The 144,179-nt window shown below is 43.6% G+C and overlaps 1 protein-coding gene across 1 annotated transcript; it reads right to left on the bottom strand.

Annotated features, from left to right (window-relative positions):
- Window positions 1-54,819: 54,819 nt before the first annotated feature.
- On the bottom strand, window positions 54,820-119,334 carry LOC117054152. The gene is made up of 3 exons (XM_033162668.1): window positions 118,628-119,334; window positions 118,078-118,324; window positions 54,820-55,056 (listed from the first exon to the last, which is right to left on the bottom strand). Exons 1-3 carry the CDS (start codon window positions 119,065-119,067, stop codon window positions 54,820-54,822), a joined length of 924 nt encoding a protein of 307 aa, XP_033018559.1. The 5' UTR covers window positions 119,068-119,334.
- Window positions 119,335-144,179: the final 24,845 nt, after the last annotated feature.

Raw genomic sequence — 144,179 nt, 5'->3', positions numbered from 1 at the left:
CGAAAACAAATTAACCGAAAAAGCCTCAAAAACAAAATACAAAATAAATAGCAAAAACAAAAGTGCCGAACTTAATCCATTCCAGAAGTCTGTTTGACTTCCGAAATGTTCGAAAACCAAGGCACAGCTTCTGATTGGTGCAGCTTCTGATTGGTGCAGCTGACATTTGCATCAGATGTTTGGCTTCCAAAAAACATTCAAAAACTGGAACACTTCCTTCCAGTTTTTTGGCGTTTGGGAACCAAGGCATTTGAGTACCAAGGCACCACTGTATAAGATCACAGCCTTGGGGACATAGGTAAACAATTATGATGCAGTAATTTCAACTCAACTTTAGCACCCTTAATTTTTTTCTGGTTTATATTCTGCTTCCAGATAGAGTAGCACCATTCTACAACTGTTTTAAACCCAAACAGTTGACAAAAGCCAATAGATTTCATATATAAACAAAGAATATACTGTGTATTCTGGCGTATAAGACTACTTTTTAATCCAGGAAAATCTTTTCAAAGGTCGGGGGTCGTCTTATACACGGGGTGGAGAATCTGCGGTCAAGTATGGGAGCCAGTGTGGTGTAGTGGTTAAGAGCGGTAGACTCGTAATCTGGGGAACCGGGTTCGTGTCTCTACTCCTCCACATGCAGCTGCTGGGTGACCTTGGGCTAGTCACACTTCTCTGAAGTCTCTCAGCCCCACTCACCTCACAGAGTGTTTGTTGTGGGGGAGGAAGGGAAAGAAGAATGTCAGCCGCTTTGAGACTCCTTTCGGTAGTGAAAAGCGGGATATCAAATCCAAACTCTTCTTCTTCTTCTTCAAACTCTATATTTTAACTGGAAAAGTTGGGGGTCGTCTTATACGCCCAGTTGTTTTATACGCCGGAAAATACGGTAATAGGCTGAATTTCCAGAACAACTCACGCCACGAGATCATGTTCATCCAGCATATATACATTTTAACGTAGTCTTTATCATTTTAGATTTAAAATGCTGCTGGTACACACCCTTACAAAAGCTTAAATCTAGTGAAAATGAGTGATGTTTAAGCCTGGGTGACCATGCACTTGAATGCATCCATGACCTTCAGACTTCAACCAAGGAAATAGTTAATTTTAAATGAATGGAGATTGTTTTGAGAGTTACAAATTAGGTTTTTTACAGTGATTTTATTTTATTTTGAAAATAATTATTTAAATTACAGATTTATGCACATTAGCAAGAATTTTTCTTCTGTTCTAAGTTTAGGAAGTAAAAACATATGCAGATAGTTGCTTCTTCATTGCTACAGGCCCTGAAATAATCCTAGTAGTTCAAAGCAATGTTCCAATACACAACATCTTTGGAAATCAAGGTGTTAAATAATAGCGAAGAACAATGCAATAAGAGAGCATTTTTAGAGTGTTAATTTAATGCCTATGTTTTTCCCTCACAAATGTTTTGCAAATGGTAGTTGATCACTGTTGCAATTTGGTTTTTAATACAACACTATTTTTACAAGCTAGGGCTTTTGGTGCTAGCCAATTGGGAATGGGTGTTAATTAAGGACACAGAAGAGAAGCATTAAGAAGATTTGATAGGTTTACGGAAACAGCAATTAAACAAAGTGCTAAAGCAATTTGCATATTTTAATAAATCAAGATCTTTTAGATGCTCCATTTCCGATATTATGTGTTTCTTCATTCTTGGTAGCTGTTTTGGAAATGTTTTGGGACTTGGACAATCTGTATCCAGAAACATGCAATTTTAGTAAGGAAAATTCATCTCCAGTGCTATAAATTAAAACAGGATCTAAAAAAAAAACGGCCATAATATAATTGTGGTACCCAAGAGCTGGGGCTGTGCATCTGTAGCAGAGAACTGAACCAATCAGCTTTCATTGGGAAAAGGTGCAGAGAAAGAAACTAAACCCAAAAGTTCTCCATTGGCACTCTTGGTCAGCTTATGTCTGTTATTACCAAGTGGAGCCCAAAAAGCTGGATAGGAGGAGGAGATGTAATTTTGTATACAGCTCCTCAACCAGTTATTGGTACATAGGCTGTTGTGAACTTGTTGTTGTTGTTTAGTCTTGTCCGACTCTTTGTGACCCCATGGACCAGAGCATGCCAGGCACTCCTGTCTTCCACTGCCTCCCACAGTTTGGTCAAACTCATGTTGGTAGCTTCGAGAACACTGTCCAACCATCTCGTCCTCTGTCGTCCCCTTCTCCTTGTGCCCTCCATCTTTCCCAACATCAGGGTCTTTTCCAGGGAGTCTTCTCTTCTCATGAGGTGGCCAAAGTATTGGAGCCTCAGCTTCAGGATCTGTCCTTCCAGTGACCACTCAGGGTTGATTTCCTTAAAAATGGAAAGGTTTGATCTTCTTGCAGTCCATGGGACACTCAAGAGTCTCCTCCAGCACCATAATTCAAAAGCATCAATAATTTATTATTATTATTATTATTATTATTATTATTATTATTATTATTACCATCATCATTATTATGGCCACCATAACCCTCCATTCCACGACCTACTGGTGCATTATGGTGGTGTAAAGCAGTAGCCAGATTACCAACACTCAAGCTCTGTTGGTTGCCACCATCATCATTTGTGGTGGTGGCATTTAAAAATTTAGAAAAGTTAGAAATAAGGCACACCCCCAATGCTAACAACAAGCCTTCTAAAGAAACTGTTGAAGAATTGTCATGAGTACCACCCTGATAATTTTTTTCTGAAATGGCCTCCTTATGGAAGATCAATTTTGATGCTCTCCCCACACCTCCATTTGAGTGGATTCTCTACTGGAAACTTCTCCTTGGGAAATTTTTAGTGCATCTGGCAGCAGTGGTGGAGTACAAGTCTTGCCAAAAAGCTTCCTAGGGAGCAACTCTGGGATGGCACCATCTTCAGAGTGTTGCGAGTCCTCAGTGCCACTCTAGGAAATGTCTCAGATGCACCTGGCCTTCTTACCTGCCATCACACCTGCTGCCACGGAGTTTTAAGAACACGTTAGCTTCATATTTTGTCTCTAAACAAAAGCCTTTTAACTTCAGTGAGTTCCATGTTGAAGCACCTCAATCTCTTCCAAATGAGTATGCTGCATTTTTATAGCCTCTGCTTTCTGACTTTGTTTTGTTTAAATGCTAGGCTGATGCCCTTTAGTAACTTATAAAAGAAATGTCAACTCTCATAGCTGTATTTTTATTTCTAGACACTGGCCCAGTAGTTCATATTTAATACACATCAGCAAATTTCAAAGCTGCAGTGAAAATGGGCATCTGAATGGTTGAAATCTTGTAAGAAAGACTGGTGAACTCCTTGTAATCTCTAACCAAAATATCACGTCAAATATATATTTCCCAGTACATAATGGGCTCCAATGAAGAGCTATGTAATGTGCATGGAATTACATCAATGAAGATATTATCTTGGATAGCTTTATTATTTTGAATGGGAACATATGATTCCTGTCTCAAGCATGCCTTGTAAACGTCTGCATTCTTTGGCGTTTTGCCTCTGTGGGAAATGTAGAACACTCATCTTTATTCTAACAATTTGATCCCAAAAACAGGATGGGGCCAACAGGAATGCAAGGGACTAGTCTAACCTCCTCAATGAGAATATGTGCACTGGACACACCCATGAAAAATGTGTGCTTGGTATTGTTATTTATTTATTGCAATTGTATGTCACATTTCTGTCAGGGCACCTGAGGCAGTTTGTAATTTTAAAGAACTAGAAAGAATATAAATAATATAATGTTAGTCCTCTGGAGAGAGGACAGTTGAACCAGAGCATGCTCTAATGTTGTCTTTGTCACAATGTGCCTTCTATTACAAGGTGATGTCAGGGACTGAGCATTGGAGGAGGAATGGTGGAGACCGCCCTCCTGTCCTCCTGAACCTTCCAGAGAAGAGGAAGACAGTATAGACTTACAACAGTTTGCGGGAGGTCACAGCCCAGAGACTGGAAAGGGGGAAAGCTGGAAAATAATGGCAGAGGAGCAGGAAGAAGAAGAAGAAGAAGAAGAAGAAGAAGAAGAAGAAGAAGAAGAAGAAGAAGAAGAATCACCAAGGGAGAGACAGACAGTGTCTTTAGAAAGCATGCCAGACCCACCCTCCCAGAACCTGGCGGGCATTGAAAGTAGGAGAGCAGAAAGCTCAGAGACAGAAGGCACAGGTCAGCCACCGTAGGGATGACGTATAGTGAGAGAGATGAAGGGTGTGGGGTTTCACTCGGAGCAACACCATTACTCCAAGAGGTAGCATTTCTAAGCCTTTCTCAGTGAATATTGAATAAAAGACACTGGTAAGAGCTTTCCTTGTCTATCTATTCCTGGCTACCTACCAGGGGGGGATCGGATTCCCTTATGCCTGACAGGCATACAGTACATGCAAGTTGTGCTCCAGAATCATCAAAATATATTAATGTTACAATGAATAATATATTTTCATTATCACCGATGCAAGGGAATTCTTGGGAGCGGCAGAGCAGCTGTAGCAAACAGGACTGGAACCCGATGATCCCAGTTTCGAAGAGAAACTCCTTCATCAGCTAACAATATAAAAGAAAATAGTAGCAACCCAAGCCAAACCATATAGTGTAAACTTTTCCAGACCAGGCGCAGGCTGACTCACCCTGTGACATTAACAAGGTCCCACATCGGGTACAAGCAGAGGCAACTGCCACACTAAGCGATTGAGTTCTTACACAAATGCAGAACAGGTATTATGTGGTATCTGTAGTAGTTTCAGTTCTGCCAATTAAAGTGGTGAAGTGGGCACATCTGGGGTAATGCGATCTCATGTTATTGAGTTTTCTTTATCATTGGAGCTATGAAAGTTCTCCTAATACCCTTCATATTTAATTCTGTTAACATATTTAATTCTATTAACAAATAAATAATAATAATACCCCTACCTAGCTTTTCCATAGACAGGTCCCACAAAAGACACTTTTCAAAAAATGAATTGCAACAAGACAAAGACAAAAAGCTCTCTTTAAAAAGGTAAGACAAGGTTGTCTCTTTCTGTTGATTAGTCACCTTTAAAAGAAAGGGACCTAATTACCACATTACAGATAACAAGTTGAGTTGTTAAGCCTCTCACAGAGTTCTCTCTCCTTGATGTCCAAAGCCTGTTCTCATGACAGGGGGAAATTGACAACTCCATTTACATTCAACAGCTCCAAATTACAAGCATGCCACCTGAAAGGACCTTGTCTGCTCCATAGTCCCCAAACCATTTATTTATATATCCATCTCTCAAACGCTTGTTATCTCACACTTATGTTTACCTCATTCCTTCTTTGTCAATCATTCTGAGCTGTGTCGTACTGACTTTGTAATCAGCCTTTGTTGTTTGTTTTAAATTTTGCTTCTAGTGCGATGCCGAACCGAAGGTGCATCACGTTATTGACCAGGAAAATGTGCTTGCATTTTTTGGTGACTGGGCCACATTACTAGGGTGAGAACAGTTCAGCAGTGTTTGTTGAGGGATGCTGAAGCAAAGAGCATAAAAACAAGAATAAAATTCACACGTTTTACTCTGTGACAATATTGGAGCATTTCTTTGAAATAGGAAACAAATGCCAAGGCTGCATTGCTGGAGGCAAGGGGGGGGGATGGCATGTTTAGTGTTAACAGATCTTATCATCAAATTCAATTATGTATTTGTTAGTCCTCACTACATCTTTTGCAGCATGATCCAAGCCCTGTTTACTCATAAGGAGCTAACATGCATTTCAAAGAAAGCAATGGTATCATCGCTTTCACTGCAACAAATCTATGACTAATCCAAGAAAGAGGAATAAGCATCGGAATCAGCCAAGGAATCAGAAACAATGGTGTCAAAAAATGCTCAGAGAAACATAACTATTTTCATGGTTCAAGTATTTTGAGCAGGGAATTTTCAACATGCAAGAATTGTTAGCTTTCAACCTAAAATTCAATGGCTCAGCCATTGACATCATTGTTATTTTACTGATGTAGAAATCTGTTAACTACGAGAATGTTCAGATAATCAGGTCATGCATCCATAGCAGTGACCACAAGGACGTATGCTCTGGAGGGTAGAACTTGAACCAATGACTTCAATTTACAAGAAAGGAGATTCCAACTAAACATCAGGAAGAACTTTCTGATGGTAAGGGCTTTTTGACATTGGAACAGACTCTCTCAGGAGGTTGTGGACTCATCTTCATTGGATGTTTGTAAGCAAAGGTTGGATGGCCATCTGCCATGGATGCTTTAGCTGAGATTCCTGCATTGCAGAGGGTTGGACTAGATGACCATTGGGATCCCTTCCAACTCTACAATTCTATGATCATTGGATGTGGCTTGGAGGGCCCAGTGACATAGCTAGTCTGGGCAGCCCTGTGTGTTTACCAAATGTGTTTACCAAATGTAGGGGCACTTCATGTGAAGAGGGGTTTTGTGTCTGCATATTTTCTGTTAACAAAGACCATTAGCTTGCTAGTAGATCAGAACTGGCCTCCCCATCAAACCATCCCAGTTCAGCATATTCTAATTTTAAACATGGCAGACCTGGCAGTCCAACTAGAACTCAGCTAGATTGGTAAAGAAAAAGCATTTTATATGTGTTGTATATGCAATATAACACTGTGACACCAGATGGCAATGTGGAGTGCCATCTTTCCCTATCGGATTTCCCTGTATGAGTTTACAATGCATTTAACTGAATCGCTTCTTTGACGTGTCTAGATCCAGCCTTAAAGTTAATGGAAAGGCTTCTCTTTGAATGCAACAGAAAGAGGTCTCCATGCACAGATTAACATTAAGCACATTACTCGATTCTTAACTCTTACATGTCTTCTTCAGGCTTTCTCTCAGTTTCTGCACTTTTCTGTCGACTCCCTTCTGAGTGAAATCACTTCTTTTTATCTTTTGTCCTTCAGTAATCCTCTCTGACATGGAGTTGGCAACCTAAGCCATGAGAATCTGAGGTTTACCCCTTGGGAGAGCAACTGACATGGTATCTTTGAATCGAGGGTTTAAAGCTGTAACAAAGATGTATGTTTTTGATCTCTTAATATACTTTATGCAGTGACCTTTCATGATGCGGGAGATATGCTATCCGCCAAGTGTACGGTAGCACCATATAAATCACTGAAAGGAGGTTACTTAACAGACAGTTCCAGGCATAGGTGTGTGCTGAACAGCTTCTGTTTCAGAACAAGCCCTGGTATGAGATGTTGTGGCCATGTTGGATATTATAATATAACATATTGTTTTACACACCCTTCTCAAGGCAGGTTGCATCTAAAAAAGATGATGCAATGCAATGAAATACAGTGGTACCTCAGGTTACAGACGCTTCAGGTTACAGACGCTTCAGATTACAGACTCCGCTAACCCAGAAATAGTACCTCGGGTTAAGAATTTTGCTTCAGGATGAGAACAGATATCGTGTGGTGGCAGCTCGGCGGTGGTGGGAGGCCCCATTAGCTAAAGTGGTACCTCAGGTTAAGAACAGCTTCAGGTTAAGAACGGACCTCCAGAACTAATTAAGTTCTTAACCCGAGGTACCACTGTAAATACAATAACTGCACTGCTATAAACTATATAATATAACACATATGTATCAACAAACCAGATGGTGTATAAGGGGGCATTAGCAGTAATAGGTCGGTTGCATAGGGCCAAGGAGAGCTGGTGTGGCTTCCGTGGCTGTGTAAAGCTGTGTAGAGATGGCACCTGAAACACCTTTAAAAGGAGGGGATTCCACAATTTGGGGACCAATATATAAAAGGCTCTGTCATGGGCCATCACACCTCCAAGGGAGTTGGTGCCATTAGAAGAAACTTCAGTAACTTAAGGAATGAAGTGGCATATTAAATACCACAAAGAAATAATCCAGCTCCAAGGGCCTTCTGGTGGTTCCCTCACTGTGAGAAGTGAAGCTACAGGGAACAAGGGCCTTCTTGGTAGTGGCACCTGCCCTGTGGAACACCATCCCTTCAGATGTCAAGGAGATGAGTAACTATATAACCTTTTTAGAAGACATCAGAAGGCAGCTCTGTATAGGGAAACCTTTTAACGTGTAATGTTCTATTATGTTTTTACATATGTTGGAAGCTGCCCAGAGTGGCTGGGGTAACCCAGTCAGATGGGTGGGGAACAATCATCATCATCATCATCATCATCATCATCATCAGAAAGTCCTGACTGGCACATAAGAGAGAAGGTGCTCTTGGAGGTATTTGGAACCCAAGGCATTTAGGGCTTTTAAACACTGAGGCAAGGGTCTTGAAAAGGGCTTGGAAGTAAATAGGCCTTGCTCCCATCTATACTACGGTGTTTGGTGGTGTCTTCTAACATCTGAAACAGAAATAGCCACACGTTTCACTAAACTATTATGCCTCTTCCTCAAAAATGGCATAGTCGTGTGCTGTATGAGAGAGGAAGAGAAAAAACTGAGCAGGCTTGCTGAATCTCTCAAGAGAAATCAACTCATTTCACTCATTTTAGAACCCCACATATGTCAATCAATGTAAAAGTACTGTCTACAAAGACACCAATGAAAGATACGCACAAAAAAGAGAAAGCCATCCCTTTCCTTGGGTGGTTGGGCAGGATTGTTCTCTGTATTAAGACAGGAATGGGCACCTTCAGGCCAGGGGGGCAAATGCAACCCCCCAGTTCTCTTTATCTGGCCCTTGGGACACTCACTCTTAAGCCACTCCCCTTTCCCTAGCACACTCCCCTTCTCTCTTGACCACACCCCTTCACTCACTCTGCTTCAGAACTGAAAGGCATTTGTGCAGCTGGAATGTGTCATTGAAACTTGATAACGCCTCCTGGATGCTAGGGGACAAATGGGAAAATCTGCATTCATTGCTCCTCCCACTGTTGTCTCTGGCCTCCAGAACCCTGCCTGAATGGGAATGTGGCCCTCTGTCTGAAAAAGGGTCTCCCACCCGTGCTGCATTAAGATAATGATTGCATGGTACTGCTGAGCACTCTTTTCAAATATGCAGCCTTGCACGGGAGATGTCAGCAAAGCTTTCCAGACATTGTAATGCAGTTGGATGGTGCCCGAAACATTTGTCAGCTTGCGCTGGCTCCCTCAAGCCATTGACATGGGCATTTGGCTGCCAGACCTTTCCCTGCCCCCAGCAGTACCAGCTCTAATGGTTTTATGTATGGTTCAATTTCAGGGATTTGCCATAGATGAAATAGATATAACCCCAGCCCCATCATGTAATTGAATTAGTTATGACTGACAATTCCTAATTAAAGGCAGCCCAGCAAGGGCCACTGGAATATTGTACTGATGCTGCTCAGGTTGTCATAAAATGAATTACTAGAATAATGTGGGGAAGATACAATGCCAGAGACTAGAATATATAATACCTTTTTTTTTTCTCCTGACCACGGTACTAGAGAGAGCATTGCTTTGCTATGAATCCTTGGCATGATTTCATTTTAAAGTCCGTAGTTGGCTGAAATGTTTAGACCTAAGAAGAGATTTTCATTTCAGTCAAAACCCTTTCGATTCAGGGAAAATACTCTCTGTGCTATGCAGAAATGAAATTAATCTACCTTTAAAAAAAGAGAAGATTTAGACGCAGCTGAATCTTCTTATTGCTGGGGCTCTGGAGATTTGAAATCTCACCCTATGCACTTGGACGTAAGTCCATTTACTTGGAAGGAGGTTCCAGTGAGTACTTACTCTCATTAAGCAAGTTTAGGGTTGTAGGATTGCGCATACTGGAAATAAATATCCATGTGTTGAATGGAGTTTACGTCCTAGTAAGTGTGTTTAGGATTGCAACTGTCACCATATAAGGAGGACAGAAACAGGGCACAGGCATATTACTATGATAGTTGCTAAGCCGGAGGGTAGAAAAACATTCATATATATATATTCTGAGTGAAATTTGTTCCATCCCCATACAAAACTGGGACTGACCAGACTTTCCTGGATCCAACTACACACATGGCACAGTAGTAATATACAGGGAGAGGGAGAGATATAAGTTTATGAAGTTGCAACAATCACTTCATGGTCCCATTCCAGTTTGGTTTAAGAAATTATTCTAGTTTAATTAGAACAGTGGTTATCAAAGGGTGTGGTGTGCCACACTGGTGTGGCAGGAGAGGATGCCATGTGTAGCAGGAAGATTCAAGGACTATCGATATTATATTTTGGGAATGATTCATGTTCCTACGTAACTGCATTGTTTTATACTTTCTGGATGACATTATAAAGTAGTTGTGTTATAAATCAAGTACTGCTAGGAGTTGTTTCCCACTGCATTTCTTAATAATAATAATAATAATAATAATAATAATAATAATAATAATAATATAGTGTGGCACAAGCAAATTTTTATTCTGAAAGTGTGGCTCAGAGAAAAAACTTTGAGAACCACCAAATTAGAATTATGGGGAATACAGCAGCAGGCTTACTGAACTCATAGGACAATAAAGGAAAGAATGGGGGATGAAACTTAGCCGCCTTCTCTTGCATGGGGATAGTTCTGTGGTTTACCTTGCTGCAAGGATTGCTGAGATAATGTATCAGTAGTACCTTGGTGAACTGCTATGTAGCTCAAAGTCCATGAAATTTAATCACCCTAAAATTCATTAATGGAGCATGCCCATTGATTGCAGCATTCCTACATTGTCAACTGTGGGAGAGAAATCTACATTCAATGGGCCTCCTACACAACAAAGGATCCTGTTATACAAAGAGACAATGCAATTAGTTCCATTGCTCTGATGATCCTATCTTGCAACTAGTTACTAAGTGCAGATATGGCCCCCAGTACATCAGAAAAAGAAGTGGAAGTATTAACAGTTTTGGACAGAATTACAGCCTAGATTCAGGAGTAAACACTTGTCCAATTTGTCCAGTAGATCTCAAAGGAGTCGAGATTAACAGGCATTTGTCAAACTATGGTTGTAAAAGGGAGATTTCTTTTCCCAGGGACCTGCGGATTTATTATGTTAGTATAACATCAGTTTACAGCAAAGAATCAAATCAATGCCATTCCATCACAGGAGAGATACAGCCGATCACATGATTGGAGGATGCTTGGCTATGACCACCACCGGTATGTATTATTTTCTCTGGCAGGATCAGGTGGTCAGAGAGCATTCATCTGGAACAACAATGTAAGGTTTGGCAAGCCGTTGTCAACAGAAATAAACACATGAAAATAACAGGCACTGCTTTTCCATTTCCACAAAATATATAGACGGCATATGAAAAGAAAAGATAATATCATAGAAGCGGTAATTGCTTGGACAGAAGCACCTGTATATAGTTCCATTTTTATCTCTGTGACATAGGCTTTTTTGGTCCCTATATTCTTGTAATATAAACTTGAAAAGATTCGCGTAGCACAAAGTACAATTTTGTGGAGACCAGTGATCTTCGGTTTTGTCATTTGGTGTGATGTTACTTGTTATGCCTGAATTTGCTAGGCAGATTTCAGGTACCTGCCAAATTATTATATGCTGTGAATAATTCAGTAGGAACCTAATGAAATCCCATCTCCCTGCACACTAGTTCACCTCAGACCTATGTTGAGCTTGCAGAAATTGCCTGAGCTTTTCCCTGGGCTGATCTTCAACTACCTGCCCCTCGTCTAAGTCCCAGCCTCATTTAGAAATGAAATGAATAAAGAAGGCATTTGCTTATTGAGCAAAATGACTCAGGCTCTCTGTTACAAACTATGAGCTAAGTCCAATGAACTTAGAGTCCAATGAACAATATGGGAGAACAATGTCGGGGTGGGGTGGGGGAACTGGTGCATACATTTCATTTCCCAAAAGGTCTATCTCTTTTCTTTTGTGTTGATTTCCCCCCTCTCAGACAGGGTTTCAATTTCTACCATTCCTTTCTGCCACATTTAATATTTCTTTGGAGTCTGTCTCAGTTGTATTGCTATGAACTAGATAAAACTGCTACTTGTTTTGAGATATCTCTATAGATATATCCATGTGACTATCTAACCTTAAAAGTTCATTAGATTTATAGTGACAGCTGGTGTCTGATAGATCTAGTACTAATGAGGTGGTGGGGTTGTACCTGGAGATTCCTTCTTCTCATTGGTCTACATTTTGTTTTGGTGACATCAGGCAAGGCTTCACATCCAGCAAAATCAGGAGTTTCATTGAGTTACTGGTAGGCAATCTCATACAGGTATATGATTGGTTGGGTTTATTTGGTTGGGTTTATTTGGCTTGATAGGTCACAAGTTGTGTAGACCTGTCCTATGATTACTTTCTTAGGACCAGAGCTATTTGAAATCCAATTCTATATCTGGCCCTTTCCAGGTCAAACACTGTATCTGGTGTGGTCAGCTCTGTAGCAAGAAAATCACCAATTATCTCTAAAACACAAGAAGTGAAATCACGTGATATGCCAATAGTAGCTGTCAATTAAAACTATATATGCGTATGAGAAATTGCCGTTCTGTAGAATGGGTGACACTAGCAAGTTTTACAGAGCGGATGTTAGAAAGCAGTTAAATGTCGGATTATATTCTGGAATATTGTGTCTAGGAAGCCATTGCCTCCAGTGCCATTGGGAGAGTGCCATTGTCTAGCTGCTGCTCTGCTCATTCCCCAGATCTTGTCCAGAGAGGATAAATGAAAGCTATCTACTTCTCCAGCAATGCTACAGCAGAAATTAAAAATTATGTGATGTAATTCAACAAGACCCTTGGTCTGATTCAGCATAGTTCTATCTACATTCTTATGAACTCAGTAAGACATAATTCTGAGTAAACCTACCAGTACACAGAATTGTACTGGATCAGTATGTGTTGATAACCTAAGGCAGGGGTAGCCAATGCAGTGCCATTCAAATATCACTGGACTACAACTCCCATCATTCATGACTCCAACCTTTGGTCATTTTGGCTGAGGCTGATGGGAATTTTAGTCCAGTGACATTTGAATGGCACTGCATTGGCTAGTGCTGAGTGAGTAATTAAGCCAAACACAGAAGAGCTTTTGAGGGTGAATTTGATTTTACTGTAATATCACATAATCTCCCCCCACCCCACCCCCGTACTCAGCACACAATTTGTGAAGGAAGGAGTTGCATATGTGGATCAAGAAGTTGCATACAAAGGCATGAGGAATGATTGCCCCCGTTTTTCCTCATTCTCATTTTGCCTGAAGAGAGAGAGACCATCAGGAAAAAAAAAAGTAATGACATTTTTCTATTTGGCTGGAAGGCCCTGCTGAGTGGCAAAATCAAGAACTGAAACCTGATTTTTAAAATAAAAAACCCCCTAAGCTCTAACAAGCATAGTGACCACAAAGGCAAGTTAATTAGATGCTTCCCTTAGGTGCAACCAAGCAGATAATATGTCATCCAGGTGACACTGTCTGCCAGGATGTTGACTTGCATTTGAAAGCTATATCTCAAAGGCAAAAGGGAGCTTCTTGGGAAATAAAATAAAAAAGATGATAGGTTTAAACAGGTATTAACTAGATATAAGAGAAAATAATCCAAAAATATCGAAGCTATCAAAAATGCCGTACATTTAGTCTCCACAGCTACATTCCACAGTTATCATAACTTGACTGGCTCTTGTGGAAAGAATATAACATATAATAATTTTAAAATAATATTTTATTATTATTTATAACCTGCCCATATGGCTGGGTTGCCCCAGCCACTTCTTAGACTTGAGGTTGAAGTCTAATTGGACAAATGGAGGATGGGAAGATATTTTGTCCATGAGCCACTGTACATACTGCGTTGCCGTATTGGTCGCTGCATAGGTGGGCCCAGGGACCGTTTAAGTTGGTGCTCCTGCAGCCAATCAGAAGCTGCGCCTTGGTTTTCGAACGGTTTTGGGAGTTGAACAGACTTCTGGAACAGATTAAGTTCAAGAACCAAGGTTCCACTGTATATAAAAACATAGTAAAACATTAAACCTTAAAAGCTTCCCCATATAGGGCTGCCTTCAGATGTTTTCTAAATGTTATATAATTACTCATCTCCTTAACATCTGATGGGAGGGCATTCCACTGGGTGGGTGCCACTACTGAGAAGGCCCTGTTATTATGAATGTTCTAAATTTGAATCCATCATTGTGTGCCCATGCAGGTAGGGCATGAAATATGGGATAATAGAGGCTTATGTGGGATTCAGAAGAAAGCTTTATTTGGTGTGGCATAGGACAAAGATGCTATGGACAAACTTTGGAGTAATAGGATTGGAAGATAGTGAAATTTCAACGTATGTCCTGTCGATTTCAATGGGTCCGCTCTAAGCATGACTGATGCAGGGATAGACAATGTGGTAGCCTCCAGATGTAGTTGGTTTCCAACTCCCTTCAGCCCTAGCCAGCAAGGTCAGTGGACAGGGATGATGGCACTACTTTGGCTACCTCTGTCCCAATGCATGACAAAACAAGGAGAGAAAACATCCCAATACAGGGGTTCATTGGTCTTAAACGAGAGTCCAATTTTGGAGTTGCCAGGGCACCATGCTGCCTGCCCCTGCTGCAGACAGAACACATGTGACTCATATCATCACACAAATAGACTAGTTCGTGCTTCAGTGTTTTCTGTTAATACAATTTAACCTTTCTCTCTTGCATATATACTTTCCCCTTCTGTAGATTGTTCTTGGGAATATTTCTGCAAACAATTCTTTCCATGTTCTATGGAGACATCACAGCATAACTGTGGACCTGCAAACAGAAAAGGTGATGTCTAGGCTGCTTTCAAGTGGAACTTGATTCTAATTCTAACCTTTAGTATTAATCTTCGGCAGCCTTCTGATATCCATTTGCATACAGCAACTTGAATGAGAATATCTCTCAGATCCCCTCTCGAAACTGCTCAAATATACCACCCTCCGCTAACTCTCATCATTCTTTTCAGCGATCAGATTGGGGGGGGCATCACCACCCACCCATCCCCATCACATTTCTGTGATTTTAATCACTGCACTGCAGACAGATATCCTACAGGTGAAGCTTCTCCCCCCCCAAAAAAAAAACATAAAGAAGCTCCCTCAACAGCTGCTCAAGACATGGGGTTTCCACAAAATAATGACATCTAGAGTTGCCACTGAGTTTTCAACCCAACTATCTTTGAAATAAATATGGGAGCTGGTCCTCCAAGAAATTTGAGGGCAGGGGAAATGGACCACATTGGCCAGATTACATTTCCTAGCTTCTGAATCTCTCCTTTAGCATCAGCATGAGGCACCAGAAAAGGGAGAGACAGAAATCCACTCCTACAGCTCCCTTCCTATATTTTGGGGAAAACATCTTGGCTTATTCTAGAGTAGGCACCCCCAAATTCAGCCCTCCAGATGTTTTGGGGCTACAATTCCCATCATCCCTGACCACTAATCCTGTTTGCTAGGGATGATGGGAGTTGTAGTCCCAAAACATCGGTAGGGCCGAGTTTGGGGATGCCTGTTCTAGAGTGTTGATGGAGAACCAGCGAAGGTCACAGGAGTTACCCATCAGCAACAAAGAGCATGTGAAGAATAAGGTTTCATCAATACCTTACATTTAAAGCACTCTTAGGATGGTGTAACAGTCATGGATAATCCTGGGTACTATAGTTTAAGGGTACTGACCACATGGAGCTATAATTAATTCCCAGTACCTTTCATAAACTACAGTTTGTAGGATTCTCCACAGCTGTTAGTTAGTGCTTTAAATATTTGGTGTGGACATGACTTCAGTTACTAAAGAAAATAAGCTACTCGTTTCACTAATTATATAGACTGGTGTTTGCTAACTGGACATTTTACTGCACAATCAGTCTTCTTTTATTAAATTAAATATGCTTTCTTGGATATTTCTATTATGACACTTATACCCATTAATTCATGTAGTCATCATTTAACTATCTCTCTTATTGTGTTGTTATATTCTGTTGGACTTACGGATTTCTCATTGTCTGACAGATCTCATCGATTCACTGCACAAAGCACACACCAGCTTTCGAGTCTCTTATTTTAAATCGCCCACCCACCCACACCCTTGTGTATTTGTGATTTGACCTGGTTTTGAGGGATTCGGCTGGAAAGTAATTGGAAGCAAGTGGCATTTTAAATGGCAAAATACCCCTAAAGTTCCTCTGGAGATTTTAGACTGTGTGTCACAGAGTCAAGCCAGGGTGACAGGAGGAATAGAATTCGCTTTTTCTGCTTATCTTTTTTTTTCTCTCCACCTGACACAATGAAACAATAAAGCACTCTCCTGGGATTTTTGTGAACAGGATAATGAGCCAAGAATTCAGTCTTAAGAACATAAGAACGCAGCAAGAGCCCTGCAGGATCAGGTCAAAGTCCATCAAACCCAGAATTATGCCTCCCGCAATGCCAGCCTGATACTTTCATGAAGCCTTGATTATCCCAGTGAATAGCAGCTGAGTCATGGAGTGACTCAGCATTGTAAGGGGCCAAACTGCCTACCAATGACATGCCCTTCTGCCACTGCACACCTGGATTATGAAACCTCTGAGAAATGCCTATCAGTGTGCCAGAGCTCCTGCTACCTACTGCTGCTGTGAACCATCTAGCTGCAGCATTAATTTCGGTTAACTAACAGTGCCCTTCTCTAGCTTTCACTCCATCAAACCCCGACATGGCAAAAACCACGCATTGATTGGAAATGCCAAATCATTTCATTTTGGAGCCATACAGGTTTTTTTGAGAGCAAGAAATGGTAGGTCATGTGCTTATCATTCTAGTTTAATATTCACCCAAAGCAGCTGTGCATTGGCAAAGTTTGTGCATCAATGGTAGGTAGCTTTCTAGCCTTATACGTAGAAAGCCATATCCAAGGCAAATATTCAGATTTCCAAGCTTTGAACGGACTTTCTGCAGGCATTCGTGCAAGCAAAATCCAATTACTCTGAGGTTCGTGGAAAGGGAGCACAAAGGGTAGTGTGAAACAAAACACAATGCCCTCCATCTCCCCAGCGTTCATCCCTGTCTGGTAACAGGATCCCAGAAGTTCATAAAAGTTAATTAATACAGTTCTTGGGTGGATAGCTCCTGGATGAAGTAGGAGAGTCGATGAGCATTGCTACTTAATCCTCAGATGCGGCATACAGAAGAACTGCACCTGAGCACCCGTAAGTGCAAGCCACACACTGACATCACAATCATAAATAATTATCTGCCAGCCAACTCCCCAAACGAAATAAATGCTGCTCAGGAAGAAAGTCTGGTGTAGTGGAACTAAGCCACAAATTACTCTTCCTGACCCTGGCATTGCTACACTTGACCTTGATGGGTCAAGTTAAACTGTTAATGTCAGGAGGGTGACTCTCCCACACCACACCAGCTGCAGTTCAGCTCTGTCCGGATTCCAACTGGGAAAATCAGTTTTAGACTCACATTCCAGATAACTGAATAAGGAAGTAGCCTTTAGAGATTCGGAACCTTGATTTAGAGAGTGAAGACCCCACTTTCTTTTAATTCTGTGCAGCTCCTTAACACATGAAGGCGGTTAGACCTCCTCCACATTCCAATGTGGGTGTATAGGCAGATGGAGAATACAACACTGGCTGGGCAGTGGTGTATCATGTGTGCAGTTGACTGCTCCATGTGGAATCCACCTGGGATTCCATCAGCTGGGGGTGATCTGGTAGATCATATTACAGGTAGGTAGCTGTGTTGCTCTGCCATAGTCAAAACAAAATAAAAAATAAAAAAATTCCTTCCAGTAGCACCTTAGAGACCAACTAAGTTTGTTCTTGGTGTGCATGCACACGAAAGCCCATACCAAGAACAAACTTAGTTGGTCTCTAAGGTGCTACTGGAGGGAATTTTTAATTTTGTTTTGGTAGATCATAAGTTCTGGTTCAAGATTTTAACTGAGGTGTATCAGTTTTTAGGAGGAGGAGGAGGAGGTGGAGGAAGAGGCCTGGATTTTCTGACCCCATTCTCCCCTCCACACCAAATGACTTGGTGCTGGAGGGCAGTGTCTTCAAGTGGGACTATAAGTTCAGAGGTAGATTCAGGGGGGCATGACAGATTGGGTTGCCCTGGGTTGCAGAGCCTTGGGGGCACTGTAGGAGGCACTGCAATGATGATGTCGAATAGAATGTGAGAGGTAGGGGGTGCCAAATTTTGGCACCACACAGGGTACCACTGGAATTTGAGACCCACTGACAGATGTACCGTCACAACGGCTGCATGTACATAAATTTGGCATTTTCCTTTGTTTTGTTTTTTTCATTACAAATATAGCTTTCCTTTAAGAAAAGTCCCAACCTTTATTCAGGAATTATTAAGGCTAATCTCTTCTCTAGCTAGGATAGTTAAAAAAAAAAACCATATTACACAGTGTACTTTCTCATATGAACCTGATTTAAACTGAGTCAGACCATTGCCTCTCAGCAGATCTCCTTGTCATTCCAGTTTTTCTCATTGCTACATTTTTTAGTTTGTGTTATAAATATATTCCTTGTTCTTTAATGGAATCGTTTCAACTATATTGACAATTTCCTAACAGGCTTAGCAGCCCCCAACTTCTCACTAAAACAAAAGCAAATGTAGCATTTATTTATTTACTTGCAATATTTCTAGGCTGCGTTCCTCATCAGTGCCCATCCCATGTGACTTACAACATTAAGAGTTTACAAACTATCCACAACACACAAAAATCTTAAAACCTTCAATCTCACCCCCTACGATAAAAATGAAGAGTTGTAGCCAACTAAGTTCTACTCAGAGTAGACCCAAAGAAATTAATTAGCCAAAGTTAGTCATGCCCATTCATTTCAATGGGTGTACTCTAAAGTACAGCTAGCTCTGGATGCAACCGCAATACACATACTTAGACAATCAAGTGAAGCACTTGCGAAAGCATTAGCAACACACAGTCCAAGCAAGAAGATGTTAATCAAGAATGGGCTAAACAGAAAACATGTGTCATTAGGAATAATAGGTACCAATATTCCAAAGGAGCAGGAAAAAAAATTATGTATGCAACAACAGCCGCACGGATGCTGCTAGCCCAGAGGCGGGAAAAGTACCTACCAGAGAGGAATGGCAAACTGAGAAGATGGACTGTGCTGAAATGGCAAAGCTGACTGGAAAGCTCAGGGACCAAGAAGACAAAAAATTTAAAAAAAAGAATGGGGAAAAATTATAATTTATTTAGGAGACCACTGTAAGCAGATGAAAACATTAGCAGGATTTTAATCACACTTGTAATGTTACAAATACTATGGATAATATGGATGGATACAAAATTTAGATTATGGAATTATATGCATTTGTAAATGTTGTCAATAGGACCCATGGAGGGGATGGGGGGAAGTCTCGAGATTCCGAGAAATCTCTATATATCGATATGCATTTGGATTGTTATAGATTTATATTTGCGCTTTAAAACTTGGATGATGCAAGGCAAACAACTTTAACAATGACTGGATAGTTTGGTTGCACTCTTTGATGGGGTAGCGGAGAGAAATATTTCAGTATATTTTGCTAGGAACTGAGCCTCCCACATGGAGGCTCCATTGTGCACACTAATTGCTTTTTAGATGAATTCAAGTTTTAATCAGTGTTCATCTTTACATAACCCGGCCTCCCTCCCCCACCCCAGTGGTCCTTTTATTTTATAGAATTTCTTTATTCTTCTGGTTCGAAGTTAAAACCAAATGCAAATAGCTTTTTTATTGATTTGCTTGGAAATAATTTTCTTTGAATCCTTAGTGCCTCTTGAGCAACATGAACTCTGAAGCTGGCAGAAGAGACTGGATTCACGCTGGCAATCCTAATGAGCAATGCTGCCAGGGTCCTGTGGCAAGCCAGGCTGTGTGTGTTTTTAAGAATGTGTCGTGCACAGTTTCCATCCTTCCGCTGTATATTACTTATAACTTCTCCTTACAGTTTTCATTTTCCAGAAGGGGAAATGTAATGCTGTGCTAACATTTAATAAAGGGAGTTAATGAAATGTCAATGTGTGGTATTGTTAAAGCCGTGGGGGCTGATGCAAAATGCCCACACTAATGTTTTCTGAATTACTGTGGCTTCTGACATCATGGACTGTAGACTCATTCATAGGATTCCCTTTTATGGGATGGGGCTCAGCTTCGTTCAGATTGTTTTAACAGACACTTCAAAGGATTTTTTTCAGTAGGTGTTGCTGAGGGAAGATTCTTGCCACTCAAAACACATTGGTTCTTCACATACTGCCTCAGACGTGCATTTGAGGTTTCCTCTTTCCTCTGTTCCCATGCTGGTGCCTCCCTTTCATTGCTCATGCCCTCCAATACTTTTAAGCCAAAATCCATCTTCTCGTTTTTTATAGCAAGAGCATGGTGGCCATTTTGGTTGCCATGATCTCACACGATTTCACACTGTGGTTCCCCACCCCCTTCAATAAAGAAGCACTTTTTCAGGCATGGCACCCAAAAGCACACATTCTGGGCCACCGCACGAGATCACAGCCCCGAGAAAAGTGTTTTCTTTAGGGGGAAATTGCACTGTGAAATCACACAAGATCACAGCAACCAAAATGGCCGCCGTTCTCTTCTGATAAAAAAGGATGTCCTGTTTTTTCTTGATCCATTCATCGTGCATGTTCATTCAGAATTGCAAGCAATGCCTCTTCCCCGTCCAAGAGATGCATGAATCATGCTTTTAGTCCATGTTAATCTCACACGTGCTCACTCATAATTCCCTTTTTTTAAAAAAAAACCAATGTTGCTATTTGCCTTTACACACACACACACACACACACACACACACACACACACAGCTGTGAAGCCACTGATATATCTGAAGCTCATACCTGCCAGGGTCCAAGTAAGCTATTCAGTTATTTATGCTTAAACCAAGAAATTGTTTCTATAACTACATTTAGCACTAACAGATACATTAATGGCTCGAGACTACTGAGGAAGCCCAGAAAACTGTGCTCAGGGATTAGGCTATCTGCCAACCCCAACAAATTGGCCCTGTCGGGGAGGAAATAGCAGCTCTTCAACTTTATGGACTGCTAGGGCGAAACGGGGATAGAACGCAGGCACCCTGTCTTCCATCTGCACTTCACAGCTACCGGGAACATCATTCAATTCACCTACCTTCTTCTTGAACTTACTTAAAAAACAAGAAAAAACAAAAATTGAGTCAATAAGTTGTAAGAACTTAGTAAAATCTGATATTGCAAGTTCACTTTATTTTAGATATCTTATAAGTTTTCATGGCACGTTGTAAGTACCGGTAGTTGTCTTATTCACGCAAACTTGATAAATGGTGAAAAATTGTTTTTGAGCAAGAATATTTACTGTATGAATAATTGTCACCTATGTGCTGTACGAGTTGCCCTATCATTATTAACGGCACAGGTTGTTTTTCTTCAGCAGGGTCCAAAGTAAAAGCGGGTTTCTTTGTTTTTTACTTCATGGACGTGTCCATCATGGTAGCTGGACGAATTTAGGATCCAGTGGATCCCTGGACAGCCCAACTCTGACCCTCACTACTCCTCACCCCCTTTCAAGGATTTATGCTGGTCACTGGTGATCTGCACTTTTGGCAACAGGGATCCCAGCAGTGACAGATCACCTGCCAGCAATAGTGAGCTGACCAATGCATTGGTTTCTCTATGTATTGAGGGCAGAGGGTTGGGTTCTACTGTTAGTTTGCATTGGCTAGGATTAGATATAACATATTTATTATGTCAAGCAAATGCAATGCAGTCTTCCTAAGCATGCAGTTGTTTCTTTGAATAACGACTGGCAATTGGGAGTTTAACTACCTGAAAAGTTTAATGAACAGTTGTACTTAATGTTTGGAGGAAATAGCTGGTTGAATCCTGATGAACGTATCCTCTGAAAATATTTTCAACTGTTAAGCTGCTGTCGTGCTATATAATTTTATAATTGTTCTAAAATAAAAGAAAGCAATTACACTTAACTGCCAATTAGCACTGTTTTATTTTTAATGTTATTTTAATAAATAACATACAAAACATGAGTACAAAAATATTTATATAAATCTTTACATTATGCGGTTGTTATTCTGATACAATGCTGATTTATTTCAGTGCAACAAATTATTAATATTTGTTAAATTTCATCTCAGCTGTGAAAAAGCATTAAATGTTTGTATCTTGTTTATTGTGTAGTTTAATTACGGTTGTTTCAATGTAGTTGTTTTACTATGTATTTTAATTATGAGGAGTTGTATTTTCAAAAATGCTTTTATTCCCGTTATTTTGCTGTTGGCTTTTATTTGTATACGAACTGTGTTTGTTGTTTCTTCTCGAAATAAAAGCCAGTATATAAATTGTAACCATCATTATTATTCACATAATCTTATAATTCCAAGAGTTCCCTGGTAAATTGATAGATAAACTACTCTTTAGAATTGTAGCTCTGTGTGGGGAACAGGGATTGCCTAACAATTCTCAGCACCCTTAACAAACATCTGTTGCCAGGATTCTTTGTATAATGCACATGGGGCCCAATTTTTTACCATCATGATGACATACCATTGCTTTTTGGTCTGAAACTGAATACCCTAATTATCTATCATTTCTGAACAGAAGGCATATTTTGCCTAGGTCAAACTGCTTTTTCTTTGGATATCACTTGCTCAGGCAGGTACTGGCCTAAGTGCCCATTATGTTTACCAGACTTTTTTCAAGGAATTTGGGGACATTTTTTTTTTAATTTCATGCCTTATTATTTTAGGAAAGGGTTGCCCTGAGTTCTTGACCTTTTTTAGGGGGGGCCACAAAGTTGTCGGGCGTGCACCTCGACACAAGGCAAGTGGACTCACACACAGCTCTCATCACAAGAGAGGCTGGTGGTACCGGAGGAGACGTGGAGGAAGGGAGGGAGGCTCCCTCTCCTGAAAACGTTTCAACCCCCCAACCCCACACCCCACTCCTGGCGGGAAGGCAGCGCGGCACCGCCAGGGACAAGGGGCACCACAGCGCCTTCCTCACCCCCCCTCCATTAAACTCACCATCTCTGCAGTGGCCATTGGAGGGAAAGGAGGGAGAGAAAGCAAAGGAACCTGCCCGCCTGCCTTCCTCCCCCCCCCCCCGTTTGCGCCTCTTTGTTCCCGCAACATGGCACAGCTCTTTTCTATGCTTCTCCTCCTCTTCTTCACTGCCTCAGAGCCTCACTGCCCCCCCCCCAACTCGGGCACATAGAGCCCGCAGGAGAAGAGCGGTGCAGGCTTTTCTGCTGAGGGCGGCTCTGCCCAAATTTGGGATGAGCGTCGATCGAGGAAGCGAGCCAGAAGGAAGCTCTCTGGCTCATGCCTCAGTTTAAATAACACCCCCCCAAGCCAGCAGATTGGCTGACTGGAACTTAGACATGGCCATGACCTCTGGTGCTGCTCGCTGCCATGGCGCTGGCCATGTTGCCTCTCTGGAAGTCCCCAGACATAAATCCAGGGACATTAATTAAAATCCAGGGATATTCCGGGGACAGATTTTGTCCGGGGACAGATTGGTGAATCCGGGGACTGTCCCTGGGAACTGGGGACATCTGGTAACCCTACCATTGAAGCAATCCTTCCATATAGAAAACGGTGTAGGAGAATGGTGCTTGCCTACATGGGATATTATATTATATTATATTATATTATATTATATTATATTTATTATATTATATTATGCCAAGGCTTTGGGAAAGCTATTCCTCCCCTGGTTGAAGCAAGAGCATAGAAAATAACGAGAATCCTTTTTAATTAGTTTTATTCCATCCTAATAGCAAGAGACAAAAGTACACAACAAGCCTTAACATGGTGTTGCTCCAAACTGGGCTCCTCCCCCCACATTCCTAGCAACAGCAGCTCCCCTTACAGTGGCTGCTTGTAACCAAAAATCTCTGATTACAGTGCTACCTTGGTTCTCAAATGCCTTGGTACTCAAACAACTTGGAACCCGAGCACTGCAAACCCAAAAGTAAGTGTTCTGGTTTGCAAACTATTTTTGGAAGCTGAATGTGCTCCATTTTGAGTGTTACGCTTCCGATTTGAGGATTATGCTTCTGATTTGAGTGCCACACTTCCATTTGGAGTGTTACGCTGAGGTCTGTCTGATTTTGCTATTTATTTTGCATTTTTGTGGCTCTTTTTTGGTTTTGGGACTGGGTGGAACCCAGTTCAGCTACTGATTGATTGATTGTGTGACTTCAGTGCATTGTTTGTTGCTCTCATTTTATGGATCATTTGATAGTAAAATTCATGTTAAATTGCTGTTTTAGCAGTTGTTTTTAAAAGTCTGGAACAGATTAATCCATTTTGCATTACTTTCTATGGGAAAGCGTGCCTTGGTTTTGGAACGCTTTGGTTTTGGAACGGACTTCCGGAACAGATTAAGTTTGAGAACCAAGGTACCACTGTACGTTGTTCCCGCACCATTAATAAATGTCAAGTTCTGGGAAAAGAGGAATCAGAAATACTCTCTAGTGACAACATGTCAGATGACTGCCCCATCGCAATTTCCCCTCCACTTTCTTCAAACATGCCCCAACTCCTTTATTCGTCTCTCTCTCCACTGTGACCTTCCTCAAAGCCCTGCTGTGAATCAAAACTGTCTCCCTCTTCTCCTGCAGCGTCAGGAAAAGGGGGGGCGGTCCCCACCAATCCCCCTCCTCCATATCGCCCTCTTGAGTCCAATCCCTGACTGCAATGCGCTCTATGTGGGGCTACCTTTGAAGGTGACCCGGAAACTGCAATTAATCCAGAATGCGGCAGCTAGACTGGTGACTGGGAGTGGCCGCCGGGACCACATAACACCGGTCCTGAGAGATCTACATTGGCTCCCAGTACGTTTCCGAGCACAATTCAAAGTGTTGGTGCTGACCTTTAAAGCCCTAAACGGCCTTGGTCCTGTATACCTGAAGGAGCGTCTCCACCCCCTTCATTCAGCCCAGACACTGAGATCCAGTCAGGGCCGTCTTAAGCCTATCTGGCGCCGTGGTGCGAGGATCCCTCCGGCGCCCGCCACACCCACTTTTCCCTCCCTGCGGGCAGCAGCTGGAGGGTGGCTCCTCTGTGGTTCCCTGCGCCACTAGCCTCTATGGCTAACACGCCCTGATCATTTCACCTGCATATTTTATAATCAAATGTTTTACTCCTTTATGTCCAAAATTCACCATTAAACCACTAGCGTTATTCCAGTCCTGCTGACAGTTTTAACTGTTTACAATGGTTTTTGAGATAAATTATATTTCCCCCCATTCCTTGTTGAAATGTTGGTCTTCCTGATTTCTTATTCTCCCAATCATTTTTCTGCCAATTCGGCATAATCTGAATTGGTAGGGACTTTATCTTTATCTTCTTTCCAAGGGAGGTTTACTGTATAAATACACAAAAATACATACAGTAATAACAAACAAAAGTGCCGCCCCCTGCACACAGTTTTAAAGGCCGCAGGTTGCTTAATTAGCCAAAGGCCTGGGATAAGAGGCCCTCTCTGCCTGTCCATTCCTCTCTTAAAAGCAATCCATGTTGGTGCCATCTCTGACTCCTGTGGCAGTGAGTTCCACAGTTTAATTGTGCTGCGTAGAATCGTAGGATTTGTACTTGAAAAGGACTTGAAAATTTCCACTCTGGCCTGACCCTAATTGCAGCCCTTCAGAGTTGACTGGATCCGGCTGAGCTGACATCTATCTATTTTTTTTTGGGGGGGGGGGTGTTATTGTTTTTATTTTGATTATGGATTTTGTGGTTTTTATATTTTGATTTTATTCTGTAAACCGTCCTGAGACCTGTGGGTATAGGGCGGTATATAAATTCAATAATTAAATAAAAATAGAGTTGGAAGGGACCCCAAGGGTCATCTAGTCCAACCCCTGAAGGGCAGGAATTGAACTCACAACCTTGGCATTATCAGCACCACGATCTCGCCAACCGTGCTCTCCCAAGCCCACGTTCCCAGCATTTAGGGAAGTTTTTAATGTCTGATGCTGTATTGTTTTTAATATTTGGTTGGAAGCTGCCCAGAGTGGGCAGGGTATAAATAATAAATTATTATTATAATTATGTGACAGGCAGTGTGGCACAATGGTTAGAGTGCCTGGTAAGGACTCGGGAGAGCAGGGTTCGAATTCCCACTCCACCCTGACGATGCATGTAGTCCAGCCTCCTGTTCTTACAGTGGCCAACCAGATGCCCCCCAAGGGAAACCCTAGAGGAGGATTCAAACCCAAGAGCCCCGTCTCCTCCTGCGGTTTCCAGCAGCAGGGATTCAGAAGCTTGAGCGTCCGGGAGGCAGAGCTGAGCTATCCTAGCCAATAGCCACTTCCTCCTCCTCCTCCTCTGCCACCTAGAGACAGTGTGGTGCATTGGTTAGAGTGCCTGACCAGGACGTGGGAGAGGCCAGGGGTTCCAGTTTGCACTTGGACTCGAGAAACCTCCCTGGGTGACCATGGGACCTGATCAACCTCTCAGGGTCCTTGTGGGGCTTGAACGAGGACGGCGGGATATGAACGCAACAAGCGTGTAATACGTCCATGGGAAGGAAGAAAGAGGGGCTTCCTTGGCAAATAGAGCGGGGCCGAAAACTGCAGAACTCCCCGCCACAGGAGGCAGCGAGGGCCACAAAGGTGGCTGGCTGGAAGAGGAGCTTTAGGCGCATCTGCAAGAGCCAAGACATTGCGGTATCCCTGCCCGGCTCCTATTTCATGTCTCTGGGCTGGAGTCCTTTGTTTCCATTTTCACTTTTTATGAAAAATGATAAACCCTAGCCCAGTGTTTTTCAAACAGCTGGCTCAGACCCCTTTCATGTGCGCCTCAGTGCCACAGTCTGCCCAGTGCCTCCTCAGTTGCCTACCCTGCCCCTTAGCTATGCCTTAGTGCCTTTTGGTTGGACTTAATGCCAAAGCTAGCAACTCCTTGTGTGCCGAGTACAGATGGCTGAGAAATGGAGAAGTTTGGGAAAGGAGACCAAAGTCTTCCTCCTCACAGGGCACAGGGCCAGAGAAGGTGTTAAAAGGGGAAAATATACAACCAAATAACCATCTCCGCCTGTATTTGGCTTAAGGAAAAGTGAGCTATGGAACTCCTTGCCACAAGGGAAATGTTGCAGGAAATAATTTAGCAATTTCCAAAGATGAATTAGGTTATCAGTAGAAAATGATGTAACGGCTGCTTCATTGTGCCAAACTGCCTCCATCTGGTGAAAGCTCTGTTCCTGCGTGACTGGTGGGCATCAGAAATGGTCAGCCACTTTTCAGCTGCTTGCAATATCTATTTATCTGCCTTATAGGATTATTATAAATATTGCTGAAATAATGTCAGTGGAGCACTTTGAACTATATGAAAGCGGAATTATTGCCAATTTTCAGCAGGAAAGTGGTGGAGGGAATGCATCCCAGAATATGCTGGCCTTTCCTCTGCTCTTCCGCTGTTTCAGGACTGATCCCTGTTACTGAAAAACTTTTCAGGATTCGACTCCTGCTTTTTATAATTGATTTATGTCATTCAGCCACGTAAATGCGTAAAAGCGCACAATGCAGTTGGGGAAGGAATTGCTGCTGACACACGGGCCCCGAGAATTTACCAACGTAAAACTAATCCTCTCCTGCTGCTTAGTAGAAATTACAGTTTCTGCCCCGGCAGGGCACCTCCTGAGCCACCCGCCACAGAACAGCAGCACTCACAAGTCCCCGTGTTTGCCGCCTCTGCTGCCAACGTCGCCTTCGGGCGGCTGCTTTCTTCTTTGAGACTCTGATTCAGAAAAGGCCTTTTTAAAATCAGTCAGTCAGGCTCTCTGCCGCCTCTGGTGTGGCTCAGGACTCCCTGCGCCCCCAGTGGCAGCTTCAGGCACTGCAGGGCTCTTTCCGAGCTCTGTTCAGCTCGGCTGTTTCTTGCAGTCCCGGTCTACTCGGCTGTTCCCTGGAGTTCCGGTCTACTCCAACTCAGCCTGGACTCCCAACCAGGCGCCCTCCGGAGTTTGGCGCCCTGGCGCAATGCGCCACTTGCGCCACAGGGTAGAGACGGGTCTGGATCCAGTGCCGAGGACCTTCTGGCAGTTCCCTCACTGCGAGAAGCAAAGCTACAGGGAACCAGGCAGAGGGCCTTCTCGGTAGTGGCGCCCGCCCTGTGGAACACCCTCCCATCACAGGTCAAGGAGATAAACAACTACCTGACATTCAGAAAATACCTGAAGGCAGCCCTTTTTAGGGAAGTTTTTAATGTGTGATTTTTGTATCTGATTTTTGTTGGAAGCCACCCAGAGTGGCTGGGGAAATCCAGCCAGATGGGCGGGGTACAAATAATAAATATTATTATTAAATATTATTATTATTATATTACTGGAATAGTCAGTCCTATGGGACCTTACTTGCACTCTGATGTGGTCCAGTCTAGACATGGGTTTGTGAACTCAGTAGAAATTAGACCTGTGGAAATGAATTGAGTGATTTCATTACCTTCTCCATGCATGTGACCACATCATGAAGATGGGCTGAAATAGCTCTATATTGCAGGTGCACTGATCTCCCAATCCATACATGGTATTGTTCATAGCTTCCAAAGCCTGCTGATGGCCTCCACAATGACAAATACCGGTATGTTACCTGAGATCTGAGTCCCTGAACTGGTCCATGGTTTGACAATTATATTGGTCTACTAGCCAGTTCAGAAATACGATGGGAGGTATTAAACTAAGTTTACTCAGAGAAGATCTGTTGAAATTAATAGTCCTAACATAGCCATATTAATTTCAGTAGGTTTACTCTAAGTAAAACTTAGCTGGATACCACCCAATGGATTGCTGTTGTTGCTCTTTCTGCCACAGCATTGGGGGGGGGGGGATTTATTTGCTTTAAGGTATGTTTATTAGGCCCCATTTCCTGAGTGTTACATTGCACTGTGCAAGGAGGAGATCCCTCACGTAAAAATAAAAATTCTCTGTTTGGAGTTCTAAAGAAGGACAAGTATAATCCGCAAAATTGTAATTGTGGGCCATCACTTTCAGCTGTAATGAACACCTGTGACCTTTAAATCCAACAGGGGGAAAAATGGCTATTAGCTGTAATGCTGTGAAAAATAGGACTCTCTTTTGGTTCACTATCTTACTTTAATTTGATTATTCCTAAAGAATACTAATCCAGTGAAAGACCTTTTTTATCCTAAGGTATATCCATCACTGATGATTAAAAGATTAATTTCTATTTTTGATCCTGAGCATCACATCACTTCACACAGACTGCTATTAAATTGAGCTGTTACCCTAGGGGTTGAGATTCTTACTTATTTTCTCTGCAGCCCAAACAGTAATATTTCTCTGTTGGCACAGTATGATTCTTACTTTGTTCCCTGCCAGAGTATTGAGTAACAATCCAGCTTTTCCCTCCCACTTATCTGTTTGCCCTAGATCTGTCACTAACCCTAGAAAGCAATAAAAGGAAGCTAGACTTGTTTTTGGTAAATGTATAGTAGTGAACAATTGAATTTTTTTGTTGCTGAGATCCTGGCTGAACTAAGTCGAGGAGCTTCATGCAGAAATATGACATGCAGAACATATATTATCTTTTAGACTTTCAGCTTTCTATACACAATCACCTTTCGTAAAGGCTGAGAGTAAAACGTAGACATTAGCTCACATTAAAAAGGTAAAGGGACCCCTGAGCATTAGGTCCAGTTGTGTCCGACTCTGGGGTTGTGGCGCTCATCTTGCGTTACTGGCAGACGGAACCGGCATACAGCTTCCGGGTCATGTGGCCAGCATGACAAAGCCGCTTCTGGCGAACCAGAGCAGCGCACGGAAACGGCGTTTAGCTTCCCGCTGGAGCGGTACCTATTTATCTACTTTGACATGCTTTTGAACTGCTAGGTGGGCAGGAGCTGGGACCGAGCAATGGGAGCTCACCCCGTCGCAGGGATTCGAACTGCCAACCTTCTGATCAGCAAGCCCTAGGCTCTGTGGTTTAGACCTCAGCGCCACCTGGGTCCCTTTTGCTCACATTGGCTCAATGCTATTTTCTGGTAAAGTTGGTCTCAAATTAGCATCTGACATTTCATGCATTACCAAAAAAAAGGGGGGGGCACACATCCAGGCATCTGGTTGGCCAATATGAGAACAGGATTCTGGAGCAGATCCAGCAAGCTCTCATTTTGTTCCTATGTAATAGGTCAGCAAGAGTTTCTGACTCTGTTGTTTAACAGCAACAGCAAAACTGTCTTTCCATCTCATTTAGGTTGCCACGAAACCTAATGTGCGAAAGGAATCTGAAGTCAGTTCAGCTTTGGTACTGAAAACAAACCCCTAGGCTCCAGAACTGATCAGAGGGACAATACGCATTTTTTACCTGATTGGTAGATCTTGAAGCTCTGATTTTAATAAATCAAAGTAGATTTCACAAGCCTGAAATTGCCCCCACCCCGCTCTAGGGAGTCCTGTGAGTGGGGGGGGGGCAAAGTGGCTTCCAGGAATGTCATTGGCACCACTGTCCTGTGAAAAGGACAGTAGCCGTAGGGAAAAGTGAGCAAGGAACAGTTTTAGGCAATCATTTGCTCACCCTGGTACATCTAGATTTTGAGGCAAATGTTATTTGGTGAGAACACCCAGCTGAGTCCTACTTCTAGCACTTTTGAATTTTCTTCTTGGACAAATGCACAAACATCAACATGTGCATAAAAATCTTAATGTTTCTCTTTTCTTCTGAGTTTTTCTCAATAAGAAAATACATCTTGCAAAAATGGGAAATGGGGGGGAGGGGAGGAAAAATCAATCTCTTTATTTAGGAACAAATTAAATTCCCACCTACAGTAATGATTTTTTTACCTTAAAGCTGTGATAACAATCTTGTTGCCGTGTCAGGTTCCTCACCCTCTTATCTCACAACAGTTAACCTTAATAATCCCCTCACTTTCAAGCTATTCTGGACTTAGGGGTCTTTAAGTATTTCAGTTAAACTTGATCGTTTACTTACACTCTGCCTCTAATAGACTCAGTGTCACTTTGAAGATTGTAAATGGATTTCACTGAAGAATCAAGTTCTTCAGACATGCTAGGACGAAAGGTTTCCCACACCCCTCCTGTAATTGATATTTGTGCTAAGGGGAGAAAAAAGATTCAGCCGTTTTTTGCAGCTCCTGTTCAGTAAACAGAGCCAACCCAAGACATTTTATTGCCTGAGTCAAAGGACAAAATGGCAACTCCTCCATTCCATGGAAGGGAACCTACTGGTTTCCACCTTCCTGGCTGACAGTAAAGCCATGGTAGCTTTTGCTGATTTCATATGCTTAGAGCTACTTGGCTGCACTTTCCTATTTTCTAAACCTGTATTCTTCCCTATTTCTCTTTCTCCTTGCCTTGCCTTAGGCCCTGGCCTAACCAAGCCCTGCTGTTAAACTGACTGAATGTCAGCTTTAAATACCATTGGTTTTTATTTTTATTTTTTCTTATTCCCTTGGTTTTGATCCTACCCAAATTCATCCTAAGTACCTGTCCCAGCTCTGTATTCATGTAATGGACCTCCTCAGAAAGGCAGTACATTAGCTGGGCTGGAGTTCCCCTTTTGGATATTAGCGGTGCACAATCTTTTCTGCAACAAATGAAAAGCAACGAGAAAGCATTTCCTGATAAACAAATGCAAATATGGAAAGGAATGAGAGACGCTAAGGAATCCCCTACAGTAATAATAGAATAGTAGAGTAGTAAGAGACCTCAAGGGTCAACTAGTCTAACCTCCTACAATGGATCTCAACTAAAGCATCTAAGACAGATGGCCATCCAACCTCTACTTAGAAACCTCCAATGAAGGAGAGTCCACCACCTTCTGAGGGAGTCCATTCCTCTGTTAAACAGCGCTTACCATCAGAATGTTTTTCCTGATGTTTAGTCAGAATCTGCTTTCTTATAACTTGAAGCCAATGACCAGGCACTGCATTAGCAAACTGATACAAAGGGATCCATTCAAGGGACATTCTGTAGAAGGGGGATTTTGGAAAGCATGTTCAATGGCGCAGCTGTGCTTGTACAGAAGCAGCAGTGTCAATGTTAGCTGCTCCATCATGTCAGGACGTACAATTTGTCTGTAATCCCAAAGCAAAGGGGAAAGGTGTTGTTCCCATGCCCAAGGGACTCACCACCAGACTAGCATCATGCCGCAAAGCAAGAACCACTCTTTCCTCTTCAAAGCAGAAAACAATGTGAGTTTCTCCACAAAAATACATTAAATATATTTTCTGCAGCAACTCCTTTGGTTTGCTTTCGTTCATTGGAACAACCCAGGGCCCAGCCTGTTTCTCCTGCCTAAAACAAGCAGTCAATTTTAATTAACTCGGTGTGCAAGAGTCGTTGGCATTTGTGGAAACCAGGCATAAAGCCAATACCCAGAGCATCTTTGATCAATTTGCCCAGAAAGAAGCAAAGAAAAGGACAGTGTTTGCTCAGACAGCCTTACAATGATAGCTTGGAATCACAAGAGCTGGGAATAAAAATTAAGTGCCTGTTATGTGGCACTTGCTCAAGTGAGTCACCCATAATTTTTTCTCCCCCTGAAAATCACATGAGTTGGAGCTGAATAGGTGAGCCTTGTTTTGTTTTTATTTATCCCATTTATATTCTGCCTCTCAAGGATTGCGGAGAATGTACAGTCCACTCATTTATCCTCTGAACCCTATACATGATGAGAGATGGTGGATACATTTTTTTTTAATGTTTCCACATTAATCTGCAATTTAAAAAGAAATGCATTTGAAGGAAAAATATCTTTAAATACAATTTTAAATATGTACTTTATCTCAAAATACTATCCAATGATATGTTCACCACAAAATAGTAGGTATTTTGTTTTTGTTTTTGTTTTAACATGCACATTTCTAAATATGTTTTTATCCTAAAATATGCAAATAAACAAACAAACCACCTTTTGGTATGTTCTTAAAGCCAAGAACATTATTTCACACTCAGAGAAGTGTGAAATATGAAGGATAAAATAATTAATGATCTGTGTATTAGTCCTGGAGGTATGCTTAAAAATGTGGAACAAGTGAAATTATCCTTCATCAGTAGCCTACAGGTCAAACAACACATTATAGCAGTTGCATGTATGTTTTTGTATTGTTGTTGTTGTTGTTCAGTCATTCAGTCGTGTCCGACTCTTCGTGACCCCATGGACCAGAGCACGCCAGGCACCCCTATCCTCCACTGCCTCCCGCAATTTGGCCAAACTCATGCCAGTTGCTTCGATAACACTGTCCAACCATCTCATCCTCTTTTGTCCCTTTCTCCTTGTGCCCTCCATCTTTCCCAACATCAGGGTCTTTTCCAGGGAGTCTTCTCTTCTCATGTGGTGGCCAAAGTACTGGAGCCTCAACTTCAGGACCTGCTTTTGTATTAGGTAGAGGTAAAGGTAAAGGACCCCTGGACAGTTAAGTCCAGTCAAAGGCGACTATGGGGTTGCGGCACTCATCTTGCTTTCAAGCTGAGGGAGCTGGCATTTGTCCACAGACAGCTTTCCAGATCATGTGGCCAGCATGACTAAACCACTTCTGGCGCAACGGAACACTGTGATGGAAACCAGAGCGCACGGAAATGCCATTTACCTTCCCGCTGCAGCGGTACTTATTTATCTACTTGCACTGGTGTGCTTTCAAACTGCTAGGTTGGTAGGAGCTGGGACAGAGCGACGGGAGCTCACCCCGTTGCAAGGATTCGAAATGCCAACTTTCCAACCAGCAAGCCCAAGAGGCTCAGTAGTTTAAACCACTGAGCCGCCCACTGTGCAGAGATGATTGGGCACGGACGGTAGATTTAGTCCTCCCAAGTTATAACTCTCTCAGCCCCCATCCACCATACAGTTGTTAGCAATAGTAAAATGCCACCATTGGCACGTTATTATTGTGAACTATATATTTGAGAGAGGAGAGATTATTTTGGTTCAGCTTGGGAGGGAAGCATTAAATCTCTCCAGATGCTGTGGTCCCAATCCAGATCAGCCCCCTCAGCTTAGTTATGAGTATGAAAATAACCATATGCATCACTGCAGGCTACATATTAAATGATATATGCATTTCTGTATCTTTCAAGCTTGAACCCGAAAAGACCTGGGTCAGTATGTTCTACCTCAGTGGAAGAACATTCACCAGCCACAGATCCTTCTAATGGATTCTGACACACAGGGCATTGTTATAGCCTATGGCACAATTTCCTGACAAACTTTATATATAATTGAATGGAAGAATGCCTGAATCATGTCTAGAAACAGCAGGGAGTCTTGTGCAAAGAACACAGTAGGACATTGTTTTTCCTTGATATTCTACATACTGAGACTGCCTAAAACCTGAAAAGTCACACAATAAAGCATGCAACATCTGCTCAGTGCCTGAAAATATCTAGTGTACCACTTCATTATGCCAAACTTGTTTATTCTGAAGAGGCTAGGGGAAAATATTATCAAAGTTATGGATGGATTTTCTAAGTACGGAGACTAAATCCTAGTAGATCATGCCCATGCTTTAGTTATCTTGCCATAGTAATTAGGGCTGCAATCCTACACAGACTAGAATTACTAGGAGTAAGGCCTATCGAACATGGGGAGAACTTCCTTCCAAGTAAATATGTACAGCGGTACCTTGGTTCCCAAACAGCTTGGCTCCCGAACAAATCGGCTCCCAAACGCACAAACCTGGAAGTAAGTGTTCCGGTTTGTGAACATTTTTTGGAAGCCAAACGTCCATTTCAACTGTCGCCATTGTTTCCGGGGCCAATCAGCCAATCAGAAGCCGCGCCTTGGTTTTTGAATGTTTTGGAAGTTGAACGGACTTCCCGAATCGATTGAGTTCAAGAACCAAGGTACCACTGTATAGGCTTGTGCTGAGAGTTACCCCCATAGACACTGGTTTGTCTCCAAAACATTGTAGTCATGTAGCCTCTGCTGTACAAACACCATTAAAATAGACTGGGATTAAGTGCCAATGCTATTTCTTTTATCAACATTGTCATCACCACGACCAGATAATGTGACTGACAAATGAAGGAGGCAAGCAACAAGAAAGAGGTGAACAGATAGGACAATCTTTAATGCAGTACGGCAGAAGTATGTGACATAACTCACCATGAATGCCTGCCTTGTTCTCTGACAGTGGCAATGGCACCCACCTGAGAGGTGGCAAAACTGACTTCTGGCTGGGGGGGGGGAGCCCTGGTTACCATCCTTTAGTTTGCCGAACAGTTCAGTTAGACGGCTACTGACAGGAATCGTGAAATACAATATAGATTTCTACAAATATTTCCTTCTGTTCCACACAAAAATGCAGGGCATAAATGTCTGGGAAACTTATTGAGCTGAACTCCAGTGTTATACCCCCCCCCAAAAAAAACAATGTGTTGTACATAATTGTGTGACCCCATTCAATCAGGTGTCCTATTTACATGCAGCCCCTGCTCTAAATCAGAAGTTTGTGTGTTGAGTTTTTCCTTCCACAACTGTGCATGGCGTATAGCTATGAGGGGGCAAGGAAGTTAAATCAGGAAAAGGGCTTAAAGTTCAGCCCTGCTCCTCTCCCAACACACTTGTGTGAGCAACGTGTGAAAACAGCTAACAACAGCTGAATGTGACATAGAAAAAAGAAAGGCTTTTCATAATCAGAAGACACTGGGAAGAAATAATTGCTTATGAAGAAGCAAGAAAGCAAAATGTGGGTAGTTAAATGGTATTATTAATACACATAACTTGAGACTCTGGTGACTCCTTGAAAACCAACTATATGCTTCCCTTTGTGATTGTTAGGATTTTGTTTAGCCTCTGCTGCTTCAGCTTGGCTAGTGTGATTAGTATAAATCTCATGAGTGTCTGAGAGAGTCAGAACGGAAGAGTGTCATATCTCTTCCGCCTCAGTGTATTATTGTAAGTTGGTTTCACTTCTGCTGTGTCGCAGTTTGCTTCTTTTTCTGCCAGAGCTTGGACAACACACAGAGGTAGAAATGGATTCCCTGTATATAGACTGTAAATAAACATAGTTTAGATCTACGGATGTGTCCTTTTTCTTGCTGCGTGATGCTAGAAGACATGTGTGCTCCTCTCATAAGAGAAGGATCGCAGATATAGGCACTCTGGACTGAAGGGACATGCCAGCCAGAGAGGGCCTCCTGGGAGACGCTCAGGGGTCTAATTTATATCATATTTGAAAGAACATTTAAACAATTAACAACACTTGCAGGGTTGTAAGAAGACTTGTAATGATAATGAGTAGTACCCTTTTATTTATTTATTTTCAAAAAGGAAGAAAATAGTAAAAGACATTGTAAAAGGGATGATTAACAGATGCTAGAAAGGAAGATATAATTCGGGAAGCCATGAAGCAGGAGGGAGGGAAGTTGATGCTCAGATGAGCAATATATAAAATAAATGTTATGATTATGTTTAAATGGAAAAAGCAATAAAAATATGATAAAAAAGATCAATAAATTAATGTACTTGCGGCTGGCGTTAGTCTATACTCAAAGGCATGTCCTTAACATGGTGTGGGTAATGTGATTTAGGGATTAACCATTCTGAGGAGTCTCAATCTGAATTAGTAAAATACACACAGAGAGAGGGGTGGGTGGGGAGAGAAACTGTTTTGTACCTTGAATTCTCCTCCGCTTCAAACATCTCTTTCTTGTGCCTTAAATAGCACTGTACTCTCATCACCTGGTTATCAATAAAGTTATCAATATTGAAATTTCCTGCATTGTACAGGTATACTGATGGGTGAGAATGACTGTCTGATGGCTCTCCACTGTTGCTATCACTGCAGCACAAGATGCTTCTGAAGTGCAGCAATAATGAAGAATGGGGTAATAGTAGTTTAATATTCATACCCAGTAGGCTCAGAATTAGTGATGAATAACTGAGTGTCTATATTCCCAGCTGAAATGCATTGTTGTTGTTGTTGTTGTTGTTGTTGTTGTTGTTTTAAGTTTTATGATTAATTTTATGACTTCTGATACAGTATGTAAAGAAAAACGACAATCAATCTAGCTAGTAATATGACGTCAGAAAAAAACACGAAAATATGGAAACCTGATTAGCAATCAAAAGAATGAGAGCAGGCCTGTAATTAATCACATTAGAATTCTAAAAATGAGTTGTAACATGTGCCATAAAGACTAAGTGAGAAAAGAATTCCAGTCTCTTAGAAATGAGGTTGAAAATTTTCATTAGCACCGAAATCTATTTCAGTGAAGAAGATGATAGCTTCAATTGATTCAGCTCTGAAAGATTTAACAGGGAATTGGGCAACTATGATTAATACAGGAGGCTCAAAAAGAATCTCTGAGCAGACACAGTATAATCTGGGGAGAAATCTAATGTTATAAAGGCGCTTTACTTGATAGACTTTAAAATAAGAATGATAATTAAGGTGCATCGCTTTAATCAAATATAATTTATACTGCTTTTATTAAAGAAAGGTTCTCAGTGATTGTAAAAGCAGCAGTTGACTCTCAGCGAAGATGCCCAACCATATTAAAATAAGTTGGGGTAGGTGTGTCAAATGTACAGCAATAAAGAATTAGGATTAACTTTGCAACAAAGCAGCACTTTGTATGCCTAATCTAATAAGAATGTTATGGGGAACTGTGGATCACATCCAAAGTTGTAATTGATTAAAAGTGCTGAGTCAATGAGCATAGGTGCATTGCATCAGCAGGGTTTAAAAAGTGCTGAACACCTAAAGGATTTGTTGAAGCTGGTATGATTTTCCATTGACTTCAAAGGGCTTTGGTTCATGCCTGTACTTTGGGGGGGCGAATACTGCATTTTCTGTTTTATTAAATAAAGTAGTGCTCTCACTGTGAATCTGCTGGGAGCTCTGAGAGAGGTTTCCAGTACTGAAATGGAACAATTAATTAATGTGTGTTATAGGTGATCATAGCTATGTTTTCTCAGTAGTGGTGTATGGAAGTGAGAGCTGGACCATAAAGAAGGCTGATCGCTGAAGAATTGACGCTTTTGAATTATGGTGCTGGAGGAGACTCTTGAGAGTCCCATGGACTGCAAGAAGATCAAACCTAGCCATTCTGAAGGAAATCAGGCCTGAGTGCTCACTGGAATGACAGGTCCTGAAGTTGAGGCTCCAATACTTTGGCCACCTCATGAAAAGAGAAGACTCCCTGGAAAAGACCCTGATGTTGGGAAAGATTGGGGGCACAAGGAGAAGGGGATGACAGAGAACGAGATGGTTGGACAGTGTTCTCGAAGCTACTAACATGAGTTTGACCAAATTGTGGGAGGCAGTGGAAGACAGGAGTGCCTGGTGTGCTCTGGTCCATGGGGTCATGAAGAGTCGGACACAACTAAACAACTAAACAACAACAAAACATAGGTGGTCATGGATGCATTCATCATGGGCTAGGAAGGAGAAGAGATCTATTCCTTTAGTGTGAAGGTTATAACCACTGCATGCTTGAAAGAGTGCTTTGGCAACCACCACAACATACTTTAAAACTTACGGTTTTGTTTATTTTATTTTTTAAAAGCTTCTTTTGAGAATCCAGGTTTAAAAATCCTTTCTAGCAAATGGCTGTGGTGGTGCAGGTAATACCTGGGCATCTGACCTAGAATGTAAAGCTCTGAGAAGAACTGCCGTGGTCCTTTCTCAGAAGCTAGGTAGCAAAAAAAAAAAAAAAAGTGGAGAATGGAGGTGGCTTTCTAGCTCACTGCCACAGAAGGGAACCAGACCCAGGCTGGTGAGGGATCATCCTGAGTCTTGGGCCATCAGCCAATGGCCAACCTGCTGGAGCGCTTATAATTTTTATTAAATTTCCTGTTTTTCAATTTAAAATATTCATTTAAAAACCCTTAAAATATCAATGACTTCCCTTCTTCTCTTTCCATGGTTCATTTTTCATATCATAAATCTATGCATGTTTTACAAAAGCTAAACCATTCAATATTACATTATTACATCCATCAAAACTTATTTGCACTGTTGAGTTTATCTTAATGCTGCCAGCGTTTTCAGGTGTACACAATTTCCCCTCATGTATTCAATAAACGTTTTCCAATCTTCTCTAAGGGTATGTTCTTCTTGTTCTCTTATTCTATATGTTAAGTCTGCAAGCTGTGCATATTCCGTCAGCTTACGTTGCCATTCTTCCTTAGCTGGGACCTTGCTGGTTTTCCAATGGTGCCTCCTGTGGCGGAATAAGGCCTGGTTCATCATGGGTTAACCTATCACTCCCATGTTAGGTAGGTGTTCCCTGGGAGGCGGAGCTACTTGGCATTCTAAAAGGAGGGGGAACAACCTAGAAAGGAAGTTGGGGGTTTGGCAGTTGGGTGTGGAGGTTTAGAAAGAGAAACTGCGAGGTTAGGCTTTGGGGAATGGGAGGAAAGGTCATTACCATTGCTAACGGGATGCTGGAAAGATTATAACTGAGCTGAATTATATTAGAAGATTTGTACCAGTATTAACTCAAGACATCCATGTTTTCAAGTTACCTTAATAAAGTTAAAAGTGCTTAAACGTTCGCTGACTGTGGCAGTGCGTCAGTGCCTCAAGAGGTGTGGCTGAGGGGAAAAGCACTAAGGGTTTCCTGTGATAGAGGGAACGGGTGGCTTATTTTCCTGGCATACAGAGGACTGGGCAGGGAAGCCAAAGGTGCCACACAGTTGCCAAAAAGGGAAGGCAAGCTGCAGTAGTTTGGGAACCCAGGGCGGGAGATCCCAAAGGTGGCAAGAGTTGTTTCGAACGTAAAGCACTGAGGTACCCCAGAGACACTCCCATATAACCACTGAAGGATTCATCCTAGTGGACAGTGAAACTTAGGGAGAGTCACGGTTGGGGAAGAATCGAAAAGGGGAGGGAGTGGGATCCCTCACATTTATTGGTGGCAGCGGTGGGATTCGAGTACAAAGCCCACACGCCAAGTTTTGTGTGATTTTGATAAGATTTTCCAGTCAGGAAAATGGCACATTTGAGGAAAGCTAAAGAGGCAAAGGGAGATGAGAGAACAGAAGGATCTGAGGCAAGGGAAGATCCGAGTTCCGAACTGGAGTTAATGAAACTCAAATTAGAAATAGCCAAGGTTGAGGCAGAAAAGGAGCAGACTAAGATAGCTGCTGAGGAAAGAATGCAATTGACCAAGGTTGAGGAGGAAAAGGCTAAGATAGCTGCTGAGGAAAGAATGCAATTGGCCAAGGTTGAGGCAGAAAAGGCTAAGATAGCTGCTGAGGAGAGAATGCAATCTGAAAGAATACAATTAGCCAAGGTTGAGGCAGAACAGGAGAGATTTGCTATGGAGAGAGAAGTGCAGTTGGGAAGACTGAGGCTGGAGGAGATACGGCTAAGAGCAAAATTATCTCAGAGCCAAGATAGTAATGAAGTCACATTCTTTACGCCTTCACAGAAAAATAAACTGTGGCAAGCTGGGGAAGGAAAGGAAAGACAAGAACCCAATCCTGTCAGACAATCCGGGTCTGATAAGCCACCTCAAAAGAAAATTACGTGTTTCTTTTGTGAAAGTGAAGATCACATACGAGCTAAATGTCCTCTAGTGGTCAAAGCACAAACTGCAGCTGCTGTTGCGAAGCCAGTAAAACTGTTACTTCAGACGGATATTAAAAACCTTCCGCAGACACCAGTCCAGGAGCCAACGTATAGTCAAACAGAGGCTTCTGCAAAAGTTATGCAGGTCTGGAGATCTGAGGAAGAGGTTAATAAGGAATTTTTGGAGACTGTCAGAGTAAATGGACAAGAGTTAGTGGGACTACAGGACTCTGAATCGGAAGTTACTCTGATGAGATCTAGTTGTATTCCTAAGGAACAATATCTCCCAAACCAATCTTACAGCATAAAAGGTATATGGGGACCGGAGTTTGAGGTGCAGGTAGCAGAAGTGAATATTCAGTATCAAGATTTCAATGGCAAGTGGACAGTGGGTATTTGGGATGATCTGGAGGTTCCTGTCCTGATAGGCAACGACCTAGCCAAACGGAGACCTCAAATACATGCTATCACAAGAGCGAAACCAGAAGCCCTTGTGGGTTCAAATCCTGCCATTAATGCACCAACCACAGAGCCTGTGGGAGAGGAAGTACTGATTACGCTACCAAATGCACAGGAATCTAGCACCCAGGTTTTAGTGGAACAGAGGGAAGATGAATCTCTGAGAGACTTGTGGGATGAGGTGCAGGGTCCTGACTCTGAAGTGACTTTAGAGAATCCCTGCCTGTTTACTGCAATAGAAGGGAGATGTCATAAAACAGCCAAAAGGAGAAACGGTGCAGCCAAGTGGAAAATGAAAATAGCCAAAAGGAGAAAAGGTGCAGCCAAATGGAAAATGAAAATAGCCAAAAGGAGAAAAGGTGCAGCCAAATGGAAAATGAAAATAGCCAAAAGGAGAAAAGGTGCAGCCAAATGGAAAATGAAAAAAAAAAAGTTGGTTTTGCCCCGGAAATACCGACTACAAGTTTTACAGTTGGCACTGGAGTCACCCATGGCTGCTTATCTAGGCATTAATAAAACCAGAGACAGAATAAAAGCGTGGTTTTATTGGCCCGGAATGGGAATGGAAAGGAACCCATTGGGAATGCGGACGTCTTAACCTATCTTCAGGATCTAAAAAGTGATTTACAGGAACTTAAGGAACTATCATCCTGTAATTTAAAAAGAGCACAACTACGTCAGAAAAGATGGTACGACGCACACGCCAGAGATCGGAATTTCCAACCTGGTGACCAAGTCCTGGTGTTGAGGCCCAGACGACAGCGGAAGCTCGAGGTTTCCTGGGATGGACCCTTTAGAGTGATAGAAAAACTATCAGCGGTGAACTATCTAATTGAGTTAAATGTTGAAGAGAGACGATGTAAAGTTTTTCATGTCAATATGTTGAAACCATATTTTGACAGAAATCAGGTAATATTGAAGGTTAATGGTCAAATTGGCATGAGGCAAGTATGGTATTTGGGACACATTTTAGGAAGTGGGGTCCTCAGGCCTGACCACAGCAAGGTCAAAGCAATTAATAAATGGCCTGGACCTGTCACAAAAAAGAAAAAAAGAAAAACACAGGTTAGAGTGGGAGTGTTTAGCAATAGTATGGTCGATTGGAAAACTAAAGCCTTACTTGTGGGGAAGAAAATTCACCCTGTGTACCGATCACTCTCCTTTGAGGTGGTTAAACCAAGTAAAAGGCACCAATAATAAATTAATTCGATGGAGTATGCATTTGCAAGATTACAACTTTGACATTAAACATGTAAAAGGGAAGGATAACGTCATAGCTGATGCATTATCAAGATGTTTTAAGGACTGAATGCTAGAATGAAAAAAAAATCGTAAGATAGCAAATGTTATACCAAATTAGAAATGTGTATAAGTGCCAAATTAGTTGTTATGGTGGAAATAAGATAGAGGAAAAGGTAAAGTATTTGTTAAGTGATGTTAGAACATAGAATTTGTGTACAAAGGGAAATACTAGGTTGTTGGTTTTGATTAAGCTCCAATACATTGCTTCGGCATTGTTTAAAATGTACAACTATGCCTATGCAATGACTTTGGGGGTGGGACGAATGTGGCGGAATAAGGCCTGGTTCATCATGGGTTAACCTATCACTCCCATGTTAGGTAGGTGTTCCCTGGGAGGCGGAGCTACTTGGCATTCTAAAAGGAGGGGGAACAACCTAGAAAGGAAGTTGGGGGTTTGGCAGTTGGGTGTGGAGGTTTAGAAAGAGAAACTGCGAGGTTAGGCTTTGGGGAATGGGAGGAAAGGTCATTACCATTGCTAACGGGATGCTGGAAAGATTATAACTGAGCTGAATTATATTAGAAGATTTGTACCAGTATTAACTCAAGACATCCATGTTTTCAAGTTACCTTAATAAAGTTAAAAGTGCTTAAACGTTCGCTGACTGTGGCAGTGTGTCAGTGCCTCAAGAGGTGTGGCTGAGGGGAAAAGCACTAAGGGTTTCCTGTGATAGAGGGAACGGGTGGCTTATTTTCCTGGCATACAGAGGACTGGGCAGGGAAGCCAAAGGTGCCACGCAGTTGCCAAAAAGGGAAGGCAAGCTGCAGTAGTTTGGGAACCCAGGGCGGGAGATCCCAAAGGTGGCAAGAGTTGCTTCGAACGTAAAGCACTGAGGTACCCCAGAGACACTCCCATATAACCACTGAAGGATTCATCCTAGTGGACAGTGAAACTTAGGGAGAGTCACGGTTGGGGAAGAATCGAAAAGGGGAGGGAGTGGGATCCCTCACACCTCCATTATATATATATTTGGTACCAGGCAAAAACATCCCTCTTCAACCGGGCCTATGACTCATTAATATTCTACAGCGTTTTAAATGTGTCTGAGGGAAGAGGGGTATTGTTTTGCAGTTTTGTTTTACTTGTTTTTATTCTGTATTTTATTCTGTGAACCACCCTGGGACATTATGATGAAGAGTGGTATATAAATCTAATAGATAAAAATGAATAAACTTAACAAACTGATACCTGGGTATCATAACCTGAGATCCAGGTGAAACTATCACTCTGCTTACACAAATGAAATTTAAGGGCATTTTCTGGCTGATGTGAATCAGCCTTTGTGCTTGGTATTTCTGCCTTCGGTCTACTTACTAACTCTGTACTTTTCTTACCAATACTACTCATATTTCTCTAATTAGCTAACTTTTTAAAGTGATGCTGTAAAAAGCATGTAGAATTGCCACGCTTAGCTGAATACACTAATTATCTAAGCTGGTAGAAAAGTAATTACCAAAACTGGAGTTTCGCCAGGATAGTAGGGTTAGAATTCATGTTCATAGTGGGGGTGGGGGTGGGGGAGCTTTTTAGGAGATCTTCAAGGACAACAATGGGCCTCAAATGTCACATTAGACTTAACACGGGCAGGGAGGAACCCTCTAAATCAACAAACAAGTTTGACAAACCAATAAGATCATAAGGCATTTTATGTAGATCAGAAAAAAACACAGATTTCTTTCTAGCCTGAGCACTGAAGTCATAGCAGAGGAACGTCTACAAGTTTAATGAGGTTCCATGGGCTTCTGCATTACATTTTTAGATGCAGAATCGCTCAGAACTCTTCTTTTAATTGCTGTCAAAGGCTGGTGACAAGAAGTTACGGCAACATTTAATAGCATGGCATTAAAATGGTTAAAACAGAGTTTGATCTAATAGCTTATTTTCGTTGAATATCTGCTAAACAAGCTAGGCATAAAATTAATTACTTTTTAATTAAATTCCTAAACTTAATCACCGTACAGCGCTTACTCTGATAGCATAGCACATGTGGGGTGCAAGATAACAGGTTAACAATACTATGCAGTGAAACAAGGTTTTAAAACGGTTTCCCCTCACTGTTATTTTTTAAATGGGGGGGCACTATATGGTTATCCCAGTAAACAGGTGTGATTGGACATTAGAATTTCTGTGATCATAACCAACCCAAGCTATTTTTTTAAAGTATCCATCAGTGTTCTGTATATGTAATAAAACAACCTCAATGAATTACTCTATATCACTGAGTCCCTTATATCCTTTTTGTGGACGACTGGTGAAACCAGACAATTGCAAGTGGACCTTCTCTTCTGTAGGAATTGACATGAAGAACATCCTTTTCCTCCCAGGTATCCTGGGATTTGTGTTCAGTTAGAATAACTATCAACTCCCTTGCCCATAGTAAGGCGTTCATTTGATTTTTACAGATGGTCAGGGATTTGAAACTTGTGAACAAGATGACAAAAATAATTTATTACTTATATCTTGCCCATCTGACTGGGTTGCCCTAGCCACTCTAGGCAGCCATACCACCTCTTAATAGAAATATGACAAGATACAAATTGAAATGTTGTTTTCATTATGTAACATGTTTTTTAAAAGATAAAGGAATTTTACAGATTTTTTAAAAAATAAAATAATTTGAGGTGTATTCAGTGCATGCAAATTATTATTTTTTTAAGAAATGTAGGAAGAAATCAAGATTAAATGTACTATAGTAGCTATTGCAGCCTAGTGTATTCCCTTTTGTTATGACGTTTACAAATCACTCATATTCTGTGCCTGGCACCGCCAAAATTAAAACAAAATTGCAAAGCCACAGAGGAAACAAACCGTGCGAGTCAAATAATTTATGTCTGACATATCAAAGAAAGAAGAAAAAGAAATTAACTTTCATAAATAGATTGTAGAAGATGGTGGATTGTTTGCTTGTTTCTAATCCTCAAAGGAAATACTTCAGTTTTCATGTCTGTGCTATGTAACAAAAAAAAGTTATCATTTTCCAAATAAGATACAAGAAGTATCCTTTTCTGTATCTCCACTTCTTCAGAATATTTCTTAATTACCACGTGGAGGTAAAAAAGCTATCCAACAGACAGCCTAGATCTAAAGCTGGAAAAAACCACCATGGCCTTTGGTGATTTCATGAAGAAATCTGGCCAGTTCCTTCATTTCCTGTCTTCAGGGAATTCCGTTTTCAAAGGCCTTCACCGTACATTTTATTAGAAGAGAGAGCCTGTCAGTTTGTGAGCATGTCTGGAGAGGTGCAAACATTCAGAGTCATTAATCAATGACATGATCACAAAGCACCTAGAGAAATATAGACTGAGGAAATAGACTCACTAAGCTCTATAAATCTGCTGGAATGTTATAAACAGGAAAGCAATTGCAATAATCCAGTTTCATCTCCAAAAGGTGCACGACTTGATGCTATCATAGCTAAGATTTACCAAGTTCAGCCTAGGAGACTCCATTTACGCACGTGGTGGCGAAAAAGAGGGGGGAGGGCCAGGAATAAGGACTGCCACACTGCAGATAGAGGGGAAAGAAATTACATTATAGCTCAGAGCTAGAATTTATTTTTCTCAGGCTGGGAAGATCAACAATGGGGAAACATAATTAATGTGGGGGGGGGGGAACCAAACGGAGTAATTATAAATTATACAGTGTCAAAAATGGAATGAACTGCCGGTGAGTAGAGCTCCCCGGGAACCTATGCTGGGACCAACATAATTTAATATATTCATTAGCAACTTAGGAAATGAGGTATGGGGTCTATAGCTGATGCAATTTGCAGATGATAAAAGACTGTGAGGCAAGGCAAACGCCTCTGAGGAAACAGAGCTTAAAATACATAATCTTGAAAGATTAGAGAAAGGAGGTGAAATCGATAAACTGAGATTCAGTGGGACAAAGGCGAAGAGGTTCGTGTGAAGGGAAATAATTTCCGAGGAACGAAAGGGAACCTGCTAGCTAGCTACGCCCTGTCGGTGTTCTGAAGAGAGGCCTACACACACAGATTCTGTGAATTTATCTCTCGGTCTCAGGCTTTCATTTCTAAGGATCACTGCCATTGCAAGGTTTAGAAGAGTCCTTGGGTAAGATGTTTTTGCTGGGCTCACAGAATGAGCCCCGCTGGACTAGAGCAAAGGGCCTGTATCCCAGCCAGTAACCTGGCCACTGCATTTTGGACCAATTGAAGTTTCTGAGTCATAGAATCATAGAGTTGGAAGAGACCACAAGGGCCATCCAGTCCAACCCCCTGCCAAGCAGGAAACATCATCAAAGCATTCCTGACAGATGGCTGTCAAGCCTCTGCTTAAAGACCTCCAAAGAAGGAGACTTTGTATTTATGTGCAGCCCCACAGAGAGAGCATTACAACCATCCAATCGGGAAGTTACCAGAGCATGGAGCATACACATTACCAGCATCCTATACTATTTTTGCTCCTTGCATGTTCAATCAGGATGACTGAAGATGGCTTTTATGTATTGCACTAGGAATGTTATGGTGAAAGATTAGACTCTTGGCAAGCGATGTACATGAGTCCTTCTTCTAGGGGTGTAAGAAGGCATCATTTTCTGTAACACCCTGTATTCATCCCAAGCAGCTATCTTTCTGTTCCACTGCAATTAGGCTGTCGCCAAAAAACGACCTGATTCATCTTGCTCTCTGCTGTGGTGAAATTAGGTAACTTACAAAAATAAGTAAATATATAAATAAAGGACCTACCCACCTGACGCTGACACAAATACCCTGCATCAACACTATACAAAATAATAATAATAATAATAATAATAATAATAATAATAATAATAATAATAATAATAATAATAATAATTTATTTATACCCCACACATCTGGCTGGGTTTCCCCAGCCACTCTGGGTAGCTTCCAACAAAATATTAAAATACAATAGTCCTTCAGATATTAAAAGCTTCCCTTAAAAAGCTTCCCTTTCATTCTTTGCCTGTTTTGTTACACAAGAAAAGCTTCAATAAAAACTAATTTTAAAGAATACGTTGGCACAAATGTTATTCCACTCCATTCATTTCAATAAAAGGAAGTGCAATGCAGATGGCGGGGGTGCGTAATCAATTACGGATCGTTTGTGGATTGTATTCACTGGATTGATTTCCATTCCGGACAATGGAAAAATAAGTGAACACTGCCCATTTCTGCTCTCTGTGTTTTTGTCAGAATTCTCCAACAGCCTTACTTCTATTCAAAAGTTGTCTTCCAATATGACTTTCCTTGAATCAACAGATTAGCTGGCCATATCTTATGCTGAAATATTCAGCCCGCTTTCTCAGAAGTAAGCCCCTTTGGAATAAATGAGAAAACACCGTCAGGATTAGGCTGCAAGCTGGTATCCTAATTACAGAAAATTCCTCTCACTTTGCCACCCCCAAAACCTTTTCTTCTTTCAAGGAAAACTTCGGTTGAAGGGTAACCTGTTGTGCTAGTAAGAAAAAAGTGATTGGAAATGCATTAATGTTCAAAAGTCATCTATCTAGATAATGAGAAATAGTGATCTAGATGCAATCTAATTACTTTTAAGGATTCTTGCGTTTTGAGCATTCAAGACAGCGATGCCTTTAACTGCAAGCCAGCCATAACCAGATCTGGGCAGATTTTCATTCTTTTCTTTGTAATGTAAGAAAATGGAATCTTTTGCAACTCAACATGCTATAAACCAGCAGTAGCACAATTATTCTTACTAAGCACATTCATACCTTTTATTGATTGCCTGTCAAAATCATCTTTAGCAAGCCAAGAATGGGAATAGGAGGAAAAAAATTCTATATGAAAATAAGCCCCCCAAATAATTTAAGCAATTCAGAACAAAAGCTCTCCGAAGATTATAAAGCCATCCTGATAAATCTTACAAGTAAACCTATGAAAGATGTATCTGAAAATCCCAAGGATATGCCTTCATATTTATATTGTAATGCAGCAAGGGATTTCGCAGGGGTGATGGACATTCTTGCGGCTGCATCAAAGGGAGGTAAGGTAGGGAAAGGCTAGGGAGGAAGGGAAGCAGGCTGGTCTCTCTGCCTTTCATTGGCTAAGCTGCTCAGGAAGGCAGGTAGAATGGAAAAGGGTCAGGTTGCCAAGGTGGTGCCCTCTAGACATTGCTGGACCACTAGTACTACACCCATCAATTCCAAAAAGCATGGCCAACACACCCTTCAACATTTCTTCGATGAAAATAGGAATGTCCTATGCCATCATTGTGCTGTTGTTGTTGTTGTTGTTGTTGTTGTTGTTGTTGTTGTTGTTATACCCTGCCCATCTGACTGGGTTGTCCCAGCCACTCTGGATAGCTTCCAATATACAGTCGTACCTCTTGTTACAGACGCTTCAGGTTACAGACTCTGCTAACCCAGAAATAGTACCTCAGGTTAAGAACTTTGCTTCAGGATGAGAACAGAAACAGCACGGTGGCAGCGGGAGGCCCCATTAGCTAAAGTGGTACCTCAGGTTAAGAACAGTTTCAGGTTAAGAACCATAGCTGTCAACTTTTCCCTTTTTTTAAAAGGGAAATTCCCTTATTCCGAATAGGATTCCTCGTAAGAAAAGGGAAAAGTTGACAGCTATGTTAAGAACGGACCTCCAGAACAAATTAAGTTCTTAACCCGAGGTACCACAGTATAAAAACATAATAAAACATTAAACATTAAAAACTTCCCTATACAGGGCTGCCTTCAGATTTCTCCTAAAGGGGTTGCCTAACTCAATACCCTCCAACATTTTTCCTATGAAAACAGGGACGTCCTAAGGAAAAGTGGGACATTCCGGGATCAAATCAGAAACCGGAACGGCTTCTGTAAATCCATGATTGTCCCTGAAAAATAGGGACACTGGAGGGTCTAGGCCAGGGGTCTGCAACCTTTAAGACCAAAAGAGCCACTTGGACCCGTTTCCGAAGGGGGAAAAAAACCTGGGAGCCGCAAAACCATTGCGACATTTAAAACAAATATAACACTGCATTTTATTTTTAAAAATCCGATTTAAATAAAAAAAAAAATCCGATTTAAATAAAAAAATAATCTATTTATTTTTTAAAAAAATCATTCATTTTTATCCACCCTGGGGACCACTACCAGGTCACAGCCTGGTCCAAGGTGGGTTGCAACAGCATTTTTTTTTTTTTTAAATGAGTCCTCAACTGCACACTTGTGTTAAATGTTTGTCCCATGTCTAATTGAAGACTGCTGGCTTTTACAATAATCTTAGTGTCTTTTACTCTTAATATTTCAGACCAGAGGCTATGTTCACCTCTTCCAACCTCCTCTCTTGCTAAATAAAGCACAGAATTGCACCAGAGAAGCCTGTGATGTTTGTGCTGACTTGCATAAAGGTGGCTGTAGTAGTTCGTAGTGTTCAAACCTTTTTAGGGGAGTTCCCTGCCCCTTTAATGACAATGGCGATAGATTTTGCACATGAACACAGATCCAAGTTAGGACTCCTCTCTTCCACGCCAACAGGTGCTTTGTCAAGGCTCCCCTAACACACACTCAGGACAGAGGAAAAACTGCAAAACGTCCCGGCCTTGCTCCGGGGCTGAGAGAGACGCGCGCCCGCGAGAGCGCGGTCTGATGCTGCGAGTGGAACCAGGAGTGAAGGAGGCAGCGGCAGGGAAACAGGCGCCGCTTCCTCGACCATTTTTAAAAAGAGGGCTTCCCCCCTCGCCCTCGCCTGCCACCCGCCGCCCCTGGCCCAGCCCACAGCTGCCTACCTCGTCGTCGCCTCAACGCAGCAGCCAGCAGCCTTCCGAGAGGAACTGCAGCCAGCCCGCCCCCGCGGTCCCACGACCCAGCCGAGGAGTCCTGGCCTCCAGTGCCCATGCGGGGACGCGTCTGAAGGCCCCCTTCCTGCCCCCATCCTGTCCTGTCTCCCAGGTGCCTCTGGATGCCGCGGGGTCCCACATAGCTGCCAACCCCAGAGCTCCCCTGTCCGCCCTGAGGCCGCCTCCCACGCTAGGAAGACTCCCGGAGCTGGGCAGGGTTGGTCCCGCCAGGCAGGCTTGGGGGGGCGGCCTCTCCCATGGACGCCTGCTTCGGAGGCGGAGGTGGGGTCTTCAAAGTTCCCCCTCCCACTCGCCCAGCTCCATCTCTTCCCGAAGGAGCGCACGCGCCTCAGGCGCGCTCCCCGCCAGAGCCCTCAGCTGAGCTGCGCCACCTCTACTGCGTCCCCACTGCCTCCGAGCCCCGCTGCCCCGCTGTTCAAGGCCAGGTGATCCTGGATACGCCCCTGAGCAGCGCCCTCAGCCTCCGGAGAGCGGGCCACCGGCCAGCTGGAGGGCGGTCGCTTCCGCTGGCCAGCTGGAGAAGTGGGCGGGCGTATCTGCCCCAGAGTCCCAGAGCCGCGGCAGCCATGTAAAAGAGCCGCATGCGGCTCCGGAGCCGCAGGTTGCTGACCCCCGGTCTAGGCCAATGGTCAGGGTTCAGGGGAGTGTTAGTGCAGCAACATCTGAAAGGCATCACACTAGCTGCCCCTGGTCTAGGAGATATAAGATAATAGAAGCATCATTCTAGGAAAGGAAGGGGCAGAAGGCCGAGATTCCAGCAAGTCATGAGAAGCCAGTTTAGAACATTGGAGGCTGCAATTTAAGAGGCAGAGTGGTCCAGTGAAATGTGGGAAAGGAGAAAAGCAGAAAGCTTTTTTTTTCCAGCCAGAACCAGTGTTTTTTTTTTTCTTTAAAAAATGTTTAGGGGTACTCTTATTTTCCTACTCGTCTTGAAATACTGCCCCTCAATAAAGCCAAACTTAGATTCACAAAATGTTTAGGGGAATGCGTACCCCTACGTCCCCCCAGAAAAAAAGCACTGGCCAGAACTCACCAAAACTCAATTCCAACACTTCTCCAGTGGTACCATTGACATTCTAAGGGAACAAGAGAAGTGGTCAGTGCTCATGGTGAGTTCCGGCACCTCTTTTTCTAGAAAAATAGCACTGAGAAAGAGGAAATGAAAACTGGAATAGAGTAAAAGGATTTGGGGATGGTGGTGGAGGGAGAGATAACCTGTATTTGTTCTAGCAACATAAACAAAATGGACTGAGTTTAAACCTACTTATCATTAGATTTAATTGGCTGATTTGCTATAGGCAACATAGACATAGTGTGGTCTACACTGGTCATTACTGTATTACATAATGCAAAGTATTAGATTTCTCCTGACCTGCAAATGCTGATGAGCTATTATGGCAGAAATCACTTGTCAACAATGCCATAAAATTTACAGGAAGCATTTTTTTTATGTGTTGTGCAAGACACGGATAATATTAGCAGTTGTCATTGTTGCTGGATTATCAGTGGTCCAGTCTGAGCTTCTGTCTAAATCAAATGTGAATATGAAGTGGAATGAACTGGAAAGCTATGTTAGCCATTTGCTAACAGTCAAAATGAAAATTTCTGACATCCATCCTGGTGATGCTTAATTAGAGCTATTTTCAGAATGACTTCCCAAACGAAGACACTTCTTTTTCTGCGATGTCGTCCGTCGTGATATTGTGCCTATCTAAGTCCATGCATAATATGTAGGCTAGGATGTTGTGTCCGGGATTTCCTCGTGATTGTTGGCTACAATGCAACAAACACGGGGATGGTTCACATGTAACACTAAGCCAAACCAGGGCTTAGAATGAACATGTGAGCATGAAGATTACTGGAGAAAAGAATATGGCTGCTGCACTCCTCCCCTGGTCTTACTCCCAGGAGCCAACTCCCAGGGGCCAAGGGGGCTTTGCCCCCCCCCAATAAATGGTATGCATGCACCGTGTCATGTGATCGATTATGAGGGGATAGGCTTACTCCCCCCCCCCAATATTTTATTCAAATTGGCACCCTGCTCCTTCTCATGACATGCTGCCACAGGCAAAGCTATGGTTTGGCTTAGCTTGCTTTCTGAACTCAGACTCATGTTTTGCCTCCTTCAGACAAACCATAGGCTGTAAACTCAAGAACAAACCTCGGCACACGTAGTTTATCTGGAGTGAAACAAACCATGAGCCAGAGTTGATATAATGCACTGAGCACTGAGCAAAACCACGGCTTAGCTCCTGGCTTAGCACAGTAGCAACAGGGTTGGAGGAGCAAGAAGACAGCTGTTGTTTTCTAAATGCGCACTGGAATGTATGGCATGTTTGGGGAGGGGTAGCACATCATGATCCTTCTTTGTCGACCTTTGGTCCTCACCCTGTACTCAGCTCTCATCTGTGGCCCCTAGAGGGTGTCAGCATGTAGCAGCAACCACACCCAGGAAATGGCTTCGGCTGGCTGGCTAAACTAGCAAGATTTTCTGGTCAATTTTGTTTCACTAGAGCGAGGGACATGGGCAGGCTTTTGTTAGGGGGGCAGAACCTCAGATTTGTATTGATTCTGATTGATTGGGGCGCAGCTTCCCCCCTGCCCCCCTTGGCTACACCCATTGTGGGGAACTTTTGTTATGTTGTGCGCTGCATTACATCAGGGGGAAATCTCTCAGCATCAAATGGAACTGCAGCCAAGGCTGGATGGGGAAAGAATGATCCCCACTCTCTTTGCTGCCCCTTTCCCTCTTGATCTGCCAACATCTTTGTCCTCTTCCCCTCCTTTTCTCTCTTTCTCCTTTCTGTCCTCACCTGCATTTCCTAAAATGCGTACCCAAACAAAAATAAAATTGAAAGGAATCTTGTTGAAGCTTACTTGGGAGTAAATTTACACATCAAAACTCCTTGAAAGCATTTGCACAGAACCAAGAAGAGGGGTGGGTAGCAAAAAGCCAGAGGGGAGGGGGGTCTTGGCTGGTCTTATGGAGATGCAGTCTTTTAATGACCCTGTGACCAAATAAATCCAATTCAAAACCTGACCTCAGATAGACAATTGCTGCACATGGAAGTTCTCTACAAAAACAATTTGCTTTAGCTGGAAGGGGTGCTCATTTCCCCTTTGGTCATACAGTTATAATATTTCTTAGGATTCCTTTGTATTCAAATGATACATTGCCTACTTTTTATGCCCTTTACAAATAAATGTGTTGAGGGGTGTGTGTGTGTGTGTGTGTGTGTGTGTGTGTACGCAAACACACATCCGGAGGGTGGGGTGCCAAACTGGGTCTTTGATCCGGATGACAGAAAGCCTAGTTTCGGCCCTGCTTGGAGATCTCCAATGGCCAACCTGTCCTGTCACAATTTGGATGAAGAAGCAAGCAATAGATAAGGAGCATGGATAAAACAGGAGAATAAGTGGTCAATTCTCCACTGGTAAAGAGGTTAATGAGGAGGTAGCTGAATGAATAGACCTGGAGCATCCCTATAGGAACCTTCAATTAACCTCTTTTGTTTTTGTTACATTCAGTAAACTGAAGAGTCATCTCAAAGGTGGGACCAAATTTGTCAATAAAGCAAAATCATTTAGTTGAGATAGATTAGTCTAAGGAAGCCCTTAAAAAAAGTAATTAGACAGAAGGATGCTGCGTGAGATTCTTTGTAGACAAATGTAACGTGCGGTACATGGGAGGGAACATTAAATTACTGACAATTAGGTTTCAAGATTAGCTGTGCACCCTCAAGGAAAGCTTCTGATTTAAAAAACACAACAACTTCTCAACCCAGTGGAAATGGATATAACAAAAAACTTGCTTTTAGTAAATCATTAGAACTAACACAACATGAGTAAAATTATTTTGTAAATGAGCCATGCATACCAGTAGTTTTTTTAACAAAACGATTTAGACACTTTGATGCAAAAAAATATCGTGCTGCTATCCTCCAAAATAATAAAACAGAGGGGAAGAGGACAGCAAACAAAAGCAAAGCAAATCTATATATATAAAATGCAAGTGTCTCTGCGTCCAGTCCGTGTGTCTCTGGGTTTGCGCTATTGCGAATGTGCCCCAGGGACACAGGGATTGGATGGAGAGAGATCGGGTGCGAGCAGCGTCGGCAGTTCAAGCAGGGCGGTTGAATCCGAACATCTGCGCTCCAGAAGGACGAGGGAGGCCGAGGAGGCAGGCCACGCTGCTGCTCTCGCCGCTGAAAGCCGAGCCTCAAAGACTAGCGGCCGGGAGCAGCGCAGAGCAGCCCGCCCCCTCCCCTCTCTTCTCCACCTCACCGCACACCACCCCCTTGCAACGGACGCCCTCCGACGGCACCCGGCCGCGGCGCCTCACGCTCTTTTCCCTCTCTCTCTCCGTGAGAGAATCACCCACCGGCCAGGTGTTGGCAGAGGCGTGGCGCAACCGGCCAACAGCGGCGGACGCCACAACGGCTCCCCCATCGCCCTCCCGCGTCGTCGCTGATTGAACGGCCGCCGAGCGGCCCGATCCCGGGGCTCCCGCTGTGCTCTAGGCCCAGCGGGAAGCCCCAACAACAAGCGGCGGCAGCGGCAGGGCCCTGAGTCCTCCCACGCCGCCCGCATTCATTTTGGCCGTCGAGCGGCCTGCTCCCGGGCTCCCGCGGCCCGCCAGGCCCAGCGGGAGGCCCCAACGACCCACGGCGGCGGCGGCCGGGCCCTGAGCCCTCCCGCACCGCCTGCGCCCCTTCGGACCGCCAAGCGGCCTGCTCCCGGGCTCCCGCGGCCCGGCCGGCCCAGCGGGAGGCCCCAACAACAAGCGGCGGCGACGGCGACGGGACCAGCCGGAATAGCCCCTCCCTCCTCCATCTCCTCCCTTCTCCGCCTGGTGTTCCTTCTCCTCCTCCCTTCACACGCCCTCGCCCTGCACAGACCCCAGCGCCAAGCGAGCGTCCAGGCTGGCAACTGGCGAGTCCCCCGGTGGGACCATTAGCAGAGCGCATGCCTGACACCCCTCGCAGCGGCCAAGCAGAGAGGAGCGAGGGCTCCAGCCTCTGGAAAGCAGCCGCCGCGCGGACGCCCTAGCACCGGCCTCCTCCGTCCAGACACCACCGGGTGGCGGCTGTGGCCTCTGGCGCAGCCAGGACTGCCCGGCAGGCAGGCAGGGAGAGACCCGCTCGGCAGCTCCGTCGCCCCGCCCTCAGCGGCAGCAGCGGAGGGAAAATGAGCCGACCGGCGGGCGGGCACCGGCACACACACCCTGTCCGCCGAGGCCTCCCACCGCAGCGCCCCTCTCGCGCCTGCCGGCCTGGAGTCCGCGTACAAGAGGCAGGGAGGCAGGCTCCCCCCAGGCCTAGGGAAAAACCCCACTGCTGCCGCCGTTGCCTCGCAGGCTGGGCCGGCGATCCCTCTGCCTGCCTGCCACATATGTTCTAGCGCCCGTTAACTTAACGGGCTTAAACCACTAGTGAATAATAATGTGTTGAGTTTAGTCAGAAAGATATGCAGATAGATATATAGATATATTGTGAAAATATGCCTATGTCAGTGAACAGCATAAAATATGTCAGTGAACAGCATAAAATAAACAACAATAATAACAGTAATAACAATGGACAAAATCTATCACAAATCAAATTGATATAAAGTAAAAAGTAAAGGACCCCTGGATGGTTAAGTCCAGTCAAAGGCGACTATAGGGTTGTGGTGCTCGTCTTGCTTTCTGGCCGAGGGAGCCAGTGTTTGTCCACAGACAGCTTTCTGGATCCTGTGGCCAGCATGACTAACCCACTTCTGGTGCAACGGAAACCAGAGCACACGGAAACGCCATTTACCTTCCTGCTGCAACGGTACCTTATTATCTACTTGCACTGGTGTGCTTTCAAACTGCTAGGTTGGCAGGAGCTGGGACAGAGCAATGGGAGCTCACTCCATCATGGGTATTTGAACCGCCAACCTTCTGTTCGGCAAGTCCAAGAGGCTCAGTGGTTTAGACCTGCATCCCTTAAATCTCTATAAATCAAATTGATATAACCACATAGGGAAATCATCCTTTGGAAAAAGCCTGAGTGAACAGATGAGTTATAAACAGGCACCAAAATGCCATCATTGTAGGTTCATGTAGCCTGATGTTCATTCCGAAGGTTACTCCCCAAAGGGAGTGTATTCCAAAGGTCAGGGGCTACCACACTAAAAGCTCTCATCTTAGTGGACATATGATAAACTTTAGGAGCGTATGGAGACTAAAACCCCATCTGCATGATAGATTCATAGCGGTATCTTACCATTTTAAACAGTCATAGCTTATCGCAAAGCTGGGGTTTTGATAATTAAGAGTCCTTGGGGGTTGGTAATTAAGGGCAACGGGAGTTGTTTGAAGACCCCCATGACCTTTGTAGAGCTACAATTTCCAGAGTAGTTCAACAATCAATCCTTCTTCCATGGGAACTCTGTAGCTCAGGTTAAGGCTAAGGCATAGACAATTTTAAATGCCTAGATGGCTGAAAATATTTTAACCTGATACAACAGATGTTACTGTATGTTGTGCGATAACCAACTGCTGTCACAATTAAGTCTTGATGAAATTATGTCTGATCTGCTAATGAATCCGCTACTGAACCAATCCAATCTATGTCAGGAGTGCTATCTTGGCAAGCCTCAACCATAAGGTCTTCATAATCTTAACTGTTTTCAATAGGGTTATGTGGATTTTAGAAGAAACCGCTATGTTTAGGGAGATGATAGGAAGAATTTATTCAACTGGCATGATAGAGACGAGGGAAAGTTGGATTTTAAGCCCTCCTGAGCATGCACTTGGTTGAGTTCTGCTTAACTTTAGGATTTGTAATAGAATAAGAAATGAAGTCTCATTAGAGTGTTATTTTGACAACCTGGAGCTTCAAAAGCATCTTCTTGCTCTCTCATTTCTAAGCAGCTACGTTGCATGTGGATAGATTTGCTGGCCTGTTGGTGCAACATAGCTACAACTAATTTAAAGTGCACTGTTATCACCCAGCTAATGCATCTGCTATTGCTGTAATAGCAGAGCCCCACTATTTTAGCTTCCATTATTGGAGCACAATTTGCTTTCATTCCCACTTTACATCCGTTTTAAATATATATTTCATCATTTGCTGTAACAGCTCAGGTCCCTTCAAATTTATTGCTTTTTTAATATATACAAGACCCAGTTTTGGATGGAGGTGTTGAGAAACTTCAGAGTGAAATTAAAATTAGTCAATTTGAGTCATTAACATTTTCACATGCTCTTACAGAACTAAATACAAATATGCAAACAGGCTTTGAACACAGGTGGCATAAATCTATGCAGAATTTAAAAGGGATGCAATATACAAGCAGTTGCAGTAAGGTGTTCCCAATCAGTTTTCAAATGGCGGTACGAATCTTTTTATTTCTACAATTAAATTAAACTCCTTAGAAAACACCATTTTTAAACTATTATTGATCGGCTCAAAAACGATGTATGAATTTAGAAGAATTTTATTTTGGCAAGTGATTGGAATCCCAGACACTCAGGTAGTAAATGCATTGTACTTGCACTGGAGTCTGTAGATCAATAAGAATACCAAAAACACCTCTCATGCCTGATTGAGTTGATAAAGCACAACAACATCGCTTCCACTGCTAGAAAGGAATGCTCACAAAAAGTAACTCCAACACTGAGCATTGTAAGGGTTCAAGACTGTGATGTCATTATAACAGGCCACTGCTGACAATCAGTTTGTTTTCCTACCACCAGTTCATATCCTCAAGCACTAAAAGGCATCTGAAATAACCTAGCCCAAATTAACTGGAGATTTGGGTACAAATAAGAGAAACGAAGCTTTCTCTGAATTCTCTCTGTAAAAAACCAATGTTTCTTGGTGAAATTGTGGCTTGTTTTCTTTTGCCATATTCCCTGGCTTTTTTTTCTTAGCCTACATGTGGTAATCTTTTCACCCTTTATTCGTGGGAAGAAGTGCCAATATCACAAGACCAGGTTTTGCATCTGTCTCAATACCGCTGTAGCCCAATTCCAGGAAAAGGGATTTGATTATCAAAACCACTCTAGGAATTGGATATCTATGAGAGAAATGGAGGTCTCCTGACCACTCTCAGCATCCTTAATGAACTACAGGTCCCATGCTTCTTTGGGGGAAGCCATGACAGCTGAAAGTGGTATGATATTGCTTTAAATGTGTTATGCAGATGGGGCTTGTATGAGTTTGTAGTTGCTTAAAAAATACCAGAAGGTGGCAGCTGACAGATTTATTGTTGCTCACTGACCTGTGAGTCCCTGATGTGTTTGGCACTGGCCTGAGTTAGTATAACAACCTGCCCCAGTAGACACTGTAAATATTGCATGAGATGGAGCACTAATGGCCCTTTTGAGTCCATGCAGACAGAAATAAAAGATTTCCAAAGAGCTCAGAGAAAGGAATTAGGCTTTTAATACTATTTGTCAGTTTAACCTGCCTCAATTAAAGGTCATAAACTTGAAATGTCTTTCATGCTTTTCTAAAGTTACATTTTCTCGAAATGACTCATTGTTTGTGTGTCTGACACATACAAATGCCACTGTTTCTAATCAGATTTGTATATTGACTAGGAAGGCTTTAGTAAAGTCTTAGATCTGATCAAAAGAGATTGGGTGAGTGGCGTCTGGAAGAAATCATTCTTGTCAGCTGGGGAGCGGGTTAATTCAGATGCAATAAGCATCAAAAGAAATAATTTATCTTTGAGTTTTGACAGTGTGCAGGAAATGAATTAGTGATTTGCTGTATATTTTATTTTATTCCTAGATCATAGGAAAAAGGCTGTGGCTTCCGTGATATGTGGGTGGAGGTCAGATTTACATTTTTTGCTTTGATTGCAAGCAAACCAGGGAAGCTGTTTCATAATCTTCCAGTAGTTTAATTGCTACAGAATCCTTTGTATCTTGTGTCTTGGAAGATATAAAGTATGTCAACAGTAGAAAAAGATACAACCTTGCATCCAATAAAGTTCTCCTCAGAACTGATATTAATAGGCCTAAATTAGTCATGCCCAATCATTTAAATGGGTCTACTCTAAGTATCACTAACACTGGACACAACCTATAAAGAAAAAGGTTCAGAATAATTTTCTACCAATACTACCTCAAATAAGTATGGACAGACAGCAAATACCATTTATATATTATGTGTGAGGTGGGCATGGGAGAGGGGGAATAAATTGCTGCGAAAATCCTACAATTCAATGATTTCCCTTAACATTTTCATTTTTGTAGAATTGTAGAATTTTTAATCCATGCCTGCTGAGAAAATCCTATAATTCAATGATTTAATATTTTCATTTTGTATCCATGCCTGCCAGAATGACCTATGTTCTATAACCTGACATTGTTTGTTTCTTTATTTTTACATACAGTGGTACCTTGGGTTACAAACACCTCGGGTTACAGACTCTGCATCAGGTTACAAACTCTGCTAACCCGGAAGTAGTACCTCGGGTTACAAACTTTGCCCTAGGATGAGAACATTCTACTTAAGTCCACTACCACCACAGAAACTAAGGTATCCTAGCTTTGGATCTTTTTAACCACATTGTGGATCTGAACCAGACTAAGCATCATGCTATCTATTTCCCTGAGGGTGACCCTCACCAACTGGCTCTGCTCTTCTGCCTCCTCATGTGCTATCAGAGACTTATTCTTTCTGTAACGAAATAATCCCTTGGAAACTAACTTGCATTTTTCATCACAAACTATTTGCTTTCCCTTTTCAGGGGGACTCCAGAAATTGTCAAAGGTTCTCTGGAGGCCTACATGTTCTTCTGCAGGCATTAAAATGTCTCATTCAGCTCTTGTTTAGACATTATTGATTTAATATAACAAGCAGGTGAGCAACTCTCCTGGGAAATACTGCTGTGTAATTGCTGTGGTGACATAGGCGGCAAACACCACCACCCACCCGGACAAAAAGTTGTTTAATCATAATCAATACACAGCCTTTTTCCATACTGAAAGCCCCGGGTAACAAAATATGGAGACCTGTGATAGCAGATATGAAGTGATGATTTTTGCACATCGGCTGTGAAGCCCAAATGTCACGTCACTAGTTAATTTACCCTTTCATGTGACTTGCACACTTCTTCCATTATACCACCATTGTGTCATGGAATTTATGTGCTCACAGCCTCCTCAAGACATTTATTTTAATGGCAAAATTCTATATTAAATCAACTAGTGGGTTGTTGTTGTTGTTGTTGTTGTTGTTGTTGTTGTTGTTGTTTGCTTTTTAAGACCAAAATCTAGATGAATATAGTATGCCAGAATAACACAAAAGATATATGGAAGAAAATCGACCTCTATATACTCAAATGTGAAGAGGCAATGGCTAATTGGGGGTGTAATGATACACTATGGTTTAGTGTGGGATGAAATTAACACCCCCAAATTTCACATGCTCCCCACATCAACTTAAGGTTGATGGGAGGATTGGAAGACAAATGTGCAAACCTATCTAATTTGCAGTTCCTGAATCAATACCGTTCAGAAAAACTGAAATGTAGCTATTCGAATTTTCACTTCTCCAGATTTTGTGATGCAATTCTCCAGCCCAAATCATGTGTACCAAAATGCAGATATCAGTTTAAATGCGTTTTATTAAGCAAAATTCTGTAAAAAAAAAGGGGGGGGGGATGTACAAGAATAAATGCATACAAAAAATACATAATTTTTGTGTGGACTTAAAAAACAAACAAACCCATGAACTGATGTGGGGGCGAGGAACGCAAACTGAAAAAGATGCATTCATTAATCTCTAGTTGCAAGTATCAAAAGTCACCAGGAATTTGAAAAGAATCAGTAGCACTACATTTTCCTTTTCTCTTTCCTGATGGAAATTCTCCATCAAGGTGCTCAAGGCTGCAGCCAGAATAAAAGGGGCCTAGATAATCAATTTTATTGAAGAGAGCAGCAACAACTAACATTCTCCTGAAGGAGACACTTGGCATTGGTTGACAGTCATTCCAAGGACATATTTATAAGGACTGGTTACCCCCTTGGGGCACGGATGTCTACCTCTGTTATGGAACATTAATTACCTCCTGGGCAGTTCCATAGTAAGATTACTACTTCACAGAAGACCCAGTCATATTGACTCTTCAAAGGCAGCCAGGAATTCACTGAATTCCATAAAGCTTTGGGGATGAAGTTGCCATCCATATAAAACTCACCAGGAAATGGTTTAATTGGTGCCTTCATTCATGTGTACACTAAGGGACAGTGATGAATGATGATGGCAATGATAAATTATTATTATTATTATTAGTATTAGTATTATTATTAGTATTATTATTACTACTTCTACTATTATTTATACCCCGTCTGGGAGGCTTCCAACAAAATATTAAAAATATAATAAAACATCAAACATTAAAATCTTCCCTAAACAGGGCTACCTCCAGATGTCTTCTAAAAGTCAGATAGTTGTTTATTTCCTTGACATCTGATGGGAGGGCGTTCCACAGGGCGGGCACCGCTACCGAGAAGGCCCTCTGATTAGTGGTAGGTGGTGATCATGATAAACTGGGTATAAGTGTTGCTGCATTATCACTTGTTTTTTCCTGCCATACCACAGAAGCCACTGGGACTGAAGATTGGCCTGAACATCAAAATAATAGCAGTAGGACATAAGATTAACAGATTTTGATCATTTTCTATATAACGCCACTTTCTTGGGGAAGCTAAATGGATTTCATTGTGAAATTCTGCTTGAGCTTCCTGCAGCTAACCTTTTGCACAAAAAGACATTGGGTTCCTTCTTTATTCTTCACATAATATTTCTGTCATAACATTTTGAATCCCCATAACTAAAGAACTTCCAATGTAGCCACCAAGCTGATAGGTTTATGATATTCTAGTTGCTATGCTTTGTTTATTACTTCTATGTGTTTGAACATATTGTAGTAGAAAAAAAATAGAAACATAGAATAGATTTAAAAGTACAGAAATTAGAGGTTGGGAGCTATGAATGCGCCAAAGGATTTGTGTCTCAAGAATAGAAGAAATAGTTCCATCCAATTTGAAACTGATTTTCTCCCCATCTTCCTTTAACATACAAGTACAACAAAAGAGAATTGCTCATCAAATGCTCTTTAGTTTGTTAATTCCGTTGGGGATTGCTGATATAATTACACCCCAGTATGATTTCCTCAAAGATAACTTAGGCCAATGATAAACAGCTGAGAAGAAAAATCAAGGGATTATCTTAATTATAGCAAAGTGGTTTGCTATTAAACTAATTGAATAAAAAGTAATTGGATTATGTATGATTTTCAACAGCTCCTAGATTTTAAACTGTAATTAAATTGTCATACTTTTCATTTGAAAGATGGAACAGCTGAAAACAAACTATATTTAAAAACAGAAAAATAGCACAGATAAGTACATCTTAACATCAAACGATACAACATGAAAGATTACCAGCTAGTTCAGCTTCTCAAAATGTTAAATTAATGCAACATGTGTTAGAATCAAGATTGCTCATGTAGGACCTTTTCAAATATTACTACTTGATGAGAAATCCATAAGGATTGACTGAGAATCCATTATTCTTAAACAATTAGCCCATTTGCATTCATTAAACACAACCACATAGCGTAATTTCATCTGTTCTTTCGCCTAGTCATTTGCTAAATCTAAACAACTGATAGCAAAACAAACATAGCAGGGTTTGTTTGGTTTTTTAAAAAAAATGTAATCCTGTATATTTCACTTAACTAAGATCTTCAAGAAGTGAGATTGAAATTTGCTTTGCTTTAACAGAGAATATATAATTTCAGTAGCCTTCTGTGTTGAGTCTTTCACTTCTTGAACTGATTGAGTCCATGAGATGCTTTGCATGCAAAGATAAATAAAATGAGCAGCTGTTAATGAGTACAACATAAAATATTAAACTCAATTATTGGTAATGGAAGTACAGACTAGCCCCATAAAAATATAAAATTGGTTTTTAGGACAGACGCAAAAGAAGACAGAAAAACTAATTAAATTACAACAGAGCCAATGTTAAATAAACTGCCTCAATGTTAACGGAATAACCCCTTAAAATCCCAAACAGACTGTTAGGCTTCAGAATTTATAGGAGCACATGTGTGATGATGATAATTTGGGAAGTTGACTGTGCCTTCCAAAGTTTGCAGACAGGGGAGATGTTCCTTCTGTGTTCAAGGAAATTTTAGACAGAAAACAATCCTCATTTTAGATGTTCCATTTGTGGGCTTGGAAGGGGTTAATTAGCTAACCTGTATATATTTACCTGAATGTATTGTTAGTCCAGAAGTATAAAAGTCCCTTTGTTAAGCTTTTCTGTATGAAACATCTCTGTAAAGCTGTGAACTTTGATCTGCATTGTATTTCTTTCTGGCAAGCAATGACTAAGTGTCTGGAGATAACAGTAGACCTTGCACAGAGAGTAACTGTCCTTGTATAGAGAGGAACTAGGTCAGAGATAGGATGGCCTTGCTGGAGTGCACATGAACCAACTCAGGGCTAAATGTCCTTTTGCCTTATATGTACAACAGGAAATGTACAACAGGAAATGTTCCTTAAATGGACAAGGATGTACAAGAGGCAGAGCCAGAGAACTGTCTATAAGAACTGTCTGAAAATTGACTAGTTTTGTACTTGCTTGGCTGTACAAAACACCGCAGGTACCTCTGCATGCAGGAAATAAATCTTTCTCTCTCTGAAGCCAGTAGCCTCAGGTGTCATTCTGCTTCCATGTTTTCTCACCGGGCGCAACCATGGGAACCCGTAGGGGAAAATAAGGCTCCAGGCTATGAAGAGTGGGGTTCTGCTATATTTAGTTATGAGACAAATTCTGGGGGTGGGAGACAAAAATTACTGGCATTCTTGCAGCCTTTCCACTGTTTCTGTCTGCTGCTGTCCCCCACCACAATGCCCTGGGATGATGCTACAACATGAAGTCTCATGGTCATGAGCATAATTTTGGAAAGAGGATCCTGCCTAGCACTGTATTTTCTCAACCAAACTATCAAAAAAAAAGGAGGGGCTGCAGATTGTCCCTTTTCTGTATGGGCTAGGAAGATATGACAGGAGTCCAAGAAAGTCAAGTATTTTCAGTAGCTTCAATGTGTTAATAGAATCTGGAGAAAATTCTAGGGAGACTTTGGAAGAGTTTTATAAGGCCTCCAAGAAATGATTCAGCTTATACTGAAGAAGTACCAGAACAATGGTGAAGAATCTGTGATGGGGCAAGGTGGAGTTAATTTTAGTTTACCCCACCCCCACCTCCCCGATAAATAATAATAATAATCTAGATTCCCAAAACAGAATGAAAAGCTAAAGTCCAAGCCCCCCCCCCCCCCCAAAAAAAGAGTTGAATATGTAACAACAGAACATCTTGCAGATTTTAGCTAGTGGTCCACTGATAGCTTGTAATTGTGTGTGTTTTGGCCAAACGAAAAACTATGATGTTATGATCTTCTACATTGAGTAATGTTAACATTGGGAAATATCCACTCACCTGGGACTCTGGGTGGGCGGCCGTTGCCACATGGCATGGCTGCGGTGGGTCCAGGGAGGCTGCCATCTTCTGGTGCACCGAGGGAGGTGATTGTTTTCTCTGCCCACCTCCAGCCATGTCGGACCCTCAGGTAAGGGTGGGCAGTCGGAGGCAGGGGCTTGGGGGCTTCAACCAGCCTGCCCTAGCCTATTCAAGAGGGTAGCCAGGTATCGGCCGCCCTCTTGGCCGATCGTCATGGGAATAAGGAATGGTTTGCCTGTAACTATTTCTAGGTTGTTAGCCTAACTTATATGGGCATTCATTCATTAATGAATGGAACTTGTTTCTAAGAGATGTGGAGAGGAAGATTTCCCAATAACGAGGGAAATATTCAATTTGCTCACCTTCAAATGCCCTCAGTTGTGAACCGCAACCCACTCATCTGAAAAGTATTACGTTTTAACCAGTTTAAATTCAATTATTACTAGCTAGAACACAAATTACTCTCTTGTGGCTGCATACAACTGGACTTTATGTCAGGGTGCTATATTTAATATATATGTAAAGCATGAGAGCTTTATTCATTTTTTATTTTATGTAATCTTCATAAGTGTGTCCCAATTAAGCTGAGTGAATTGTAATAATAATGGGGATATGTACTGTGAGATTCTCAGCTATAATATGATTCCCTAATAGGATTAAATTACTTAATCCTTCATCCCACTTCCTTTATCGGTCCATTCCAGGCTGTATTATTGCCTTATGAAACTGGACAGTCCTGTAATTTATTAATCCCCTTCAGCAATTATCCTCGAGCCATTTATCTCTCAGCACTCCCTTTGCTGTCAATGGGGCTACTCTGGAGGAAACAATTAAGGAATAAATTCATAATATCACACACATAAGCACAAGCCACATTTTTATAAGCATATGGTACTCAGTTTCTTTGCAGTGAAAGGCATTAATGTTCAAAAGCTAATGGTGGTTGGGTGTGCAGCACATTTCTCAAACCAATATGCAAACAAAAACTCAGCTATCCTTTGAAATTATCAATTCTGATTTTGTGGTGCAGTTCTATAGCCAAACAATGTGTATGAAAATGCATTTGTATTTGCATGAAATGCGTATATTAGGAAAACAGCATGTGAAATACATTATTTTCAGGGGAGAAATTGACTGCAAAAATGTGTTCATTATTCAAAATTGCTTGCAAAAATATATCTATCAGAAGACATTTGCATTAAAATGCCACTGAATTTTCGCAGGGAATCTTTAAAAAAAATGCTGTGGAAAGTTTGCTGTGGAAAGGTGGATAACTGAATTTAAGACTGAAAAATGAGAAACCAAGAGACGCTAAAAGGGACAACTGTGATAATGGCTGTGTGGAGGGTGTGTATGAAAGTGCAGAAACCACCAAATGACTGGACAAACCTTAACCTACTATACAAAGGTAATCAGCACTGCACACCTTTGCGCCACCCACTTTCCCCCATGGCCCCACCCACCACTGCTTGCAACTTCCGAAAGGTTGTCCACAAGTGAGTTTGTCCCTTTAGCTGAAACAAGGTTCCATGTTTCCATTCTAAGGAACGGAAAGATCATTCAGAAGCTCCTTCCCTGCTGATGAATTGAATGTGATTCAAGGAGGACAAAGGCATGATTTGGCTTTAATTATGGCCCCTCCTGAACACGCGCTGAGGCTCTCATAGAATCATAGAATCATAGAGTTGGAAGAGACCACAAGGGCGATCCAGTCCAACCCCCTGCCAAGCAGGAAACACCATCAAAGCATTCCTGACAGATGGCTGTCAAGCCTCCGCTTAAAGACCTCCAAAGAAGGAGACTCCACCACACTCCTTGGCAGCAAATTCCACTGTCGGACAGCTCTCACTGTCAGGAAGTTCTTCCTAATGTTTAGGTGGAATCTTCTTTCTTGTAGTTTGAATCCATTGCCCCGTGTCCGCTTCTCTGGAGCAGCAGAAAACAACTTTTCTCCCTCCTCTATATGACATCCTTTGATATAATTGAACATGGCTATCATATCACCCCTTAACCTTCTCTTCTCCAGGCTAAACATACCCAGCTCCCTAAGCCGTTCCTCATAAGGCATCGTTTCCAGGCCTTTGACCATTTTGGTTGCCCTCCTCTGGACACATTCCAGCTTGTCAGTATCCTTCTTGAACTGTGGTGCCCAGAACTGGACACAGTATTCCAGGTGAGGTCTGACCAGAGCGGAATACAGTGGTACTATTACTTCCCTTGATCTAGATGCTATACTCCTATTGATGCAGCCCAGAATTGCATTGGCTTTTTTAGCTGCTGCATCACACTGTTGACTCATGTCAAGTTTATGGTCTACCAAGACTCCTAGATCCTTTTCACATGTACTGCTCTCAAGCCAGGTGTCACCCATCCTGTATTTGTGCCTTTCGTTTTTTTTGCCCAAGTGTAGTACTTTACATTTATCCCTGTTAAAATTCATCTTGTTTGCTTTGGCCCAGTTCTCTAATCTGTTAAGGTCATTTTGAATTGTGATCCTGTCCTCAGGGGTATTAGCCACCCCTCCCAATTTGGTGTCATCTGCAAACTTGATCAGGATGCTCTCAAGCCCATCATCCAAGTCATTGATAAAGATGTTGAATAAGACTGGGCCCAAGACAGAACCCTGTGGCACCCCACTAGTCACTTCTCTCCAGGATGAAGAGGAGCCATTAATGAGTACCCTTTGTGTTCGGTCAGTCAGCCAGTTACAAATCCACTGAATGGTAGCCTTGTCCAGCCCACATTTTACCAGCTTCTTTACAAGAACATCATGGGGCACCTTGTCAAAGGCCTTGCTGAAATCAAGATAGGCTACATCCACAGCGTTCCCTTCATCTACCAGGCTTGTAATTCTGTCAAAAAATGAGATCAGATTGGTCTGACTCTCTTTCTAGGCCCAACATATTCCACCCCCTAACTATGAGTCTGGTGCAAAATCCACCCACCCACCTATTCTGTGGGGACAGAGAAAGGAGCGGAAATACTGTGATTGGCTGCCGAGTTAGTCAAATTTGTTGTCCTCCTTTCAGGCTGTGGGGATGGGAAGGGAGAACATTGGAATAATGATATGAGATTCTCCATTGGCTGAAATCGGAGTTGAAGACATGTATACAGCAGTACCTCGGGTTAAGAACTTAATTCGTTCCGGAGGTCCGTTCTTAACCTGAAAGTGTTCTTAACCTGAAGTACCACTTTAGCTAATGGGGCCTCCCGCCACCAACCCACAGTTTCTGTTCTCATCCTGAAGCAAAGTTCTTAACCCGAGGTACTATTTCTGGGTTAGCGGAGTCTGTAACCTGAAGCATCTGTAACCTGAGGTACCACTGTACTGCATTTTACATCTTTGCCAGCATCAAGAGGATAGCACTATCTTTGAGTGCGTATAGGCTGAAAGGAGACCTGCCTCTTCAAACCCAACCTATTTTTGCCACTTGCATAGGCAGTGTAATCACCAGTGAAAAATTACTCCAGTGTAACAGAATGGCATTATTTTGATGGTGTGCATCCATGAGACGAGTGCTTCTTTGGGTTCTACTAGTATGTGTGGATGCAGCAGCAATGCTATCCTTGCCTATTGGGCATAAGGCAAAAACAGGCTTACTCTGTTATTCTGGCATAGACTTTCATAGATTTGCACCCTAAATGTGATCCACTAGATCCTCAGATAGCATATATAAAGGCATGTGCGTGGAGATTAAAAAAAAAAAGTAGAGCCAGAAAATCATGAAATACAAAGGCTGCAGAATCCTAGTGCTTTACTTTTGATTATTACTTCTTTAATCTTTCCCAGTTTGATATCTTGAATTCACTTTAATTGATTAAAATTGTTGCCATCTTCCTTTTTTTAACCCCTCATTAAAATAAATGGCGATTTTAAAACTAAATTTATATTTTAGAGACACATACCCAAACCTAATTTAAAAGGGTGTGAAAATGTTATAGCATATTTCATTGCAAATGAACATTACTTTCAGACTGCTACATCTTGTTCTCTCAAACCATTATTTTATTGCAGTATCAAAGATGAAAGTAAATGATATTTTAATTCTTTGTCCTTCTATTTAATTTGTGTGTGCGTGTGTGTGCATGTTTGTGGCACCAGGATATGTGACCTTGTGCTCTACCCAAACTGAACTCCTTGCCAATATTTACAACTGAGTTATCGTCCTTCAAAATTGGGATTATAATGAAAGTGCTGGCACAACTTTACTATAGCAGTGCCGCTGTAATAAAATTTACAAGGTGCAATCAAGCCTCTGAGATGTCTAAGCCAGTGTCATCTCTTGATGTATTTCTTGGGAGCATAATGGATCAAGAGACTGACAACTGTGATGATTGTGTTATTGAAATGGTTATCAAAGCAATGCTGGCAGGAACAAGGAAGTCATTTTATTTCCAGCATCCTTTGTTGTCCTTATGAGGAAAAACGGATTTTGTGGGGAGACAGAAAATGTAATTGAGGAGTTTATGTGAAAGAGATGATCCCTGCAAATTTGCAATGTTCATAATTGCAAAACTACAGTGAGACACACTAACATTACAACAAAATCAATTTCCCATTGACTTTCCCATTGAGAGTCAGAGAAATTAATGCAATGCATTAGATTCAACTCAAAATATATGAGAAGGATATAGAGGAATATTTTAATGTGTATGAACAATATAGATTCCTCTTGGATTTTTTTTATAATTTGTGTCCAATATTCTTTGAAAGAAAGGTCATTTATTGTGGTATGTACTAGCTTAAGATGGTACTACATCTTTTATTTTGAGCAAATCTTGAACTCTTTGCTTCCTGGCAGTTTATCTATTTGGGATATATTTTCTCAAAACAAAAATATCACCAAAATAGATAAAATGCCAGATGGTGTGGAGGAGAGCAACTCCATACTCCATCATAATAGTCGCCATTATAGAAGCAATAATTTACATGATGCTCCCATTATGCAATCAAAGAGCATTCATTAAATCATAGCTGATGTAAGTTTCAGATATTTTTTTTATAAAAATTCAACAGGAAGGGTAATACATTTCCACCTTGTGTCAACAGGTGAGTTTGGTGCTACAACCCTATGCACACATTCCTGGGAGCAAACTTTATTGAAAACAATGGGGCTTACTTCTAATAAGTCACAAACTTCATAGGTGTTACCCTAAATTTTGGTCTTGGTTGGAGGAACAAAACAGTCTAGGAATAAAGAAATGATCATCAAACAAAATATACTGTATATGAAGTCTGTATAACAATGAGGTCAAAGGAATAAGATGCTTAAAGGACATTTTAATTCCAGACTGAAAAATGTGTGTCTCATAAAATAAGTGGTGCTAACTCTGGAGTCAGGGAACCAAATAATATGTTCCATAGGTTTTTGAGTACTACAGACATCATATAATCATATCATAGTCAATTGATTAATATACAAAGAGACATTCTTATTAAATAAAAATGAAAAAGGCAGGAAGAGGGCAAGGAAGTGAAGATCCAATTTAAGTAGATTTTTTTTCTCAATTAATGTTTCAAGGTTTTTTAAAAAGCTATACAGGCAGTTATTGAAGGAGGCACAGATACTTCTCTGACCTGCTTCTTCCAGCGTTTATAAACTAGACAGAATTTGGGTAGTTATGTCACAGTTGTGCCCTTGAATTGCACCCAGAAACAAATTGTTAACCCGTGCAGCTGTTGTAAGACAAGTGTGATGGGTAGGGTAATCATATTTACGTTGACTCAGAAGGAAGTCCCTCTTGCCTCTCTGTGATCAGTGAACTTTACTCCTAAGCATGTAAACACTGAACTTCCAACTCACATCTTAAGTATGTCTCCACAGAGGTAACACCTACTGAATTCAATGGGACTTGTGCCCAAATAAGCGCAGTTAGGATTTCAGCCTCAGTCAAGTTGCCAAGGACAAAGTCTGAGAATAATGGTCAGACCTGAAATTTATTGAATCTGATTGTTCTAGTTTTTCCTATTTGCCTTAGACCAAATAGTTATCAGAACAGGACTGTGATTCTATATGGATTTTTATGCTTGGCACCTTCTGAGGACTTTTCCCTAAAAGGTGGCATGGGAATGTTTAAACAAAAAGAAATCAAATCCTGACTTCTAAAGGATGACGCATCTTTCTGAATACTTTCATCTTTCTCCTATCTCTCCACACGAGTGAGCATAGTGCTGTAGCACTTTTTGTGGACTGGTATATCCACAAAGCCTTTCATTTATAAGGACCTGTCTGCACTTGCCTTTTTACAAGGGTATAGTTGCTGTTTGAGTGAATGTGTAGCTTTTGACCTGTACTTTCAGCCAATTGTAGCTGTACATGGTTAAGTGAGTGCAGTTTCTCACTTCTGCACAATGACCGGTTGTACACCGTTTGAGAAGAGTTCCATGGCTGTAGGAACACCACTTATGTGCCATGTTTGGTGAATTTAGTATCTGACCATCCAGGCACTTTTGGATTCTAGAAGGATTAAGGGATTTTTAAATAAATAAATAACAACCGCCCGCTGTCCATGGTGTTGTATAGAGGCATAGCAACAATGTCTAGGAATGGATTTCTATGTAGTTCTAAGAGCATTTGAAACCAAAGGGGCCATGCTTTCAGATAATAAAATGTGAATGAATATTGCACTGCCACCAATTATTTCCTCTATTTGGCAAATTATTTCTTTTATTCCATGCGCAGCAAACAAGCCTTTTATGCAGAAAACGTAATGGTTCACCTACGTATTTCAAAAGAGCTGTTCTGCAGGAGTTATGAGTTTGTAATTAGTGCATACAAATAATAAGCATAACTGATGGATGTGTACACTAAGTGCAGATTACTAACCATAAAATCAGCCCTGAAGGATGCCACCTTAATCTTTAACTGTTAAAATCCTTCCATAGACGCAGCACAATCTAAAATTTGGTAAGCACATTGTAACTCCTGCAGGAAATCAATTGGAGCCTATAGAGCCTGAAACAACTTATATGCACATTTAAAAACTAATCCATATAAGAAAATCTTTACCTTAATAAAAGAGAAACATGTCTGCATCCATTCACATTAGCCATTAAAAGGCACAAGACCAATCCAAGATTCCCCAGTGCACGTGGAAGTGGCTCCAAAAGGCACCCAAAGCTTGGAATTTACCCCAGTCACTTCAACACACATGCATAGATTCCATGGCATGGAAGTAAAAAGGACCACTGTCTGCATCCGGTTCTGTGCATGGACTGGGGCTCTACAAAGCTGGCTGATGATCAAAAGAACTTCATGTGCTCAGGGCATAACCTGACATTGATTGATTGAATACTTGATTGCTATTCCACTTAATATATTAAAAAATATCTCTAAGCCATGTACAAAAAACCGAATCAACAACAGACCATTTAAACACAATATTACAAAATTAAAGCTGCATACAAAAATGTTACATTAGTACAAAGTCACCATACCCTCCAACATTACTCAGATGAAAATAGGCACATTTCTTACACTCCCCCAAATGACCCTCTCTGAGCCCTCATTTTTGTGTGTGTGTCCCCCCCCCCCACCAACAGGACCCAGCACGCATGCCCTCCACTATCTTTAGAAAACCCTTTATGTTATTCTTGGGTAAATTTACAAAAAGAAAAACACACACCAACAAATAAATTTTAGAAAGGGACAAGATTAGACATGGGCAAATAAAGCATTATAAAAAAGTAAGACTCTCATGAATTTGCCTTTCTGGAGAAGTACAGCATATATGGAATTGGCACAAGACGAAATAAGTTAAAAGCATACATACTAATAGTGATCCCTTTACTCTAAGTGCTGACCCTTAAGTTGCCAAAACAGCACCACCAAAATAGATATGAGCAAATTCACAAATGAACACAGTCCAATGAGAACTGAGCATGATCAGTGGGCATGGAATATTTATTGATTTTTGGAGGGAGGAGATGGAAAACCAAGGTGAGTAAAAGGAATGAGATGTTTGAAATCCTGAATGGGAGCACACCACACAACAACATTTTGTTACAAGTCACATTTGTGCATCCTGAAAACAAACAAACTAACAAATCCAAAAGTAGTTTAAAACAATCAGCTTTAAAGGGTAGTCTATGAAGCCACCTTGGTTCAAACAAATCATAGTTAAGGCATAGTTAAGGTTAATTGTTGTGGGAGGATTCATACAACGCAACAATTTTCCATTTACCTACAATGGAAACAAAATCTTCCAATCTTTTCCTTGTGGGTGTACTAAAAGAGGAGAGCAGAGAGGGACCATGCAAGTTGGAAGGCTAGGCTCATGCTCATGGGAGCAAAACAAAGACTCTTTAGAAAATGTGGAACTTTTTTTCTATACATCAGAATTGGATAAATTTGTATGAAATTGTCAGAAAAGAAATATTTAATATTATATGATGGGGTATTTCGGGGAACATTAATTTGGAACTGAATGTGAAAATTGATCCTTTGCCTTGGTATGATTCCATTTTATTAATTTGTATCTGCTTTTGGAACCCCAAAGTATAATTCATACTTTCTATTTTTAACTCAAATTTCACTTTCCATATTATTATTAATACACAGGCCAGAATTTGGGGACAACACAGGGGGTGAGGGTGCTGATTTTCCTTTCCAGCTGTGCAATACCTGTAACACACTGAATGCTGCTCCAGAAAAAATTGACAAACCCAGCCACTAGGAGCAGTTTTATAGAGGGCAGGAGGAGGGCAGGATGGAAACACCACAATGAAAGCACAGCTGTCAGATTCCAGCCACAATTCTAAGAGAGGACTAATTCATAGTGTTGAAATAGTTTTTGTTGTGCACATAACAATTTGTATATTTCACCTTCCATTAATTTCATCTGTGATCAGATACCTTTCATTTTAATTAGCATAATCTCATCATGTATTGAATCCAACCATAATGACCTTGTAAATCAAGAGGAAACTTGCACATCCTAACCAGCTTCAGCAGGTTGCGTAAAGGCATGGTCTTAATTAATTTCTCTCACTGCAGGAACAGCCGGAAGGACAAGCAAGCAAAACTTCTTGAGGTTAAATGGGCCGAAGCTTTATTATCAGGCTTGCAAGGGACAAAATTGCCAGTCAAGGAATCAAATGCTTAATGAACACATAAGTCATAGTCTGCCCTGAATGACATCACATGCAAAGTTGGCTTGCGAGTCCTAGGGTGACCTATTAATTTCACTAGGAACAGTGAATTTAGATTGCAGGTATTATTTAAGGCATTCAAATCTTCTTCTTTGGCGATCACTCGTAGATGAATAAGATTGTCTTCCATAAATATGGTTTTAACAATGAGTCCGTAAGTGACTGTGGACTCCAGAGGCCAATTCTGGATCCACATGTCCTTCCACAGTGGGGACATTGGTTTCTGGGCAAGAGTTGATCACGGCATGGATTTGCCAAGTGTGCCTTCCTCTTAGCATGTTTCTCCCTTACTGGTAGATCCCCGGGAGGTTTCGGTAGATCATGGTCAATCACTGGGTCCCTTTCCTTAGCGTTGGTAAAATAGAATCCAGCACCGCCCCCTCACCCCACCCTCCACTGTTGCATGATCTGCAGAACGAAAGCTGGAGTTTACAAAGTGAGGCTGTTTGTTTCCCCAGCGATCTGTTGGTGAGTGGCTGTTTCACTTTCTCCCTTGAGCTTAGGCTTGAATTCTGAAAAACTGGGGCTTTCCTCCTCCCTAAAAAAGCTCAACAACCTTGACCGGAACCCCCCAAAAGGGGGTAGAACACTGCCAGTTTTTAATTCTGTGAGTAGATCGCAGTCTCTTTGGAGTTGGCCACCCCTGAAATAGACCAATCTAACCCCATAGCATTGTTATGGGTGAGGGGTTCACATCCAGTTTTTGATAGGTTAGCTTCTTTTCCAATAAGGGGTGGTCCATTGGGACAAGTGCTCCACCAGCCTCAGTTTGCCCTCAGCTGCCTCCATTCTTACATCAAATCTGTCTAGGGAACAACATTAGTTCTCATCTCTCTCCTCTGTGGTCTCACTGTTGCCTTTGTAGACTGCAACAGGTCTAGCTAGAATCTATGGGTTGTATCCAACTAAATTCTACTTACCGTAGCATAGACCCACTGAAGTTAATGGACATGTCTAGCTTAAGTCTTTCAATGGGTCAATTCTCAGTAGAACTTAATTGGATACAATCCATTGGCTCTGGATCTACTTACCGTTGGCCTCCCTGCCCTTCACGCTGCTAGCCCCAATGGGCACCAGCCACTGTCATGCCCACTGGGGCATTGCAGAGTGCTGGCCTGCTTTGCATTCTAGCCTGGATCCCTGGTGGTGCTGGGAAGCACAGCTGCAGGGGACCTTTGCTTTTTAAAGTCTCTCTCCCCTCTCCTGGGAGGAGTGACACTCCCAACCAGTTCTTTCTGACCAATGGGATGCCAGAACCAGTTGCTCAGGACCTTCACATAGGATTCGTCTGCACTTTTTTTGCATTTGAAGACACTGTGAGGACGATACCTATTAGATATTAACAATACTGTTAGCTATGAATATATGAATTCTTGCTGGTTATCATTATTCTTAAGTTTCATTCTGCATTGTGTTTTATTCTGAATTTTAACATTTGATAAGTTGTTCTCTATATTAATATATTCTAAGTCACTTGAGAGTTACAGTGAACAAACATAATCAATAGAATCATAGTAATAATATTGTTAGACTTAATAGTACAAGAAAACAACAACAACAACAACAACAACAGCCCTGTTTGTGGTTATATCATACTCTATTGAGTCTAAACAACAACAATCGTACGAAAACCTCAGTGCTAATACAGAGTATACAAATGAAATTGATTATAAGCAAATGTCAAGAAAATCCTACAATAAATTTGGTTTATTATAATCATGATTATAAAGCTTACTGGGTGCTTAAGACTTGTCATTCTGAAATTCCTACACTCTTAGTGGTGCCATAATTAATTTAGGCTGCTGAAGCAGGCTTGAACCTTAGACTTCCCTAATGATAGAGATTTCAGGCCTATTTCAGCTGAGAAAAGACTTAAAGGAGACAGCCCTTTTTGCGAGCTGCAGCTGATTCTCAAGAGTTGAAGAGGCAGTCCAGAGTCACAAGTATTGATCTTTACATCTGGAGATAGGAGTAGCTGTATATTATTTCCCATGAGATAACAGGAGGCTTGGGAGTAGAGTTAAGACAGCAGACAGTGAAAGAGTCTAGTCTTCCACATTGCCAAATCAAACCTCACGGCATTTTGCTGAGTTTGGATTGCCTCTTGATATAAACATATATCTCGGAAACCAATTATTACAGCTGCCATGAGTGCTGTACTGCTGAGAAAGGGCTGAAGTCATTAAGTGACTACTGTCTGTCAACCCACATTAAACCTCATTACAAGTAAGATGGTTTGGGTTCTTTAGAGGCTGCATTCATCGGCCATGTCTGTACTGTTGGATTGTTAGGCTTACTGCTTTGGCTGATGCAGGGAGAATGGCAGCTCTATAAACTGCTCTTCTCCATAGAGGAATAGGTAAGCATGCTGCTGCCTTCTTCATGGTTGCTATTCTGAGCATCAGCTATAACTTGTATATGCCAAACAAGCTAGCTTACCTCTAACTGTCGTGATTGACAAATCGTGTCCTCCCTAAAAGAGGGCACATGTTGCAGTGAGACCTGGAGACTGACGTCCTGGTTGTGGGTGGGTCTATTGGTTAGCCACAACACCCAATTGGTAGGTCCCTTGTTGCTGGGTTTAATCTGGCCAATGGGGTGCAGTCTAAACAGATTGAGGGACCTATCTATACCTATGCACATGACCCAGAGCTTCCTCTTTCGGCTCGTGCATCGGAACACCCGCCCACCTCTGCCTATATTTAGGGTATTTTGCAATTGACCTTGCTATGCCGTCATGTGTCGTCTGTCGTTGGGAGGGGGCAAAGCAGGAATTTTCCCCACTTGGCTGATTGGCTGTTGCCATTTGGGTTTCGCCTGCCGTGTAGCAAATCGTCACAACTTGTAAGGTTGTGGATAGGCATTGGTTCAGGTGATAGGGATGGGAGAACACTCTCGCCATCCCTATGTGAAGGGTATTCTGTTAAAGGAATCCAGAGACTCAGCTTGGTTTGGTCAACCCTCGAGAGTGGGTTGTGCCCGTGCCTGAGTCCAGGGGAGCATCTGGGGGGGCGAACAGAATCTGTTTCCAGGCTTTTCACCTACCTCAGGTATCCACCCTTGGCTGACCTATGATGGAGCTCTGGGTCAGCGCTACCTGCAAGCAGGGGCAGAGCAAGGGCAGGGCATTGGGGGCAATATGCCCTGGTTCCACCCTGGAAGGGGTGACACTCGGGGCCCCACCCCCGCGACTGGAGACTCCCAAGCCGAGTCCTGCCACCCAGCAAAAACCTTGATTGGCGCGGTGGCAGCTGGCTTGCTCGCTTGGCCAGCGCGTGCTTTGCTAAGTTCTCCCTTCCTGCTGGGCCCTGGGCGGAGCTGCGGAGGCAAGGGGCGGGCCAGCAAGGGGTGTCAGGCCCATGTGTCGTGCATCATGACGTCACGTGCATCATGGCATCAGGACGCATGCATGCTGTGGAGCGGTGCCCCGCCCCCGGGTGGTACCTTCCTGTTTGCTGCCCCAGGCAGCCAAGCGGCTCCATTCGCCACTGCCTGCAAGGGTGCAGGGAGCTAGTCGAACCAGAGCCTATGCAACCACTCACTTTTTCTGTAATCAATAAAGTTGTGGCCCAAATTCTGCCAAAAACCAAGACTAAAATTTGAGTCAAATGTGTGCTTATTTAGAGGGGAGGTCTCTGGGTCTGAACACGCAAATCTCAGACTCTGCAATGCATGCAGAATTCCATAAGGTGATCAACAGAAATAGGCCAAGTCTGAGGATAATTCTTAAGCGCATGAAACTCAGAGAGTTCCCTACCTGCTCTGTGATAGCTCTGATGTGAACACCCACTCCTGTGTTACAGAAACAGAAAGCCAGAGAACAACAATCGTAACATGCAGCAAACCAGAGGAACCTTTCAAGTGAAGTGAAAGTTTGATTAAGCACATATGACGGCATAAGTTGATGCCGCTTCTCCCAAAGAAAAGAAACTTGGGGGGGGGACACTTCCCTCCTCTCCCCTATGCACTTGTCACCCCCAAAACATATATGTCCAATAAAATCCTAGTATAATCAATCATTTTATAATATATACTGATTATCTATACGTTTTATTGGGAGTAAGCACATCAACACTGACGAACGTGGCTAAGCCAGTTCTGCTCATTTTCATGGATTTACTCTTCTTAACACTTAGTTGAATACCACTCTGTATATCTATTTCCATTCTGGATTTAGTTTTCTAGTGTCTTTGTTGTGTAATACTTCATAAACCTTGGTTGGGAAGTGATTTATAAATTCTTCAAGAATAATATAAATAAAATGCATCTTTCCCATGATTTGCTACAGGGAAACGCAGGAAGCAAAAACGCATTTACTTTTTTATATAAGAAGTTGGGGATAATTTTTGTTTGTTTGTTTGTTTTGCATGTGAACTGTCCATCTCCCCAAAACTACTGTTTTCCATATTATTGGGGGGTGGGAGAGGGAGAGGGAGAGGGAGAGGGAGAGAGAGAGAGAGGGAGAGAGAGAGAGAGAGAGAGAGAGAGAGAGAGAGAGAGAGAGAGAGAGAGAAATGTTCACCACTTGTTCAAGGTGATACTAACAACACACACACACACACACAGCGTCACCATTGTTGTCTTCTTCCTTTCTCGAGCCTACGTGGTACAATAAATCACATCTAAAGGTGGTGATTAATAATGAGACACTTCACAGCAAAGGATCCGCAGGAGAAAAAAAAAGCAGAAGAAGAAGAGGAAATTGAGCAAACAGGCAGGGTTATCTGTCACCAAATGACAAAGTTCAAGTTTAAGAAGCAGCTTGTCAAATACAATCGACTGAACGAGTGATAGATTAGATCTTAATAGCACTAAAAGTAAGCTATAAACCATCGCCTTCTCCCGCAACATAAAAGCCTCTCCTTTAAACACTTGATGATGAAATGCAGTAAAACAAAATAAAAAATGCTACCCGGACGACTAGTAGCGCTTCTTTCCTCGATCCTGAGAAAGGGAAGAGTGTTAGCATTTTGTAATGCTTCAGTTCCGCCAAGGTCAATCTCATATTTTCCTTTGTTATGAAAAAGTGGCTGAGATCAATCTCATGCCTTTCCTAATTCTAAGACTATTGCAAACATTGCACAGATCCCTTTCCAATTTGCAGCTCTCCTGATAAATAGGCTGGTGTCAGCCCCCCCCCCCCTTTTCCAGGTGCTCTTCTACAAATTTCACTGCTCATTTTTCTTTCCACGCTAACAGTGGCTTCAAAATATATATATTGGGGAGAGAGAGAAAAAAAAAATGGACATGTGACTTATGCTTCCAGTCATCTCTCTCCTTGGCCGGTGCAGCCTTCTAAACTGGTGCTGGCTGTCCGCAGGCTTGTCTTTGGCTCAGTGCTTCACCTCCTGAAAAGTGGCAATTATGGCCAGGACATGAAAGTGTGTTTGTAAGGTGCATTCCACGCTCATTCTCTGCCAAGTTTGTGTGTGTGCATTCAGGCAGGCTGTTTTTCTGTCTCCCACCACCCCTCTGCTGACTGTGTGTCCATGCATGCTGATGGGACTCGGGGGACGCTTTGGTCTAAACCACTGAGCCTCTTGGGCTTGCCGATCAGAAGGTTGCCGGTTCGAATCTGCAGGACGGGGTGAGCTCCTGTTGCTCTGTCCCAGCTCCTGCCAACCTAGCAGTTCGAAAGCATGCCAGAACCAAGTAGATAAATAGGTACCGTTGCAGTGGGAAGGTAGACGGTGTTTCTGTGTGCTCTGGTTTCCATCACAGTGTTCCGTTGTGTCAGAAGCAGTTTAGTCATGCTGGCCACATCACCCAGAAAGCTCTCTGTGGACAAATGCCAGCTCCCTTGGCCTGAAAGCAAGATGAGTGCTGCAACCCCATAGTTGCCATAACCGTCCAGGGGTCCTTTACCTCTTTTTTTTTTAGTTACAGGTAGGTAGCCGTGTTGGTCTGCCGTAGTCAAATTGCAGTCGTTAACAGTCGTCAACAGGTTTTCCACACCTATCAGCCAATCACCCATTCCCACCACCCTTCTGAGTAATACCCCTCCCCACTCTCTCACTATATATAAGGGTCTGGCGACTTCTGTTTCAGCATATCTGAAGAAGGGTGCATGCACACGAAAGCTCATACCAAGAACAAACTTACCGGTAGTTGGTCTCTAAGGTGCTACTGGAAGGATTTTTTTATTTTTTTATTTTGTTTTGACTCTTTTTTTTTTACCCAATCATGCTGGCTTTCCCCTACCCCCCCCCCAAGTGTTGGCTCTCTCTCAATTCAGTCCCCAGGCTGAAAAATGTTCACTACCCCTGTTTTAAAGTTATTGACAGCATTTACAATCAAAGACCTTGAAAACCTAGCATGGATTCAGTAGGCTTTACAAGCCAGAACCTGTTTAATATCCTGGCACAAATGAAAGAAGGGTTATTATTACCCAAAGGGAGGGGAGGATCTTCAATATGTAAGTGTTCTCTTTGCTAGACTACCCTTTGCTAGTCAGAATACAGTGTAACTAAACAACACCGAGGTATCTGAAGAAGTGTGCATGCACACAAAAGCTCATACCAAGAACAAACATAGTTGGTCTCTAAGGTGCTACTGGAAGGATTTTTATTTATTTATTTATTATTATTTTGTTTTAACACCGAGGAGTGTGCTTTTCAAGTATGCGGAGGAAAACTCAAGAAATGCATGTGTTACCAGTGGAACAAATACAGCAACATTCCCAGCACTTTCAGATGCCCATCATCACTGCCTTCCTGCAAGAGTAGATCAATATATACTGCTCATTGAGCATTCAGTCCACGGACTTCACCTTTGCTTCTGAAGTCTGTTATTTGATAAGGGAAGTGCAAAGGTGCCCTTCTCCGTCCGATGATAATATCTCCCTAACATTCCACTATCAAATTTACTTCTGTCTTAAGCCCAGAAAGCAGTTGTCTGCTTAGAGACAACCATGCTCTTGCACTGCCCCCATTCCTTTCAAATGAGCTTGCATTGGGAGACGGGGAGGGGTCCTTGCACTGCCGGAAAAGTAACTTGCCTTGTACGTGCAACCAGCAAAGAAGTAGGGATAATGTAGAACTGTGAGCAGGTCCTGTAGCCAACATGGCTGTAAAGAAATACCACTTCCTTTTTAGTCTAATGTAAAGGGAGTGACACAGTGTTAGCTTTTAAAAAGATACCCATATTACTTTTGCCTAAAGACTTACTTGATAACAGTATCGGGACACGTACAGATGACCTGTTCGTTGAGCATTCACCCTGATTAGTTGCAGAGAGATTACATGACTCTGTTTAACGAGAATTCACTCAGATTTGTTTGTGCTGGGCCAAGTTGCAGCAAGGCTTATCCCACACTTCCCGCTGCCTTCCCCCATAATTTTCTTATAGCAAAAAGTCCAATCTTTTGGGGAGCTGGGCTCATTGCACAAAACCTCGACGCAACCGTAATCGCACAACTCTGAATTTTCTGGTTGTGTGATTTCATTCCATCCAATGATACTACTATGATTTCGATATATCCAGCATAAGAATCGCAAGGTGCTATTTTGCATTTAAGAAACCCAGGAAGCTGCCTTACACCAGGTCCAACCAATGGGTCTATCTAGCCCAATATTATCTGCTCTGACCGGCAGCAGCTTTCCAAGGTCTTTTCTATCATCTGCTACTTGATCCTTCCCAAATTGGAGATGCAAGGACCTTTTTGCACCAAAAGCATGCTTTGTACCACTGGGCACTGGTCTCTGCCCCATATTAATAGCCGCAATAAATAAAGATGCGCTAAGCAAGGCTATCAGCATTGCGTGACCAGGCGGCGACAGCCCCAGCCCCCAGGGATCATAAGGAAGGAATAAAGACTCTGACAACGTTATATGGAATTAAAATTAGGCCATAACTTTATTAAACTTCCGAAGGCTTAACTGGGGCTCATCAGGGTAAATTGGATATGGGGGTGCTCTGCGAGATGTACAGAAGTGTAGCAGGCAGCCAAGCCCATATCCCCACATGCAGGGTAGTTCACTGATGACCTTTCAGTGTATGGCCAGTGACACCGATATATATAACCCCTTTAAGAGGGGGACCCTGGAATTGCCGCCGTGGGGGGGGGGTGAGTCACCACTTCACACACACACACACACACCGCATATAGGGAAGAAAAGACTAAAGGATTCCACCCAAGGCCATAACAGCCAAAGTTGTGATGAATTGCTACGCGGAAGACAAAACCTGCCAATGCAGGAAAATTTCTTCCCGGTCCTTCAACAGCCACCAGTAAAAGACCGTAGCAGCGCCCGCTAAACAGGAAGAAAAAGTTTCTGCAAACAAGAAACATTAAACAAAGGGATGGTAGGGAGGGTGAATCTCCGGAGCCGACTGCCTGGCTATTGTCGGCTCCACGCCCTATTTATAAATAGGGCTGGCCCCGCCTCCCAGCAAGAAACTTGTTTACTGAGGCTGGGCGTGAACCTCCAAAAATTAACACTGAGAGGCAAGCCAGCCCCTGTTTGCCAGTAAGCTCCTGGGAACTGTAGCACCATGCACGATCCCGCAAAGGGCACCCACAATGTAAAGTGTGTGTGCTCATTACCCTCTGGATCCACTTTGCAACTTGGTCTGGATCTACACTGACCTTTTTAGCATTATTAGAATGATATGGCATATACCGTTCTAAAACGTCACAGGGCATACTGGTAAATTTAAGTTACAGGTGGGTAGCCGTGTTGGTCCGCCATAGTTGAAACAAAATAGAAAATTCTTTCCAGTAGCACCTTAGAGACCAATTGAGTTTGTTCTTGGTATGAGCTTTCGTGTGCATGCACACTTCTACTGGAAAGAATTTTCTATTTTGTTTGGTAAATTTAAAAAATTCCTTACCTTGTTTTCTCTGTAAAAATAGTTTCCCTACTGCTGGTTCTTGGTTGCTCTGCAGCACCCTCTGGTGTTACATTTTAATAACAGATTATGAACGTTAAAAGTAGGATGTGTTCATCTACTTTAAGAGAACCATTATAAACCATGAGTTTGGCTCCACCCTTGTAGTCAGCCCTCCTTGAAGATTATGTTTGTGCAATCACTGAGTGCAAAAATCACAGATTCCTAGAACTGTAGAGTTGGAAGGGGCCCCAAGAGTCATCTAGTCCCAGGGCCTGCACTGCAGAAATCACAGCTCATGAATCCTTTACAGATGGCCACCCAACCACTGTTTAAAAATCTCCAGTGAAGGAGAGTCCACCACTTTCCACAATAGTCCACCTCACTGTCAAACAGCTCTTACCATCAGAAAGTTCTTCCCAATGTTTATCCGGAACCTCCTTTCTTGTAATTTGAATTAATTGCTTCAGGTCCTAGCCTCTGGAGCAGCAGAAAACAAGCTTGCCCCATCTTCCATGCCCTTTAGATATTTGTGAATATCTAAATACAGGTATGTGAATATTTAGATATATGGTTAACATATTGCTTCTCAGTCTTCTGCAGGATAAACATACCACCTCCCTTCTGCCTTCACCTTCCTGGAGACCACCCCTCTCTGTACTCTACAGCTCTGATTCTCCAATACTGAAATGTCATCCTGTTTATACACCTTTTGAGAGAAGAGGGAGAGTTATAAAGTATCCTGATCTTTTGGGAGATGAAGGCTGAAGCATTTGGGTCTTTCGAAGCTGCCAACAGAACAGCAAAGCTGGAGAACTGAAGGTTTTCCCGGCAAAACTGGATGTAATGCTTAAGTAGAGAAACAACATTTTCTCATCAACTGCCTTTGATTTTTATTTTTGCAACCACAGCATGGATAATGGATAATTAAACTGCCACCTAAGAGAGCAATTCCACTCTTCTGAATATACCACATATCCCATAGGAACCCTTTGAAAACAGCGTATTTTCATTTATTTAAGGGTTATTTCACTATTAGACTCGCAAAACAGAGCTGGTTACCTCATACTGTTACTCCTTGAGAGGGTTCTGTGTGCATGCGCACACGTATGGGAGATGCACTCGCCCACAAGACCAGATCTTCTGGCAAGCTTAAAAAGATCTGGGAGCATGCTCTCTGTTATTCTTGCCCCTGGCTTAAATGGGGTAAGAAGACACTTTCCTCCTCAGTGCTAGCCACTGATTAGGACAGAGTGTCCTGTATATTAGAGGGAAATGGATTCATGCTGGTACTCGAAGCCTTTGCACTCATGCTTAAGCACTCTTAACGCAAACAGCCTGTCTATTAATTTACCTTGTTATTGCTCCCTGTCTCTCACATCACAGAATGTTGAAAGTAGCATGCAAAGATGGGATAGATTTGTTCTCATCTTGAGCTTGAGTCAGTCCTGTTTCCCCCCCTCCTGTTCCCAGCCTTTTCACCTTGTTTTTAGCCAAATACCAGCCTTTTAGAGTCACAAAACAAGATTGGAACTTTGCTTGCATGTTTCTAAAATGACAGACCCTCCAAGGTGTCCCGATTTTCCAGGGACAGTCTTGGATTTACAGATCCCGGGATGCCTCACTTTTCCTTAGGAGGTCCCTATTTTCATCTGAGAAATGCTGGAGGGTATGAAATGATATATTGTATAGATTTGAAAAAATTGACTAGCTGGTTAGTAGGGACGTGCACTGGATTCAGCCAAAGCCTGCAGCCTGAGTCAAATCAGGTCTATTCGGGGGGGAAACTGGGCCTTGTTCGAGTCTGGCTGAAAACAAATGGCCCTATCCACTGCCTGAAATCTTTTTGTTAACTCAAACTTTTACATTGAGAATGAAAGCACTGTACACATTGAGGAACTGCACGCAAGGCAATCTGCATAAACCTGCTAGGAACGTATTGTGGGTACTTTTGTTACGATGTCTCCCTGTTCCCCATTCTCTCTCCATTCCTTAGAAAATTACTGCACATTAGTTCAGGTGTCCATCAGAACTGTCTGCAAATGTAATCTTGTTAGAAAAGTGAAGAGGTTCCATGTTCTTAAAATATGAATTTTCCAAGCACGGATATTTCAAGGAGCAAGCTGGCTCCTATTAAAGCAGTCAGCATTGTGAAGCTGCAGGCAGAGTAAGACCAGCCTAATGGCTTCTGTGATTGGCACTATTAATGACTTCTTCTGTCTGTTCCTGCTCAGCCTAGCATGTACTGCTATGCAGCAGGCTCCATGATTCCCCTTGGTTGACAAAAAAAACAAAACCCTGTTGAATTAAAAAAAAAATCCCTCTTCCTTTAATATGGCAAATCTCCCTAATGCTCACACAGAAGGACTTGAATTCCCAACAAGCATGCAGGGAATGTACTCAAAGGATATAAGCAAAGGGGGAGCTTTTATTACAAGAGGTAACTGCTTTGTACAATTATTCAAAAGATATTATTTCACCACACAAGGCGTCCGGTAAAGCACAGCACTGGGAGAAATTGGGGGGGGGCACGTTTGAAGGATGCTAATTCTATGGCTATTTTATGCGCAAGAAAATGAGAAGAAGAAGAAGAAGAGTTTGGATTTGATATCCCGCTTTTCACTACCCGAAGGAGTCTCAAAGCAGCTCACATTCTCCTTCCCCTTCCTCCCCCACAACAAACACTCTGTGAGGTGAGTGGGGCTGAGAGACTTCAGAGAAGTGTGACTAGCCCAAGGTCACCCAGCAGCTGCATGTGGAGGAGTGGAGATGAGAACACGGTTCCCCAGATAACGAGTCTACTGCTCTTAACCACTACACCACACTGGCTCTCTCACCATTATGACAATGGTGTGGTCTGCACCATTGGCTCAGCAACAAGGTGAGGGAGTAAGGAAAAAAGAGGCGAGGAGTTTAAGGAAAGGTTTTATAGGTACATAAAGTCTTTCAGGAAAGTCTTGGTAGCAAAGCGAGAGGTGTGCGAAAAGCATCAAAGGAGAATGGTCTGGGTGGTTCTGTGATCACAGGGGAAATGAAAGGGGAGAATGAAGAAGAGATGTCAAGGTGGGATGGGGAGGTGTAAAAAAAACTAAATGAAAAGCTATGGCTGTAAGGAAGGGACTCTAAGGTATGACCAATATGGGAGGGAAGAGGAGGAAAAAGGAGACAGAAATCTATTGAGGAGAGTTGACATGATAAAGACACTCTGGAAAGATGGGAAAGACATTGACTTGATGCTCAAATGGTCCCAGATTCTGTTTCTGGCATCTCCAGTTAAGAATGGGAGAGATACCTTGCCTGAAACCCTGGAATCTAGTATTTGACATTCTGTTTCTGAAGAACCGTTGGCATTCTTTTCTTTTTTTTCCCCTACACACTCATTCAGATGTTTCCACAATTATTTAGTTTAACCTACCTTTACGTACCAGCTCTATGCCGGAATCGGCATCACTATCCAGCGACTGAGATGCTTAATGCTTAGCATTCTGCAGCTATATGTGCATTGCTGATCTCAAGCCAGAATGAATCATTTTGCAAAGGCTGATGTGCCAGTGCCTCTCCTACGACACAGCAAAATTGAAGGTGAGAGTTCAAGTGCTGCAATTTCAAACTATTGATCAATGATCATCTTTGGCACCCTTGGGTTAGTCCTGTTGGCATATGGCAGGCGAGGAAACCATTAAGGTTAAGTATGAACCATCAATATAAATGTAACTCTCGCAAGCTGCTGTTCATAAGTTGACTACCTAAACTCTTGCCTTGGTTGCTTTCTCTCCGCCGCCAAACCCTTTCCTCGCTCGCCTCTTATCGCAGCAAAACCTACCTCCAAAAGCATGTGTTCGAATTCCATCAGATGGAGAAATGTAAATGTTTGAAGAGCATCTTGTCTTAGAGAGCATGATGGTTGCATTATTACTCTGCTATATATCCACCATTTTTCTGCTGAGATTCAAGGGGTTAGTACAGCAATTAATCAGAGGAAGCTTCTACCAGTTGCCAGACTCTTTGTGCTAGTAAAAAAATAAAAAGCTGGAGGAAGGCAAGCTGCTCCCTATGTATCTCCCACTCTGTCCACAATCATTTCTTGTTCTGATCAATGCAGGGAAGCCTAAGTAGCTTCCTTATTCATGTAACAAGGTCATGCATATAACAAGGGTGCAATAAGCATGGCTCCACTCTGAACTGACAGTTGGCCTGCTTGGCTTTGCTCAAAGGAATTCTACTTGCCCAAAGGAATGTCTCCTTCCTCTCCTCTCCCCACAAAAAAAATAAAATCCTGTGTCCCACACGGGATAATCCTAATTCTCACTTCAGGGGCATGAAACCTCAAACGCACACCACTCTTGATCTCTTCCAGTCTCTCACCTTGGAAATGGCCTAGAGAAAAATATGACCACAGACACACATGAGAGGAAACATAAAAACAATACCACACATAGGACCTCTATTTATTTATTTATTTACTTACTTACTTATTTTTAAAAGTGAGAGAGTCCTCACCCTCATCCATAGGAACTGACTCCTAGGGACTGAGGTCTTTTTGCCCCCCAGTTTAAAAAATGGGGGGGCTGGGGGTCCTCAAAGTTGATGGGCATTGCTATTCAAATGGTGTGTGTGCACAGCATCTCGTGGGGCGGGGTTTACCTAGGAGCCCTCCGCAATATTTTATTGAAGTTGGCACCCCCTGCAATCCAAATGACCCCCAGCAGACTTGGCTTGTGTCCTTCCCTTCCCCAGCACCAAAGCAAATTGTGCTGATTTTGGGAGTCCTGGGCAGCTGCAGACCTGATGTTAAATGCTTCCTTGCGGCCAAGGGCTCTTGGAGACAGCTGCTTCTGCAAGGGGTCTGTTTTTGTTTGTTTGTTTGTTTGTTTTTTAGTTTGCACATGTCTCAGCTAGCTTCCTCCATCCTATGCACCTCCTTCGTGTGTTGCATTCTAATTTAATTTAGCTTGCAGCCCTCCAGATGTTGCTGGAATCAGCTAACAAGAACAACAGAGATGATGGGACTTGTAGTCCAGCAACATCTGAAGGGCTGCAGGTTCTCCATCCTTTAAGTGTCTGTAAAGAAGCTGGGTCCTGTAGAACAACAGTGCTAGCAACTCACACTAAAAGGACAAAATAGGGCCAATAATTTATCAGGGACAGGTTCCAGGAAACGGGAAACAGATGCAATGGTTGGAGTATATAGAAACCAAGGCCATTTGTGCTTTGCTAGCTAATTTGCTACTAGTTCCAGCGGTTCCTGATAGGCAAGAAGTAGGATCTGACCAGTTGTTTAAGTTTTCCTCTGGATTGCTTTGCACCAGGCAGGCCTTGTGTGTTGGCTTGACATTCTGGAATTCTGCATCCAGCCTTAAATTTGCCACTCTAACCACTTACTGCTCAGCCTCACAATGTTCCTCCACTCTGTTTTGCTTAATCCTGATGCTGGTTTATCAGGGGGGAAACAGCCTGACCTGCTTCTGTGCTTTTTCAGCCATTTGATCTGGGGCGGGGGAATCTGTAATGTGAAATGTTTCCTAACACGGTGCTAAGCATTATCACCCACTGATGCCTGCAGATCAAGCTGCTATTAAAGGCGCAGGAGCAAGGAGTGGTAAAAAAAGAGAGAGAGAGAGAGAGCTGGCAATGCTACCACTGGTCTTACAAAAAGCTGTCAACATGTCACTTCGCAGTCTTTTCCTGTCAGGGCTGGAGTCAGATGCAGGTCAGCACAGAGAAGCAGTGTTAGTTGCCAGTGAAGTTAACTCTTTATTCAAGGAAACGGCATACAACTCAGCAACATTTCCCAGTAGGTCTTGCCTCCATAGGGCAGTTGCCAGGACTGGAGGTCCCTGCCTTCCACATTCTCTAAGGCTTCTCTTCTCCCAGATGTTTCCCAAACAGTCTCAAAATGTATCTGCACACCTCTGGTCTCTGTCCTGTGAGTTATTGGAGACTGGGGGGGGGGGAGCATGTTGCATCTGGAGAAGGAGAATCCCTGGATTCTTAAGCAGTCTCTTGACCCCCGACCCCCCTTGGCTTCAGCCTCAGAATCTGAACTGCTCCCGTCACAGGTTCCTCCTACTCACTAAACTCTGTTGTCCCTTCAGTATCCAAGTAATCCTCCCACTCTTCGCTCTCTGAACTCTCCTCAGTGTCCCACCACTAATCCCCAGACTCTGACCTTTCCTCCTCTGGGGCTTCCCTCAGGGGTTTCCCAGATGGCACCTGCCACCACACCTTGTCATACAGCCGATGCTTGACAGTTCCCAACCATGCTGAGGGAAGCAGCCACAGCCAGTTTGAATGAGTTGGAGGTGGACCTCAGTGAAGGCAGGCTTGACTCAGGTCCACCCCCAAAAGTGTTGCCCCCAACTTGGCCACAATTGGCCAAATCAGATTTGAAATGAGCAACTGTCCTGCCACTCCTCATGGCTGGCTGAGCCTGATGACATTACCAGCCAGCCGTGTGGGAAGTTTATTTCGTGGAGCCCCCAGCTTGTCCCCGGCTGCACCAGGCCATAACTGCCGCTGTCGCCGCTGAAAATGGTAAGCAGTCTTTGGCAACGTTACTACTGGTATTACAGAAATCTGACATGTCAATTCTCAGATCTGTTAAAATACATCACTTAATTCATCATTGGATCTCATACAATTTATACTTTTCAGCTGGTTGTGAAAACATCGACTTTCCCACACAAATCCTCGCAGAGCCCTGAGTGAGAAAAGATCAGCAGTTAAGTGAACAAGTTTACTTTGGAAATTGAAAATAAACACGGAAAGCTCTTTTTATTTCACCTTAGCTGGTGGAATGTACAGCTCAGAACTACAAAGTAACACTGACAGGTTTAATATAAGTATAAGAGGGCTTCTGAGCTGCAGTTTATATTTCAAAGTCCCACCGGAGGCTCCGGGGGACTTTTTTATTGTTCCAATTCTTTCTTCTTGTATTTCATATGACATCATAGGAGACTGTTTATTGGCTGGAACTGCAAGTCAGACATGTGCCAAAACTTTCAAATATAAATGAAATACAGAACATGTCAGCTTTACACAGCTTCCACTACCTTCACAGGGCTGAGGTTTGAAAGGATAAACCCTTTTCACTGTATCTTAAGAGTCAACATTTTGACATGCATTATACTGCACCAACTTCGGAGAAGTGCTTTTTAGAAAGAAAAGGGTTGGTTTCAAAAGCATAAAAAGAATTATTAACATTGTTTCACCCAATGGGGTAGGGAGAAGGAGGATGTGAACTGAAGCATTAAAAGGCACAGTTTTAACATAATTTAAGTTATGTGTGTATGCAGGGGCGTCGCTAGGGGGGGGCGCTGGGGGCGGTACGCCCCCGGGCGACAGGGGCCACAAGCGGCGGGTGGGGGCGACAAGCGGCGGGTGGGGGCGACAAGCGGCGCCCCTCCCGCCACTCCCCAGGCAACGCCGGTCACCCCGGGAGCAGCAGCGCTGCACGGATGGGGTGCTCCCTCGGCCGTGCGCTGTTGCTCCTGGGGCGACCGGAGCGAGCGGCAGCGCATGGGGGTGACAAGCGGCAGCCCCTCCCGCCATTCCCAAGCGCTGCCGCTCCCTCCGTCACCCCAGGAGCAACAGCGCACGGCCGAGGGAGCACCCCGTCCGTGCAGCACTGCTGCTCCCGGGGTGACCGGCAGCGTGGGGAGTGGCAGGAGGGGCCGGCGCTTGTCAGCCCCACGCGCTGCCGCTGGCTCCGTCCCCCCGGGAGCAGCAGCGCACGGTGTGTGCGGTGCTGCTGCTCCTGGGGCAACGGAGCGAACGGCGGCACGTGGGGGTGGCAGGAGGCAGCCCCTCCCACCATTCCCACGCGCTGCCGCTCCCTCCGTCACCCTGGGAGCGGCAGCGCACGGCCCGACGACGGAGTGCGCCTGCACGCGCAGGCGCACTCTGTCATCGGATCGCCGCTTCCACAGCCTCCTTTTGAGCCGGAGAGCTTAAAAGCGAGCTCTTCGGCTTAAAAGAGGGCTGCAGAAGCGGCGCCGGCACCCCCGGAAACGCCCTGGGGGCGGAGCGTCATGACGTCACAATGTGATGTCACGACGCCCCGCCCCCGGGGCGTTTCCTTTGCCGCCCCGGGTACCGCGGAGCCTTACTCCGCCACCATCCACCAACCAATGTCACATTTCAGTGTGTTTCTCTGGATGAAACCTGGCAGATTTCTCTGCAAACATCCATAGAGGAGACAATGATTGTGGTATCCTGCAGCAGCAGCTGCCTCCTTCTCACATAAAGGTTGACCAATTTTCTCCCCAGGATAAGGAACCTGCAGATGTGCAGTAAGACTTATTAGCTGTGCTTCTCTCCCACAGATTTCAAAGCCCCTTTCTTCATCTTAAACCCATCCCTTCTGTTGCAGCTGGATCTGATGGAAGTTACATGTGGAGTCTGTCCTTCTCTATAATAAGAAACCTCTTCATGGGTTGTAATCTTTTTAAAAAAATAAAAACAAAAACTTGAGGAGTTGGTATTCTATGGAATAAGTGCAGGCTTTGTTATGCCAAGCAATAGCATAGCTTAAGCACCCCACATCGTAAATCAACACACAGGTTGTTGTTGTTGCTGCTGCTGCTGCTGTTGTTGTTGTTATTGTTTAATGGTGTCTGCTGTTTAGACCTCCACCAGCACAAAAGAGAGGATCTCCAAACAGCACAAAGCCCACAGACAAAATCAATGGGACCTGTACACTGTATAAAGGTAAAGGGACCCATGACCATTAGGTCCAGTCGCGGACGACTCTGGGGTTGTGGCACTCATCTTGCTTTATTGGCCGAGGGAGCCGGTGTACAGCTTCCAGGTCATGCGGCCAGCATGAGTAAGCTGCTTCTGGCGAACCAGAGCAGTGCACAGAAACGGCGTTTACCTTCCCGCCAGAGCGGTACCTATTTATCTACTTGCACTTCGTGCTTTCAAACTGCTAGGTTGGCAGGAGCAGGGACTTAGCAATGGGAGCTCACCCCGTCTTGGGGATTCGAACCACTGACCTTCTGATCGGCAAGCCCTAGGCTCTGTGATTTAACCCACAGTGCCACTCATGTCCCTGTACAAAAGGTAATAAATGTAACTGGTAAATATAACAATATATTATAGCACTAGTACGCAAGAAAGTATGTGAAATAGACTCATACCATGACGTATGAAAAACAGACTTGCACTGTAGCCAAAACAGAAGACCAAAAATGTAAATATCCCATGCAGCTGAATTTAAAAAGAATGTATTGTGAGCAAAAACATATATGCTGTGTTAAGGTGCATAACATTGCATTGAGAAAGAAAGAGGTCATGTCAGATATTTAAAGGTTGCATTCATATATTTCTTTTAATTATTCATGGCTTCCCTCAAAGAATCCTGGGAACTGTAGTTTGTTAACAGTGCTGAAAGTGTTCCCCTCACGGAGCAACACACACACCCTTCACCCAGCCTATGAATGAATATGGTGGATACAGTAACTCAGGGCATTTGAATACTTTAATTATTTTCCTTTGGTATGATAGGATCCATGTTTTGTAACCTGGTCTCATTTAACCATTATTTCTGCGCTATAGATAGTTCAAATTGCTACCTTCCCTGCATTCCTCTTACCTGTGGTTTGTTTATTTGTGTCTGTTTTTGTTTGACAGCAATCTATAATTTTTTATGGACTACGTATATTGTCATCAGATCCCGTTTGATAACAATGTATCTTGCAAATACTGTGGATTAAATTGCCCTGACACAACAAATCCTGATGATGACGATGACAACAACGATTTTAAGAAGAAGAAGAAGAAGAAGAAGAAGAAGAAGAAGAAGAAGAAGAAGAAGAAGAAGAAGAAGAAGAAGATGTGATGGGGAAATGCACTGACTGAAAAGTTGGACGAACAAATGATGAACAGGAAGATATATAAACACCACACAATCAAATCAGGATGAATGCTCATTTGTTAACTCTCTGTAAACAAACGAGAACAAATACTCAACATAGCCTGGACTTAGTCTAACCTAGCATGGTTTTTTATGATACTCACCAGCAATGAGGCCACATAATACAAACACAAAGACTTGTGTCCTAAGATAACTTAATGGCAATTTGTGGAAGGAAAGTTTCCCACCACCTCCTTCGCTGGTAACTTCCAATGGTCTGAACAAGGGATGGAGCTTACAAGATGCTGGGAGAAGGGACAATTGCAGAGCTTCTCTGACCTCTTGGGCTCCATTCCACATCATAGTTGTGGCATCCCCTGTGATGCCCCTGTGGCTCCATGACCACCGCAACCAAACTGGTCACACTCCCCTAAATCCTCCTCTGCTAGCAATGCATGATGGGAGGGTGATGGAGCAGGAGAGAGGTAGGCCAATGTAATGAGGGCAAGAAAGAGCCACCACCAGTTTTTATTCTACAGAACAAAATAATAATGATAATTTTATTATTTATACTCCAGCCCTCTTACTGGGTTGCCCCACCCACTGTGGGTGGCTTCCAGCACATATAAAACCATCAAATCAAATCAAAATCAAAATACCGCCACTCTGCTCCCTCTCTCTCACTCAAGTATACCTGTGCCCTGGTCACCAGTCAGGGTCATTCTGCACCAACCTAACTTTTGAAGTGCTCTTTTGGGGAAAGTATCTGAACATCTTGTGTCATTTCCCCCAATAAGTGGGAGTAGGGGAAAGTAATACATTAATCACACAGGTGGGTAGCCAAGATAATAGCAATAATCTAACACTGTGGAGGCTGGCTGTGAGGCCATATTTTATTGTAGCTGTCATACACCAGACCCTTTGGCTGTCCTGCAGTGAACCAAACTGCTTTGTGAAAAACCCTGTTCCTTGTTTTCTCACCTTCACACCAGGAAACTACAACAGTCAACCGCCATCAACTATCCCTGTCTAAGGCAATCAATATAGAGAAGCAAGTCACTGGTATTGGCCATTTGAGGGAAGTGGACGCAAGGCTGGATTATGTTTACTACATCTATTCCATGCTTTTGGTTGATGTATTTATTTATTTATTACACCACTCCCCATCCCCGGAAATACAAAATTTGCAATTACTATAATTGACACACATCAAAAAGGACAGTAGAAACAAAAATGTTGTAAATAAATAGTTGTGGTTTTATTTGCACGTTCTGAATAATCCTACCTGCCACAACAACAAAGACACTTTCTACCTCTGAGGGGAATACTGGGCAACTGTACAATACATTTTGTGAAATAGTGATGTTTAAGTAATATTGATGTGGAGGGGGGGTGGGGTGAATTTTTCAGTTTAAGCAAAACCATCAGGGCACTTTGTCTGTTACATTTTTCCTATGCTGAAAGCAATTCTGCATAGGAAATAGCTTTCACCTCCAGATTGTCAGTAGTTTACAAGATGGACTCAGCAGCATACTGGAAATATATATATTTTGGCACTTAAAGTGGATTAAAGTGCTCTGACACCCTGGTGCAACAAATGATTTTGCAGTTAGGAAAGCGCTTGGTAAAATGCACTGGAAAGTGGGATGAAGAGGAAGATGCATAAACGCAGCAACAATCAAGCCAGGATAAATGCTCATTGTTGTATAACCTCCCTGTAAACAAGTAAGAGCAAATGCTCAATAAAGATCAGACATGGTCTGACTTCCATGTGAGCACTGTGCAAGCAAATCAGAATTAATGCTCAATAAATAAGGGACCTAAAAGCACTCAACATCATATGAGTGTATTTCACTACATGTACATGGTGTGCTGAGAAACTGGGACTGACCACAAAAATCATATATGTACACCATGCATCAAGGCAAAAACCTTAGTGGTATCAGAAAAAATTAGAGAAATAATAAAATTAAATTTGCAAGAAAACCACGAAAGAAGAATGGAACAACGTGTATGCATGAACTATTGATATAACTCAGGCATGCCCAACCGGTTGATCGCGTGATCTTTGTTGTTCACCCACAAAGAAAAAGCTCAACAACTCTGGGGCTTCCTCCCCCCAAAAGCTCAACAACTTTGGTCAATCCAATGCGTAGATCACTGCCAGCTTTTTTTTATATAGTGGGAGTAGACCGCAGCCTCTTGGGAGTTGGACATGCCTGCTATAACTGTTAAGTACAAAAGGAAGGAAAGATAAGAAAGTTGCAATGCCTTGTGATTAAACCAGTAGAAGCACTGCCATGTATGGACACAATTGCCCCTTTGCTTCCCATTGCCTGTAAATGTATAAACTTGCCCCCTTTTTTCCACCCCTCAACTACTTGTTGGTTGAGGTTGTGTAACTCTAGCCTTGCAATGCCTAAATAAAGGTCCTGTTTGACTGACAGTCAGAGTCTGGTTCTTATTAACCAGAACCCACAGCATTTTGGGTATTGAACCCCAATATTTCCCCAACAGTGGGGTATTGTTTGACTCGATAAAACCATAATTTGAATATGAAATAGGGTATGAATTAGGGTCGCAATCTATGGTTGTGCTACGATTTGGTGTGATGTCTGAATTAATTAATAGCTTTTATTTTATTAGCAGAATATCTAGGCCTCATTGAAACACAAAGTTATCTGAATGGCTCACAGTATAATTAACAGCCTAGAGTTGCTTCTTTCATCTCCACAACCCTGTCACCGTACAAAGCCGCTTCTTGCCTTTTGAAATCATTTTTCTCCTACCTCACCCCCACAAATGATCCATTTCCTACCTATGGAGTGATTATTTACTAAAGTGGGTTTTTTATGCCATACTTATTTGCACCCATTGCCCCCCCATTCCCATTTCTCTCTTTAATCTTGACGAGATGCAAAGTTTATTCCTTCCAGTTCCATTAAAAATATGAACAATTCTTGCTTATTATATGCATTATCCCACACATTGCTATATGTAGAATCTTATATGCATATGCACTCCAGGTTTCTTAAAGTAACCAGCTCATAAACCGAGGCACAAAGCAATGCGCACACGTATATAAAAATATGTAGCATTTGTGGAGAAGAAACCCATCTGGAGTGGAATTTTCTGGTCTGTTAGAAACTGTTAGAATTGTTGGAAATTCCTAAGCACTTACACCCAAAAACAGGTGTCTCCTTATCAGTCCTTCAAGGCCAGTGATAGTTAGAACCAATTAATTAATATGGGAGGCAGTGTTTGCTCCTTCAAGATGAAAGGGGTGAGTGCTCAATGCCTTGAAGGTTCCTTTAATCAAGCACGATGATTGGTTACATCAAGGCATGGGCTAGGGGCCAGTGTTTTGTTTAAGTCTGGCTTAGGTCATTGTACGGAACTTTCTTCACAATGTAGTTACTATTGCCTGTTATGCTGCTAAACTGAAACCTGATGTTTGCTCAGAGACCTCTTACCTTAACTTCATGTATGCTTGGACAGTCGTTAGAAAAGATAGCTTTGCTATTTTTAAGTTTCAAAGTTACTTTACCTTCTGCTGTTACCAGAAATCTTTTTTTAAAACCTCGCAACTTTCTTTCAATAACACAGGCAGTTTTGCCATTTGAGTTCCTGGATCTACCCAGCTTGGTTACATTCCAGAGACAGGTCAGTCTCCACAGTATTAAGAAACCTTAAAAAAATATTCTGCAGAAATCTAGGGCCTGATTCTTTCATATGTATTACATTTATTTTGTGTATAATTTTGCATATTATGAGTTGGACTTATTAAAATATAAACTGAGCTTGTATAAGGAGCTCGGACATAAGCAGGCATTCAATACACAAAGTCCTTTGAAGTGAGTAAAACTCGATCAGGCTAAAAGCACCAAATCCTGTGCATAAATCCATTTAGAACAGATCCATCCCTATTCTTTACCCTCATTCTGCCCATAACTACTTAATCTAGCCTCAAACAATAAAACAATGTTTACGGGTGTACTCTCACTTTTTTATATATAGCAAAGTCGTTTAAAACAGGATGGATTAACTCAAGGTCTTTCTTGACTAGAAACCAGCTGGTTACCTGTTCATTGATTCATGAAGTCTATGCCAGCTTAAACTTAGTAAGTGTTGACTGCCCCAGGAGAAGCTTGCCAAGCCAGTTACACTTGGCAGGGTTTTGTGAAAGCCTGCCAAGCCCGAAGCAAATAAGCAAGAAAAGTGAACAGTAATCCTGTTTTTCCCTTAAGTGCTAAATAGATTTTTTTTCCCTAGGAGAAGAAGCGATGTTGTAAATTATGAGCCCCTTATCTAGTATGTTCAAAATACACTTGCCACGAGAGATGCGTGGGTGGTCTGGCAAATACCCATTCAGTTTCCATTTGAGGGCAGTGAGAAAATCCTTTATTCATAAGTTTCAGTAAGCTTACGGTTGGCTCTATAAATAAGCACCAAATGGATTTTGTAGGATGATTTGATTTCCATTTGATTCCATTTTCGAATGTTAGCAATGCTTGATTTTTTTCTCATTCTCATTTCCAACAAATGGTAGGTACTGTGAAATGTAGATGTTTGGTATTGCTGGTCATAAAATGAGAAATTAGTCAAAGGTGATGCCATAAAAGCAGTTTTTTGGTTCTAGGTTTTTGTTTTGTTTTGTTTTGTTTTTTTTAAAAAAAACAACCTCAATGACATGAAAGGGTCATTTTAGCAAATCCATGCCAAATATTCACATGCACCAACAAGACTATTCCTAAAGTAAAGAGCTGGTGTAAGGCAATGTAAGGATCCCTTTTAATTTTCCAACTCTCAGTCAGGCCCGTCTTAGAGGGATCAGCCGCCCTGGCGCAGCGATCCCTCGGCGCCCCCAGCCTGCCGCCTCTCCGCCCGCCTCCCTCCCGCGCTGGCCGCCCCTCGGGAGGGGGGGGCGAGCGGGGGATGAGGGGCGTGGCGTTGGAGCAGGCGCTCGCGCGCCGGCGGGCGGATGATGAGGGGCGGGCGGGCGCTCGCGCACCGGCGGGCGGGCGGGCTGCAAGCCGGCCGCCCTCGCCTCCCAGAGCCCCAGCTGGAGTGCTGGAAGGTCACGCAAAGCCCCGCGCCGCTCCAGCGCTCCAGCTGGGGCTCCGGGAGGCAAGGGCGGGCGGCTTACAGCCCGCCCGCCGGCGCGCGAGTGCCCGCCTGCCCATGGGGGCAGGGGCGGGTTGGGGAGGGGGAGCCCGGTATGCCGGCGGGCTCGCGGGGGCGCCCCTGGGGCGCCCAGCGCCCTGGCGCGCCGCGCCGCGCCACCGGCCTCTATGGATGAGACGGCTCTGCTCTCAGTTATTCTTTTCTCCTACAAACTAAAACAGCACTTGGGGATTTCAAAAGGGTTTCCAACTCTGGCAATCAATTCGTGCAGAGGCCAGGACTGCAATCCTATACTTACTTACCTAGGAGTAAGGCCTATTTAAACAAAAGGCACTTGCATTTGAGCAGACCTGTACAGGATTGCACTGCATGCTTGCAATTATGTACACCCTTAACTGAGGGCTAATCCACACTTCCATTTGCCCTGCCATCTTCCCCCAGAGGAGTTTAGCTCTGAATTGGAACAAACAGCAATTGTCCCCCTCCCCCCCACACTGTTTGTCATTTGTTCCGATTTACTGCGAAGAATGGGTTTTCCGGGGAGGGGGCAAAGGGGCAAATGCAAAACTACTTAGATTAGAACAATGCTTAGAAAGCACAGTACAAGTGGAAAACTGCTCAGACCCATGCTTTCAAGGCATGGGAAAAGCAGAAGTGCAGACAAGTCATCAGAGTATATCCCTATGAGCTTAATAGGAATTTGTTCTCTGTAGATATTTATAGGATTGCACTCTAATTTGTTGTCAAAGGAGAGAACCTAAATGTTTTGCTGCCCATAGAGAATAGGAGGGTGAACCCTGACACGCAGGAGGTTTTTTTGTGTATGTATATATGCTGAACTTTGAGTTGGATGTTTCTCTGCCCAGTTTTTCCTATGTTTTTGTAGGAAATTGTGCATAACACGCCTCTACAGATTGCTGTTCTGTAAATTAATTAAAGCTCCAACTAGGGTGTGAAGAACATATTGGAGTAAATTTAATTTTAGCTCAAATCGTTGGTCTCAAAACTTTTGAGTCAGAAGTGAATCTTGACAGATGTATCACCTTGTGTTACACTGTTAGTTTTTCTAATTTCAGGATAGGTGGTCTGTTTATATAAACACAAAATGGTGCACGTTAGTTGAGTGTTTGAAAAGTATGAACTGCTAAAACTACTGAACTCTAGCACTTGAGTTTAAATCAATAGCATTTACAAATGATCTCTTGTGGGCTGATCCCTAACCTTTGGCCAAACCCTCCTGAGTGGATTAGATAGGCCAAAAGGTGTGATTGTATTGGCAAAGTGCACTTAGGCCACATTCACACCATATACTTAAAGCACTATGATACCACTTTAAACAGTCATGACTTCCCCTGAAGAATTCTGGGAGCTGCTGTTTGTTAAGGGTGCTGAGACCTCTATGCTCCTCACAAAGCTATCATTCTCAGAGTGGTTTAAGAATCAACTCCTCTTCACAGGGAGCTCTGGGAAAGCCTGCTTACTAACTCTGCCAGGAGACAGCATTGCAGATGGGCGCAGTCACAGACAATTCAAGGGCAGATCTTCTCATGCAGTTGACAAATGACAAGGTTCCTCTGCCAGCCACATGGGATAACAGGAAAAGCCTATGAAAATTTAATTCAAACTGCTCAACAGGGAACATGTTTGGGGGTGGGACAAGCAGGGCGGACCAGATTGAAGGCTTCCCTGATCTGGTCCATCCTCACTGCATAGCTGCCGACTGAGCTTTCATATTCTTAGGTTTCAAATTTAGTGGTCACTGGTATTTCGATAAGGCCATGCCTATGGACTGCTTGATTGCCTGTGCAGCCTTTGAGACATTCCTTGGTTGGGGATTTAAGCCCAGATCGAATCTACTCTCATGGGTTTTAACATTAAGGAATGGTTTTGTTAAAATATATGGACACATGGCATCCTACTTTCAATGTTCATAATGCATTATTAAAATGGGACACCAAAGAGCGCTGCAGAGCAACTAGCATTAGGGAGATGGAAAAGTAAAGGTAAAAAACACTTTAATTTACATGACATACCTAATGTCGTTCTACAGGTCTGTGTAGATGCAGCCCAGACTGAATCAGGCAACACACTACTTAGATGACTTTTTGCTGACATGGCCTGCCGACTCATAAGACTGTCAACACCTACGGGCATCCTTTGAGTCTGTGGAGGCTGGGTGTCCCGTTGATGGCTGGTAAGACAGAAAGCCCTTTCCCAAAACTGTCATACTTTAAGATTGAGCTTGACAAGATGGCACAATATTCCAGGCTACCGGATTCAAAGCTGATAGCCCTCAAAGAGATAATATCTCTTGGTAACTGGCAGTGACATTTGGTGTGGGAAAGCCAAGTGAATAATGCTGCAGCTCCAGTACTACCAACTACTAATGATATGTGTGGGGCTAGGCTGTACCTCTGTTCTGTGCAACATGAAGGAAAGCCTAAAAATAAATCTTGTTTACCAGAAATCAAATCAAGCAAGCTTATAAGTAAGGTGGATAATACAAGAATATCACTCCTCCTCTCAAAATATTTTTTCCAATTTTTTGTGATAAAACCTGCTCACCAAATATTTGTTAAGAGAGGGAAATGTAGGAGGAGGGAGCAGATGATATAACCCATTTGTTCCTGCACTGCATATCTTTCCAGTAACAGAGAAAAGAAGCAGCAGGACTTGTCAAACAAATGTTTATGAAGTGCAGTTGCTGGAAATGTTTATACCTTGCTATTGAATAATGCACCAAGTATATTAATAGAACCACGTATTGTTCAATCTGCGCAAGTTGAAAGATGAGGGAATGGATTAAGATTTAGTAAAAGATACCAGAGAATACACCCACTGGGGAAAGAAGAACCCTGAAATTAATATCCAATGCAATATGATGTGGTTGCAGCAGGGCTTGGTTTTGATTTTGAACTTGAAGAGAAATAAATTGTAACTGGACTAAGGGAGCAATCCAAACTCCTGGTCAGAGAACGGTGAGACTGAACAGAGTGGTAAACAAACCACCACATTTCAAAACCCACTGCTCACTCCAGCCAAGAAAGAAGGTAATATGGAAGTATTTTTCTTCATTTTTGCTCTGCCAGCTCTAGGCTGGTGCAACAGAGAGGCCATATAAAGCTTCTGGGATAGCTTAGGATTCAGCAGGTACTTCATACCATCTACAGCTTCACCTGCTTCTCAGACTCAGAACCACCAAGCGTCTGAACACATTATGTGTTTTACTCACTGAAATGAATAGTGATTAGTCATGTTCATTAATTTCAAAAGGTCTACTTAGTTGAATTCCACACATTATTATGATAGCTCATCTATAGAATATGGAAAGTTAATGTGAGAAAGAGCAACTCTGGCTTCCTTTCACTCATCAACTGATTGTCACCATCACCCAACACATGTAACTGGGATTAAGATGCAAAACGCCCAGGCAATCTTGAGCTTCAGCCCTGGCAAGAAGGAATCATGACACAGGTAAAAATGGAAATTAGTAATGAAATGGGGAATGTAAGGTCTGCATGGTGCTTTAAAAGTTGCATGAAAAAGCTGATGGTCACTTTCAACTTCTACTCTTTTCCTTAAAGCCTTTTCCATTGGAGAACAGGCAGGGAAGAAAGATGGGTGAAGTGGAAAATGAAGAAGGGAGTCAGGAAGAACAGCTATCGCCTCATCTCTTGGTGCTTTGTATCTTTCCAGCTGCAATCCTGTACACATTCACTTAGGACCACTGCTAAGGACAGGCTTCCTCAACCTTGGCCCTCCAGATGTTTTGAGACTACAATTGACATCAACCCTGACCACTGGTCCTGCTAGCTAGGGATCATGGGAGTTGTAGGCCAGAAACATCTGGAGGGCCGAGGTTGAAGAAGCTTGGCTAAGGACATACTCCAAAGAGAGGCAAGGCAGCGTCAAGAACTGGGGCTGTGCAGATGCAGATGCAGCAGCCATTCCTCAGCCTCACTGCCAGCTCCTCCTGTTGGTGGGAGGCTATTACTGCAGCTACACCCCACTGGGAAAGCCACTCTGTGTCTCTCCGTTCATTCCAGATGCCTTTGGATCTGAACCAATTCCTCCAGAATGTTTCAGTCTCTAAAGCTGCAATCCTATGCACACATACCTGAGAGTAAATCTCACTGAACTCAATAAGGCTTACTTCAAAGCAGACATCAATGGATTGTACCACAATTCTTCTACTTCTCAGACCCAGTCATTTGATTTCTTTGCCCTTTGGTCAACATTAGCTCATATACTTACTACATGTGGATCGTCTTAAGAATTCACGAATCCACCTGCAGGATCCTACAGTTTCATTGCTTTTTATTTCTGATGAGATCAGTTATTGTAAAAGAGCATTTTATCCTGAATTGTATACATTCAATGAATATATAGGAAAAGCAGTTTCTATTCAGATGATGGTGCTTTTAAAGGAGCATTTGGTAGCCTGAGTTTGATGGCCCAAACAAAGACTGTATAATTTGGTAAAGAAGAAAAATACATTGGGAATGCCACTAAAGTATTTGGAGCAATAAACAAGCTACACTTTATAAACCTTTTAAAGACTAGGGCTTTGTTAGAAATTATTTAACAGCAGGTTTTCCAAGGAACAGATTCTCCTATTGGGAGAAAAGAATTAAACTTGGAAACCAATTAAATTCAACTTGAAAACCAAAATGAAATAATGTGACTATTAAACTCTTATTTTGATTTATGCTTGTTTTAGCCTGAAATAGGTTTTTGTTTTTGTTTTTTTTTGTTTTTGTTTTTTGGAGGGGGGCAAATAAGCATCAAAATAAATAAATGTTACTCATTTGCGAGGATGTTGTGGTTATATCTACATGAACCAGAAAACAAGATTTTTCCTCATAATTAAATTCTGAGCATTACTATATAATATCCACAATATTCTAGCAGTAGAGCTCCCACATTTCTCTGGTCAATCCTTGAACTGCTGCATTCCTATTATACAAGTGTCATGCATTTATTTGAGATGGACAACAGTGAGTAGGATTGTCTCCTCCTAAAGAATGATGTGAAGTTTTAGAAGTAGAATATTCCTAGCTGGATTACTTGAGATTCTTCAGTGTGAAATTTCTACAGTAGTTAAGGTTGATGTTGCTTCCAGATAACTGTTTATTGAGCATTGAGACTGATTTAAAAAACAAACAAACAGGAAGGTTATATGACATTTTTTCATGCATTCCAGTGCATTTCCCCATCAATGGGAATGGAGAGCAAGTTTTCTGTGCAAGAGATCAAGGCAACTTTAATTGCACAGCCTGAATTTGCTGGTATGCAACTGAACCCCACTCCAAAGAAGCAGCAGCCTGGAAGCGCACTGGAAGTGTGCAAATAGCCTCTCAAAATTATCATTTTGGGGAATGCTTATAGAGAACTGTCAGGAAACCCCCCTCTCCACAGCCAGAAAAAGCGAAGGAGCTTTTAAGGTATCGAGACCCTCCCAAGTTGTTTTCTAGCTCGGAAAGCACAGCCAGCGAAAATTCCTCGCATTCCAGTGGAGAGGGGCCAGCAGAAACAGGCAGGAGGGGTGGAGGCATGGAAAGGATGACGCAGCCTCAACGCCGGAGGGAGGGTCAGATTCCCACGCTCGGTGGCAGGAGGGAGGATGGTCGCAAAAGGGGGAGGCGTGACCTTCGCATTCCGCGCTTCTTTTGCTGGTCAAGGAACAGGAAGTAGCCATTCCTGAGATCTGCAGCAGTTGGAGATGGACGTTTGTTTTTCTTAGCTCTCACTGTACATATTTGAGCACAATAAAGAACTTAGCTTAGAAGTTCCAGTGTCTTGGCTTTACTCATGAACAGCCACTGAACGTCCTTACAAGAACCTCCAGAATTCAGAGGCAGAAAGCTAGAGTTCTACAGCACTTGCCTTCATGCCCTGGTTGTGGGCTTCCTGGAAGCATCTGGTTGGTCCATGTGGAAACAAATGTCGCTGTGATGGGCGTTCAGTGTGATGCAGAAGGTGTTCTCATAAGTCCTGCTGCTGCTAGAGGCATGGGAACCTGGAAAGGAAAGGGGGGGAACCATGGCAGTAGGTATCCTCCAGAAGATGCCCATGTTTGTCTATTCACATTGAGTGCATGGCATGCAGCTAATTGCAAGGGTTGCTGAACTCAGCACACCATAGTTCAGATTTGCATTTCTGTACGGGGAGTTGTGTATAATAGACACATCACACAAAGCAAAATGAAAAAGTGATTAAGTTAGCCATGTTCAACACAGCTCTGTGTTTTATCTTTACACATTACCTCTTGAGCAAAAAAAAAAAAAAAAAAAAGAAAGGAGGTCCCCCCCCTTTAAATGATGCCATTACTCTAATAGCTTCCATTTACATTCTGAGTTTTCATTGTACTAGTTACCCAGTTCCATTTAAATGGTGAAATATGTGGGCTGTCTGGCTATTTTAATGTGATGCCTTTTCATACTGTAATTGAGAGGAGTCTCCAATGAATCAAATGAATGCTTTCAGAGGAATCTCAAGCCCCCAACAGACATCAGCTAAAATGTTAAGAGTGCCTCAGAGTCCCTTTGGTGCTATATCTTTTTACCATGAAAGAAATGCCATTATTGTAAATTCCCAGCCTTTGTCTAAAAAATCTTGTACCAGATCCCCTGAGTGCCAGTTCAGTTAATTAATTCAAACAATTTCCTTTCTAATCTTTAAAACATTTTCATATTTAAAACAATAAATGAGACACTTAAGGGGGTTCACTCATTGCTGGCAATTAATATGCCAAGGAATTGAGAGAAATATAGCTGGACTGCCCTGAAATGAATCATTTTCCAATAGCTCTGACCTGTGCAAGGTTAAAATTATGACCTCACGAATGCTTGGAGCAAGCAGATACCATAAAATCATATCGCTTACATGATCTCAGATTAACATTTTCCTGTTTTCGATTTTTCATTTTGACTCCCCTCTCCCCTTTTTTTGATTACCAAGTTGATACTTAACTCAGTGACTTATGCCACTCTGGGGGGGAGGGGGTTCAAGTTATTTAATGATAACTTTAAAATTAGCAGTTAGGATAGGAGTAGATTGGTTTCATTTCCCCTGAATCAGAGCATGAGGTTAATGCAATTGGAAAGTTATGAGTCTGGATTTGACACTAATTGATGATTGGGTTACATGTTGAGATAAGGATTCAGTACGAGAGAGGCAAGTCTCCATTCAGGCACGTAGCTGTTTATCATCATGGAGTTGGAATAAGAGTCAGAGAGTGAGATAGGGCCTAGTAGATCACAAGAGAGCAAGCAGAAGCAATCTGAGAATGAGGGGAGGAGATCTGGAACATGCTTTGAGAGCCAACTTGCGCATTACTGCATATACAAACAGAAATGGATGGAGAAAGCTGGAGAGTCCTTGTGTACCCCTCCCCCCCCCAGTGCCTGAAGAGAATGTCAGTGAGTGTGGAGGAAGACCTGGAGAGACCAAGGCACAGGGGTTTTTTGTTTACGCTGCTCAGCCTCCTCACCTAACAGCTGGTGTGTGGGGTAGCTCAGCAGCCTCTTTCCTGCACATCCCCCAGCCTCCTGCAGACCCCAAAGCTTCAATTCTAGTTGTGGATATTTTCCGATACAGTATTTTTGGTATGGATTGAAGAGACAGCAGTAGAGAGGGTTTTTAAAAGGGTGTTTAGAGGGCGCTTCCCACTATACACAATATCACTTATGCACATGGGTACCCAGAATGGGGGGGAGAACACCTGTACTAAAGGATACACTCCATAAGAAGTAGCAAAATCAAGACAGGCAGAATGAACATTTAACCAACAAAAATCACAATGATAAATAAAACCAACAAAAGTGCAATGATAAATAAAACAGTCCATTGCATGCCTGAGAGTGGAAGAAATTGTTAACCTGGCACCAAAATGTTCACAATGTCAGCACCAGGTAAGCCTCCCTAGGCAGAGCATTCCATAACCATGAGGCCACAACTGAAAAGGCCATCTCCTTTGCTGCCTCCCTTTGAACTAACGATGCTAAATATTTAGTATTCTAATGGAGCTCATAGAGAAAAGGCAAATTGCACTCAGGAGAGAAACACAAGGTTCAAAAATGAGCCTGGAACTCAGCAAAGTGATGCAGAATTTGAATTTGAAAGAAATGTGTTTCTCACCACAATGGACCACCCAATTTATCATCTTAAGAACTGGTTTTAGGTAACAGGAGAAATATGCAAACCTTTTTAAAGCCACTCCTAGAGTTTAAAAGCATGAGTGAAAAAGATTTATCAGAAGGATGGAATTTTGCAACTGAAAAATATCCAAACACCCCAACAGCGAAAGCAATAACTTTGAACACTGTGCATGATGCTTCCTTTGGTAAATGGGGAGGACCATTTACCACCAAGCGCAATCTGCAACTTGAGAATGTGTTTTCTAAAGCATGCATTAAGTTGAGGACCTTATGTTGCCTTTCTCTAAGTGTGTAGAAGCGGAAATGCCATTCAATAAGCTGTCCCTTTTAAAGATTCTCATCCGGTTCAACCATGAACGAAGAGTCATTGAACAGTTTGACGCTGTTAGTCATTCTACATGAACTCGATATCGATTTCTCAGAAGTCATCAGAGGCTTTGTGAATGAAAAAAAAACAAGAAGATGGTCCTGAAATACATGTTCCAAATAATTTATTCATTATATGATGTCATTTGATCTACTGCTGTAGGGTGGGTATTGCTCCTTTTCAGAAAGATACTGCTTTTGTTGACTACTGTTCTAATTCATAAAGAGCTTAGAATGTCCGTTTCTCTGTCTGGAATCTATTTGGCGGCGGGGGAAATAGCTACTGCTAATTCTTTTAATTTTAACGTTGCATAATGATTATGATGTTTTAACTATTTAGCTTTCCTGTTTGAATTTTATTAAACTGCTGCTATCATTTTTGATGTCATTTCAATGTTTAAGTGCTAGTTAATAATTATCTGTAATATAACTGTGATTTCTTTGAAATAGTCATAATGATAGTAAAATGCCTTTTGAGGACTGGAGCTCTGAAAGGCAGGTTACAAATCTGTTAAATAAATGCATCTTAAATTAACGTTGTGGACTCAAAATAACAGTCCGTATTGGTAATGTATGAGCATGGGCAGCAGTTATTGCCAATAGATTGCTGGGCAATGGGGCGAGGTGGAGAATGTGAGAGGGCGGGGTGCCCAATTCACACCACAGCCCTGGAGTTCCTTCCTGTTAGCACCCCTAAAAGCATCTCTGCCTCAGCTTCCTCTGATGAGTCTGGGAGTGGAGCACCTGCAGGCAGTGGGTCCTCCCTCCCATCAGGAGCCTGAGCAGACTCTGCTGCTGCCTGCACCTGGGGATCCAGCACAGGTGGGGATCCTTCAGGCTCAAGCCCTGGCCCTGGCTCAGCTGGTTCTGGAGGTGGGGAATCCTGTGCAGGCTGGGATCCCTCAGGTTCAGCATCTGAGTCTGACTCCCAGGCCATCACACTTGTCTGGATTGTGCTTCAGTTTATTGGCTCTCATCCAGTCCATCACTACGACCAGGTACATGCAAGTTACATTTACACTTTCCAGGTACTGTGTTCAATAGAAGTAAACTCTGCTAGATGGTGGCCGTTTTCATTGCAATATTCAATTCCTTCCCAGACTAACATTTCGAATGTTAATTCACAGCTATTTCTTTGTGCGGCATTGTGTACAACTGTTTCTCCTCAGATCTATCTCACTAAAGCAGGGGATGGGGGGTGGAATTCAATTTTGCAGGTAAAAAGTCCTCTTCTGAGAAGCGTTATGCAGAATTGAATAAATGCATGCATAGATATATCACAGGAACATTCTGTAATAATAATAATTTTTTGAAAGATAAATAATGTCATACCTGATGTTTCTCTTGGCACATCTTATTTCTTTTTGCCTAGGGGAACTTTAGATAAACCAGTGGGGGGAGGACTTAACAGCACAGCGATAAGGGAATGCAATCTGGCTGCTTCTCTCTCTCTCTCTCTCTCTCTCTCTCTCTCTCTCTCTCTGCATGTATATTTCATGATACTTTAGTTCATCTTCATAGAAGTACTTTTGCATACTCAGTCCTCCAGGGCAACACACTTATTCAAGTTAAAAATGACAAAAGTTTGAAATATTTCTGTTATATAAATAAACATAAAAGAAGTAGATAATGCTATGCATTCACAATGATTAAGTAAAGCTTCAGCACTATGATGCTTTAACTATTTAGTTTCCTCATTGGATTTAATTATTTTTTTCCTTTGAGACTTCTCTGAAGTTGACTCTGTACGATAAAACAGAGCAGAAGATTGGAAAATGCATTTTATTGGTGGCTGCATAACAATATATCCTTTCGGTATTTGGTTCATAAAAATGTTTCATGTTGCGGCATGGTTTTACTGTAATGTATAAGATCATGGCCACTGGTCCCATCACTTCCTGGCAAATAGAAGGGGAAGAAATGGAGGCAGTGAGAGATTTTACTTTCTTGGGTTCCATGATCACTGCAGATGTTGACAGCAGTAATGGAATTAAAAGACGCCTACTTCTTGGGAGAAAAGCGATCACAAACCTAGACAGCATCTTAAAAAGCAGAGACATCACTTTGCTGACAAAGGTCCATATAGTTAAAGCTATGGTTTTCCCAGTAGTGATGTATGGAAGTGAGAGCTGCTTTTCAATTATGGTGCTGGAGGAGACTCTTGAGAGTCCCATAGACTGCAAGAAGATCAAACCTATCCATTCTTAAGGAAATCAGCCCTGAGTGCTCACTGGAAGGACAGATCCTGAAGCTGAGGCTCCAATACTTTGGCCACCTCATGAGAAGAGAAGAGTCCCTGAAAAAGACCCTGGTGTTGGGAAAGATTGAGGGCAAAAAGAGAAGGGGATGACAGAGGACAAGATGGTTGGACAGTGTTCTCGAAGCTACTAACATGAGTTTGACCAAACTGCGAGAGGCAGTGGAAGACAGGAGTGCCTGGGGCGCTCTGGTCCATGGGGTCATGAAGAGTTGGTAAACAACTAAACAACAACTTATAGGTCTGGTGGTGATAGTAAATGAGCTGAATTAGGTAGTGAACTGAACTGCCTGTAGAGAAAGTTCTTATTAATATAATTTTATGACTAACCAGGTTTAAACCACTCTAAAGCTTTTTAGTTAATCTTTACTTCATAACAAGACAACATGGATTGATTGATTGATTGATTGATTGATACCTGTGCCTATGATGGACAGGCTCACAGCATTAACATCCCAAGATAATCTAGCTTCTCTCATAGCCTCAGCCTTGGATTCAAAGAGAAATTAGGCATGGCTCTGTCTCTCTGGCTTCCCAGTCTGCTGCTTCTAGCTTTTCTCTCTCACATACACACAACCCCCAACTGTGACCTTTGTCTTTCTTACTGCCAGTGAGTTGAGGGAGAGAGAAATTTGGGGATTGGTACAGATCCACTTTCTTTGTTACCTTAGGTAAAGGTAAAGGGACCCCTCACCATTAGGTCCAGTCACGGACGACTCTCACTTTATTGGCCGAGGGAGCCGGTGTACAACTTCCGGGTCATGTGGCCAGCATGACTAAGCTGTTTCTGGTGAACCAGAGCAGCACACGGAAATGCTGTTTACCTTCCCGCCAGAGCGGTACCTATTTATCTACTTGCACTTCGTGCTTTCAAACTGCTAGGTTGGCAAGAGCAGGGACCGAGCAACGGGAGCTCACCCCGTCACGGGGATTGAACCGCCGACCTTCTGATCAGCAAGCCCTAGGCTCTGTGGTTTAACCCACAGCGCCACCTGTGCTGGCCCATATTTAGAGGGTTTTTGACTCATCCAGAAACTAGCCTGGCTGTTCCAGGAATTGAATCCATGCTGGATACAGGAATTAGAAGGCTCTCTACTGCCTCACCCCCACCTGCAACTCATAACATTACAGATACAAAAACTAACCAGTATTGTGAAAGTAAGCTGCATTATATTATCTAGATTTTATTATACAGCTTTTCTATATAGTGTTCATTCAAAGCATCTTAGTATTAATTTTTCCTTGATAAACAATACCAGTTAGTGCATGAAATTTTGTGAAGCATTCAAGTGATGACAATGCTTTGTCAAGATCTAAATTTATAGGTGCTTGTTTTCCTATTTTCAGTGGTTTATAGGTGCATCTTCTACTGTCCAGGAAGGAAGATCCATCTTCCTGTCTAAAACTGTCCTGTATTATGTTTTTATATGTGTTGGAAGCTGCCCAGAGTGGCTGGGGCAACCCAGCCAGATGGGTGAGGTATAAATAATAAAATTGTTGTTGTGAAATTCAGTAATCACTGGCTAATGTAGTAAAACGTATTGCATACTGTATTGGTAGTATAGATATACTCTGAGACGAAAGAAGGAAATAAATGTTTTGCTTCAGAGGAGAACTGTCTTGGGCGTTTGTGAACAAAACAATACTGACAGTAATTTTTGTGTGTATGCTTATGCCTGCAGCTGCTTCGACATGGAAGGCTGCATTCCACCACTCCACGTTGTCTAAAGCTGTCAATCAAGTGAAATTCAATGGATGACTCATGAGTTTGAAACGAATAGCATGAGAACACAAGAAGAGCCTGCTGGATCAGGCCAATGGCCCATCCAGTCCAGCATCCTGATCTCACAGTGGACAATCAGATGCCTATGGGAAGCTTGTCAGAAGGACCTGAGCACATCACCTCTCCTGCCACAAGTGATTCCCAGAACCTGTCATTCATTCAGAGGCATATTGCTCTGACAGTGGAGGTAGACCATAGCGCTTCTCATAGAAGTAGAGTGGGACATGGCAGTCTTATTTGCACGTGTGTCGTATCTGCTGTTGGTGGCCAAAAAGCTAGGACATCTCTGGCTCTTTAAATTATCTCTTTTGTTCTGGCTTTTCCACCACAGCGAGCCGTTTTCCAATACTGATTCCATTTCTGCCAAAAAATATTCTGCGAACCTTAAACAGTTAACAGTTGATCAGCGAATTGATCAGACTGCAGAAAGGTAGTCATCAGCAATCGGGGTGCTATTGACGGGTTTCTTCTGTATTTATGAGGGAATCAATGCAAAAATACAATGGAAAGTCTAGAATACCAATTGCAGACTTATAATTATACATTCATACATCCTATAAGCACTTCTGTTAATTGAATCACAAATCTCCAAAAATGCAAATGCAGAAAAAGCCTTTAGAGACGAACTAACACTCCTGGAGGGCTACCCCACCATCCTGTTTCCACCATCTATTTCTGCTACCCTTGTTGTTTCCTCTTCGGGGCTCACTGATGTATACAATCCATAGTTTATAATCCTACATATTAAAACTCAATGCAAGACTTCCTAACTGAAGCCTAAAATCTGTAATGCAAATAGAGAATTGTTATTTTACTAAGGCTACTTTGTATTTCTTTCTCTCTCTTTTTTGTCAGTAGCAAAGTGAAGTACAGTGGTACCTCGGTTTACGAATTTAATCCATTCTGGAAGTCCGTTCTTAAACCAAAACCGTTCTTAAACCGAGGCGCGCTTTCCCTAATGAGGCCTCCTGCCGCCGGTGTCCTTCCACTGTTCGGCTTCCATTCTTAGACCGAGGTAAAGTTCTCAAACCGGGACACTATTTCTGGTTTTGCGGAGTTTGTAAACCGAATCGTTCTTAAACTGGACTGTTCTTAAACCGAGGTACCACTGTAGGTGCAAAACCAAATGTTAGCAAAACACAACAAAGATCCCTTGCCACTGTCCACCTAGTCTAAGTAAGCTACTGAAAAATTGTAAACATCAGGTGTCTTTCATAGACACATGCACTAAGCAAGCAACCCAATGTTCTTTGCTATTCTTCTTTGAATTGATTTGTAAGCTTTTAAGGCATTGAACCTACATGCAAAGGGAGCCTTGCGACAGCGGCAGACTTTGGGGTCTCAAATTTCAGCAGTGCCCTTTGTGACCCCAAAATTCAGCAACTTCCCACCTCTCGCTTTCCATTCGACATCAAAGTTGTGGTGCCCCCGGTGCTCCACTCCCAGTGCAACCAAACTCTCCTAAATCTACTCTGCCTGTAGGACACAAAAGCTGTAAAGTGACCTCATTCTATCTGTGTGGCACATGCGCAAGACTGCACAGGCTACTGTGGGAAACGGTTAACAATTACACAAAAGGTGTAGGGCAAACTAGCTGCCCCAATGCTCATAAGGATGGAGGAGAAACTTGGTTCAGTTTGCACTTGGTTCGGTTTGCAAACTTAGATCATTTGCACTTCCCGACGCAATATGAGAAGGCAGCAATCCATTGAATTTCAGGCTCCTCCAAATGTTGCTATGCAGGTCTCCAGCCCAAGTAATGGGTAAAAGAATGCAGATGTAAAATCCACATGGTGTAAAATGCACATTAGAAAGGCATATATCTTGGAGAAAATGCATTACATTAGAGAAAACTGCTTGCTAAAAATATGTATACTGGGAGAAATTAATATGTTTAATTGGTTTCACCAGCCCCAGTTCCATATTTCCATTTGGCTTCCCCCATTCTGCCTGTGTTCAGGCTTCTAAGCAATACCTACTTATAATACCTCCACGGTTCATACATATGAGCCAAGATTGGAAGGTGAACATCAGGCTTTTGCTAAGGGGATCTCTCCATGCAGGGACACTTCATTGCTACTGGATTTCTCTGCTTTTCTGGCATTTCGATTATAGCAGTGAAAAGTCCTATTTGACAGCTTTTGCAAAATAATGTAGTTTACCCAGTTCTTAAGATGCAAAAATCATTATTATGAACATGACGTGTCTAGGTGAAAATCACTGATTGTGGAGCATTAAAACTACAAAATCCATGATGCTCTGTGGCGAGGGGGGGGGAGCAAAATAACCTAGGGCTGTTTCTGCAAGCAAGCAATGTTAATATTGATTTTTCTGAGCTTCTTCTGGATGTAATAAAAGAGGTTGTTCGGAAAATGAGCAAGGGCTTATTTTAGATTATTTAAATATCACTTCTGTTTTAAGTGTGTCTTTATAGATTGTCTCAACAGTTATTACATCTCCTGATCTGTGGATAGGGCAGGTTAGACATAAAGATATGTAAATAGCTAAACATCCATTCATTTTAATGAGGCTTACGCAGGGGAAAAAAAGAGTCCTCATTGATTTTCACCCCCCTCAATAAACAATTAGACTGTTACCAGATATCTCTTCTAGCAGCTACAGATTCAGTAGTATGAAAGTGGAATTGAAGATGTAGGTGCCTTCAGGTAGAACACATTAATTCACATGGGAGTTTATCTGTTTGGATTAGCACCAGTTACTGGGTGGGCCAGGCAGGTAAGTGAGCAATGGGTCCAGGCAAGCTGCAGATGGGCCAGGGCAATTTCCCAGCAACCACAGACCCTCCAAGTGTCCCTATTTTCCAGAGACAGTCCTGGATTTACAGTCCCGCTTTTTCTTCAGATGTCCCTATTTTCATTGTAGAAACGTTGGCGGGTACAGTGGTACCTTGGGTTACAAACACCTTGGGTTACAAACACTTCGGGTTACAGACTCCGCTAACCCGGAAGTAGTACCTCGGGTTAAGAACTTTACCTCAGGATGAGAACAGAAATTGTGCGGCGGCAGCAGGAGGCCCCACTAGCTAAAGTGGTACCTCAGGTTAAGAACAGTTTCAGGTTAAGAACGGACCTCCAGAACGAATTAAGTTCGTAACCAGAGGTACCACTGTATTGTCATGTGCCAGGAGTCGGCTTCACCTGCTGAGCAGCAGCCTGAAGGAGCAGAAGTTATTCCAACTGCTGCTGATCAGCCTTCCTGCTTCTGATGAAAACCAGCTGGCTACAGCTTTCTTAAGTAGGGTTTCCAGCCTCAGTCAGTTGTTGGAAGCAACATTCGCCGTTCCTGACCAGACCTTGCTGCTTCTTGCTTCTTATGAGCTTTCTTGAACCCTCAATCATCTGACTATGTGAACTGAGATACTCCTGACCTTAGGACTGGACTGGACCTTGTATATGGACACTGCCTCATCACAAGCAGGCCATAAATCATATCACATTGCAATCTGTTTTTTTTAAAAAAAATCAAAAGTTGGGGCCAAAAAGCAGGTTCCAGGTGACTTTTCTCAGTGAAAACATTCCACAAGTAGGAAACCACCATATGGATTTATGAGGCTCTCAGAAGCATGGCTAAAAATATATAACTGTATGTGCATAGGGAACTATCCACGCATTCAGGATCTCTGAAACTGGGCAAATTCCCTATGAACACACACTTGAATTCACACTGAATACTGTACCTGTAGTTCAAGAGCAGAGCCAGAGGGCAGGATGCTGTTCCTCAAACATCCACTTACATTCCATCTACCCAAACAAATGTTTGCGAGGAGCTAAACTCCCCATACGGACCATAGATGCCTGCCTGAGGTGCTGTAAAACCCTTTCTCCAAAAGAACCATAGACATAGCTTTACTTGCAAAACTCTGATAATCTGCACATCCCAGGTAAGCAGCTGGTTTGTGGAAAGGTGCTCTGAGAAGGGACTGAAGGGAAATAGAGACAACTCTGTCACACGGCAGATTGAAGTGATCCGCTTCGGGTGGCATCGTGAGGGGGGAGGCTTGGTGAAGGCAGGGACTGGTATTTGAAGCTGCATCAAGTGTGTTGGCCCAAGCGGTGGTGGAATTTGGCTGTGCCTAAGGGAAAACAACTCTCAACTCCTGCATCCCAAAGTGATCTCACACCAAATTCTGTTGCTAGGAATGCCCCCCCCCCTTTTTATGCACTGCTTTTACCTCCAGGGCTGGTTTGGCTTTATACCAGGGGTCAGCAAACTTTTTCAGCAGGGGCCGGTCCACGGTTCCTCAGACCTTGTGGGGGGGGCAAACTATATTTTTTTGGGGGGGAGTGAACGAATTCCTATGCCCCACAAATAACCCAGAGATGCGTTTTAAATAAAAGCACACATTCTACTCATGTAAAGACACCAGGCAGGCCCCACAAATCCAGCCCCCGGGCCTTAGTTTGCCTACCCATGCTTTATACCTATACAGTAGTTGCTGATACTGCCTGCAGAAGCATCTTTCTGCATAAAACATAAAGCAACAACATAAAACAGAATGGAGGAAAAAGAAGACTTTAAGCTCTAGGGTATTCCCCCCCCCCCCGTTTTCTTATACACACACACACACACACACACACACACACACACCTCTTGCTTCATTTTTCAGTTATGCATGAGATACCCTGTGCTTTTCATGGAACTTTGAGCTTACAGATCAAATAGGGCATGTAAGATTTTTAGAAAACCCATTAGAAAGATAATTAGCAGCTTGTTAAAACACAGGGTTGTAAAAATCCAATTTGGTTTGCAGCTTTTACTCTATAAAAGTGATATTTAAGTCACCTTAAATACATTGATTTGTATGGCTCTTTAGAACCATTATAATAAAACTAAGGATTCAATTTAATAAATATCACTGGGCTTGCAAGTTGGGGAGGGGAGAACAGCTAAGAGAAATGTTTCACAGAACATTTCATTTCATTTACAAGGATAACAAAACATCAATAAATGTTAATTTAAGAACTCCCAATGATATAGAATCTCATAATCATCTTATGAAATGATCTATTGATTTTTCAAGGTTCTCCAGCAGAAATGTTTAGACTTTATTTCAGGTAATGAACAACCTATTTTTCCTGTAGGCAGGTATTTAATATATATTCAGCTTTTTCTTCTGAACTGTTAAGCACTTCAAATTGCAAATGAAACATCTTTACAGGTTGTTTACTAATATTTAGTGCAATCTTATGCCAAGGGGACTTATAAATTTAATGTGTAGCACATCCAATTCCAAAATTGGGGAAAAATAGATTGACAAAACAGCATTGACAAAATAGATTGACAAAAACAGCAATTATTTCAGTTTATTCTAAGTAATCTGTAGCCTGTGGGAGTAGGGTCAGGAATATACATTATTGCAGCAAAACATGCATTTGGAATCCTTTTTTGCCCAGGCGTGAATGTGAAATCAGGTGTAGCAGCATATCTGGCAGGGGAAAATCAGTATGTTTGATTCTTCTGGCACCTACAGATGTTCCTCTGCAACTATCCCCTGGAAAATATTCCCCCCAAAAAAGAACCAGTCTTGGAGGGCGATTGGAGGAAGCCAGTGTTAAGCCATGAAACGGTTGTTCCATCAATGCATTTTTCTCTGAAAGGACTCTCTAGTCCCCTGTTTGCAGGATTAGGGTGAAATTTAGGTCTAAGGTCATAAGCTCATGCATTTTAGCTGCAGAGCACAGAATCAGACACTAGTCTTAGGGATACCATGTCCTCTTGCATTGACTAGCATCACCAACTGGTGGAAGCTAAGATGAGAGTAAGTCAAAGAATTTCCCGTGAAAGAGATTCCCTGTTGAGGGGCACAACATGACCTCAGACTTCTCATGCATTTCAGCCAACCTAACATCAGCCCACTTCAGGATGCAGAGAAAGGTCTTCAGGTGCATGCAGAATTATATGGTAGGAGGCAGTCCTGTAGGTACCCTGGACTGGATGCACGCCATTTAGGGCTCCCCAGGTAAGACCCAGCAAGTTCTTACCCACCCTACTGCTCTTGAACCCTGCAGAATTACTTGTACAAATGAGGCATAGAGTTTTGTTACATTAGGCAGAGCAAAGCAGATAGCTGATAAGAACCAGCTTATTTAATTCTCCCTGGAAGCATATTGGTAACCAGTGCAGACTTCCTAAAATAGGTGTTGTATGCTCATCCCACTGGGTTCTTGTGAGCATCCTTCTCAACTGCTGCATTCTGCACCAGTTGAAGATTCTGAAGACTATAAAGACAATTGATGTACCCAAGCAGTGTGTCTTGGTTCCACCTCCCCAGAAACAAGTGTGGTGGGCCTATCAGCCTATGCTATGTAAAGCCATCACAACCACCACACTCTATATTTATCTTGTGCCTATTTGAAATGCAGGATTTTTCATTTGTACCTATGGTGCTGTTCTAATCTTCACTTTTAGAACACTTTATATTGTTTCGCTTGTTAGCTGCCTCGTGGACCTATCCAACCAAAAGGCAGGGCAGAAATATGTTAATAAACAAACAGACCATTGTACCAAATGGTGCATTGTGACCCTACTTCTCAGATTTCCAAACTAATGAATGAGCTGTAACGTATTACACGAAGCTACTGCTAGGGCAGGGACTAGGATTTATCACAAGTGTAAAGGAACCACAAGATCACATACATAAGAATCTCATTTCAGATCAGTCTTCAACTGACCTGATCCAAGGTGGGTCACAAGAGGAGCCCTAGCTGCATGCAAATATATGGTGAAAAACTAAGAAATGTGTCCCCAAATGCGTGTTTTGGGGGAAAGTAGGTCTATAAAGGTTAGAGATGCCTACATTAAGAAATATAGGTATCGGTGTGTTAGAAAAATGTCTCCGCGTGTAAGTGACTTTGCATTTTTCTAAAATGCATGTTTTTGCTTCCCAGGCACAATCTAGTCCTGAATGTTATTTCATTGGTGGCAGTTGTATTATTCTATAGAGTTTTATGAATCAAATAAAATGCATTATGTGTTACAATTTAATAAAAAGAAAACTTACTTTTTTACAAAGTGTTAAATAACTTAGAGTCCTGCATAATGCAATGTAGGCACAAACCCCGGGCCCTGTCAAAATTCTGTTCTAAAGCCAAATCAAATTGTGATGGTCATAAACATATTTTCTTGTAATCTCGTTTTCACAGGTTCTGCTCTGTTGAAGTTAAAGAAAGGTGCAGCACAGAGTAAGGCATGAATTTATTTATGGCAGGATTTTACAGATATCACACTCTTCTTTTGAAAGAAAAAGAAGAATTCTTTCACATTCAAAAAGCACCAGCAAGTGATGAAATGGAACTGTGTCAAGTCAGTGAACATTTCCCAATTAGCGGAAAGAATATAATTCACGCTCCACCTCAAGAAGCTTCAGTTAATTATGGGGCTGGATATTAACAATGATGTCAGGGCGACAACAAGTTGGTGTGCTGCAGCGCAGCAGTCAGGACGAGATAAGCCAAGGTCAACAGTCCAGGTCAGAAGCCAGCCGAAGTCAGGTAACAGTATTGGGGTCAAGAGAAGCCGAAGTCAGAAACAGTCCAAGTCAGAACAAGCCAAGTCAGTCAGATACGAACCAGGAACACAGGAACAAGACGAGTACAGCAACCACGCGCCCAACACAATTGTTGCAGACGCAATGGAATAGGGGAGTAGCTTTCTTAAGTAGTCGGCTCACTCCCACACTTCCTATGAGCTACAGCTGTCTCTAATTGCCGCCTTCGCTTCTCAGCTCGGCGTTCTGCTGCTGAGAAGGGAGGAGGAGAGGGGATCGGCTGATTCCGCTCTGGACTGGGACCTGCTCCTGCCCCCACTTCTTCCTCTCGCTCTTGTCTTTCCTCCTCCTCCCTATCAGATTCCTCCTCTTCTGAGGAATGCCGCCACCAGTCTTCCCCAGGTACGAATTCCTCAGATTCCTCTGTGGGTGCTGCCTTATCAGGGGGGGCTTGCCACCACTCCTCCTCATCTGACTCGACCCTGACATCACCCCCCTCTCCAGAGCAGCTCTCCTCCTCCCAATCTGGTGGTCTAGGCCGAGTTGGGTGCTGCGCGTGGAAGGTTTTCTGTAGTGCTGGGGCATGGACAAGCTCTGCATCTTCCCAGGAGTTTGCCTCCGGCCCATACCCCTTCCAGGCAATGAGATATTGCAGCTTCCGCCGTCGCCACCGGGAGTCCAGGATCTGTTCCACTTCGTACTCCACTTCCCCATCCACCGTGACGGGCGGTGGTATCTCTTTGACAGGTTGATAGCGGTGTGCTGGTATCGCTGGCGATAACAGTGAACGGTGGAACACCGGGTGAATCCGCATTGTAGCCGGTAGGCGGAGCCGGAAGGCCACAGGGTTGATCTGCTGTACTACCTCGAATGGCCCCACTCTCTGTGGAGCTAACTTCTTGCAGCGACCTTTCTGCGGCAGGTCTCGTGTAGACAGCCATACCTTGTCCCCCACCTTGATATCTGCGCCAGGTTGGCGGTGAGCATCCGTTGTTCTCTTATAGTTCTCCTTGGCCCGTTCTAGCTGATCTCGTAGAAGCCCTTGTATAGCTGATAATTCTTCTACGAATTCATCAGCAGCTGGTAGCGGCAGTAATGATTCCGGAGACGGGAAGGCACGCGGGTGGAACCCATAGTTGGCAAAGAACGGGGACTGTTGTGAGGAGGCATGCAAGGCATTGTTATATGCAAATTCCGCCAAGGGAAGTAGACTCACCCAGTTGTCCTGCCGATAGTTAACATAGCAGCGCAGGTATTGTTGCAGTGTGGCATTGGTCCTTTCCGCCTCGCCATTGCTCTCAGGGTGCCGCGCGGAGGTCAAGCATACCTCCACCTTTAGCAATTGCATGACTTTCCTCCAGAACTGGGAAGTGAACTGGGCCCCTCTATCTGACACAATTTGACGGGGTAGCCCGTGCAGTCGGAAAATGTGATCAATGAACAACCGGGCTGTTTCTTGGGCGGTCGGCAGCGCCTTACAGGGTATGAAGTGGGCCATTTTGGTGAAAAGGTCTACAACCACCCAGATTACTGTCTGTTGTTGTGAGGCCGGGAGGTCAGTAATGAAATCCATAGCTATCGTCTCCCACGGCCCCTCTGGAGTAGGTAGTGGTTGTAGCAGCCCCGCCGGCACTTCTCGGGGTCGCTTGGCGCGCTGGCAAACATCACAGGCTCTGACGTACTCCCAGACATCCTTCCGCACTTGCGGCCACCAAAACTGACGCGTCACATGGTACAGTGTCTTGTACCTCCCAAAGTGACCAGCTGTCGGACAGTCATGACACTGGCGTAGCACCCTGGCTCGCAGTTCTCCGTCTGGCACATACAGAGCGTCTCTGTGATAGAGTAGACCATTTTCCTCCGAAAACAGTTCCATCCCGGAATTGCCTTCCCTTAGTGCTGCTAGTTTGTCCCTGGCGAACGGGTCTGCTGCTGTGTGGCATTGGAATTCAGAGATGGCCACGGCTGACCCCGTGGCTAACTGCAACTGGTGGGGTTGCAGAATGTGCCTCAATACCTGGTCTTGACTGGCATCCCCGTATTCTGGCTTCCGGGACAATGCGTCAGCTCCTTTATTCTGTTCGCTTGGCACATATACTACCCTAAAATGGAACCTGGAAAAGAACTGAGACCACCGGATCTGTCTCTGATTGAGGTGGCGGGCTGTCTGCCAGTATTCTAGGTTACGGTGGTCGGTACGGACCTCTATCAGGTGCTGGGCGCCCTCCAGGAAGTGCCTCCAGGCTGCGAAGGCATCTTTGATGGCTAATAGTTCTTTATCCCAGATTGTATAGTTCTTTTCCGAATCGTTCAACTTCCGGGAATGGAAGGCGCAAGGCCGCAAGAACCCTTCTTTGTCAGCTTGCAGCAACACTGCTCCAATGGCTCTATCAGAGGCATCGGTCTCTACTATGAAAGGCCGTCGGGGATCTGCATGGGCCAGGTACGCCTCGGCTGAGAACAAGGCCTTGAGGCGTACAAAGGCTTGTTGCGCCTCTTCAGTCCACTGAAACGGTTTCTTACCCCTCAAGCAATCAGTGAGGGGTGCCGTGAGCCAGGAGTACTTGGGCAGGAACTTCCTATAATAATTCGCAAACCCCAAGAACCGTTGAAGGTCCTTCTTTGTCCGCGGGGCCTGCCAAGAACGCACACTTTGTACCTTGGCAGGGTCCATTTTTATGCCCTCTGGGGTCAGACGATAACCCAAGAAGTCTACCGAGGAGACGTGAAATTGACACTTTTCTAACTTCGCATACAAGCGATGTTCCCTCAGCCTTTGCAGCACAGTCCGTACATGTTGCACATGCTGTGTCAGATTTTCTGAATAGATCAGAATGTCATCCAAATAAACCACCACAAACCGGTCTACCAGGTCTGCCAACACGTGGTTTATGAAGGCCTGGAACGTCGCAGTTCCCGATTGTATTCCGAAGGGCATCACCAAGTGCTCGAAGCTACCATACCGAGTATTGAAAGTGGTTTTCCATTCATCCCCTTCTCGTATACGGATTAAATTGTAGGCACCTCGTAAGTCCAACTTTGTATAAAATTGTGCATCACGCAACCTCTCTAACAACTCACCAATGAGCGGCAAGGGGTAACGGACTGGAACAATGATGCGGTTCAACTTCCTGAAGTCCATGCAAGGCCTCAACTCAGAGGAGCCTTTTTTCTTCACAAATAGGACAGGCGCACCGCCTGGTGCCTTTGAGGGCCTGATGAACCCTCTGGCCAGATTTTTGTCCAAGAATTCCCGCAATGCCACCAGTTCTGTTTCGGACATTGGATAAAGCCGACTCGTGGGCAGTTGTGAGCCTGGAAGGAGGTCAATTTTGCAGTCATACGGCCGATGGGGTGGTAACTGGTCCGCCTCCTTTTCGCAAAACACGTCTTGGAAGGCGTGGTACTCCACTGGTAGCTGACTCTCCATTCCTGTGAGAGTTCCCTCTTGTGCCCCCTGTGCTGCTGTTTCCCTTTCGACATTCCGCTTTCCCAGGCAATGATGCCGACAATACGCTGAAGCAAACACAAGGGAGCGCTGCCCCCACGCAATGGACGGGTCATGTTGCGTCAGCCATGGCATTCCCAGCACCAGCGGAGCCGCAGACATCTTGGCTAGATACAGGACTATTTGTTCTCGGTGTCCCGGTAACTCCAGCATCAAGGGTGCGGTGGCATGGGTAACAGCACCGGAGAGCAGGGGACGGCCGTCGATGGTGTGCACAGTCAATGGTACCTCCAACTTTCGAGTCTCCAGCCCTAGCTGCTGGGCTACGCCCTCATCTAGAAAGTTGTTTGAGGCACCTGAGTCGACCAAGCCCAACACTCGCACCTGGTGCCCATCTGGAAATCGTAGCAGTGCATTCAAAACCAGGCTTGGAATAGCTAACGGAGGAGGCGAAGGGGTAGGCCATTGTGGTTCAGAGATCCAAGCCCTTCCCAGCCCTGTGGCCTCTACCAGAGCTGGGAGTTGGTGTTTCCCTGTGGCTGGGGATTAGTACCAGACCCTTCCCCCACACCGGCTACAGGGCGAGAGCTGGCAACGCTCTTTGCTGGACAGTTGCGAACAAAATGACCCCCCTTGCCACAGTACAAGCAAAGTCGCTCTCTGCGTCGCCGCTCCTTCTCAGCCCCTGTCAACGGCCCCCGCACTGCCCCAAGCTGCATGGGTTCTTCAGCTGGCGGGTCAGAAGGACTTGCTCTCACCGGGCGGGGAGGTGCGAAGGGAAGAGGTTCCCCCTTCCCTGGTGGCCTGTGCGCCATCCTTCTTTCTCTCCTTCTCCCCTGCAGGCGTTCATCGATTTGGGCACTGAGTTGAATGGCGGCATCCAGGGAACTAGGGGGCCCGACCCTGGCCATCTCATCCAGTATGTCATCCTGGAGCCCCGCCTTGAAGTGCGCTAACAGGGCCTCTTCATTCCACCCCAGTTCCTGAGAGAGGAGGCAAAACTCCGTAACATAGTCCATTAAAGGCCCATCACCCTGCTGGAGCTGCAAGAGCTTCCGGGTGTTGGCTGCTTTCCTCTGTCTGTCCTCAAACATATTTGTCATGTCCTCCAGGAAACGGTCATAGTCCCTCAAGTGAGGGTGATTGCCCACCAGCATAGGTGTCACCCAACGCCTGGCAGTTCCTTCCAACAAACTGATCAAGAATGCCACTTTGGCCTCAGGAGAACCAAACTCTGCTTCCCTTACTCGAATGTACAGCATGGCCTGTGCCTTAAAAGCTGGAAACTCTTGCCTGTCCCCCTTGAATTTTGCAGGTGGTAACACAGGGGGAGGCCGAGGAGGTAGAACTCCTGCTGAGCCATGCTGTGCTTGCTGGGTGTTCACAGCAATAGTCAACTGTTCCACATGTCCTTGAAGCACCAGATTAGCTCGTAACAATTGCTGTACAGTCTCCTGCAGCTGGTCTATCTGTGCTTGTGGAGAAGGAGGAGGGGTTGTGGGAGACCCCCCAGCAGCCCCCTGTTCTGTCATACTCACAGAGCAAGAGGGTTTGTAGGCGTCTGCAATCTGTCAGGGCGACAACAAGTTGGTGTGCTGCAGCGCAGCAGTCAGGACGAGATAAGCCAAGGTCAACAGTCCAGGTCAGAAGCCAGCCGAAGTCAGGTAACAGTATTGGGGTCAAGAGAAGCCGAAGTCAGAAACAGTCCAAGTCAGAACAAGCCAAGTCAGTCAGATACGAACCAGGAACACAGGAACAAGACGAGTACAGCAACCACGCGCCCAACACAATTGTTGCAGACGCAATGGAATAGGGGAGTAGCTTTCTTAAGTAGTCGGCTCACTCCCACACTTCCTATGAGCTACAGCTGTCTCTAATTGCCGCCTTCGCTTCTCAGCTCGGCGTTCTACAGCTGAGAAGGGAGGAGGAGAGGGGATCGGCTGATTCCGCTCTGGACTGGGACCTGCTCCTGCCCCCACTTCTTCCTCTCGCTCTTGTCTTTCCTCCTCCTCCCTATCAGATTCCTCCTCTTCTGAGGAATGCCGCCACCAGTCTTCCCCAGGTACGAATTCCTCAGATTCCTCTGTGGGTGCTGCCTTATCAGGGGGGGCTTGCCACCACTCCTCCTCATCTGACTCGACCCTGACAAATGAGGTAGCAAGAATTGGGTAGCTTAATTGAAAATCAAACACTGATTATACCATTAATATTTGACCTTGATCAAATTGTAGTTCATCCTTTCCATATCCAATCTAGTGACTCTTCCTCCATCCAAACATCATCAGATGTTTTTGCATTTGAAACCAGATACAGTATAGTTGTCCCAATGTAATAACATGTAACCACATTTGTCCCTGTGGCAGTTTCCTTGGTTGTTATAAGCCATTTAATAGCAATTGTAGGCTGTGCGGACATACAACTTCATGGTGTGGAAACCTCTAGACACCTTGTAATTTACTTAGGAATAGGCAGAATGTGTCATTTCGGGGGGGGGGGCACAATGCAGAACATTTCCCAACCTATACAAGAAAATGAAGCAACTGCTAAACCAAATCACAAGCCCAATGATCATGTGGATCAAGGCATCAGCATTGTGCCATGTTTGCCAGTCCCACAGTATGCACATGCTCACTTGATCTTCTGTGCATAGTCTACATCCTCTGTGGCGCAATGGGTCAGTTTGCCTGGCTGTTAACCAGAAGGTTTGTGGTTTGAGCCCACCCAGGGACAGCTGTGGGCAGGATTCCTGCATTGCAGGGGGGTTGAACTAGGGTCCCTTCTAACTTCACAATTCAATGACTCTGTCAGTCTGCATGTGTTGTATGGAGTTGCATGCCTGCTGATCTCTGTACACTCTGTGTTTAGTGCTCTGTAAAATGCAAAAATGTCAAATGAACTAACAGGTGAAAACAGTGGGCATAACCCTCTTGGCCCTTCCCTGACAGACATTCATTAGTTACCATAAGAAGATAGGAAGACCCTGCTGGATGAAGCCAATGGCACAGCATCCTGTTCTCACAGTGGCCAACCAGATGCCAACCAGATGCCTATGGGAAGCCTGAAAGCAGAACCTGAACACAACAGCATTCTCCTTACCCATGATCCCCCTTGTTATGTACTGAGTTGAATAGGATCCAAACTGCAGCAGGCTGATTGGTCCTAGAACAATAGGATTGAGATTGCAGCAGTCTGACTGGTCCCAGAACAATAGGATTGAGATTGCAGCAGTCTGACTGGTCCCAGAACAATAGGATTGAGATTGCAGCAGTCTGATTGGTCTGCAGGAGTCACCCAATCCAGCTCCAGGTGGAAGTGAATCCGCACTCTGATTGGCATACAGGAGTATCCCGGAATTAGCCAATCACGTGGGGCCCATTGTGTAAATAGTGTATATAAAGCAAACGTTTTGGGGGAACTACATTCCTCACTACTATGAGCTGAATAAAGAGCCTGAAAATCACACTGGACTCCGAGTATCTTTCACTGGCGACGAGGATGGGATCCCGCTGAGCTGACTGCCACACACAGCACCGCAGCAACGCCACCTGCCGCACAGCTGCCTCGCACCGTGTATCCAGGCTTCAGCTCCGGGTCCCAAGGAACTCAAGATGGCAACGGACAGCAGCTTCTCGCCGTTCAACCCAGTATCAGGAGACTGGGAAGGATACGCCACCCGTTTCACCTTTCTTCTAGAAGCTAAAGGGGTCACCAACGATGCCAAGAAGAGGGCGATATTCTTCAGCGTCTGCGGAGAGGAGACATTCGAAATCGCCCGGGCTCTCCTTGCGCCTGATGATGTCGCTACCATTCCTTACAAAACAATAGTGGAACGGCTGAAGGGGCACTTCTCGCCACAGCCCTCGGTGGTGGCTCGTCGAAATGCCTTCTATGCAAAGCGGCAAGCCCCTGGGGAAACCATAACGGGGTTTGTGACCTCCCTCCGCCAAGCCGCTCGGTTCTGCAACTTCTCAGAGTTGGAGAACATGCTGCGTGACCGCCTCGTCGGTGGCCTGAGGGACGAGAAGCTGCAACGACGCCTCTATGCCAAGAAGGACCTAACGTTCCAGGTCGCTCTGGAGGAGGCCCTGGCAACAGAAGCCGCCGAGAGGTCAATGCAAGAGGCACGGCCGAGCGTGCCGTCCCAACCAAGGGTCCACCACGAGGACCTCATCGACGATTCAGGATCAGACAGGGAGGAGGTGCACAGAGTACAGCGGCGCACTCAAGCCGTGCACACACCACAGCTGCCTCGACCAGAAGGAGGGAACTGCGCAAGCTGCGGGGAGAATCACAAGAGGAGGACCTGCCGTTTCCGCAATGCCGAGTGCAGGCAGTGCAGAAAATCAGGCCACATCGCCCGGGTGTGTCGGGCTCAGCCCATCCGACGCCAGGCATCAGATGACCGCCCCAAGAGCCCCAGGTCCCGGGCCCCAACGCACCAAGGCAACTCGACAGAGACCACGGACTACCAGGTATACCAGTTGCCCCACCCCAACATAGAGAAAATTTATGTAGAGGTACAGATAGAGGGGGCCCCGTGCCGCATGGAGCTGGACACAGGTTCAACCCTATCCATAATCTCGGCACAGACTTTAAGGAAACTGTGCCCTAGTGGGGGTCCCAAACTCAGGCCGGCCCCATTCACCCTCCGGGACTTCCAGAAACGTAAGGTCCCCACAATGGGGGTGGGGACCTTCAGGGTGCAATATCGAGGGCGGATGCGGCAACTGGACTTGCTCGTGGTTAAGGACTCCTACGTTAGCTTACTGGGATTGGCATGGTTTGGACCACTGGGGCTAGCCGTCACCGGGGTGAACCGCACTAGCTTACAAGTGGATGTGGATGCCATATGCAAGGAGTTTCCGGCAGTTTTCGATGGGAAATTGGGACAGTATACGGGCCCCCCCATTGCCCTGCAGCTGGACCCCGCAGTACGACCTGTCAGGCTCAAGGCCCGCCGGGTCCCGTTTGCCCTGAAACCCCGTATAGATGAGGAATTGGACCGGCTCGTGGAGCAAGGAGTGCTGGAGCCTGTGCCTAATGCCACCTGGGAAACCCCGATCGTCACACCCGTCAAGCCTAATGGTTCGGTCCGCATCTGCGCAGACTACAAATGTACCATAAACAAGGCCCTCATGGCCCACGCATACCCAGTGCCAGTGGTCAGCCATGTCCTCGCCACCCTGGCTGGGTCAAAATTTTTTGGCAAGCTGGACTTGGCCCAAGCCTATCAACAGCTGCCAGTAGATGAAGCCACAGCAGAGGCACAGACGATTGTGACGCACAGGGGAGCGTTCAAGGTAAAGCGGCTGCAATTCGGTGTCAGCGTGGCACCAGGCATATTCCAGAATCTAATGGACTCGCTGCTTAAAGGGATTCCTGGCGTCACCCCCTTCTTCGATGATGTGTTGATTGCCGGGCCCACGGCAGAGGAGTTTGAGGACCGCCTTCGCACCGTTCTGCACCGTTTCCAGACAGCGGGTCTCAAGGTGAAGCGGGAAAAGTGTCTACTAGGAGTGCCTCAGGTGGACTTTCTGGGATTTATGGTGGATGCAGAAGGGGTCCACCCGACTGGGGACAAGGTACGGGCCATTTGTGATGCCCCAGCGCCCAAGGGCAAGACTGAACTTCAGGCCTTCTTGGGGCTATTGAACTTTTACCATGCCTTCCTTCCCCATAAGGCAGCAGTAGCAGAGCCCCTACACAGACTCCTGGACAAGCGGGCCCCTTGGGTGTGGGGCCAGCGCCAGGAGGCCGCATTCCAGGCAGTCAAGGACTTACTCGTCTCAAACTCGGTCTTGGCACACTTCGACGAGAGGCTGCCGGTGGTGCTAGCATGTGACGCCTCACCCTACGGCATCGGTGCTGTCCTTGGACACCAACTCCCAGATGGAAGAGAGGTGCCAGTGGCATACTTTTCCCAGACACTCACCACAGCTGAGCGGAACTACTCGCAAATCGACAAGGAAGGTCTGGCAATCGTGAAGGGAGTAAAAAAATTCCACGATTTCTTGTACGGGCGGCCCTTTACCGTGGTGACTGATCACAAGCCGTTGCTTGGTTTGTTTGCCCCCGAAAAGCAGACCCCCCAAGTGCTGTCTCCTCGCGTCCTCAGGTGGTCAATTTTCCTTGCCGGCTACCAGTATGCACTGATTCACCGCCCTGGGAAAGCGATGGGCCACGCAGACGCCCTCAGCAGGCTACCCCTACCAGAAACAGGCCCCGACCCAGCACCCGCACAAGAGGTTATGAGCCTGGAGCTGCTTCCCGACCGCCCTATTCAGGCACAAGAAGTTGCACACCATTCCAAGAAAGATAGGGTCATCTCCCGGGTCCTGGACTGGGTGTGGAGGGGATGGCCCAGCAGCAGCCCCGGGCCAGAATTCGCTGGCTACACAACCCGTAAACATGAACTGTCGGCCCACAAGGGGTGCCTGTTATGGGGAAGCAGGGTCGTCGTTCCTGAGCCCCTTCGCAAAAGGGTCCTTGCAGCCCTACACGAGACACACCCAGGGGTAGTGAGAATGAAGGCCCTCGCCAGGAGTTATGTATGGTGGCCAGGGATTGACGGAGAGATAGAGACCTGGGTCAAACACTGCCAGGCCTGCCAAGAATCCCGCCCAGATCCCCCAAGGTCCCCAGTGCAGTCCTGGGAGTCCGCCCGAGCACCATGGTCACGCCTGCACATGGACTTTGCGGGCCCCTTCCAGGGGAAAACATTCTTCATAGTGGTGGACTCCTACACCAAATGGCTGGAAGTCGCACTGGTACCATCCACTTCTACGTCCGCAGCCATCCGGGTACTACGCAGGCTGTTTGCAACCCATGGACTCCCTGACACTCTCGTCTCAGACAACGGAACCGCATTTACGTCAGAAGAATTCCAGACCTTCACAGCGCAGAATGCCATCCGCCACATCCGCTCAGCACCATTCCACCCTGCCACCAATGGCCAAGCAGAGCGCATGGTGCGGACCACCAAGGACACCCTACGCCGCATGACGCAAGGGGACTGGGAGTACCGCCTTGCCACATTCCTTCTAGCACAGCACAGCACCCCCAGCTCAACGACTGGCCGGAGCCCCGCTGAACTACTAATGGGCCGGCGCCTCGCAATCAGACTGGACCGCCTCCACCCTGACAGAGCTCAGGATGAGGTAGAGGTGGGGGAAGGCAGGAACCCCCGGACCTTTGTGGCCCAGGATCCAGTGTACGCAAAGAATTTTGGGGCAGGCCCGGCATGGGTACCCGCCACAGTCACCAGGGTGACGGGCCCCGTGTCATACGAGGTGCTAACAGAGGGGGGGCAATGCTGGCGCCGCCACTGCGACCAGCTGCGGCGACGATTCCCAGGAGAAAACCAGGAGGAGGACAGGTCAGAGGAGTCCCAAGGGAACAGTGGGGCATTGAGACCCGTAGAGCAGGAGGGGCCGGCAGGGGAGGCAGAATCAGTAAATACTGAGAGGACCCGTGAGGCCGAAAGGGCACTGGAACCAGAGCCACGACAGAGCGAGCTGGTTTTGCCAGACCAAACAGCCCCATCACAACCAGCAGCCTCGGAACACGAGCCTGAACCAGAACCCCTGACCAGGGAACAGCCCAGGCCGCAACGCACACGTAGGCGGCCAGCGTACCTTGAGGATTATGGATGCAACCTCCCAGGCAGGACTGGAACTTAGAGGGGAGGGGTGTTATGTACTGAGTTGAATAGGATCCAAACTGCAGCAGGCTGATTGGTCCTAGAACAATAGGATTGAGATTGCAGCAGTCTGACTGGTCCCAGAACAATAGGATTGAGATTGCAGCAGTCTGACTGGTCCCAGAACAATAGGATTGAGATTGCAGCAGTCTGATTGGTCTGCAGGAGTCACCCAATCCAGCTCCAGGTGGAAGTGAATCCGCACTCTGATTGGCATACAGGAGTATCCCGGAATTAGCCAATCACGTGGGGCCCATTGTGTAAATAGTGTATATAAAGCAAACGTTTTGGGGGAACTACATTCCTCACTACTATGAGCTGAATAAAGAGCCTGAAAATCACACTGGACTCCGAGTATCTTTCACCCCTCATCTATTATTAGTTGTCTAAACAGATTCTATTTGCAGGGAGATATATTTGTACGTAAGATCGCTCTAAAATCAAGCCTATTGTAAAGCATGCAGGAAAGAATGATCTGAAGCATTCTTTGCTCACAGACATTTCACCATGAATTCAGAGGAATCTCTTTCATTTCTGTGGAGACATATAATTATACAGCTTAATGTTGAACCAAGTTCTATAACCATTAAATTGATTTCCTTAGATCACCAAGTAATGCCTAATTAGTGGTAATTATAAAATACAACTAAATAAAATATTAATATCCCCAACCATTCACATCCTAACCGTTACTCTCTGAACGGCATACCTGGTGGTTTGTCTCTGGTGCTCCACATAATGAGCCTGGATTAAACAGCAGGTAATTTGAACATTTTGTTAGGGAAAGTAAAGGAATTAAGTCCGGAAAAGACAAAGAAACCACATGCTTAGCATTTTTAAGGTCTTACGCTCAGTTAGCACACTCAATGGCATCGCCTCTGAAAATGCGTGAGGATACCAGTGGAGTCACAATCTGGAGAGGCATCATGCATACGAGGCAACATTTCAAAATGGAAGGTGTCCCTAGTGGATGGAGTGGTGGGGCTGTGTGCCCATTACCTGAGCTTCCTCCAGCTGAGTCGCTGCTGCTGAATTGGCTCCACCAGCGTGTTTGCACCACGCTGATCTCACTGCCTCCTTGGCCCTCTCCCTGTCCATCCCAATATGCAACAGCAACTGAGCCAGAGGCAAGTCAGATAAGCTGTGCAGCTCTACTATACTGTCCACTAGTGAGACATGTACTGGTATATTCCAGATGTTTTGAACTACGTCGCCCATCACCTTCAGTAAGCATGCAAAACATCTGGAATAATTGGAGGTTTTTCCATTAGGGCAAATGGAGCAACATCCCACTAGCTCCTGTCTGTCTTCAGCCATCCAACCTTCCTCCTTTCCATAGCTTCACCATAGGCCAGGCATAGGCAAACTCTGCCCTCCAGATGTTTTGGGACTACAACTCCCATCATCCCTGACCACTGGTCCTGTTAGCTAGGGATGATGGGAGTTGAAGTCCCAAAACATCTGGAGGGCCGAGTTTGCCTATGCCTGGCGTAGGCCTTCTGGTTGATTCCATTCAACCATCCATTCTGCAGCTCAGCCAAAGAAGTAACCTTGAAACTTAAGGGAAACTTAATTGTATGTTAAAACTTACCAATTTTCCACATGAAGTAGCCGAATCGAAATTAAGCCAAGCACCCGAGAAAGACCTCTTAACGATGTTTAAGAAATAAACTCTATATAGGACACTGGTTTCTTTTTAATTATTAAAGCATAGTTTCTCACTACTAGCAGTGAACATTGTTTAAATGGCTTCTATTCTGTTGCACAGAACTAAGCTACCATTCCTGGTCATGTGTAACGTCTGCATCACTGTTCTGTCTTGGATCTTTCTTTTTCTTATGTTCCTCATAAGAAAATTTCTTTTAATGGCCATTCCTTAAGAGAGCGGTAGCCAAAGGTAGCAATGTTTTCCACTGAGAATCAGATTAAAAGTGTGTCGCTTTATATTTCAAATTTACCTCTCCAGACATAGAATTAGGAATGAATTTAAAGATGTGAACCATGGGATTCTCAGGATTCACACTCGCGCGCATGCTCTCTCTCTATATATATATATTCTTATCATTATTTTCAATAGAAAAGCTTAAAAAATATTAGTCTATGGAAGCCATGCTGACTAATATACAAGGCAAGTGGGACCTGCAATGAAATGTTGCAGCATACTGTTCAGGTTCTTGTCTGAAAGCCAGCCATGTCATATTCTGGGATATTCTATTACATGCTCACTGACCCCCTAGTTTTCCACTGTCCTCCCCTCTGTTAGTTAGCCACCATCCCATAACTACTGAGCACGCTCAGTCCTTGTTGGGCTGTATTTGGGTCATCCCTCCCCCAATATTTCCCCCATGCAATCATTACTGAAGCCTGCTGATACCTCCATGTTGTGTAGGGACACTGCCACTTTTGCTATGTAAGGATCTGCTCTCATAGAATGAGTTCACTGTTAGCTGGCAGGATTTTTGTTTGTTTGTTACCAACTTCTCACCATTATTAATTACACTAGTTTTCCATGTTCAGAAACAGCTGACTTCACTTACTAACGGCTCATCTAAATTTTAAACCTTTTCCTTATTTCAATATTTACCATTCAGATAAATACACTTGTAACAATTTTACAGGGAGATCTACTGTCTACATGCAGACTATGGACTTCATTAGAACTGCATTGCTATTAATAGCCAATTAACTGTTGTCTTGGAACACAAGGTCTTCGAGGCAAGAAAACAAATATTTTTTATTGAGGAAGAACCACGTAGGTTTACAGCGTTGTATAAAATGGCTTATTAATAGCAGTAATTGATAATAAATTTGTTTTATCGAATAAATAACGACTCATTGGAGTGCCGCTTATGGGAGGTATAATGAGTTGCTGTAAGGCCCAATTTGTAATAACAGGAAACATTAAACTGGTATAAAAGGCATAATGCCCCTGATGGCGCATGCCGTCTTTTACAATTGTTGCCATAGATTTGCAGGCGCAAGTAGTGCTTAAAAGCAGATTACGGAAACCTTCTATCTCACAACAAAATAAAATAAAAAATTCTTTCCAGTAGCACCTTAGAGATCAACTACCAGTAAGTTTGTTCTTGGTATGAGCTTTCGTGTGCATGCACACTTCTTCAGATACTTCTTCTATCTCACACTCAGCACTTCCTGCTTCTGGAAAGGCCCAAGATCTAGGAACTTTGGTCTATTGGTTGCAACACTAGATGGGATCCAGGCTTCGTCCTGTCATAGAGTAACAATAATAATAATACTACCCATATGCTAAAATGAGGAGGTGGTGGACTGAGTGGAGGGATCCCTTTGCTCAGCTGTGCTGCCTGAGCCAAATGGCCACCAAATAGCCAGGTATTGGGGGCAGGTATTCCATTGTTTGGAAATACCTTTAACAGGACCAACTGTCAGGTTTGATGGATTCTCCCCTCCCCTGGCAGCATCAAGGATCAAAGAAGAAACAAGGAAGTTCATATTTGTGGTTTTTATTCAGCAATTGTGGAGCAAGGCATCCTTCCCTTGGGGACTACTGCAATGCACTCTATGTGGGGCTACCTTGAAGGTGACCCGGAAACTACAACTAATCCAGAATGTGGCAGCTAGACTGGTGACTGGGGGTGGCCGCCGAGACCATATAACACCGGTCCTGAAAGACCTACATTGGCTCCCACTACGTTTCCGAGCACAATTCAAAGTGTTGGTGTTGACCTTTAAAGCCCTAAACGGCCTTGGCCCAGTATACCTGAAGGAGTGTCTCCACCCCCATCGTTCTGCCCAGACACTGAGTTCGCTGCAAGAAGCAAAGCTACAGGGAACCAGGCAGAGGGCCTTCTCAGTAATGGCTCCCGCCCTGTGGAACGCCCTCCCTTCAGATGTCAACGAGATAAACCACTATCTGATATTTAGAAGACATCTGAAGGCAGCCCTGTTTAGGGAAGTTTTTAATAAGTGATATTTTAATGTATTTTTAACCTTTGTTGGAAGCCACCCAGAGTAGCTGGGGAAACCCAGCCAGATGGGTGGGGTACAAATAATAAATTATTATTATTATATTAGCAGCCTGTGTCCCTACGGGAGGCTTCAGGAGTTAATTGCTGATGGGCTCTTTGCTCTTGAATTCTGAGTGAGCGACGAGTGCGGAGAGAAGGAGGGGCTTCTATGCTCTCCAGTGAATTCTCTGTTGGCAGTTCTCCAACTCCCCCTCCTTCCCCTAAGACAAACTCAGCCCTCCAGATGTTTTGGGACTACAGCTCCCATCATCCCTAGCTAACAGGACCAGTGGTCAGGGGTGATGGGAACTGTAGTCTCAAAACATCTGGAGGGCCGAGTTTGCCTATGCCTGCCCTAAGATCTCATAACTTGGCATCTCAGTGTTCTGCTCTAATACAATCCTGTCTCCCTCCCTCTGGAAACCACAGGGGAAGGGGGGATCCCCCCCACACTTCCCCTCCTCCGAGGGAAGCAGAGGGGAATGAGGGGCCGGTTCCCAAGCCCCCTCTTCAGTCCAGTCCCTGACACCAATTAAAATGTGATGAAACAGTGGGAAATGTTTGTACTCTGGTATAAAGCAGTGTGCTGTGAAGGAAAGAGATCATCTACCTGAGATGGACAGTGTGGCCACATCCCACACCGACATGATTCAGCTCTCAGAACTGCCAGTTCTATATTGAACAACAGTCTTCCCCTTGATTCATTAGACTACTCAATATTATCACTTGTTTGATCTCATAACCTCACTGAGACCTTATGATGAGGAATGGTAAATCTAATAAATAAAATATAAATAAATAAGTAAAAATTATGATGTTACACTGCTCACCGGAAAGGGCCCGGGCTATTGGGTGGCCTCATACTTCCATGCATATATTTCCATGATATTTGAGTAGTGCGCCGCACAGAAGAATGATGCCAACCATCAGTCACATCTTCCTTGAACATCACTATTGGTGAAACCCAACTGTTGACCATATGCTTTACCTGCTGAAGGTATCAGGTTCAGTCCTTGGCACCTCCATGTAGGGTCCAGTCTCTGAAATCTAGGAGAGCGGCTACCAGTCAATGTAGACAATTCTGAGCTAGAAGAACTAATGATCTGACATGGTATAAGGCATATTCATGTATATCCATTATTCTGTGATAGAACCAGTATAGACAACTCATTGCAGCTGCTCACATATGCAGCATATGTGTTCAGGTCTGTTGAAATTGTGATTCCTGCCTGCACTCTTGATGCACATTTGTTTTTGGACTAAAGACAAGAGATTGATGTGATCCATGGATATAGAAGAGAGCGATTAAATTCATTACTGAAGTATGGTCCAAAGATCGGCATTTCCTCCCCCTTATTGGAAAGTCATAGGAAGCAGATGAAGCTGTTGAAAATAATGATTCACTCTCTGCTACAAAACCGAAAACGTCTTCCTAGTTTGTCACTGTAGCAGTTCAGTGGCCATAGAGTTTTACTCATGTAATGTGAAGACACTTTTATTTCAACAAGCAGGCTAAAGGAAGAATAATAAAAGGAATTAATACCATGGGTGAGATCATCATGGAAAAATTGCTTTAAAATAAGTTATGCATAAATAGACCACAACACTTGGTTATTTCTGATAGCATCAGTAGGGTTGTGCAGGCTGCTTTATGTGTTCATGTCTCTAATGCAGTTTCTAATTTTTAAAATTGCCAAAATGTGATCTCTCTTTGTGCTATAGACAGAAAATGGCTAATATACTCTCAAGAACTGTAATTTTATTCCTTATAAGTAAAAAAGAAAAATCAAAGGTTACTTGTAGCTATCCTGGAAACGACAGGAGATACCCATTATTCTGTACTTGGGAAATATAAATCAAACCATGCTTTATACATTCTCTTATACCATAAAATGCATATTTCTTGATAGAAATGTCTTCACTTTTTTGCCTATGCAGATGTTAACGACTTTTCCCCCTTAGGAAAGGATTGAATTATTAAATGCCTTTTGACACCATTCAAGACAAATTAAATAAAACTTAAAGGAATATAGATGTCTGTCTCTTTATAATCCAATTTTAAGTAATAAAGCCTGACAAGAAAGAAATTATCTAATATGGCCCAATTAGAAGAACTATAGATTTTAAAACTTATTCTTTATGACACAAGTAAAGTCTCAGGCCTACCGATATGGAATCTAATCTTATTTTTAAAAAACTTCTCCCTTCCCTGGGCCCATTTGCAGTCCATGAAAGGGGTGTCATTTTCAGTGATTTTCTCAAGGGTAGGATTAATCTGAAGGGCTTAGGATAATAACCTTCCTTCTTTAACAAAAAAATGTTTCCCTCCACCCCACCACCAATTAGCAACAGAGATGCCATCATCCCAGCACCATTCCTACCTCAGTTACACTGGCCAAATGGAAAAAGCTACCTATGTCATCATGTAGCATCACTCCCAGGGGACATGGCTGGGGGAAACGATGGCTACCTTCAATGGCCAGTAGGTACATCCAATGTTGTTGTTGTTTTCAATGGTGTCCTAAACCTCCACTGTCTGTGAGAAAGGCTTCGGGAGCAAGTCTCCAGGAAAAATCCATACCTGCTGCTTTGCAGGACATCTTCAGGAAAAGAAAAGGCTAAGGAGTAAATCCTAAACAAATCTGGAGTACAGTCCCTAAGACAATTGGATGGCATCTTGTACGCATCTTTCCAGCAACTCCTGCAACCAAGCTGATGCCAAAAGTATTGCTTTCCTTTCCTTTGGACCACATCAGTGAGGCCGAGAGTAGGGTCTTGTTGTCTGGGCAGCCCACAACCTCCATATACACTGTCGAAGGCTTGCACCCAACAGAAGCCACTTCGGTGCTGCTAACACAACCGAAATAATGTGGGAGGCGGCAGTGAACGGGTTACCAGTCTCTGTGGCCACAGCAGGTGCTGTGATTCTCTGGCTTCAACCCCCCCCCCCCCCGGAAGTGGGCACCATTGTCTCTCAAGACAGACAAATTTCAACAATACTCTGTCCATCCTATAGCATAGATAAGGGATGGGGGAACTCTGGCCCTCCAACTCACGTCATCCCTGACCATTGGCCATGATAGCTGAGGCTGATGGGAGCTGGAGTCTGACAACATCTGAAGGGCCACAGGTTCGCTATCGCTGTCATGAAGTCTACTTCAGAGTTGGGAAGGACAACCAAAATGGACATACAAGGAAAGGTTAGACTGCGAATTTGCTGATTATGTGGGTGCAGTGGGGGTGGAGCGTTCCCCGTGCCATGTCTCCGAGGGTGACAAGGCATGCGGTTTGCGGCCGGCGTCACTCCAGCACCATACGGACGGTGTCGGGATCCTCTGCTTGCGGCTGCAGCCGCATGTAGAGGATCCTCGGTTCGCGGCTGCAGCCACGAGCAGAGGATCCCGGCACCGCCCATACGGTACTGGAGCGGCGCCACCGGCAACCCGCTACGTAGCACGCATGCGCACTACATAGCGATGTCCCGCCCCTGGGTGCACGTCATGTTTGCCACTCCGGGTGCCTGAGCGGCTTCCTACACCTCTGTCCTCATCTCCATTGTTTAATTCGGTTAACTCATCATACTAAGGCTGCATTCACATGTGGGATTTATTGTATCTGTTCAATGATAGAAGATTAGCACTTCTGTTTTCTAACGTTCCTTTCACAATGAGCACTCACACTTTACATTGTGGGTGCCCTTTGCGGGATCGCATGTGGTGCTACAGTTCCCAGGGAGCTCACTGGCAAACTGGGGCTGGCTTGCCTCTCAGTGTTAATTTTTGGAGGTTCACGCCCAGCCTCAGTAATCAAGTTTCTTGCTGGGAGGCAGGGCCAGCCCCATTTATAAACAGGGGGGGGGGGAGCCGACGACAGCCAAGCAGTCAGCTCTGGAGATTCACCCTCCCTACCCTCCCTTTGTTTAATGTTTCTTGTTCGCAAGTTAACTTTTTCTTCCTGTTTAGTGGGTGCTGCTACAGTCTTTGGTTGCTATTGAAGGACCGGGAAGAAATGTTCCTGAATGGGCAGGTTTTGTCTTCCCCACAGCCATTTGTCACAACTTTGGCGGTTATGGCCTTGGATGGAATCCTTTAGTCTTTTCTTTGGGGGGGAGGTGAAGTGGTGACTCACCCCCCTGCAGCGGCAATTCCAGGGTCCCCCTCTTAAAGGGGTTATATATATGGGTGTCACTGGCCATACACTGAAAGGTCGTCAGTGAACTACCCTGCATGCGGGGATATGGGCTTGGCTGCCTGCTACACTTACGTCTCACAGAGCACCCCCATATCCCATTTACCCTGATGAGCCCCAGTTCCCCCCAGCTGGGGGAGGGGGCTGGGAAGGATACACGCCCAAGGCCTAAGCCAAGGTCTTCCTACGTTCGGAAGCTTAATGAAGTTGTGGCCTAATTTTAATTCCATATAACGTTGCCAGAGTCCCTATTCCTTCCTTATGATCCCTGGGGGCTGGGGCTGTTGCCGCCTGGTCACACAATAGATACACTTGTTGTATCACATTCTACCGCTATACAGCCATGTTGCAGTAAATGTCATTCACACATCTCATTGCTTCTCTCCTTCTACAGTCTGCCATTCTTTTAGGCTCTACCTTTTCTGGCACGACTTTCTGTGATGAGATACTGGCGTGCTTTCATGTCAGCCGTGTGACAAAAAAAAGTGTGAACCTTGAAATGGGCAGGGAGTGCGGTGCATGCTGGCATCCCAGCACATGGTGAACCCATGAAAAAGGCAGGAGAATTACCCCGCAGGACTCCCACAATTATCCAGGGAAAGGGGCCGCAGACAGATATTTTCAAGGAATCAAACAACGCGGAAATGAGCATTAAACTTGCACCATAGTCCATTACGTTTCATTAGTTTTCCACAAGTGGTTTTTACATCATGCGAACGCTCAAATATAATGTGCAAAATAACAGGGAGATGTCAGGAAAATGGCATAAACTACAGTATGAAGGCAGCCTAAGTGTCACAGGCTGATGCAATCCATCACTCCAAAAGCACATTGGTATTATCCAATCCATCCTAGTGAGAGTTAATAATCTAACAAAAAGCAAGGTGACTGGATGAGGAAAAACTGCAGCAGAATGTTAAAAATGATAGGAATTCATCATTTTGTTTTTTGCCCCGATATTTAGATCCTGGAAGACAAAAAGCAGGATTTGTAGCTGCCTTATGTTGGAAATCTAGCAAGACCACACAATCTCTGGAGATTATCCTAAATGCCTATTTGAAACATAACACTCTTGTAGAAAAGAAAATAGTTGCCACCCAGCTATCAACAATGAGGTCATTAACTGCACAAGAGGATACTAGTATATGCCGTTTGCAAACAGAAATGAAATCCCAATCTGGACAAGATGAACAATCATGCTTTTTGTCTGAATCAAAGTTTAGCTAATGCTGCATCTCATTATCACACATTCAATGGCGTTCACGAAACATTGTTACTAACAATGAAGTAATTAAATATAATATTACTATAGTCATTCCGCCAAGTGGAGAATTTTCCATACGGCATGGCTGCATTGAGTAGCAAATCAAAGCTGTTTAATTGCTAATTGGCTGATGCAGGAGCACATCAATCTTTTCCAGATAGCCAGCAACATGGAATGTGTCCTGAATACATTGCATTCCCCTAAATACTGCCTCCACTCACAATGCAGACTGTGGCATTTGCAAAAATGCCAATGCTCCCAGAGAGATTTTTTGTAGGAATACTTCCTTACTTTGGGCTTCCAACACACTTGCTTAACAGCAATACTTGCTCACTGTTGTGGTGCATGTGGTGGGACAAAGTTGTGGAACCACCCTCCTGACGCCAGCATCACTAACACTTACCTGGACAGGTGAGGTGGGGCAATTCCAGTGCTCCCATTGGAGCAAACGTGTCGCCGTTCTGTCCTAGCCCCAAATAAGCATGAAGGAGGAATGCCAATGGCCAGAGAGCTCCACTACTACTATTTGCTCAACACTTAAAAACAAATGAATTATGCCACAAGAGGTTTTCTCAATTTTCTAGGGCAGGAGTGAGGAACATCCAGCTCAAACTTGACCCAGAAAGCCTCCCATTTGGCCTGCAAGGCCATTTTGGGAAAGCCCCACCCACTTTACACAAGTGTTAGGTGAGGCTTCAAAAGACCAATTAATGGTTTAAAGTGAGCTCTTGGTTATTCTTTTGCTAGAGCAGGACACACTCCCACCCATCAAGTAATGGCTGGTGAGAGCACACCTTACTAAAGGTGTACCTTCCGTTCTATGGAAACTGCTTCTCTTTCCTAATGATACTCTTGGGAACTCCAAAAACCGGAGGGAAAGGAATTTCAAAGAGCCCTTGTAAACAACTCCATGCTGCTCCTTAAAACTCCAGTTTCGGAGGTTTAAGGAAAAGCATGGGGCTGTCTGCAAATGTTTCCCAAACAGCCACGCACTGTGCTTTGAAGTCCCAACAATGCACATGAACCATGCAGAAGACTCAGCATAGTTCATTCTCCAAATCTCTCCTTCACAACAAATTTGACCATCACATTTAAATGCACACATTTATTCAAAAGCAAATGCTTTAACCAGTTGCAAACTAAACTTGGTATCCTCATGGAGTCAGGGGGAAATCAGTATCCAATTAAAGGATTTGAAATAGTGTTGTTGTTGTTTTCATAGAGTTCAACTTTCAGTACAAAAGTTACAATTTCAGAGGAGATGAAGCTCCCACTGAAATGCACACCGTCTGTTGTATATCTTCAAAAACAAATCACTTTTCTTTTTCCTGAACAAGGCACAGTGGTTTGCCTAGAGAACGAGGGAGTGATCTTGCTGTGCATCACACTGTATATTGCCTCCTTTAAAATAACAATGGTCCCTCTGGAAAAACAGGATTTTCATCCCAATTCCTCTCATGGCAAGTACGATCATGTACAGTTGTACACAACATCAATGAAAATGATCCTGTAAATTAGCATGGATCCAAACATTTGTCTGGGATTTCCCCCTCCCCAACCATTCTCCATCAATTAATTAATAAGAGAAAGAAATTGCATCCAACAATTTTCAAAGGGGAAGGAAAAGTTCTGTGAAATCATGGTTGAATTGAAAGCTTCGGTTGGGCTTACCTTACTTTCAGGTTGCCCAAGGCAAGTATGTGAACCTGCTTTCTTTCCTTCTGCAAATCACCTCAAGGATGGCCTGGGCCCTGCAGTCTTCCCTGGTGATGCTAGGCTTTCCTGTAAGTGCAGGGAGGCTGCCCACCATATGCCTGATGGCTGTTTGCTTTTTTAAAATATTTTTACTTAAAAATAAAAAGAGTGTGGAAAGAGAAAGAGATGGGTTTAACAAGTAAAAGGAAAGACTTCGCTAAAAAAACCAAAATGAGTGAACCAGTCCCAAGTGCTCAGTAGCCACCAGTAGTGCCTCATCCAATGGGTGTCATGCTTTGGGGGGATCGGATCACTCCCCTGGTGGCAGTAATTAAGCAGATCAAATGAAAGGAGCATTCTTAGCAGATAGTTTCTTTAATAAGCACAGCAAGAGACAAAGGAATGCATATCTCTCTAACTGCTGCTCCCAGTTAAAGTTCACTCCCTCCATCCCCATTAATCTATGTCGGGTAATCTGAGCTTGTTGCTGCTGCACTTTCTGTTCTATCACTCTCAGAACCCATTTAGTCCTAGGCGAAGAATGCTGTCCAAGGACACTGAATCCGCCAGCTGCCTTTCTCCTGGTGTTTCCTCTTCTAGCTATTCCTCACCCAGTATTTCCCAGCTTTTCCCTTCTGGACTATGCCCCTCTGCAAACCACTGTTCTAAATCAATACTGTCCTCCTGCCCTTGGGAAGGTTCAGGAGAAGGGGGGGGCTCCCACCATTCCTCCTCAGTCCAGTCCCTGACAGTGGGGCAGAGCTGCACTGTTAGCTTCTCAGCAGCAGCAGCACTGAGACTTATCAGGAGGGGGAAGGGATGGGGAGGTCTGGGATATTCATGCACATTGGTAGGGCCACTGGATTGTATTACCAGGAAACCAGCATTGTGACTGTGGCCCACCAAGTGGCCCACTTCTGGTTGCTCTCCTGCCCAGCTTTCCACACTTCAGTTAAAACCCAGAGGGACATGCCATGAAGTAACTGAAATACAGATATGAGAAAATAAGATTAGACACCTTCTTGGGAGATTTTAGGGCATGGAGATTTGGCAGGTACTCCCATGGGAAACTGACTTAAATAGACAATGATTGGGACACAATGTGGTCAAAATGCCAGCTGAAATTCACTTCTGCTAACATCCATGAGGCTGGATTGAAGCTCTTTCACATATGGCATTGGACTCCAGTTCAGCAGAGTTATATAAATCAGAGCCTTTCTTCTATGCGTTGGAGAAGCTATATTACCTACGGTGGGCTTGCCCTAAGGTGGAAGCTTATTGGGCATTAATTTTTACATGTGTTAGTCAAGCTGTACTACAACCCTTAACAACTGACCCTTTGTTTGCTTTCCTATTTATCTCCAGGGAAGGGGTTAATAAACCCTGGTCCACAGAGATCTGATACTGAAGTTACGGTACTTGTGGCTGCTAGATTAGAAATTGTATGCCCGGTACCCCAGAGTCTGGCAACTGGCTCTAAATGATAAGTTAACACAGAGCTGCTGGAAAGCAAGGAGAAAACTAAGCAAAGACAAGTTCTCTAAGACATGTTTCAATTTATTAAACATGTTAATAACAAAGATAAGACACTCTGACCTCCAACATCCTAGCTTTCCTTTTGGTTTGTCTGAATAGTTTCACCCAGACCTGAAATTCCAGAATGCTAACAAATTTTTTGTACTGTATCCATCGTAGTCTACCCTGTTTTCTTCATGCTTTCTGTCACTACACTGATTTTGTCTTACTTTGTTGTTTGTGTTTTTGTGGGGGGGGAGTTCAATAAAAGATGATTATTATTATTATTATTATTATTATTATTATTATTATTATTATTATTATTATTATTGGAATATGTGGTACAATTTTGACTTTAAAAACATAGATGGCTGCTGGTACAAATTTTCACAATGATAAAGTTGTCTCAGTCTTGTGCCTTGTGAATGAGGGAAAGGAAGGAAGGAAGGAAGGAAGGAAGGAAGGAAGGAAGGAAGGAAGGAAGGAAGGAAAGGGGGAGAGGGAGAGGGAGAGGGAGAGGGAGAGGGAGAGGGAGAGGGAGAGGGAGAGGGAGAGGGAGAGGGAGAGATTTTCCTCTGGTGAAGACATTAGAGGACAGATTTTGGCATACCACCACTGCAAATAGTGCTAATTCATATGAATAAAAGTTATACAAGTTTTCTACTCATGTCAGCAGTTTAATATAGGAGGAGAGCATTAAGAGCTGAAGCTTCCATAAATAGGACACTCATGGCATGCAGAAATCCCTGCTCATCAGAGGTTCTCCTGCATCTTCTTTCAGCGTAGTTCTTCCACGTTAAACTGTTTGCATAAGCTGATATTCACACTTACTGAAAACTTAGTTAATTTAAACATAACATTACACTCTAAATACAGAAAGAACATAACCTCCTTATTTCCCACTTCTTGGTTTTCATTGTGTGCATCAATTCTATGCCATAAATTAGCAGCGAAGCTACCAACATGAGTCTGAAGAAACTGCGGGAGGGTGTGGAAGACAGGAGTGCCTGGTGTGCTCTGGTCCATGGGGTCACGAAGAGTCAGACACAACTAAACAACAAAACAACAAAAGCAGTGAATAAAACAAAGGTGTCTATAAATGTGGAGAAACATTTTCAGCCTGAGTGACACATTGCCTTTTTGGCATCCATTGGTCTTGGAAGACAATGGAGGAATGTGCTGGGGGGGGGGGAGTCAAACTGTTGGATGGTCACAGCGCCTACTGCGGCTGTAAGATTCCAATATGGAAGAGACATATTTTGTTGCAACTGGGGGAAGATGAAGGCATTCAGAGGCCACATATCAGTAACAGGAATAGGTAGACATATACACAGTGTAAGGGCATATCCCAGAGAAGTGAAATCTGCAGAGGAGGGTGAAAAGCAGTGCTAATGAGGCATCACCTCCGACATTCCACCAATTAAAATCAGGACACGTATCTTTTTATGCCGCACTCCCATGCAAGCCAGATGGGGTTTCCTCACCTCAGCCTCCTGCCTCCATTACAAGCAGCAGCTCCCTCAGTGAGCACCAGACCAGCACCTCCAGTTCCGCCTCCTTTTCCTCCTCTTCCACACCATCCTCATCTTCATTGGCTTCTTCTCCTCCTATGGAGGGGGCAGCAATGGGCAGAAGAGGCACAGTGGCTATGCCCAATTGGGGTGACCAGGATGGCTTCTGTAATTCTGGGATGTCCCAATCTACTCAGGACTGTTGATGGGGATGGTGACCAATGCAGAATCCTGAGGACCAGATAGAGAGGGCTGGAGGGTCGCATTCAGCCCCCAGGCCTAAGATTTCCCACCCCTGTTATATAATATATGGTCCTATCAGTCTTGCACAATGAGATACCTGTAGGGCTAAGACTACTTTACAGATTTGGCATTAGCAAAAACCTGTTTGATCTCACACCCATCTCACATGAAGAGAGACACAGAAGACCATTGTTGCTTTCCCCATCTAATTCCTGTATATTTCAGGTTTAGAAGGAATAACTCATAGTAACACATTCTCATTCCTTAACTCATACTTTCATTTGCTCATCCTCACAATCCTCTATGGTAGCTTGGGGTGGAAGATGGGCATAGCTGTCAACCTTTCCCCCTTTTTGCGGGAAATTTCCTTATTATAGCATTGGGAAGCAGCAGGGAGGGTTGACAGCCATGTATATAGCGGTGGGGAACAGCAGGGAAGGTTGACAGCTATGGAGATAGTGACTTGCTGAAGACTAGCCAGTGAACTTTATGGCTAAGCAGAGATTTGGACCTGGGTCTACTATCTCCAAAATTAACATTATGTACACTATACGGGTAATGAGTTCAGACTTGTCATAGAGCAGTGCTTGACCAAGGTAGTTCTTAGTGCCTTCTTCCACACAGTGAACTCTATGGGCCAGGTATTGCTGCCAAGATCTAGTGTATTAGTAATGCTTGGTTGGCACACCTAGCAAGGAACCATGAATTCCAGCAGAAAATGTCAGGAGCATTACCTCTGTGTTACTTTCACCATCCATCTAATCTTGCTGTCACTGGGAACAATAAAGCAAAATGGTTGTCAAAACCTTTCAGACAACATTCTGTTGAAATTTATCTAATTTATGGGCAAATACTGTCGATGATATCATAAAACGGTTCGGCCTATAAATGCAGAAGAGGTAGAAATTAGAAGAAAGGTGAAAAATATCTTCATAATCAAACCGACGAGGCCACAGAGAGAAAATAGCATTTTGCTAATCATCTCCAAAGATTGCTTGAAGGCATTGCACTGCTTCCCACCCCCATCATAAGATCCATAAAGGGCAGCCTTTGTTTAATAGTGACACCTGACATTTACTATACAGCTTCAGATGAATAGTATCCTGTTCAATTTATGGAGTTATCGGTGTGTCATC

Source organism: Lacerta agilis, chromosome 10, assembly GCF_009819535.1.
Source record: "Lacerta agilis isolate rLacAgi1 chromosome 10, rLacAgi1.pri, whole genome shotgun sequence".
In the NCBI taxonomy this organism is placed as follows: Eukaryota; Metazoa; Chordata; class Lepidosauria; order Squamata; family Lacertidae; genus Lacerta; species Lacerta agilis.
Note: the sequence above shows the minus strand (reverse complement) of the source record. Positions and strands in the feature narration are given on the sequence as shown.

Coding starts and splice junctions, on each gene's coding strand:
- LOC117054152 (XM_033162668.1), bottom strand. CDS start 119,067: ATGGATTTCATTACTGACCTCCCGGCCTCACAACAACAGACAGTAATC. Junction 118,325..118,627: donor TCCCCGTTCTTTGCCAACTA/TGGGTTCCACCC, acceptor GGCCTTCCGGCT/CCGCCTACCGGCTACAATGC. Junction 55,057..118,077: donor AAGATGCAGAGCTTGTCCAT/GCCCCAGCACTA, acceptor CCTGCCGGGCAG/TCCTGGCTGCGCCAGAGGCC.